Consider the following 144,179-nt stretch of genomic DNA (forward strand, 5'->3'; position numbering starts at 1 on the left):
ACCTCAATATGCCATGCAGCAGGAGATGCCATGCATGAGTCAGCTGGCAGCTCTGCTAACGTTGGGGGTTTTTTTCTGCCGAAAATGCATCTAATATGCATTGTTATGTGGGTAGGATGCACAAGTAGCTTCTGCTGATTCAAATGATATGCGGCATGCCTATATTCTGTGTGCGACTGTGGCTGTGTCTGCATATGAAATGCTACGTTACAGTGATTTCTAGGAATACACTCTAACGTAGCATTTCTTATGCAGATGCAGCCACAGTCACACAAAGAATATAGTCATGCGACATATCATTTTAATCAGCATAAGCTGCTTATGTCCCTAGGCATTTGTCTAGTTTGCCTATGCCTAAGGTCAGATCTACATGGAGTGCTGCCTTTGGTAAGAATATACATTATTATGTACAAATCAGTGTCTATCCAGCCAACAACAACAAATCCCAGAAGTACCAAACAAATTGCAATGTATAAATGCAATATTACAAGTTACATATCATACAAGCACTACTTAAAACAAAAGTTTACATTATGATAGTAAAGTGCACTCCTTATGCTGCTGACTACATTACCTGACTGCAGCAGTCTGCCCTGTGGATTCCTGGAGTCTGTCACTGTAATGCCTATAAAACTGACTAGGAAAATGTGCGCCGTTGTGATTGGTCACACAGTGCAAAGTAAACTGACACTTTGTTTAGTAAACAACAGGTGTTTGATGTTGCTGCTGGTATCCGCCATCTGAAAAGTAATTGGCCTAATAGATATGTTTGTCATTGTTCAGGTATGTGTATAGCCATCCTCCACCCCCACAAATTCATCCTTTAACACCAGAAAAACCAGAACAACTATAGGTTTTTTTCAGCTCTTAAAAAATCTTTTGACTTAACAAATGATCTTTAACCTATGCAGGAGTGGCTCTTGCCGCGGGCAAGCAGGACTTTTGCCCAGGGCGCCGCAGCCATAAGCGTGCTGCCGCAGTTGCACCACCTGCTTACACGGTGCTGACCCTCCCACACACTTTTTCATGCTGCCGTGCGTGCGCCTTATATCATCACGCACCGCATGGCATTGTGGGAGCAGCTGCTAGAAGTCCTAACTGACCACTAGTGTCTGTGCGGCGCTATGGGATCTCTCCCATAGATCCAAGGAGCAGGTGCCTGGTGGCAGTGACAGCAGCAGCAGTCGGGAAGCAGGAGCAGGGCTGGTGAGTATTTTTTTGGGGGGTGTTTGTAAATGGTGCTACTAGAGGGCATAAATACAGGGGGCAAAACTACAGGGGGCATGACTACTGGGGGCACAACTACTGGGGCAAATCTACTGGGGGCAAATCTACAGGGGCACAACTACAGCTACAGGGGGCAAATCTACTGGGGGCACAGCTATAGGGAACAGAGCTACAAGGGGCACAACTACAGGGGAGCATAATGGGGGCCACGCCCCTTCCCTATGAAGCCACGCCCCAAATTTATTGTGTGTGCCTTAGGCACACACTAACCCTATTTTACCTGTTGGGGGGGGGACTTTTGCCCTGGGCGCCACAAGGTCTAGAACCGGCCCTGAACCTATGACATATAACCCCTAGATAGTGAGCTCCTTGGAGCAGGGCCCTCTTCCCTCCAGTTCTCACAACCCTCTTCTCTTACACTTCAATTACAACTCTCTGGTGAAGATATAATTTCACCTGATGAGTTTTCGCCTATATCTATTTCTGCCATCTGTCCGGGAACACAACTCTCTTTCTTTAACTTTCCAAAGTTTGCTTTCCTCCCCCTCTTCCTCCTCCTCCCCTAGCTTCACCATAGGGTTCCTTGGAGGATTGGGACCCACGAACCTTCTGCAAAGGGCATCAGAATTGAGGTGCTGTCTCCCCAGACGATACTGCACCTCAAATTTAAATGGCTGTAACACCAAAAACCAGTGAGCCACCTGGGCATTTACCTTTTGGTTTGTATGCACCACTGCAAGGGAGCATGTCCTGTAACTAGCCAGAATTCATGTCCCAATAAATAATATCTTAGTGACTCTACTGCCCACTTAATCACCAGGTACTCCTGTTCTACAGTAAAGTACCTGCACTCTCTGGGCAGCAATTTCCGGCTAAGGTGGAGGATGGGTTTTACCTCCCCATCTATCTCCTAGGAAAGGACTGTTCCCAATCCTGTATCTGAACCATTAGTTTGTAATATAAACTGCTTCTGAAAGTCAGGAGCTTGCAACACAGGCTCTACATACAAAGCTCATCTTAAATCCTGCCAAGCAAGCCATGTGAGAACCGTCTCCACCTTACTAAGCCAAGGTTTAACCAGCCCCCTGCCTACAATATATACCAAGTATTTTGCCTCCACCATTACAATGGCACACTTATCAGGATTAGTGGTAAACCCATGTGCCCGTAAAGACTAACACTACCTCTACTCTTGGAAGGTGTGACTCCCAGTCAGAACTAAAGATGACTATGTTGTCTAAATATGCAGCCGCATACTCCCTGTTGGCCTGAAGCAACTTGTTCATAGCCCTCTGGAAAGGTGCTGGAACTCCATGTAAACCAAAAGGCAGCACTTTGTACTGAAACAAGCCCTCTGGGGTAGAGAAGACAGTTTTTGCTTTAGCAACCTTCAGTCAAAGGGATCTGCCAATACCCTTTCACTAAATCCGGGGTAGTGAGATACTGGCTTTTTGCTAGATTCTCCACCAGCTTGTCAACACGGGGCATAGGGTAGGAAGCAAACTAAGAAACCTTATTTACCTTGCAAAAGTCATTACAGAATCTTAAAGCCCCCAAAGGCTTTAGTACTAGAACAATGGGATTATTCCAGTCAGTGTGTGATTCCTGTATAACCCCTAGGTGCAGCATCTCCTCCACCTCTCGCTTCACCAATGCCCGTTTTGCCTCAGGTATACAATATGGTCTCTTCTTTATTATCACCCCGGGAGGAGTAACAATGTCATGCTGTATGATGTGGTTCTTTCCCGGGACAGCAGAGGACACATCTTGGTATTGTGCTACTAAACTCAGCATTTCATGTTTTTGGACAGGATTAAGGGTGACTTCAATGGGTACCTGACAGTTTGGGGTTTTCTTTGCCACTAGAGAGGGCTGACTGGCACTCTCTTTCCAGGGTTTTAACAGATTTATATGGTAGATTTGTGCCTCCCTCCTACCCTCCTGTAGAACCCTATAGTTTACAGGTCCCACTGCCTCTATGACCTGATAAGGGCCTTGTCACTGAACATATAATTTGCTTTCAATAGTAGGCACAAGAACCATCACCTTGTCTCCTGGTTTAAAAGACTGGTTGACTGCGGTAACATCGTAGTTATGTTTTTTGGCGCTGTTGAGCCCCATCCATATGTTTGTTCAAAAGTGGCGCCATATAGTTGGGACACAAACCGAATTATATTAGGATCTTTGCATGAATGTTGAACCCACCCTTCCTTCAACACATCCAAAATACCTCTAGGTTGCCTCCCATAGAGGAGTTCGAAAGGACTGAAACCCATGGAGGATTGGGGTACCTATTGAACTGCAAACATCAAATAGGGCAGTAGTAAATCCCAATCTCACTTTTCTTATGACACCGCCCTTTTCAGCATCTGTTTAAGGGTCTGGTTAAAGCATTCCACAAGGCCATCTGTTTGCAGGGAATAGACTGGGGTAGTACTCTGATCTACCTTTAACAGTCGGCACAAATCTTTCATTAATTTGGACACTAAAGGAGTACCTTAATCCATCAGGACCTCTTTTGGTATCCCCAGATGCTGGATTTCATATTCCATAGTAGTATGGCCTCCGAGTGCCTTGTGGCATAATCTACTACCACCAAGATGTATTGATGCCCACAACCAAATTTTTCCACCTACCCTGTCAGATCCATACCAATCCTCTCAAAAGGTACAGCAATGACATGGAGGAGAACCAAGGGTGCCCTAAACCCTGGGTGAGGTACTGTCTTCTGGCACACCTTCCATTCCTGACAATATGTTTTTACTGCTGCATGAATGCGTAAAGACACTTCTTTGCCAATGGGAATCCACTGTGCCACAAAATTACTCCCCTCCTGCTGCTCATTGACCAAGGAGGATGTAAAAGTCACCAAGCAGTCCATTGGTTCACTCTGCTTTGGGCAGTCCAGGCGCACAAACTAGAGCAAATTAACACCACATTATTCGGGTACAGTTTTAGCTCACTGGCTATTTCACCACATTAGAGCATACAAACTAACTATATATATATATATATATATATATATATATATATACATACATACACGTACGTACGTACGTACGTACGTACGTACGTACGTACGTACAGTACATAGATAGATAGATAGATATTGCTTCCAAACCACATGCATAAAAAAGCCCACTGTTGCACAACTGCCAGGTTATTTAGCTATATTCTGGGTTCTGTTTGCCATGTAGCAACATCCAGCAATGTGTTCATGTTTGGGCGCCAAATGTGAAAAGGAACACATATGCTGCATTAAAAGGTTCAATCAGTTCCTTTATTCACAGGCAGGTAATAGCATCAGGTTAGTTTCATACAGCATAGCCTTCACAGCATGGCAGTTCACATTCACAAACAAGTTTGTGACACATCCATATGGTTTCCTACCATAACCCCACACCCTCAGCCTATCTTCCGGGTGACTGGTTCACCTTTGGAAGCTCTGTGGATCTGCACTGACACAACTTTATAGGCAGATATCAGGTGCAGCTAACTAGACTTGTACATGGCTTAACACTGATCATAGCAAAACCTTGACTGGATCTCATTATACCATGCTGTTTACTACTCCATCTCTGCACAAACCTGCTGCTCTACATTAACCTCATGTGAAAGCATACTGTCCCTGTCACAATATATTTAAATGGGATCATCAGTGCTATTTCCCTGCATTGGTTATAAGGTTGATCCATATGGAGACAAGAATTTTCATTTAAGGTTTCTTGTGGCCATGTGTAGGTAAAACACAATACATGAACAAGCCCTGAAAATTATCAGTATGTTTTATGAACAAGTACTGTAGATCTTATTTACTGCTCTGGGGCTCATTTACATTTGGATGCAAGTCAATCTTATGACATGGCTCCTAGACGCAGCGGTACACGACCACATTCTCCCTGAAATGCTTTTTCAAAAGTTGACAAGTATAGGTATATTATATCGTTATCCACATTGTATCAATTTATTAAATATTGTGTTACATTGTGTATGTTTACCTGCCTTTATTTAAGCAGATAAAGAGTGATGGAGTGATCCAGTCCAATAAAACAGTTGTCACTTCACCCTTTGAGGCATTTTTATCCCAATCCAGATCCCAGATGCAGATGGGGTGTGATAAAATCACCCCAATCTGCAATGTGATAATTTATTACATCACAGGGATGTATTATTTAATACATGCAGAGACAGAGGTTTTGTCCCTGCAAATGCACTCCGCAGCCTTCTCTGGGTATTTTTCACATTTATTTTTGCCAGATCGCATTCCCTTTACAAAAATGCTATCTGCTTACTAAAAAAATGTGAATGAAAGGGTTTGGAGTAGTTTTTCATGATATAACTGTTCCAACGCCCTTTAATACATTTCAGTGAAATTAAATAATATGAAAAGGGTGTGAACAAATAGGATTTTCATTACTAACCGGTAAATCCTTTTCTCGTAGTCCGAAGAGGATACTGGGGTCCATTTAGTACCATGGTGTATAGACGGGTCCACTTGGAGCCTTGGGCACTTTAAGAAATCAATAGTGTGCACTGGTTCCTCCCACTATGCACCTCCTACCAGACTCAGTCTAGAAACTGTGCCCGAGGAGACAGACATACCTTGAGAGAAGGATTTAAAAGGACAGTGGTGAGATTCGAACCAGCACACACAAAGCAAGAGGAAAGCCATGCTAACCCAACTTGAACAGGAACAGCAACAGCTGAACCAACAACAATACTTATCTAAGTAACAGTGCAGGAAAACATGAAGCACTGGGCGGGCGCCCAGTATCCTCTACGGACTACGAGAAAAGGATTTACCGGTAGGTAATTAAAATCCTATTTTCTCTTACGTCCTTGAGGATACTGGGGTCCATTTAGTACCAAGGGGATGTACCAAAGCTCCCAAACTGGGTGGGAGAGTGCTGAGGGTCTTGCAGAACTGATTGACTAAACTGAAGGTTCTCAAAGTATCAAACTTGTAGAACTGAGCAAACGTGTTCGAACCTGACCAAGTAGCTACTCGGCAGAGTTGTAAAGCCGAGACACCCGGGCAGCTGCCCAAGAAGAACCCACCGACCTAGTAGAGTGGGCCTGTACAGATTTTGGAACTGGCAATCCTGCCGAAGATTAAGCATGCTGGATAGTAAACCTGATCCAGCGAGCAATAGACTGCTTTGAAGCAGAACTCCCAATTTTATTGGGATCATAGAGAACAAACAGCGAGTCCGATTTTCTGTGACAAGCTGTCCGCTTCACATAGATCTTCAAAGCTCACACAACATCCAAGGACTTTGAAGTAGCAGAGGTGTTGGTAACCACTGGAACCACAATAGGTTGGTTTATATGAAACGCAGACACCAATTTAGGAAGATATTGCTGACGAATTCTGGATTCAGCTCTATCTTCATGAAAAATCAAATAGGGACTTCTGTGAGACAACGCCCCCAGCTCTGACACGTGTCTTGCTGAAGCTAAAGCCAACAGTGTGATGTTCTTCCACGTAAGAAACTTTATGTCAACCTCCTGTAAAGGCTCAAACCATTCCAATTATAGGAACTGCAACACAACGTTGAGATCCCAAGGTGCCGAAGGAGGCACAAAGGGTGGTTGGATGTGCAGAACCCCATTCAAAAATGTTTCCTTTTCTGGGCTAGAATTTGATGCTCAACTTTCATACCGTCAAATGTAGCCATAGTAAGTCTTGATAGACGAACGACCCCTGTTGCAGAAGATCCTCATGAAGAGGTAGAGGCCACGTATCCTCTAAGAGCATCTCGTGTAGATCCGCGTACCAGGCCCTTCTTGGCCAGTCCGGAGCAATGAGAATTGCTTGAATCTTTTCCCTTTTTATTATTTTGAGAATTCTTGGCATCAATGGAAGTGGTGGAAACACGTACACCATCTGGTAGACCCATGGAGTCATCAGAGTGTCCACCGCCATGGCCTGTGGGTCTCTTGACTTGGAACAATACCGCTTGAGCTTCTTGTTGAGATGAGGGGCCATCATGTAGATTTGTGGAATTACCGTCCGACGTGTCAAGCACCCGAACACCTTCGGGTGAAGGCCCCACTCTCCTGGGTGGAGGTCGTGTCTGCTGAGGAAGTCTGCTTCCCAGTTGTCTACTCCCAGAATGAAGATTGCAGACAATGCCACAGCGTGTCTTTCTGCCCAGAGGAGAATCCTTGACACCTCTGACATTGCTGCTCTGCTCTTCATTCCGCCCTGTCGGTTTATGTATGTTACCGCCGTCACATTGTCCGACTGAACCTGAATGTCGTGATCTTGAAGAAGATGTGATGCCTTTAGAAGGGCATTGTTTATGGCCCTTAGTTCCAGAATGTTGATTGGAAGAATGGTTTCCTGACTTGACCATTTTCCTTGGAACTGTTCCCCTTGAGTGACTACTCCCAACCTCTGAGGCTTGCATCGGTGGTTAGCAGAATCCAATTGTGAATCCCGAACCTTCGACCCTCAGTTAGGTGAGAAGTCTGAAGCCACCGCAGAAAAGAAATCCTGGCTTTTGGTGACAGACGTATACTCTGGTGCATGTGAAGATGCGATCCGGTCCATTTGTCCAACAGATCCAGCTGGAAGGGCCTTGCATGAAACCTTCTGTACTGCAGTGCCTCGTAAGGGGCTACCATCTTCCCTAGAAGGCGAATGCATAGATGCACCAATATCCAAGTTGGTTTTAGAACATCCCGCACCATCGACTGGATTACCAATGCATTTTCTAATGGAAGGAAAACCTTCTGTGCCTTCATATCCAGTATCATCCCCAGGAACGGAAGCCTCCATGTTGGTTCCAGGTGAGATTTTGGTAGGTTCAGAATCCACCCGTGATCATGAAGTAGTCGGGTTGAGAGACCAATGTTGTCCAACAACCTCTCCCTGGATGATGCTTTTATTAGCAGATCATCCAGGTATGGTATTATGTTCACTCCTTATTTGCGGAGGAGAAACATCATCTCTGCCATTACCTTGGTGAACACCCTCGGTGCCATGGAGAGGCCAGGGTCTGGAACCGGTAGTGACAGTCCTGTAATACAAACCTTAGATAAGCCTGATGAGTTGGCCAAATCGGAATATGAAGGTACGCATCCTTGATATCCAGAGACACCAGGAATTTCCCCTCCTCCAGACCTGAGAACACCGCTTTCAGAGACTCCATCTTGAATTTGAACACCCGTAAGTACGGGTTCAGTGACTTGAGGTTTAAAATGGGCCTTACCGAACCATCCGGTTTCGGTACCACAAACAGGTTGGAATAATAACCCTTGTTTTGCAGCTGAAGTGGAACTGGAACAATGACCTGAGTCTGTACCAGTTTTTGAATTGCTTCCTGTAAAGTCGTACTTGCTTCTTGAGAAGCTGGTAAGTATGATTTGAAGAATCTGAGAGGTGGGAGTTCCTGAAACTCCAGTCTGTAGCCCTGGGCGATAAGATCTTTGACCCAGGAATCCTGGCATGATGTTGCCCATATGTGACTGAAATATTTTAATCGGGCTCCCACCCGCCTGTCTCCCAGGGAGTGCGGTCCACCAGCATGCTGTAAGCTTTGAGGAAGCAGAACCGGAGTTCTGTTTCTGTGAACCTGCAGTTGCTTGTTTTTAGGTTTACCTCTTTTGCCTTTGAAGGCTGTCGAAGAACCTTTGGTGTTACATTTAAATTTGGCTGTCCGAAAGCCAAGAGCAGAGTAGGTCTTCCTAGCTAAGGGTGGGGGTGGGGGGGTTGCGGAAGTAAGGTATGTAGACTTAGCCGCCGTAGCCTTGGATATCCACGTATCCAGATAATCTCCAAACAGGGCCTCACCTGTAAATGGTAGGCTTTCCACGCCTTTCCTGGAATCCGCATTGGCAGTCCACTGGCGTAGCCACAAGCCCTTGCATGCTGACACTGCCAAGGCAGTGGTGTGTGCGTTGAGCAAGCCAATTTCTTTTACGGCTTCCACCATAAAATTTGCAGAGTCCTGTACAGTAAATGCTGTAGGAGTAAAACTATCTCCCCCCTGGATAAGGAATCTAGCCCGTCAAGTAGATTACCTGACCATTTAGTAATGGCCCTATTGATCCATGCACAAGCAATAGTGGGCCACTGGGCCACCCCAGCAGCTGTGTACAGGGATGAGAGAGTGGTCTCAATTTTGCAGTCAGCCGTGTCCTTTAAGGAGGCTGCCCCAGGGACAGGTAAGACTATCTTATGTGACAACCTAGATACCGATGCGTCAACAATCGGTGGGTTTTCCCATTTTTTCCTATCATCGTGAGGAAAAGGGAAGGATATGAGTAATCTATTAGGGATCTAAAACTTCTTATCAGGATTAACCCAAGTTTCTTTAAACAGGGAATTCAACTCTTTTGATGCAGGAAAAGTAGCAGAGGATTTCTTTTTTACATTAAAATAAGACTCCTCATCCTCCTCTGACATCTTATCAGTAATTTGCAGGATGTCTCTAATAGCTTCTATCAGGCCTGTATTCCTTGTGACAGAGCTGCATTCCCCCCTCCTGAGTCCACCTCACCCTCCTCTATGTCTGACACATCGTCATCAGTGTCAGCCTGCAGGATTTGGGCCAGTGTACGCTTTTGTGGACAAATGGTAGGGGTCTGAGGCGCTGGTGTGGTGCCTGAATCTCTATTCATCAGGTCATCCACAGACTGTCTTAAGTATTGCATCTCTTTCTCATTCTGGGATGATTAATTATAAACATTTGAGATCATCCCTTTTATTGAATCCAACCATACTGGTTCGGACCCACTAGCCTGAGAATGTGTACTATCCTGAGTACACGTTAGGGATCCCCCAGGGGAAGAAAAACATTCCGCCGTGCATGAAACACAGTCCTTTGACATTGTAAATGTGAAATCACAGCCACACACACAGGAAAAGGTTTAGCACAGTTAACCAACACAGAGTCCTTCTAGGGAGACACAGAGTATGATGGAGCCAGCCACAAAGCGCCCTTCTTGCTAATGTCAAGCATAGCTGGGTCGCAGTCTAAGCACCCTTAATAGGGGCTTAGTATTCCAACACTGCTCCCCCCCCCCTTACTATGACCCTCTGGTACCGCTGAGGAATTGTGAAGTCCTTGTGCCAGTCTTGTCAGTGTGAGCTGCAGAGAGAAAATGTCGCTGGTGAGCTGCTGGATCCGCTCATAGTGAAGCCCCTCCCCCTTAATGGCACACGGGCTTCCAATTTTTTTTATAATGGCTGAGGTGTTTGTGATGTTTAACAGCGGGTTAGAACCCCTGTAAGCTGTAGTGCCAGTGTGGGTATTGTTTTTAGTGGCTCAGCTCGCCCCTCACAGCGGAACACACACACAGCTTGTTGTCCTGAGTCTGGAGACGCAGCCTGTATGTCAGCGCTGTGCTCCATACCCTCATGCCACCATTACAGCCAGCGACCCGCCTACCGGGCCGCCGGCCGCCTACTCACCACTCTTCTTACTTCTGGCTCTGTTAGGGGTGGTGGCGTGCTACGGGAATGTACGCTTGCTGTGGTGGGGCTTACGAATGGTTCCCTCAGGAGCTCAGTGTCCTGTCAGCGGGGAACAGGACCAATAAACCCTATAGATGGTTGGGCCGTCCGTCCCCCCAAGTCCCATGAAGCAGGCAGTCTGGTGCCTACCAGCCATGTCTGAAAATAACAAACAGAATATAAAAGCAGAAAACTCTTCAGGAGCTTCCCTAAGCGTGACCAGCTCTTCCAGGCACATTTTCTAACCCGAGTCTGGTAGGAGGGGCATACAGGGAGGAGCCAGTGCACACTATTGATTTCTTAAAGTGCCCAAGGCAGTTTTCTGTCTCTTCAATAGCATAGGTGTCCTGAAGTCCACACTGACATAAGACAGAACCACTAGCAATGTTACCCATGTACATCCTGCATTGCTACTTTTATAGCAGCCCTTGTCTCCTTGGTAACGGTGATAGTCATCTGGCTGTGCCATATATCATGCAGCAAGAGGCACTCTGATGACATGCAGAAATAAATAGGGAGCTGACAATGAGAATGCATGGTGGTATTTTTGGTAAGCTGTATTCCAGGGCATATCTACGGAGGATGGGACCCATGTGCCTGCTCCGCATGTGGGCCCCCTCGTCGTACGTAGCAGGCAGCGCAGTTAGTGCTATGACCACTAGAGAGACTCTGGCACAGTGCCAGAGACAACAGCGCGCTTGCACAGGTGTCCGAGAAAATGGTGTGGCGGCCATTTTTCCGGAGACCTGCACAAGCGATTTAGACTCTCGCACAGTGCCACAGGGCTACGGATGTGGAGGCGGCCCACACACTGAGACGCCAATGGACACCAGAAAGGTTAGTATAGACGAAATGGGTGCAGAGTGTGCAGAGTGTGCTCCCTCTGGACCCAGGGGCCCGTGTGCACCGCACATGCTGCACCCATTATAGATATGCCACTGGCTGTATGTCATCATATGATTTCCCTGAGGGAAGTCATCAGAATGACTGAAACATGGAAATAGACACCCTGGTCTTTGTCTTTTATTTGCTCATACATGTCCATGGAATACCGCCTTTGGTATGAAAGTACATTATTATGTACAAATTAGTGTCTATCAGGCCAACAATAACAAATCCCAGAACTACAAAACAAATTGCAATATATAAATTCAATATTACAAGTTACAAATCATACAAGCAAGCAATACTTACAACAAAAATTTACAGTATGATAGTAAAGTGTACTTCTTGCTAGAGATGAGTGGGTCCAGACAGTTCTACGAGAACCGAACCCTCTGAACACTGAGTTCCAAGCTGGGATCTGAGCTCGGCTCAGGTTTTCCTATCGGCCTCGGATCTCAAAGCAAGGCAAAATGTCATCATCCCGCTGTCGGATTCTCACGGGTTTTGGATTCTATATAAGTCCCCATGCATCGGCACCATCTTCACTCCGTCATTGGAGATTGTTCAGTGTATACTGTATGTGCTGCCTGTCAGTGGTTTTCTGTGCTGTGTGCTATTCTTTAAGGGGCTGTCTGAATTTAAGGAAGGGGCTGCTGTGGTACTCTGGTGTACACAAGTACCTGCTGCAGGGGTGCTCTGTCCATAAACCAATGTTTTAGGTGTCCATAAACTGTGGCTGTACTGTGTACATGTGCTGCCTGTCAGTGCTGTGCTGTGTGGTATTCTTTAAGGGGCTGTCTGAAGGAAGGGGCTGCTGTGGTACTCTGATGTACACAAGGGGCTGCTTAAGGAGTGCTCTGTCCATAAATTGGGTCTGTCTGACTGGAAGGTGCAGCTCTGTCTGTCCATCAAGGGCTGAGTCCTCCAGGGGTGCAGTGTGTGATATAAAAAATAATAATACATATTTCTGACTCATTTGTGTGACACTGTTGGTGAAAATAAACCACAGTGTGTCATAATATATATTTCTGACTCATTTGTGCAATACTGTAACCACAGTGTGTGATATAAAAAATAATATGTATATTTTGATTTAAATTAATATTTTGTGCTGTGTCATCTCAGTATACATCCAGGGACTGCAGCTGTTCTGTCCATCTAGAGGTGTTCTGTCAATCCACCCAAAATAAAAGACATCTTTTAAAAAAAAAATATTTAGTGCTGTATCCTCCCAGTATACATCCAGGCGTGCTCCGTCCATTTCAAGGTGCTGTATATGTTCTATTTTCATATCTCTTCTTATCACAACATTGTGATTCATTCAAATTAATATTATTAATAATATAAATTAACTCAATTTAAATGAAATTAATATTATTATTTATTATTATCCTTTATTTATATGATGCCACAAAGGTTCTGCAGCGCCCAATTACAGAGTACATAAACAAATAATCAAAACAGGAAAACAGCAACTTACAGTTGATGACAATATACGACAAGTACAGGGTAAATAAATATAGCTACATCAGCAGATGACCCTGAAATAAGTATCAGGGGGCAGAAGACTGCTGGATTTGGTGCAGTTGAGGATTATTAAAGTAAGAAAAAAGATATGCACATGAGGGAAGAGGACCCTGCTCGTCAGAGCTTACATTCTAAAGGGGAGGGGTAAACAGACAGTGGTGACACATATGGGGTACATAGAGAGCGTGTAACAGAGGGTTATTGTGAGATTTGGCTGGGATTGGTGAAGAAGTGGGTTTTGAGAGCCCGTTTGAAGTTTTGTAGAGAGGTGGAGAGTCTGAGGGGGAGAGGTAGGGAATTCCAGAGAAGTGTTGCAGCACATGAAAAATCTTGGCGGTAGTAATCCGTAGGCAGGAGAGTCAGCGTGCATTAGCCGAGCAAAGAGGACAGGTGGGAATGTAAATGGAGATAAAGTCAGAGATGTAGATGGGAGAGGAGAGGGTGAGTGCTTTGTAAGCGAGTGTGAGAAGCTTGAAATGGATTCTGAAAGGGAAGGGAAGCCAGTAAAGGTCTTGTAGGAGAGGAGAGGTGGACGTAGTGCATTTGGTGAGGAAAATGAGCCGGGCAGCAGCATTGAGAATAGACTGGAGTGGAGAGAGGTATTTGTCAGGAATGCCAGTCAGGAGGAGATTACAGTAGTACAGTCTGGAGATGACCAGTGAGTGGATAAGGGTCTTAGTAGCGTCCTAGTCAGAAAGAGTCTGCTCCTGGAAATATTTTTTAGATGAAAACGGCAGGATTGTGAGAGGTGCTGAATGTGTGGTTTGATGGAGAGGGAGGAGTCAAGGATTACTCCAAGACAGCGCACTTGAGGGCAAGAGGAGATAGTAGTGCCATCAATAGATAATGAGATTGTAGGAGGTGAGGTTATGCGGGAGGGAGGGGAGATGATCAGCTTGGTCTTAGACATGTTAAGTTTAAGAAAGCGCTGGGACATCCAAACAGAAATAGCAGAGAGACAGTTGGAAATACGAGTGAGGAGAGCAGGGGAGAGGTCTGGAGAGGAAAGATAAATTTGAGTGTCATCAGCATAGAGATGATATTGGAAACAAAAAAAATAATGAGCTTACCTAGTGAGGATGTATAGAGGGAGAAAAGAAGAGGACCAAGGACAGAACCTTGGGGTACACCTACAGTTAGTCGAAGTGAGGGGGAGGTGGAGTCATGAGAAGAGACAGAGAATGAACGGTCAGAAAGGTAGGAAGACAGCCGAGAGGACAGTATCACACAGGCCAATGGAGTGAAGGATTTGCAGTAGGAGAAGATGGTCCACAGTGTCAAAAGCAGCAGAGAGATCAAGTAGAATAAGTAGAGAGTAGTGGCCCTTAGATTTGGCAGCATGGAGGTCATTGCATACTTTTGTAATGGCAGTTTCAGTGGAGTGGAGAGGACGGAAGTCAGACTGGAATGGGTCAAGCAGTGAGTGTGAGGAAAGAACGGATGTAAGGCAGTTGGAGACAATATGCTCAAGGCGTTTGGAGGCAAAAGGGAGGAAAGAGATGGGTCGATAGTTGGAGAGAGTGTTTGGATCAAGGGTAGATTTTTTAAGAATAGGAGATATGAGTGCATGCTTGAAGGCAGAGGGGACAGTGCCTGATGAGAGGGAGAGATTGAGAAGGTGGGAAAGATGGGAACAGGCAGAAGGAGAGAGGTAGCGGAGGAGGCAGGAGGGGATAGGGTCAAGTGGGGAGGTGGTGAGGGGACAGGAATGAATGAGGGCCATGACTTCCTCTCCAGATGCATGGGAGAAAGATGTCAGAGTTGGTGGGAGGTATGGGGAGGGTTGGTAAGGAATGGGAGGAGGCTGGTTATTGATGGTCTGGTGTGATGTGATATCCTGACATATGGACTCAATTTTGGATGTGAAGTAAGTGGCAAAGTCAAGAGCAGAGAGTGAGGAGGGGAGATGAGGTGGAGGTGGGCAGAGGAGTGAGTTGAGAGTGGCAAAGAGGCACCGGGGGTTGGAAGACTGGGAGGAGATGAGGTTCTTGAAGTATGACTGTTTAGCAAGAGAAAGGGCAGCACTGAAGGATGAGAGCATAAGTTTGAAATGGAGGAAGTCTGCCTTAGAGTGTGATTTCCTCCAGTGTCACTCAGCATTACATGAGCATTTTTGCAGATATCTGGTGCATTTGGTGTGCCAGGGTTGAGGTGTTAATTTGCGAGGGTGAATAGTGGTTGGTGGAGCAACAGAGTCAAGAGCAGAAGTAAGGGATGCATTGTATGTGGAAGTGGCTTGTTCAGGGCATGGGTAGAGGTAGAGATGGGGAAGCAGAGAGAGATAGGTTAAAGGAGAGCAGGTGGTGGTCAGAGAGGGGAAATGGGGAGTTGGAAAAATCAAAAATATCACAACGGTGAGTGAAGACCAGATCCAGTGAGCTCCCATTCACATGGGAGGGTGAGGAGTTCCACTGGGAGAGACCAAGTGAAGAGGTGAGGTTAAGGAGTTTAGAGGCAGGGGATGCCGATAGGGCATTTAGAGGCAGTGAAGAGGTGAGGTTAAGGAGTTTAGAGGCAGGGGATGCCGATGTGGGGATGTCGATAGGGATATTGAAATCACCTAGGATAATGGAGGGAATTTCAGAAGAGAGGAAGTTAGGAAGCCAGGAAGCAAAGTTGTCGATGAATTTGGAAGCAATGCCAGGGGGGCGGTAAATGACAGCTACTCTAAGATGGACTGGTTGAAAGAGGCATATAGCATAAACCTCAAATGAAGAGAATGTAAGGGATGGTTCTGGTGTTATGAATTGGTAGGAGTAACTAGAAGGTAAAAAGACCCCAACACCACCCCCATGGTGACCTCCAGGTCGGGGTGTGTGTGAAAGCGAGGCCCCCAGCAGAAAGAGAGGCAGGAGAAGTAGTGTCAGAGGGCGTAATCCAAGTTTCAGTAATGGCTAGTAGTTGTAGGGATTTGGAAATGAAAAGGTCATCAGTGGGGACCAGTTTGTTACAAACAGATCTGGCATTCCAGAGGGCACAGGATAGGGGGTATGAGTTTGTGGGAGAGATGTGAATGAGATTATCAGGATTGCTGTAGCGATGAGGTGAGATTAACTTTGAGGGCAGGGATGATGAGACAGTAGCGATGGTGCGGGTGCCTGAGCTAGGAGGGGAAACTGCAGGAAGTGGGCAGGGGGGAATTCAGTGTGATGTGGATGGGGGTGTGGGGAGGTGACAGGGAAGGGAGAGAGGGAGCAGGGCTGAGTTGTGGGGTAGCAGGACCATGGGGCAGAGGTGAGTGAAAGTGGGGTAACAGGAAAGGAGGGGAAAGAATACAGAGAGATGGAGGGGGGACAGAGGAGGGGAGAGAGGAGGAGGTGTAGGAGACTAGGGGGGAAGGATAAAGATACATGATTAGGTAGACACTGAGTGATGTGGGGAGTATAAGAAAGCCTTGACGTAGTGTTAAGTAGGTAAATAGGTTGAGGGAAACTGGAAGTAGGAGAGGAGACTGTAAGGGAATCAGAGCAGAAGAATTGCAGAAATGCAGGTGAGAAAAGCAGTGTAAGCGCAAAAGGTGTAGATTTAGTATTAAATGAATCAAAAGCGTAGATACAGTGGGTGCAGAAATGTATTTGAACTGTAAGAAATGAAAGGATTATGAGAGGGTTAAGAAGCAATGGTACTTACGCTTCCGGCCCCGCTGATGAGAGCCGCACGATAGTGCAGCTCTGACACCACCGCCGGGCTCCCAATCTCACGGCTGCTCAAACAGCCTCCAGGCCACCGGGACCCACACCCGCTGCCCTCACCGATACCATAGCGGTGCATGGACCGCTTCCTCCAACCCCTGATGCCCCACAATAAGAGCAAGGGATCTAAGGAGGCCCCTTCCAAGATGGCACCCGGAGCTAGCTGGACGGACTCCCCAGCACATGTATCCGCAGCTACAAGCACAGAGCTGCATAGCAGAGATGAGCTACCACCCCTGACTCACTCACCTCCCCCCCCCCCCCCCCGGCACACTTTTAATACAGATGCTGCACAATTAGACTCCCCTGTGACCTACAGGGACATGGTAACTGCAATTAGGGATGCCATAGGCCCCCTTATCACTGCACAAACAGCCAGCATCACACAGCAGCTGGACAAACTCACTCACAGAGTCCAGGACACTGAGCAGAGGCTGGGGGCTATATTTTCGATGTGGCGGATCTTCAAACATTTTCTACCAAACAGAGAAAACTACAACACTCAATAAATTTAGAGAACAGATCGCACAGAAATAATTTACGGGTTGTGGGGGTCCCTGAAGATGTAAAAGGTTCCGCCCTTTATGATTTTATAAGAATCAATCTTCCAGAGTTACTTCAGGTCTTTGATCAGTGCCAGGATATGGTAATTGAACAAGCACACCAACTAGGACCGGTGCACGCCTCCGTGTGGTCATCTTCCGTATCCTTAATTATGCACACAAAAACTTACTATGGGTAGCCTTCCGTAAGCTCGGTTCCTTACAATGTAATGGTATTTCAAGACTATTCGGCAGAGCTGACAGCTGCTAGAAAAGAGTTCTCTCCAGTTTGTTCTTATTTAATCAAGAAAGGGAAAAAATATGCCTTGTTATACCTGGCACGGCTTCGCATTTACGACGGGTCCTCACACGTGAACTTCACCTCAGTAGGCGATGCTCAACAATATCTGGAAGAACTGCATACTGGTATAGATGCCCAATCTGGACACGACGATGATTGATAAGTCTGTCGACTACGACTACTTTCCTAACACACACTGACACTCTCTTGCACATTTGTGCAGCATCGTTCATATACAACTGTTTTTACAGCTTATTAGTCCATTTGTCTGTTTGATTTCATATGAGCTTCTTTTTACAGAATCTATACAGCGGCTCGGCCCGCATCAGTATTACACCCGCTCCCCTTCTCCTCCGCCCTCTTATGATATCCTCCCCTTCCCTTCCTCCCCCCCCCCCACCTCTTTCCCAACTCTCCCCCCCCTACCAGGTTGGCAATATAATCCTGTATTTTCGACACCGCCTCCTCAATGCCTGGGCGGTCTCACAGAGCTCTTTCAGTGCTCATTATGTTCATTTTCTTTTTTCCACACGCTGGATCTCCAACTTCCCAAGTTTCTGCATCACAGTGGCGGTCAATTTTGACTCGGACAGGTACGAGTCAGAGACCCACCTTCTGTTTGATGCTTTTGGTATTGTTATGTGTTTTAATATTTTCTATGTTTATATTTTGTTATTTTCAGGAACAGGTCTGCTCCCGACTTGCTCCCCCCTTTTTACCTACTTACACTCAGGCTCTTGCTAACGAGGTTGTATTAATACTTTTATTTCTTCTTTATGTGTGGTGTAGGGATGCCTTCACGAAGTACACTTACTTTGATAGTTGATGTTGTTACTCAAAATTGGCTCCCTAAATGTAGGAGGGGTAAATTCACCTTCAAAAAGAATGAAAGTTTTGCTCTACCTGACTAAACAACACCTTGATATAGCCTTCTTTCAGGAGACACACCTTCTAACCGATGAAGTACTCAGGCTGCAAATCATGGGCTGGCGAGTATTGAATTTTGCTTCATATACTTAAAAAAAGAGAGGCATAGCCATCTTAGCTAAAATAACTGCTCCCATCGAACTCCTGTCGTTTACGACAGACCCTGAAGGGTGTTATGTTTTAATAGAGGTTAAGATTGGCGTGACAGTGTATGTCTTTTGTAACTTATATGCCCCCAATGTCTCTTCCAAAAAATTTTACACAACTATTCTCACCACCCTTCAACAATATACCTATCTGCCCATGCTAGTTTGTGGCAACTTTAATATGTACGTTTCTCCACACTTAGATAAACAAGGTACTTATAGTAAACCCCACCCAGCTCAGAAATATGGTATACCCATGCTACTAGACAGACTCCAACTGCTTGATGGCTGGAGAACCCATCACCCGACTGACAAGGTATACACATGTCTATCGGCGGCCCACGGTTCCTTATCCAGAATTGACTACATTCTAGTCACGCCCTCTTTGTTTTCTAAAATGGAAGAGGTGGAGATCTCCTCTATTTGCATATCTGATCATGCCATGGTCTGGTTCACACTACGCACCACTATAGATTTAGGCCCCTACATTCAATGGCGCTATCCCACTTCTTTTGCCACATCTATCAAATTTCGTAGTAAAGTTCAAGCTGCTTGGGCAGAGTATGAATTACTCAACACTGAATCATTGGCCCTCATTCCGAGTTGTTTGCTGGCAAGCTGCTTTTAGCAGCTTTACACACGCTAAGCCGCCGCCTACTGGGAGTGAATCTTAGCTTCTTAAAATTGCGAACGAAAGATTTGCAATATTGCGAAAAGACATCTCTGTGCAGTTTCTGAGTAGCTCGAGACTTACTCTGCCAGTGCGATCAGTTCAGTGCTTGTCGTTCCTGGTTTGACGTCACAAACACACCCAGCGTTCGTCCAGACACTCCTCCGTTTCTCCAGCCACTCCCGCGTTTTTCCAAGAAACTGTAGCGTTTTTTCCCACACGCCCATAAAACGGCCTGTTTCCGCCCAGAAACACCCACTTCCTGTCAATCACATTACGATCACCAGAACGAAGAAAAAACCGTGAGTAAAATACCTAACTGCATAGCAAATTTACTTGGCGCAGTCGAACTGCGGACATTGCGCATGCGCACTAAGCGGAAAATCGCTGCAATGCGAAAAAATTAACCGAGCGAACAACTCGGAATGACCACCATTATCCGATGATCCTTCATTATTCTGGCAAGCATCCAAATCGGTTCTTAGAGGAACAATCATGGCTTACACCCACTCCTTTAAAAAGAAAATGGCAACTGATTACCTCTCCTATCAGTCTCACCCTACTACTTCTTATCAACTCTTCATATCCAACCCCTCCCCCACCAATAAATCAACCTATTCCCTCGCAAAAACCCATTTTGATGCCTTACTTACTAAATTAGACTCTACATACTCTTTTCGCAAAGATCACCTCTTTTTTAAGTTTGATAACAAAGTGGCAAACTATTGACAAATTTTTTACGCAGCCAATCCCCACCTATGGTGATTCATCCATTAAAACTTCCTGATGGTTCATTGGAATCTCGTAGCGCGCATATAGTTACTATCATGACGGACTTCTACACTTCACTATACTCTGCCCCCACACACGACACCAAGACTGATGACTCCTTTTGGGAAAACCTAAATGTTCCGATGCTCCCATCCTCCGCTACTGATATACTCACAGCTCCAATAACTGAATTGGAAGTCAGGAACACAATCTTCAATTTAAAATCGGGTAAGGCACCAGGACCAGATGGCCTGACGACCGAATATTACAAACTCCTAGCTCCTTCCATAGTCCCTATTCTAACAATTCTGTACAATCAAATTAGCGACACTCATACCCTCCCTAAATATTTTAGTTCTGCTATAATTAAACTAATCCCGAAACCAGGAAGAGACCATAGCAATCACTCCTCTTATAGACCAATATCTCTTCTAAACCTAGATTATAAAATCCTAACGAAAATCCTAGCTGATAGACTAAAAATATTTCTCCCTTCTATAATCCACAAAGACCAATCTGGATTTGTGGCTGGTCGACATTCCGTCAGTAATGTTCGAAGAGTCTTCTCGGCTATCTTTTCAGTCTCCCAAATGGCCTTCCCAATGCCTAGCGCCATACTCTCACTAGATGCCGAGAAGGCCTTCGACATTGTGGTCTGGAATCATCTTTTCTTCACCATGTCCAAATTTGGTTTCCCAGAAAGCTTTATTATGATTATTAAAACTTTATATTTATCTTCTACCTCGCAACATGTAATGGATACCTATCAAATCCTATTCCCATACTGAGAGGTACCAGACAGGGCTTCCCTCTATACCCTCTGCTCTACGATATTGCATTAGAACCATTTGCGATTACGTTGCGTGACTACCCCCTTTATCAAGGCATCTGCATAGGTTCAATTGACCTAAGAATCTGCCTATTTGCAGACGACATGCTCTTGTTTTTATCACACCCAGAACACTCCCTATCAGTAGTAATGGATATCATTGCCCAATTCAGCACCTTCTCAGGTTACAAAATAAACCGATAAATCAGAAATTATGCCCTTATCAGGATCCCTGGACTTTATACTCTCCGACTGTTACGCACACCAGTGCTAACAGGAGTATACCGGTGTATGAACAGAGAGGGATGCGAAGCAAACAAACTCACAGACAGTATAACATAACATACACAGGAGGTGATGGAATAACTAATAAACACAAAGTGAACGGAGAAGCCCAAAGGCTCAGGAATTGGGTGTCTCCCTAGTGTCAGGAATTCTCAGATGGAATAGAGCGGACAATGAAGCGAGATGTAGTGATTTAACATGTGGAGCACCCGAAATGATGTTGCTAAGATCAACAGAAAAAACCCCAAAGGGTTACCAACGGGTGTGGGAATAAACTCCTTGGTCAGAGATAGAAATATAGACACAAGGAGAGTATCCACAATCCTAACCCCCACTTGCAGGGCACAGGTTCAGCTTACTGCCACTAAACTGACACCTGGACGCCCTGCACAGTGAGGGAGGATTAAGCAAGCAGGTCTGAGAGTACAGCCGCAAACCTGCTGGGTTCACAGAATAGCAAAAGAATCCCAGCAGGTTAAACAACTGACTCCAGTCTTACTGCTAGGTCCGGATTGGCAGAATGAAGTACCGAATCCCAAGGCCTATTTGCAGTAAGCAACAAGTAAAAACAAAGTCACACAGTACTAGCTAACTCTCTGGAACTGACTAACAAACAAAGATTCAGCAGCATTTGCCTAGCCTGAGAGGATGGTTTATATAGCAGGTGCTGTCCACGCCCCACTCAGACCTCACAGACTGTGAGCACAAAACCAGCGCTGGATTCCCTGCCGTGCACAGAGCCTGCAACCACTACACAGTAAAAATCCGGACCGGAGTATCAGCTGCGCTCAGGTTACTTCGCTAACACTTGCCTCCCGGTTGCCATGGCGATGTGGCAGCACAGAGCAGGAGATCCTAACACCGACCCATCTTTGCATACCATGACTGTCGTCCCTACACACTTTAAATACTTAGGCATCCAAGTCCCAGCTAAACTTTCAGATTTATATGGCCTAAACTTCGGGATCCGGTCTGAAGATCGACACTGTCTAGGTCGACAATGTTTAGGTCGACCACTATAGCTCGACAGTCACTAGGTCGACATGGATGGACGGTCGACAGGGTTTCTAGGTCGACATGTGCTAGGTCGACAGGTCTAAAGGTCGACATGAGTTTTTCCACGTGGACTACGATTGGAACGGTAATCTGTGCCGAGCGAAGTGAAGGCACCATGCCCGAAGCATGGCGAGCGAAGCGAGCCATGCGAGGGGACGCGGTGCACTAATTTGGGATCCCGGTCACTCTACGAAGAAAACGACACCCCAAAAAAAACAACACCTCATGTTGACCTTTAGACCTGTCGACCTAGCACGTCGACCTAGAAACCCTGTCGACCTAGTGACTGTCGACCTATAGTGGTCAACCTAAACATTGTCGACCTAGATACTGTCGATTTGATGAACCACACCCCTAAACTTCACTTCTTTAATATCACGCATTTCTAATACCCTGGAAGGATGGAAATCTCTTCCTCTATCCTTGCTGGGTAGGGTGGCGGTCATAAAACATATTATCTTCCCCAAATTACTCTATCTAATGCAAATGCTCCCTATACATATATCTCATAAAGACATCTGTTTTTTAAATACAATTTTTCTAAAATTTCTCTGGAAAGGTGAGAAGTTCCGAATTGCATGGAAAAAACTACAAATGTCTCGCAAGCATGGTGGTCTGGGCCTCCCTGACCTATTGCTTTATACTCACTCAATTCTTTTTCGATATGTCTCTGACTGGCTCTTAGAAAAAAGCTTATTCACTGACTACGAACTAGACTCTGCGTTATTTCATCCACTGTCACCTAATGCCCTCCTCCATACTCTAAGAGCAAAGCTACCCTCCGAAATGTTCCTCAACCTACTCTTTAGAGACACTTATATATCCTGGCTGTCTCTTAATAGAAAATGTAAACGTTACCATCGATACACCAAACATATCTCTTTATGGGGAAACCCCCTTTTTGAGCCGGGAAGGGAATCTTCCGTCTTTCACAGACTTTTTTTGAAGGGCATCCGAGCTACCTTGGATGTATTTTACCCAGGAGGAAACTATAAACCTTTCAATCTCTCCATGCAGATCCAGCACTTTGTTTCTTCTTTAACCCAATTCACGCCATCCGGATCCACTCCCGATGAATAGATACATTGCTGCATTTCCTAAAACAGCATACTTATAGATTGAAGTTCCTCTACCTCCCTTTACTAACACGTTACAAAGATAAGATCTGTACCTAAATAGTATCCCAATGGTCTGCAGACCTCCCTATGATAGATTCAGCAGCAACTATTTTTCAACACTATGACCGATCTATGAAATTGTTGTGATCCTCCTTATTACAAGAGGTTCATACCAAGACGATACACAGAGCTTATACCACACAAATGCAACACCAGCATTACATGTCCTCTGAACTTAAATGCTGTTTGAAATGTTCTATTGCATCTGCGACATTTATACACTATGTATGGCATTGTCACAAAATCCGAAAATTTTGGAACAAGATTGTGTATTTTATTAATACTACTTTAAAATTACAGCTTAAATTAGACCCAATCCCTTGTCTTTTTGCTAACTTTCTAGCTTGGATACAGCAGGGTATGTTACCAAACATGATCCCAATCCTCACGATCCCGGTATCTGTAGCTAAAAAAGTTGTTATGAGACACTGGATTTCGTCAACTTACCCCTCGCTATGTGAGGTGAAAACCCTACTTCTCCAAATTCTCTATTTCGATAGAGAATCGACAATTCCTGACCTGGAGAAGGGGGTAGTCCACTTTTATAGAAAATTAGGTATATATATTGACACACTTGACGAGGTAACGTGTTCCAAGATCTTCAAACTCTATGAAAACACTAATTGGTGGCATTACAAACAATTGGCAGACCTTATCTAATTAATGTATTCTCCTTGGTCACCCTAAATGATACTTTGTCTTTCTACTCTTCAGACTAGAGTCACTCCTCACCCTCCCCTCCCATTTGGTCTTAAAGTATCCATGTTATCCGCAGCATCCTCTTCTTACTCTGAAATATCGCCTCAATGCAGAGCCTCTTTTTTATTAAATAACCCCCCCCCCCGCACCCCAATTCCCGGTTTGATTCTATGCTAAGTTTTTATGAGAGAGAAAAATATATTTGATATTGCAGTGATATATATGCACCAAAGAAGACAGACATATTTTACTATCCGTTGAAATTTTTATTATTGTTATATATTATCTGTGTAAAAATGATACACTGTGCTAAGTCTTTTATTCAATTTTATGTCATGCTCATAAATTATGTTGTCTCTTAATATTCTGTGCTAAACCCGTTCATCTGCTGTCTGGACAGACTTCAGTGATAATTGTACATGATGCACACCGATGACATTTCATTAGTTTTGACCTTCTCTCTCTTTTTCTGTAATGATTATTATTGTTGTTATCCTGAAAGAAAACCCAATAAAAATATGTAAAAAAAAAAAAAAAAGCAATGGTAATTCTGTAAGGTTTTTTAAGTGATTGTAGATTAAATGGCATTGGTGCAGCTGAAGATTAAGTGACTCACATTTGTTATTAGTTCTTCAGTTTTCTTTGATTTGTTTGATTGGTGTGTTTCTGTTTTTCTTCTTTTTCACTTCGATTGAATTAAACATAACAAAATTATCCACACTTGAATAGCGCACCTTCTGTATTTCGAATATTTCCTTCAGCAACAGAAGAACTTGATCCAAAATAAATTAAAATCATGATTACAGCATCTAAAATATTGTATTTTTTTATTCTTCTTTGCCTAATTCATCTTTTTGTGAACTGAAATCTTGAGCATTGCCTAATGCATCATTTTTTTAAATACATTATTTTTTTAAAGATTTTGTACTGTGTCTGTCCTCCCAGTATACACATCCAAGGGCTGCTGCTGCTGCTCCGTCCATCTAGGGGTGTTCTGTCAGTCCACTCAAAATAAAAATAGTAAAATACATCCTTATTTTTAATAGTTTGTGCTGTGTCCGTCCTCCCAGTATATACATCCAAGGGTTGCTGCTGCTCCATTCATCTAGTGGTGTTCTGTGGGTCCACTCAAAATAAAAATTGTGCTCCCACAGGTTCTATTCTTGCTCTATGGGTGTCTTGGAATAGACCTTGCTGGTCGCCAATATGGCTGCCGGGATTTTGAGCATTTGAGATTCCGGCGTAACATAAAAAAAGAGATAAAATATTTCGTGCTGTACCCCAGTATACTGTACATCCAGGTCCCGGATGCATTGAAAACACACTGTATCTCCAGCACGCCCCTGTAATTTTTTTAAAATTCTGCAATTGGTGGATTTATACGGCAGTACCCCTGGACTAATACCGCAGTACCCCTGGACTCATACGGCAGTGTCAGACAGGATGGCACTTTTCAAAAACTAGGCCCCAAACAGCACCTCATGCAAAGATGTCGAAGAGGTGCAATGAGGTAGCTGTATAATTAAGCCAAGCGACACAAACAATTCCAACTGGTATTATACGTCCAAATCACTGGAATTATACGTCCAAATCACTGTAATTAAATGGCAAAATCACTGGAATTATACGTCCAAATCACTGGAATGAAATGGCAAAATCACTGGAATTATATGTCAAAATCACTGGAATTAAATGGCAAAATCACTGGAATTGTACATCCAAATCACTGGAATTATACGTCCAAATCACTGGAATTATACGTCCAAATCACTGGAATTATACTGCAAAATCACTGGAATTATACATCCAAATCACTGGAATTAAATGGCAAAATCGCTGGAATTATATGTCTAAACCACTGGAATTATACTGCAAAATCATTGGAATTATACGTCCAAATCACTGGAATTATACGTCCAAATCACTGGAATTAAATGGCAAAATCACTGGAATTATACGTCCAAATCACTGGAATTAAATGGCAAAATCTATGGAATTATACATTCAAATCACTGGAATTTAATGGCAAAATCACTGGAATTATACGTCAAAATCACTGGAATTATACGTCAAAATTACTGGAATTAAATGGCAAAATGGAGGTTGAGGGCTTCCATCGTCATGTGAAGCTGAACCACTAGTCATGATCATAGGCCTGGGCCTTAGCCGTTCTTTGCCACTCTGTGTCGTAAATGGCATATTGGCAAGTTTACGTTTTTCTTCAGATGATTTAAATTTCTTTTTTTTAGGTCTTTTTACTGAACTTTGGCTTTTTGGATTTTACATGCCCTCTACTATCACATTTAGCATCGGCCTTGGCAGACGACGATGGCATTTCATTGTCTATGTCATGACTAGTGGCAGCAGCTTCAGCACTAGGAGGAAGCGGTTCTTGATATTTCCCTATTTTATCCTCCAAATTTTTGTTCTCCATTATTTTTCTGGAGTTATATAACACAGTGGGGGTCATTCCGAGTTGATCGCTCGCTAGCTGTTTTTAGCAGCCGTGCAAATGCTAAGCTGCAGCCCTCTGGGAGTGGATCTTAGCTTAGCAGAAGTGCAAACGAAAGGATCGCAGAGCGGCTACAAAAAAATATTGTGCAGTTTCTGAGTAGCTCCAGACTTACTCAGCGCTTGTGATCACTTCAGACTGTTCAGTTCCTGTTTTGATGTCACAAACTTGCCCTGCGTTCTCCCAGCCATGCCTGCATTTTTCCTGGCATGCCTGCGTTTTTTTCGAACACTTCCTGAAAACAGTCAGTTGACGCCCAGAAACGCCCACTACATGTCAATCACTGTGCGGTCAGCAGTGCGACTGAAATGCTTCGCTAGACCTTGTGTAAAAATACATAGCCCGTTGTGAAAGTACGTTGCGTGTGCGCACTGTGCCGCATACGCATGCGCAGAAGTGACAGATTTTCCCTTAATCGCAGCGCAGCAAACATTTTTAGCTAGCGATCAACTCGGAATGACCCCCAATATGCAGCACAGGAATGACTGATGCAGTGGCGGAACTAGCGAGCGGTGGGCCCAGGTGGGACAAAATGCTTTGGGCCCCCCCCCATCCCATCCAAGTCCACCCCCTCACCCCTGGAGAGGATCTGGTGAGGGGAACCTGCTCAGGGCCAGAGAAATGGATACCTAGCAACAGTGCCGTAACTAGACATTTTAGCACTGTGTGCAAGAAACGGCATCGGAGCCCCACCCCTGCATGCAAAACAGGGGCAGTGTACGCCGTAGGCGCACGCAAAAATACATAGTGCCGTGGCTTCGTGGAGAAGGGGTGTGGCCACAAAATAATACCAATTCATAAAACGGTGCACAGTAGTCTCCATTATTCAAATTATGCCACACAGTAGCACCACTACACCAGGTAGAGACCCTTTTACACCTTACGGCGGACAGATTCCTCTTTTTACACATTACGGCAGACAGCGTCCCCTTTTTACACATTACGGCAGACAGCGTCCCCCTATTTACACATTACGGCAGACAGCGTCCCCCTTTTTACACATTACGGCAGACAGCGTGCCCTTTTTACACATAACGGCAGACAGCGTGCCCTTGTTACACATAGTGCAGACAGCGTACACTTTTTACACATAATGGCAGACAGCGTCCCCTTTTTACACATTACGGCAGACAGCGTCCCCTTTTTACACATTACGGCAGACAGCGTCCCCTTTTTACACATTACGGCAGACAGCGTGCCCTTATTACACATCACGGCAGACAGATTCCCCCTTTTTACACATTACGGCAGGCAGATTCTCCCTTTTTACACATTACGGCAGGCAGATTCCCCCTTATTACACATCACGGCTGGCAGATTCCCCTTTTTACACATTACGGCAGGCAGATTCCCCCTTTTTACACATTGCGGCAGGCAGATTCCCCCTTTTTACACATTGCGGCAAGCAGATTCCCCATTTTTACACATTGCGGCAGGCAGACTCCCTATTTTTACACATTGCGGCAGGCAGATTCCCCCTTTTTACACATTGCGGCAGGCAGATTCCCCCTTTTTACACATTGCGGCAAGCAGATTCCCCATTTTTACACATTGCGGCAGGCAGACTCCCTATTTTTACACATTGCGGCAGGCAGATTCACCCTTTTTACACATTGCGGCAAGCAGATTCCCCATTTTTACACATTGCGGCAGGCAGATTCCCCATTTTTACACATTGCGGCAGGCAGATTCCCCATTTTTACACATTGCGGCAGGCAGATTCCCCCTTTTTACACTTTGCGGCAGTCAGATTCACCATTTTTACACATTGCGTCAGGCAGATTACCCCTTTTTACACATTGCGGCAAGCAGATTCCCCATTTTTACACATTGTGTCAGGCAGATTCCCCATTTTTAAACATTGCGGCAAGCAGATTCCCCATTTTTACACATTGCGGCAGGCAGTAGAAAGAAAGAAAGAAAGAAAGAAAGAAAGAAAGAAAGAAAGACAGAAAAAAAAAAAAGAAAAATTATACTTACCCTCTCCGCTGGCTCAGGCTCCTCGGTGCAGCTTCTGGTCACTCACGATTCCCGGGCAGGAGAGAAGGAGGAGGAGGGAGGTGGAGGAGGGAGCCGCAGCAGCGCTGTGTTATTGGTGGAGGCGCTGCTGCTGCTGACCCTCTGCTTCACTATAGGCTGTTCTCGGAAGACAGCCTATAGTGAAGCAGAGGGACAGCAGCAACAGCGCCTCACCCAGTAGTAAAGCGCTGCTGCGGCTCCCTCCTCCACCTCCCTCCTCCTCCTTCTCCCCCGCGGCCGCTGCAGTGCGCTCCTTTCCTCTCTGGGCAGCTGTGTGCTGCGGGCAGCAGTTGCCCACAGCAACACTGTGAGGAACTTGTTGTTGTTGTTGTTATTATTATTATTATTATTATTATTATAATACGACAGCAGTGGACATATGGCAGCAGAGTATACCACTGTGACTGCCTGGTCACTGGAATGACTGATGGCTGATGCACAGGACACTACCACTGATCTGATGCAGGACAACACAGCAACACTGTATACATACTGACCCTACCCCAAACCATCCAATCAGCAATGTACAGTATTCCTCTCAAATATGATAGTACTTTAATAGGTTAGTAGTCTATTACAAAAATGAATAAATAATTTTTAAACTTTTTAAATCACAAATCTCAAATCTGGGCTGTCAGTTCCACTACTCCATGAGCGAGGTAGCCCAAGTCTGACCTGCAAATCAGTAAATTAACCCTTACCACCCTGGACCAGTATCTCCTGGGAAGCTGTCTCAGTGGGTTGGATACGGTATCCTGGCTAATGGGATGCCGGTTGTCAGGATCCCGACAGCGGCATCCCTCCATCCGTAATGCTGACAGCGAGCGCAGCTTTGCTCACCACAGGTTCTATTCTCCCTCAGGGGGTGGTGTGGGCCAGCCGGCATTTTACCGGTTGTCGGGATTCCGATGTCAGGATCCTGAACGCTGGGATCCCGACAGCCAGTATATTAACTACATCCCGTCTCAGCAGCAGTTCATTATAATATAAACAACATTGTTATAGCCAGTTTGATAAATATTCCCCTGACCGCCTATCAGATGAGGTTAGGCAAAAAGCAACGTGGTGCTTAGAGGTCACAGTCACACAGTGACTGTCACCAACTGCCCCATTTGCCAGTGACTGCCACCCACTTCCCTTCGTTACAGTGACTGCCACCAACTGCCCCATGTTACACTGACTGTCACCAACTGCCCTATGTCACAGTGACTGCCACTCACTGCCCCTACATTACAGTGACTGTCACCCACTGCCCTATGTCACAGTCACTGTCACCCACTATGTTATGGCGACTGTCACCCACTGCCCTATGTCACAGTCACTGTCACCCACTATGTTATGGCGACTGTCACCCACTGCCCCATATCACAGTGACTGTCACTCACTGAAAGAAAAAAAAAAAGACTTTTACCGCAAATCGCTATTACAGGCAATTCAATTACATGGGAAAATTTATCGGTGATAATTTTTTTGCAAATTTCACTTCACCTACTCTGAGCTGGTAAAAAGTTGTGAAACATACCTATTTTAAGGTAAAATGTTTGGATTTGGTTCAGAACCCCTGAGACACCCTCCTTAATGACTAATCAGACACGTTGAAGTTTTTAATTTGTCAATAATTTTGTCATTTTTGGGGTGAAAAATTGCAAAGTAATGGAATTTGTGGATCAAGGTGTGGGACAGGTATATTGGATGCTTTATGAGTGGGACAAGTGTTTTTTAGGCTTGCAGGTCGGAGTAGTCTGTCGCTTTCCACTTTTTCAAAGGTACCATAAAATAACCCAAATATATACTTATACCCATTTTCATGTACCCCAAATTTAATGAGAGCATTTATTTTTGCACAAAAAGCTTGCTTTCTATAATTTTTTTCCACTTTAAAAAATTGCATATTACAGCCATTTAACACAATTGAAGTCACCAAAAAACTCCTAATTCTTCTGTTATCCAATGTTAGTTTAGCATTTTTGGGGTACAGGCTGATTTGCTCATTTTCACCTACACTTTTCGCTGCAAGAATTTTCACATGAAACCCATTTGGAATTGAATAGGTCGAAAAATGGCAGCGGGCATACCGGCGAAAAGCCGTTTTCACTGCAATTTTCAGTCGACTGCCGTGAAAAATATTTGCGCTAAAAAAATTGTGGATATTTGAATACCCCCCGATGTCTCAGTGACTGTCACCAACTGCACTATGTCAATGTGAAAGATAAAGATATAGGTCCTGTAAGCGGTGCGCAGTAGGAGCAGCTTGATTGAGTAACAACACCCAGAGGTAACTCTCACAAATACCTCCACCCAGAGGGTTGGACAATTGCAGAAAAAAAGTTGGTGTTAATACATACAACCATGCGCGTCAAGGTAGGGATAACTTTTTCTGGACCCACTGTCACATGTGTTGTCGTCTCAGAATGAATATCCCATAGTAACCAGAGAGAAGGAAACAAATAAAGTGCATATAGTGAAGCACCGTTTGTACTGGTTAAAAATGAATGAAGGTGCGAGAAATATAGCACAGATAAAAACAAAATTTAATATCCAAACATCAAACATAAAACATAAATAGCAGCATTAATGGTAGCCATAGGTATCCAGACAAGGAGTCCAATCTAATGTAATTACCAGCAGTAGGTAGGGGTAAAAACATGAAACATGTATAGCAGCATTAATGATAGCCAAAAAGTGTCCAAACAGGGAGTCCAATCAAATGTAATTACCAGCAGCAGGTAGTGCTGGTCTCCCGGTTCAGTTTCAGATGAGTTTAAGCTTAAACTCATCTGAAACTGAACCGGGAGACCAGCACTAAGGACCAGGGGAAGCGGTGAGAGGTTTCCTGCAGTTTCTGAGGACTTACCTATCTTATATGCTTTTACTCCTACCTGCTGCTGGTAATTACATTTGATTGGACTCCCTGTTTGGACACTTTTTGGCTATCATTAATGCTGCTATACATGTTTCATGTTTTTACCCCTACCTACTGCTGGTAATTACATTAGATTGGACTCCTTGTCTGGATACCTATGGCTACCATTAATGCTGCTATTTATGTTTTATGTTTGATGTTTGGATATTAAATTTTGTTTTTATCTGTGCTATATTTCACACACCTTCATTCATTTTTAACCAGTACAAACGGTGCTTCACTATATGCACTTTATTTGTTTCCTTCTCTCTGGTTACTATGGGATATTCATTCTGAGACGACAACACATGTGACAGTGGGTCCAGAAAAAGTTATCCCTACCTTGACGCGCATGGTTGTATGTATTAACACCAACTTTTTTTCTGCACTATGTCAATGTTAGTGCATCATTTTATTTGCATGTTATATTACAACAGTTACACACACTGTATAACACAATAACAGCAACATGAGATTGTACTTACAGAGAATAAGAAAGTTATGACAAACACAGTAGACAATGATTATACATGTACAGACCTGCGTGTGTTTAATACACAATCTGCCTACAGATTTCTTCACAATCACTTTCTCTGCATTTCCCACTAGTCACAGTGACAGCACCAGAGGGACTGGTTCCCACAAGAAACAGTGACAGTACCAGAGGGACCGGTTCCCACTAGTCACTGTGTCAGTACCAGAGTGACTGTTTCCCACAAATCACAGTGACAGCACCAGAGTGACCGTTTCCCACAAATCACAGTGACAGCACCAGAGTGACCGTTTCCCACAAATCACAGAGACAGCACCAGAGTGACCGTTTCCCACAAATCACAGTGACAGCACCAGAGTGACCGTTTCCCACAAATCACAGTGACAGCACCAGAGTGACCGTTTCCCACAAATCACAGTGACAGCACCAGAGTGACTGTTTACCACTAAATCACAGCGACAGAACTAGAGTGACCGTTTCCCACAAATCACAGTGACAGCACCAGAGTGACCGATTCCCACAAATCACAGTGACCGCACCAGGGTAACTGGTTCCCACAAATCACAGTGACAGCACCAGAGTGACCGTTTCCCACAAATCACAGTGACAGCACCAGAGTGACCGTTTCCCACAAATCACAGAGACAGCACCAGAGTGACCGTTTCCCACAAATCACAGTGACAGCACCAGAGTGACCGTTTCCCACAAATCACAGTGACAGCACCAGAGTGACCGTTTCCCACAAATCACAGTGACAGCACCAGAGTGACTGTTTCCCACTAAATCACAGTGACAGAACTAGAGTGACCGTTTCCCACAAATCACAGTGACAGCACCAGAGTGACCGATTCCCAAAGATCACAGTGACCGCACCAGGGTAACTGGTTCCCACAAATCACAGTGACAGCACCAGAGTGACCGTTTCCCACAAATCACAGTGACAGCACCAGAGTGACCGTTTCCCACAAATCACAGAGACAGCACCAGAGTGACCGTTTCCCACAAATCACAGTGACAGCACCAGAGTGACCGTTTCCCACAAATCACAGTGACAGCACCAGAGTGACCGTTTCCTACAAATCACAGTGACAGCACCAGAGTGACTGTTTCCCACTAAATCACAGTGACAGAACTAGAGTGACCGTTTCCCACAAATCACAGTGACAGCACCAGAGTGACCGATTCCCACAAATCACAGTGACCGCACCAGGGTAACTGGTTCCCACAAATCACAGTGACAGCACCAGAGTGACCGTTTCCCACAAATCACAGTGACAGCACCAGAGTGACCGTTTCCCACAAATCACAGTGACAGCACCAGAGTGACCGTTTCCCACAAATCACAGTGACAGCACCAGAGTGACTGTTTCCCACAAATCACAGTGACAGCACCAGAGTGGCAATATACATAAACATGTGAAAATACAGGGAACATATTTGAGTGTAGAGCGCAGCTCATCAGTGGTTAATTGAAAAGTGCACAACAACATTACAGAAATTCCCCCGATTTGCTCTTTCCAGTGGTTTATCTCAGGCCCCATATTCTGAGGCTGGAATAATGAAACAATAGTAAAAGTTACTCTACAAATTGACAGTGTATTTTAAATAAATTATTATTGCATATTTTAATGTCTTGAATATCATGTAACTTGCCATCTCAATCCATAGAGAGAACAGACACAGCCATGACTCATAGCACACTTCTGACCCTCAGTGAGGCACAATGGTTGCAATTGGACCCTAAAGCAGCAGGGGTCTAGGGTGACATCCCTTAATCCCTCAATCCCTCCTCTGCTGTGAAGAACCGCATAACTGGAACGTGGTACCCTCTGTCCTCCCTGACTGCTGTCAGGCTGCATAGTGATAGTTGATGGTACAAACACATACCTGGCATGTTATCAGTAGTAATGCTCAATCCCATAGAACAGGTTCTAGCTAAGATTGGTACATTTCAAGAGTTAGCAAATGTGAATGGAGAACCTTGAACATGAATAGTGACATTTGATCATCAAATATGGTAGTGTTCAGAGTTTCAAATTAGATGGTAAGATACTTTATTGTTTCTTAATATTATTTACATAGTATTTATTAAAAATTATATATTTAAGATATTAATTTAAGTACGAATGACGAACCTAGAATGCAACCTGTACTGCTACCATGTTACCATTGAGCCTGAGGGGTGTTTTCCTCCCACTCTCTAAAAACATACTGATAGGCTAATGGGCCTCTGACTAAACTAATCCCATGCATGTGGTAGGGAAAATAGAGTGTAAGCCCCTCTGGGGCAGGATTCATGTGAGTGACTGATAGAATCTCTGTACAGCGCTGTGAAATATGTATGTGTGATACCCTGAAACTGCAGCCCAAATCAACTGTGGCACTACAGGTGCCAGCATGACTTTAATAAAAGTAAAATGTTTGCTGGAGTTGCATAAGCACTGTGCCAGCAGCCTACAGCTTGCAGCACAGAAGGAGTTAACAGCACAGCTCATAGCAATACAGATCAGTCTGCAAAATGCAAAGGGCATGACTCACCCTTTTGCAAACAGAGCGGGAAACACAGAGCGGGAAAACCCAGATTTAGAATGTGTCCCTGGGAATGCAAGGTTATAAAAAGGTTGTCCTGCAGCAGCCTAGGGAGAGAGGACAGTCAGTGAGGAGAGTGAGCAGAAGTGTGGTGGATTGACCAGAAAGATGTAGCCCCAGTGAGGGCTCCCCACATGTTTAGGTGGGGAGTGATGCTAGCCACAGCAAAGCATTTGACAGAGGGAGACATCGCAGTGTGAGAGCAGCAGTATGCAGAATCCAGTGAAAGGGTGATGCCAGGAGAAAAGTGTGCTAATGGTGTGAGTCTCAAGAGGTATCTGGGTGAAGTGGTCGGAAGCCACACGGCGTGAGTAATAGCCTCCATGGAAAAGTATCTCGAGAGGTATCTGGGTGAAGGGGTCGGAAAGCCACGCGGCGTGAGTAAGCGCCCCCAAGGAAAAGAATCCTCGCTAAGTAAGAGAGAGAGACGGCAACCTGATGTGTAGCACTACTGGTCACAGAATGCCCTGGTATGTACTGATGTTCGCCATATATATGCCGCTGCGACTAAGCGATGCGCTGGAGGAGGTGCCCTGATGTGTGATCTACTGTAACTGTTATGCTTTGTGCTGGAGGAGCGTTCACAAGTTATCCCTGCAATCTCCCTGTTTGATGTTAAAATAAACTTTATGCTGTTTTTCTGAGATGGCCTGGCGCCCAATTCTTTATGCGCTGCACCGACACCTGTAGTCCACACCCACAATGTACTTGTAGTCAAAGACCTGATTCTTCAGGGGACCCTCTGGTAACTGTGCCTGAACCCATGACAAGCCGCGGTAAAGTAACTGTGATGTACTATACACAGTGACTGCAGATTTTGCATACCAGATACCAGTAGGGTATCACATATGAGCTATATAAATAACTGTTAGCAAATAAATGAAATACATTTGTAATAAGCCAATGGGCAGTTCTGTAGAGCATGGGCAGGCCCTGGAAATGAAGGACAGTTGGCGGCTATGCATTGATAGAGAACTGTAAAGCACTGACAGTAGACTGAGTAAAAGTTGCAGAATGACATAGTAGGAGCAGGTAAGGACATCTGGAGGTGGAAATCCCCAACAACATCAGGACATCAAATGACTAGTTTCTTCTTTTGCACACTTTCATCTCCCTATCCAATACCAGCAACAGGACAAACTAATAATAGGCTAACACCAGCACGGGTTATGTTTAGAGATGTGAGGCAGACAACTTTTGCTGGATTTGGATTTGGCTCTGATTTGTCATCTGCTTTTGGATTTGGACTGCCCAAACCACCGTAACTTGTTTTGAATTTTTTTTAAATTGACACAAAAAAAGCTAAAATAACATAATTTGGACCTTTTTTATTCCTAGAGTATTATTAACCTCAATAACATTAATTCCCCGTAATTTTCAGTCAATTTTGACAATCACGCAGCTCACAATATTGTTTTCACTAAAATTGGCCAAAGGCTGCAGCAAGCTGACTGGTTACTAAGCGACAGAGCAGTGACACAAACACACGCCAGGTTAAGGCACACCTATAAAAAAACATTGACACAGTGTACTGGGGTACAGTGCACAGAGAAGCACAAAGCAGCATGCATCCTTTACACAGTCACTTTATACAACACAGCCACTTGTGAGTCTGGAGTCTCAGTACAGCCACTACAGCAGAATATAGTGCAGCTATCAGCAGCATGCAGCCTGCTCCCTATACATAGTCACAGCACGGCCACTTATAAGTCCGGAGTCTCATTACAGCCACTATAGCAGAATGTAGCGCAGATTTAAGCAGCATGCCCCCTATACACAGTCACAGCACAGCCAATAGCCGCTACAGCAGAGTATAGTGCAGCTTTCGGCAGCGTGCCCCCAATACACAGTCACAACACAACCAACAGCCACTACAGCAGAGTATAGCACAGTTATCAGCAGCATGCACCTATACACAGTCACAGCACAGCCAATAAACACTACAGCAGAATATAGTGCAGCTTTCAGCAGTATTACCCCTGTACACAGTCACAGCACAGCAAACAGCCACTACAGCAGAGTATAGCGCAGCTTTCAGCAGCGTACCCCCTATACACAGTCACAGCACAGCCAATAGCCTCTACAGCTAAGTATAGCGCAGCTTTCAGCAGCGTACCCCCTATACACAGTCACAGCACAGCCAACAGCCACTAAAGCAGAGAATAGCGCAGCTTTCAGCAGCATACCCCCTATACACAGTCACAGCACAGCCAACAGCCTCTACAGCAGAGTATAGTGCAGCTTTCAGCAGCGTACCCCCTATACACAGTCACAGCACAGCCATCAGCTGCTACAGCAGAGTATATGCAGCTTTCAGCAGCTTGCCTCCTATGCACAGTCACAGCGCAGCCAACAGCCACTACAGCAGAGTATAGCGCAGCTTTCAGCAGCGTGCCGCGTATACACAGTCAAATAAGATATATTCAAATTGACCCAGCGCATATCAAACACAATTCCTGTGCAGCTAGTAAAATATAGGGGTTACTCAACCCTAGAGTACAAAAAAAGTTAAAAACACAACAATATTACAGCGCACAGGAATTGCACACTTAAAGAATTAATACCATAAATTGTACATCATAAGTCTGAAGCCAAGAGTGTAGCAAAGGAAAAAGCTCTATTCCACCATATTATGCTACTTTGCAGCTAATTAAAATATGTATCGGCAATGTTACAATTTAGTCTCTATTGGTTTTACATGATCTATTTCTAAATGCTACACTCGCTGCTCTACAAGAATCTAAAAGCTTAAGTAAAATACAATGATTTATCCTGATCAAGAAGCCACAGAGTAAAATCAACTTTGGGGGACTTTTAAATGAAAAACACCCTCCACACTTCTGTAGGAGATGCTGACACTGGAAGGAGGCGGGGAAACGCATCAAGGCTGTATTCATTTATTTTACACCACTCGATCGGACACATCTTTACTGCACTCTGAAGCAATCCACACTTGGACCATCTACTGACAGTCCCCCAGAGAAGTCTGCCACGTAAGGTTATTAGCACCAAGCAGATGGGCAGGACAAGTGCCTGCAATCAGAGGCGGATTAGCCATAGGCCTTACAGGGAAGATTCCTGGTGGGCCGACACACACGTGGGGCCTGTTTTGTTTGAGGACACGTGGTCCTATTTATAGACATAATGAATAAGATGCAAAATAATTTGCATATGTGAAAATCACTTTGCCACTTAGCCTGTGATTGCAGATGATCTAGTGTATGCTCTGTCTGCCCGCTTAAGATTGAGTGAATAGTGATTGGGATACGGCTGGTGTAATAAGCAAGAAAATATATCTTTCTAAAGAATTATATAGTTTCCTAAATTCTAAAGGTGTATCATATAATGTGCTCATAATATTTAATTTATTTCCTTTTAACTTCCCCTTGATGCTAGACATGCCCACTATCTGGAAAGTCTTGGGGGGAGGGTGCTGCTGCCATGGCCCATGGCTAGACCTTACACCTCTGGTGCTGCCCATGTAGGCCCACTAGTACAATTTTTTTTCCAGGGACGCTTTTTGTTCCCAATCTGCCTCTGCCTGCAATTGATCATTGTGGATGGTGTTTTTCATTTAAAAGTCCCCTAGAAAAGACTGCATGCATAAGGTAACAGCACCAGCAGCCTTTTTGCTTCATAGCTCCAAGCTTTGCAAGTGGCATTATTATTTACAAATAAGTCTGGCCAGACTAAGCAATGTGTTGTTTCAATACAATGACCATAATTGTGGATATTGGACTTAAAAAGAAAATCTAATTATCTACAACACTACAGTTGGGGCTTATATACCCTCTTTGTGGAGACCTATATATCTATAAGGAATGCTTACTTAGTATCTGCAGTGTTGATTTTTCTCCGTGGCTTCTTGACCAGGATCAGGGCCGTAACTAGAGGGGGGGGGGGGGGGCATGTGCCCCGGGTGCAGGATTTGAGGGGGAACCAAGGGGTTACAGAGGAGCAGGGGAGGGGTGAGCCTAATTACTGCCTTGCCCCGAGTGACGAAAGTTCTAGTTTCGGCCTTGTCAGGATAAATCATTGTATCTTAATTAAGCTTTTAGATTCTTGTAGAGCAGTGAGTGTAGCATTTAGAAATAGCTCATGTAAAACCAATAGAGACTTAATAGTAATATTGCTGATACAATTTTAAATAAGCTACAACGTAGCATAATATGGTGGAATAGAGCTTTTTCCTTTGCTACACTCTTGGCTTCAGATTTATGATGTACAATTTATGGTATTAATTCTTTAAGTGTGGAAACATTACCGGCCGGTGGTTGTAATCCATTGTTGTTTTATACATATACTTTTATTATGTTTAAATAAATTGAAATTATGCAGTTCCTGTGCGCTATAATATTGTTGTGTTTTTAGCTTTTTACGTATACATAGTCACAGCACATCCAATGGCCACTAGAGCAGAGTATAGCATAGATTTCAGCAGCATGCCCCCTATACACAGTCACAACACAGCCAAGGGTAACTACAGCAGAGTAAAGCATAGCTTTCAGCAGTGTGCTCACTATACAGCCAACAGCCACTACAGCAGAGTATAGCGCAGATTTCAACAGCGTGCCACCTATACACAGTCACAGCACGGCCCCCTTATGTCCAGTAAATTAACATGAATTATCCACTACTGTGATTTTAAAACTTGGTCCGCATAGTTTCAAAGTATCATTGTGAATAATTACTACCACCTGTACAGTGACGTGCAGTGAGGTGAGGCAGATCCTTTCCTGTCATACTCCAATATACCACAGAGTTTTGACTATAGAAAACATATGAAAAATACATAGAATATTTTATAAATACAGGTTGAGTATCCCTTATCCAAAATTCTAAATCTCACATTTTTGGGTCCCCTTCTGAGATAATGACATATATATAATATATTATGTTTTATATATATATATATATATATATATATATATATATAGATAGATATATATATAGATATAGATATATAATCTAATATATATCTAAATGTGTCATTATCTCAGTAGGGGAAATGTGTAATTTAGAATTTTGGATAAGGGATACTCAACCTGTATCTTCTTTGTATTATTCTAATTATTTTTATAGTGAAAACTCTGGAGCAAAAAGTGAATCCCCTGCCTATCTTGTCCGCACATCTCTGATCAAATTTCACCAAATTTCCAGCAGTATATATGGCTGCACCTGTCGGCTCATATATACCCCTCGGCTCATATATTGTGTGTAAATCTGGCTGTGGTACTAGCCAGTGCCTCCTGAGCCATTTACCTCACCGCACGTCACTACACCTGTAGATCTATTGTGTTAGTCAATCAGGTCTGTAACTAGGTATGTGCCGAGTATGCGCTGTTGGCAGCACTTGCCAATTATCTGTTATAATGACTTTTACTTGCAGCTTACCCCCTTTTTGTAGCTCAGCATCCCCTGACCGCCCCTGTCGCCTACCCCCACCACCGCTAATGTGCATGGGACTCAGGGTTGCCAGTGTCTAGGTCGACACACATTAGGTCGATACCTATTGGTCAACAGTGGTAAGGTTGACACAGGAAATAGGTTGACACCACTATTAGGTCGACATGGAAAAAGGTTGATATGACTTTTTAATGTTTTTTTGGTATCGTTTTCTTCATAATGTAACCGGGAACCCCAATTAGTGCACCGTGTCCCCTCACATGGCTCCCTTCGCTCGCCATTCTTTGGGCAAGGTGCCTCACTCTGCTTCCGCTGCGCTCGGCGCAGGTTACTGTTCCCAATTATAGTCCACGTGGATCGTAAAGTATGAAAAAGTAAAAAAAAGAAAAAAATTGTGAAAAACGCAAGTCGACCTGTTTCCATGTCGACCTAATGGCCGTGTCGACTTATTCCCTGTGTCTACCTACTCACTGTCTACCAATGGGTGTCGACCTATTCGGTGTCAACCTAGACACTGTTGACCTAGAGCCCGGATACCGTCGCTAATACCTATACAGCATTCATGAACTCAACTTGAGAGCTTTGTTAAGAATAGGTTATTATGTATCAAGCGCTGTGTGGAAATGAGTGCGAAAAATAAAGTAATAAAAAAAAATAATAATAAAAAAAATAAAAAAAATAAAAAAATAAAAATGAATAAAAATTAAATAAAATATCAAAAATAAATGGGAAAGAGGAATAGGGGGTTAGGAATAATGCAATGTTTACAGCTCCTTTGTGGATATGTGGAGCCGAGCGACACTGTCTCTGCAGGAAAAGGATTCAGTCTTTTGAATTTAAAACTGTCCCTATCTTACCCTGGGAGTTGCTTCCAATGATTCCAAGGAAGGTGTAGCCGTGACAGTTTTCACTGTGTGTTCTCCCGCTGGCCATGGTTGTTCCGCCTCGATCGCCGCGACCGGAAGTTCGGGTCCCCGCTTCCGGTTGTTCGTGAAGCGGCTGGTAGTAGCGGTTCTCGTGTCCTTTATGTCAGCTCCTTCTGTTCCAACGCGTTTCGAATCCTATTCAGATTCTTTTTCAAGGAAGTGATGGGATTACTGTCGTTGTTTTGCTTTTTATAGGAAAACTTTATTAAAAAAACAGGAAGCGGCCGGAACCAGAAGTGACATTTCCGGCGGCATCCGCATGGTAAAAGATGGGGAATGTATTCAATAGTATTCCCAAGGTTTTTAAAATTGCATTTGTGGATAGGGAAACAAGGGATTGGGGGAAAAAGATTTTTGACAAAAAAAATAAAAAATAAATATAAAAATAATAAAATATAAAATAAAATATGAAAAAATTAAAAAATAAAAATAAATATAAAAATAAAATAAAAAATATATAAATAAAATAAAAATAAAATGAAATTAAAATAAATGAAGTGTTCGTATAAAAAATTTTTTGGAACATACATTATATGAAGACATTCAGCTCTATGTCGATATTGTTATGCACACCAGTGCCTGCAGGAATGTACTGGTGTCAGAACTGTTATGCACTCCAGTGCCTGCAGGAATGTACTGGTGTTTGAACTGATAGGTATGCAAAACAAATGAACTCACAGACAGACTGGGGAATATGACATTACGTACACAGAAGGTGATAGGGTAACAAAATACACACAAAGTGAACAGAGAAGCCCAGAGGCTAAGGAACTGGGTGTCTCCCTAGTATTAGTAATGCTCAGATGGGAAAAGCAAGATGTTGTGTTTTAATACGTAGAGAACCCGAAATGCTGTTGCTAAGGGCAACAGCAAAACCCTAAAGGGTTACCAACGGGTGTGGCAGTAAACTCCTTGGTCAGAGATGGAATGATAGACACAAGGAGAGTCTCCACAATCCTAATTCTCACTTGCAGTGCACAGGTTCAGCTTACTGCCACTAAACTGACACCTGACACCTAGCACAGTGAGACAGGATTTAGGCAGGCTAGTCTTAGAATACAGCCGCAAACTTGCTAAGTTCACAGAGTAGTAAAAGAACCCCAGCAAGCTAAACGACTGACTCCAGACTTACTGCTAGGTCTGGATTGGCAGAGTGTAGTACCAAATCCCCAGGCCTATTTTCAGTAAGCAACAACAAATACAAAGCTACACAGTACTGGCTAACTTTCAGGAACTGACTAACCAACAAAGATTCAGCAGCATCTGCTTAACCTGAGAAGAGGCCTTATAAAGCAGGTGCTGTCCACGCCCAACTCAGACCTCACAGACTGTGAGCACAAAAACCAGCACCGCATCCCCTGCCGTGCACAGAGCCTGTAACCACTGCACAGCAAAAGACCCGAACCGGAGTATCAGCTGCGCTCAGGTTACTCTGCTAGCACTTGTCTCCCGGTTGCCATGACGACGTGGCAGCACAGGGCAGGAGACCCTAACAGTACCCCCCCTCTGACGAGGGGTCAAAGAATCCCTACCACCGGGTTTATCGGGGAACTGCGAGAAGAAAGAGCGTATCAGTCTGGGGGCATGAAGATCACAACTGCGCACCCACGACCGCTCCTCCGGGCCATACCCCTTCCAGTGCACCAAAAATGACAGCCGACCCCGAACCATCTTGGAGTCAAGAATCCTTTTAACAACAAACTCCCTCTGGCCACGTATCAGAAGAGGGGAAGGTCTTCCACTGGAAGAAGGATTACTAATCGCCCGTTTTAAAAGGGAACAATGAAATGTTTTATTGATACCCAAAGAACGGGGCAGATCTAACTGAAATGCCACCGGATTGATAACCCTGGTGATCTTATAAGGGCCGTTGAACCGGGGGCCTAACTTATGAGATGGCTGTCTCAACTTCAAATTCTTGGTAGACAACCAGACGAAGTCTCCTAATTTGAAGCTGCAGGGTCTTTTCCGCTTATCAAAAACCCTTTTGGTCACTAATGACACAGACACAAGGGCTTTCTTCACTTTCCGCCAAATACCTCTAAGGACCGAAACCACAGAGGAACCACCAGGCGTGGAGTCCAGGGGGTCAAAAGAATTGGCCTTAGGATGATGCCCATACACACAAAGGAAGGGAGAGATCCCTGTAGCAGAGTGAGCCGCGTTGTTATAGGCAAACTCCGCCATGGACAGATGAGCAACCCAGTCAGTCTGACACTTGGAGACATAACACCTGAGGAACTGCTCCAAGGACTGGTTCACCCTTTCAGTCTGCCCATTAGACTGCGGATGGTAGCCTGACGACAAGCTGACAGAAATCTGGAGATCGGAACAAAATGCCCTCCAGAATTTGTCCACAAACTGGGATCCGCGGTCAGAGACCACATCAAGTGGCAACCCGTGGAGACGCACAACATGCAGCATAAATAATTCAGACAGGCATCTAGCCGATGGCAGCCCAACCAGTGGAACGAAGTGCGCCATCTTCGAAAACCTGTCAACGACAACCCAGATGGCTGTCATCCCCGAGGATTTGGGCAAGTCCACCACAAAATCCATTGAAATGTGGGTCCATGGCTTAGATGGGATAGAGAGTGGATGTAATGGGCCAACAGGAACCCCTCTAGTAGTCTTATTTTGGGCACAGATGTCACATGCAGGAACCCACTGATCCACATCCTTAGCCACCGAGGGCCACCACACCGCCCTAGATAGCAACTCCCGAGTTCTGGCAATACCCGGGTGACCTGCCGACTTCTTGGCATGGAATTCCAGGAACACTCGCTGTCTTAACCTAGGAGGCACAAACAAAAGACCTACCGGAAGGTCTGGAGGAGCCTGCTCCTGTGCTCTAAGGACTAATGATAAGAGGTCCTGGGTAATGCCCACTTTAATACATGATGGGGACACAATGGGCAACGGCTCCTCGGTGGTCTCCTGGATTGGAGCAAAACTCCTCGAGAGCGCATCAGCCTTGATGTTTTTTGACCCAGGGAAATATGTTATCAAAAAATTAAAGCGAGCAAAAAACAAAGCCCATCGTGCCTGCCTGGCATTGAGACGCTTCGCTGACTCTAAATATGCCAGATTCTTATGGTCGGTGAGAATTGAGACCACAAACTTAGCCCCCTCAAGCCAGTGTCTCCACTCCTCGAGTGCATCCTTAATAGCCAACAATTCCCGGTTACCCACGTCATAATTGATCTCGGCAGGCGAAAATTTACGGGAAAAGTAAGCACAGGGATGAAGGCGATTATCAGACACTCCCATCTGAGAAAGCACTGCCCCAATACCCATCTCAGAGGCATCCACCTCCACCACAAAAGGACGCTCTGGATCTGGGTGTCGCAGCACCTTGGCCGATACAAATGCCTTTTGAGACGGGCAAAAGCCGCTTTAGCCTCACAGGACCAGTGAGCAACATCCGCCCCTTTCTTAGTGAGTGCCACCAAGGGCGCCACTATAGACGAAAATCCAGCGATAAATCATCTATAAAAATTCACAAAGCCCAGGAAACGCTGAAGCGCCTTCAAACTAGTGGGCTGCACCCAATCCAGGACTGCCTGTACCTTGGAACCCTCCATTTGGAAACCTTCTGGGGAGATAATATATCCTAGAAATGCGATTTGCTGAACTTCAAATTCGCACTTCTCCAGCTTCGCCCCAAGCCGGTGGTCTCTGAGTTTCTGGAGGACTAAGCGTACATGCTTCCGATGTTCCTCCAGGGAATGGGAGAAGATTAGGATGTCATCTAAGTATACAACTAAGAATCTATCCAAATATTCCCTGAGCACATCATTCATGAAATCCTGGAAGACTGCCGGGGCATTACAGAGCCCAAAAGGCATCACCAAATATTCATAATGCCCTGAGTGGGTATTAAAGGCAGTCTTCCATTCATCCCCCTCTCTTATTCGGATTAGATTGTACGCACCGCATAGGTCAATCTTAGAAAAAATGGTGGCAGTACGAAGCTGGTCAAACAAGACCGAAATGAGAGGCAGTGGGTATGAGTTTTTAATCGTGATACGGTTCAATTCCCTGAAGTCGATGCAGGGTCGCAACGAACCGTCCTTTTTACCCACGAAGAAGAACCCCGACCCAACTGGAGACTGTGAAGGTCTGATAAATCCCTTAGCCAAGTTCTCCTGAATGTACTCTGCCATAGCCTGAGTCTCAGGACGTGACAGGGAGTACAACCTGCTCTTGGGAAGCTTAGCATTTGGCAACAAATCAATGGCACAGTCATAGGGGCGATGGGGAGGTAGTACCTCTGCAACTTTTTTGGAGAACACGTCCGCAATATCTGCATAACACCCTGGCAATCCTGGCAAACTTAGCTGCGAGAGCCTGACTGGAAGGCTCAAGCAACTCCTGAAACAATCAGTACCCCAACTAAGAATCTCCCCAGAGACCCAGTCAAATTGAGGATTGTGGGCCCTTAACCAGGGTAACCCCAACACCAATGGGGCAAAAGTACAGACAGTCACATAAAAGGATAATTTTTCAGAGTGTGTGGCTCCAATAAACAAAGAAATCTGGCTAGTGCAAGAGGTAATTTTACCTTGGGATAATGGTTCCCCGTTTAACCCACAAATCTCAATTTCCGATGCCAAGGGTACTAAGGGAACAGAGTGTTTCAGGGCGAATTGGCGGTCCATAAAAACCCCGTCGGCCCCACTGTCCACAAAGGCCTCAGTCTTGACAGTTTGACCGAAGATCTTCAAGGTCACCTGAATGATAAAAGTCTTCTTGGGAAATTCTGACTTCTGGCCTGACAGGATATTTCCCTTCACCCTCAGGCCCTGAAGTTTTCCGGCTTTTCTGGGCATGATACTACCACATGACCTTTATTCCCACAGTACAAACACAACCCCTGCTGTCTCCTCCGCGTCTTCTCACGCGAGGAGAGGCGGGTAGCCCCAATCTGCATAGGCTCCTCGGAAAATTCCTCAGAGTCTGAGGTTCCCTTGGGAAAGAAGGAAACCTCAGTCTCCCTTTCAAGCCTACGCTCTCTCAGCCGTCTATCCACCCGGATGGATAACTGCATGAGCTGATCCAAGCTATCAGGCAAGGGATATTGTACCAGTTGGTCCTTTATCTGGTTAGAAAGACCTCTTCGGTACTGGTGTCTCAGGGCTGGGTCATTCCACTGGGTATCATGGGCCAACCTCCGAAACTCCGTACAGTAAACCTCAACTGGCCTTCGCCTTCGCCCTTGCTTAAGGATCGAAATCTGAGCCTCGGCTGAGGCCGTCTTGTCAGGGTCATCATACAACATGCCCAGTGCCTTAAAAAAAGCATCAACACTTTTAAGCGACGGACAGTCAGGCTGCAACCCATATGCCCAGACCTGTGGGTCTCCTTGTAGCAAGGAAATCACTATGCCCACCCGCTGAATCTCCGACCCAGAAGACTGAGGCCTAAGCCGGAAGTATAGCTTGCAGCTCTCCTTGAAACAAAAGAACTGCGAGCAATCTCCAGAAAAACGATCCGGGAGATTTACTTTCGGCTCCTTAACCCCTGAAGGTGCTGCTCTTGCGGGAGCTAAGCCAGCGGCCTGGGAGGTGTGCATTTTAATGGACAAATCATTAAATTGTTGAGTCAGGACCTGCACCTGATCGACCACCTGTTGCAACGTATTTTGAGGAGTATGCTCCATATTCCCACAAAATTTCAACAGGAGTATTAGGCTGCTGAATATGTTATGCACCCCAGTGCCTGCAGGAATGTACTGGTGTCAGAACTGATAGGTATGCAAAACAAATGAACTCACAGACAGACTGGGGAATATGACATTATGTACACAGAAGGTGATAGGGTAACAAAATACACACAAAGTGAACAGAGACGCCCAGAGGCTAAGGAACTGGGTGTCTCCCTAGTATTAGTAATGCTCAGATGGGAAAAAGCAAGATGTTGTGTTTTAATACGTAGAGAACCCGAAATGCTGTTGCTAAGGGCAACAGCAAAACCCTAAAGGGTTACCAACGGGTGTGGCAGTAAACTCCTTGGTCAGAGATGGAATGATAGACACAAGGAGAGTCTCCACAATCCTAATTCTCACTTGCAGTGCACAGGTTCAGCTTACTGCCACTAAACTGACACCTGACACCTAGCACAGTGAGACAGGATTTAGGCAGGCTAGTCTTAGAATACAGCCGCAAACTTGCTAAGTTCACAGAGTAGTAAAAGAACCCCAGCAAGCTAAACGACTGACTCCAGTCTTACTGCTAGGTCTGGATTGGCAGAGTGTAGTACCAAATCCCCAGGCCTATTTGCAGTAAGCAACAACAAATACAAAGCTACACAGTACTGGCTAACTTTCAGGAACTGACTAACCAACAAAGATTCAGCAGCATCTGCTTAACCTGAGAGGAGGCCTTATAAAGCAGGTGCTGTCCACGCCCAACTCAGACCTCACAGACTGTGAGCACAAAAACCAGCACCGGATCCCCTGCCGTGCACAGAGCCTGTAACCACTGCACAGCAAAAGACCAGAACCGGAGTATCAGCTGCGCTCAGGTTACTCCGCTAGCACTTGTCTCCCGGTTGCCATGACGACGTGGCAGCACAGGGCAGGAGACCCTAACAGATATTTAGGCCATGTGGTTCTAAAGTCTTCATTTTGTATATCCACTCTGTTTCTTTTTTCTTTAATGTTTTTACTATATCCTCTCCTCTCCAATGGGGTTCGACATTTCTGATCCCAATGAATTTTAATCCAGCCGGATTTTGATTGTGTTTGATGAGGAAGTGGGCTGAAACACTGTGTGTTTTTAAACCTCTTTTTATGTTGTAAATGTGTTCTGCTATCCTTATTCTTAGTTTACGTTTGGTTTGTCCCACGTATTGTTTGCCACAGGAACATTCCAAAATGTAAATAGCCCCTTCTGTGTGGCAGAACATCTGCATAAAAGACCCGAAAATTCCCACCTCTACTACCTCCCAAAAATCCACAAAAATCTGGATAGACAACCGGGGAGACCCATCGTATCCGGTATCGGTTCTATTTCCTCAAACTTATCAAAATATATTGATTTTTTTCTTCAGTACATTGTAGGAAAGCAAAAAAGCTTCCTTAAAGACACTACAAGTATATTGCAAGTCCTCAATAACATCAAATGGCAGGAAGGATACATATTAGTTACAAGTGATATCAAGTCCTTGTATACTGTTATCAACCATCAAGCAGGATGCGAAGCAACCCGCCATTTTCTTTGCACACAAACGACTATTACCAACATTCAAATTAATCATGGACAGTATTGAGTACATCCTTTATAACAACTACTTTTGGTATGATGGCGATTTCTTTCTACAAAAAATGCGGAACAGCCATGGGAACATCATTCGCCCCCAGTTATGCAAACCTTTTTGTTTCACACTGGGAAGACTCAAACATCTGGGATCATAACCCCTTCCTATCAAACATTGTCAGTTGGCATCGTTACATAGACGACGTGTTCTTCATCTGGAAAGGAACCGAAGAAGAACTAGTGCAATTCAAAGAGTACATCAACAACAATAAAATGAATTTAGAATTCACCACCACACACAGTACAAATACAGTAGTCTTTTTAGACTTAGAAATCTACATTGAAGCCAATAGAATTTGTACAAGAACCCATTTCAAAAAAGTAAATGGAAACAATATGCTTTCACACAACAGTAACCACCATAGACAATGGATAGAAAATATTCCAGGAGGGCAATTCCGCCGATTAAAGAGGAACTGCACAGATGACAAAATATTTGAACAACAGGCATTCGAATTGAAGACCAAATTTCTTCAAAAAGGATACAAAGAAAATCATTTAACACAACAATTGGAAAAAATACAAACCTTGGAAAGAAAAGAACTACTGAATTTCAAATCTAAAGATAAAAAAGAATTACCAGTAACATTTATAACACAGTTTAATAGTAATTATAAGGACGTTGAAAAATCTTTAGAAAAACACTGGCACATTCTTTCACTCGATGAAGATCTCAAAAAATCTATTCCGAACAAACCGAAAGTATTATATAAAAAAGCAAATAATTTAAAACAGCAACTTACCCAAAGTTTTTTACCAGTCATACAAGAACCAATGATTTGCAATATAAAAAGTAAAGGTTTCCACCCCCTGCACAACCTGTCCAGGGTGCAAAAATCAACGAACGACCACGAAACCGACAACTATTTTTCATTCAAACGTAACAAAAGAAGAATTTACAATCAGAGATCAAGTAACCTGCCACACAGAAGGGGCTATTTACATTTTGGAATGTTCCTGTGGCAAACAATACGTGGGACAAACCAAACGTAAACTAAGAATAAGGATAGCAGAACACATTTACAACTTAAAAAGAGGTTTAAAAACACACAGTGTTTCAGCCCACTTCCTCATCAAACACAATCAAAATCCGGCTGGATTAAAATTCATTCGGATCAGAAATGTCGAACCCCATTGGAGAGGAGAGGATATAGTAAAAACATTAAAGAAAAAAGAAACAGAGTGGATATACAAAATGAAGACTTTAGAACCACATGGCCTAAATATCGACATAGAGCTGAATGTCTTCCTATAATGTATGTTCCAAAACTTTTTTTCTACGAACACTTCATTTATTTTAATTTCATTTAATTTTTATTTTATTTATATATATTTTTTTTATATTTATTTTTATTTTTTTATTTTTTCATATTTTATTTTATATTTTATTATTTTTATATTTATTTTTATTTTTATTGTCAAAAATCTTTTTCCCCCAATCCCTTGTTTCCCTATCCACAAATGCAATTTTAAAAACCTTGGGAATACTATTGAATACATTCCCCATCTTTTACCATGCGGATGCCGCCGGAAACGTCACTTCCGGTTCCGGCCGCTTCCTGTTTTTTTAATAACGTTTTCCTATAAAAAGCAAAACAACGACAGTAATCCCATCACTTCCTTGAAAAAGAATCCGAATAGGATTCGAAACGCGTTGGAACAGAAGGAGCTGACATAAAGGACACGAGAACCGCTACTACCAGCCGCTTCACGAACAACCGGAAGCGGGGACCCGAACTTCCGGTCGCGGCGATCGAGGCGGAACAACCATGGCCAGCAGGAGAACACACAGTGAAAACTGTCACGGCTACACCTTCCCTGGAATCATTGGAAGCAACTCCCAGGGTAAGATAGGGACAGTTTTAAATTCAAAAGACTGAATCCTTTTCCTGCAGAGACAGTGTCGCTCGGCTCCACATATCCACAAAGGAGCTGTAAACATTGCTTTATTCCTAACCCCCTATTCCTCTTTCCCATTTATTTTTGATATTTTATTTAATTTTTATTAATTTTTATTTTTTTTTATTTTTTTTATTTTTATTATAATTTTTTCTTATTACTTTATTTTTCGCACTCATTTCCACACAGCGCTTGGTACACAATAACCTATTCTTAACCTTACAATCCGAGCAGCTTTTCACAAGCGCAGCAACCTATAAAAATTAATTCTTGAGAGCTTTGTTATTGGGTCACACTGTCTATCACTAACTATTTGAAGCTTACCTTGTACTTTGTGGGGTGGTATTTAGTGTGCCGGCTGTTGGGATCCCGGCGCTCAGTATTCCGGCGCCGGAATCCCGACACTCGGCATACCGACAACTATTCTCCCTCTTGGGGGTCCACGACCCCCAAGAGGCTCATTTGCGCTCTCCCAGCTGTCGGTATGCCGGTGGTCGGGATCCCGGTGCCGGTATGCCGGACTCCGGCATACCATACTACACCCTACTTTGTGAACAAATGATCAGTATTGTGATCGATGTAGTGTGTCGCTGCAAGGGATTGGATGTGTGGCTGCACACTGCATAGATCTGCTCAATTGCAATGCTGATTATTTTGTTACAAAGTGCAAGTAGCTTTATATAGTTAGAAATCTCAGTTTTTATGCAGGATCAAATAGTCAATGAGTAGGGTGTTTGACTGGAATGCAACAGGCTATAGGTTTAAATCTTGGGTATGGCAGTATATTGAAAGATGGTATTTGATAATGGGCATTGTAAGTGTAGAACAATAAGCTCTCAAGTTGAGTGCAGAATGTGGTATAAAGAGAATTTGGGGGTCATTCGGAGTTGATTGCACGCTAGCTGTTTTTAGCAGCCTTGCGAACGCATAGTCGCTGCCCACAAGGGAGTGTATTATAGCTTTGCAAGTGTGCGAACGTTTGTGCAGCCGAACAGTACAAAAACAGTTTGTGCAGTTTCTGAGTAGGTCTGAACTTACACAGCCACTGCGATCACTTCAGCCTGTCCGGTCCCGGAATTGATGTCAGACACCCGCCCTGCAAACGCCTGGACACACCTGCATTTTTCCAAACACTCCCAGAAAACGGTCAGTTGACACCCATAAATGCCTTCTTCCTGTCAATCTCCTTGCGATCACCCGTGCGAAAGGATTCTTCGTTAAATCCATCGCCCAGCAACAATCCGCTTTGTACCTGTACGACGCGCCTGCGCATTGCGGTGCATACGCATGCGCAGTAGTGACCCGATCGCTGCGCTGCAAAAAACGGCAGCGCGCGATCAGGTTGGAATGACCCCCTTTGTGTCCAGATCCATTTTCTTGCAGTGTTTTATAAGTGTGTCTCTTAGAATGTAAGCTCTCACGAGTAGGGCCCTCTTCCCTCATGTGCTTATCCTTTTCTTACTTTAATAATCCTCAACTGCCCAGATCTCACAGTTTTGTTACCACCTTGGAATTTTTCTCTGTAATTTACTAGTGTAGTTAGTTATGCTTAGTCCTATATTGTCTTCAGCTGTAAGTCACTGTCTTCCTGTTTTGATTATGTGCATATGTACTGTGTAATTGGGCGCTGCGGAACCCTTGTGGAGCCATATAAATAAAGGATAATAATAATAATAATAATAATAATAATAATAAGTGTGTGTGTGTATAATCAATATATGCTGCTGCTACAAACATCTGATGTTTTATGTCTGTGCATGTGTTCAAACCGCACTGCAAATGCGTCCAGATGGTTAGCGATCAGAGTTGCAGAGCAAATTTGTTTGCAAGAGCTGTACCATTCCAGTCACCCTGCTAGCCAGATGCAGGGGCCGTGTGGCAGCAATTGTGTCTCCCCCAGGTTCCTGCGTCCTGGGTGAAGGCAACACTCGCACACCCAGGGGTTAAAGTGAGCCGGAACGGGCCGGAACTGCGTTCTGTCAGTTCCACCAGGAGACGGAACGCAGTTCCGCCTCCCCCGGCTCACCTAACCCGATGTCCCGGGCGGCGCTGCAGGGAGATGCCGGGCACCCGCTGAGATCGCGTTACCAGCGGGTGCCCGTCTCCCTCTCCGCAGCGGCAGCCAGAGGCAGGAGCTCAGTACTGAGCTCCGGCTTCCGGCTCTGTCAGTGCGCGCTATGGGAGAGACGTCATGACGTCTCTCTCATAGTGCAGAGGAGCGGGCGGCGAGAGAGGACTGCGGCGGGAGCGGGGCTAGGTAAGTATAGTTCTTTCCCCCCCTCCTTCCTATATGTGTACCACAGGCGTTTCTACTGGGGGCCTTTACTACTGGGGCAAACTACAGAGGGGCAAACTACTGGGGGGCTCTAGTACTGGGGGCAAACTACTGGGGGGCTTTACTGCTGGGGCAAACTACAAGGGGCAAACTACTGGGGGGCTCTAGTACTGGGGGCAAACTACTGGGGGGCTTTACTGCTGGGGCAAACTACAAGGGGCAAACTACTGGGGGGCTCTAGTACTGGGGGCAAACTACTGGGGCAAACTACAGAGGGGCAAACTACTGGGGGGGCTCTAGTACTGGGGGCAAACTACTGGGGACCTTTACTACTGGGGCAAACTACTGGGGGGCTCCAGTACTGGGGGCAAACTACTGGGGCAAACTACAGAGGGGCAAACTACTGGGGGGCTCTAGTACTGGGGGCAAACTACTGGGGGGCTTTACTGCTGGGGCAAACTACTGGGGGCAAACTACTGGGGGCATTACTACAAGGGGGCAAGCTACAAAGGGGCAAACTACTGGCAGCATTACTACTGGGGGCTAAACTACAAGGGGGCATAATTACAGGAGCTAAACTACTGGGGGTATAACTACAAGGGGGCAAACTACTGGGGACATTACTAACTTTGGCAAACTACATGGGGGCTAAACTACAGGGGCTAAACAACTGGGGGCACAACTGCAGGGGGCATTACCACCGGGGGATAAACTACATGGGGCAAACTACATGAGGGCAAAACTACTGGGGGCATTACCACTCAAAGGCTAAACTAGAGGGGGGGGAGTAAATTGCTGGGGTCATAACTGCAGGGGCATTACCAGTATTGGCATGACTACTGGGGCATTACTGATGGGGTGCACAGCTAATGAGGGCATTGTAAAGGGGGCACTTCATAAGGGGCACTACTGTTGGGGACATTGCATAAGGGGCACTACTACTGTGGGCATTGTATAAGGGATGCTACTGCTGGGGGCATTACTGTATGGGCCGACAAAGAAGCTGCGTTCCTGGTCCGCCCTCCGTCGCTCCGCCCCTACCATCTCCGCCGCACTGGAAGCCCAGGTTCCAGACTCCCAGCTGCAGCGGATCTGGGACCAGGCCGGCTTTATTATTCCTGCCGCTGCATCGAGCTTCTGTGACCGCGGCACTACTAGTTCAAATCTGTCGCTGATTGGCTGCCGGTCCGCAGCAGTTTTGAAATATTAGCGCCGTGGTCACAGGAGCTCGATGCGGCGGCAGGGATAATAAAGCCAGCCTGGTTCCAGATCCACTGCAGCCGCCCTCAGCCTCTTCTGCCGCCCCGCCCTCGGACCTCTGCGCACCCACAGCCTCCTCCTCCGCACTATCTCCGAGGCCCACAGCCTCCTCCACGTCACGCCTACCACAGCCTACTCATCCACAGCACCGCAGACCACCGCCGCTGCTAAACAGGTAATCTAACCTGCTGCCTTTCTCTCTCCCTAGTCCCTACTGTATTCCCCTGCTGTCACTTTCCATGTCCCTGCTGTCACTTTCCATGTCCCTGCTGTCACTCTCTCTGTCACTCTATAATGTGAATTTCGGCTCATTCTCTGTGCTATAATGTGAATTTTGGCTCATTCTGTGTGCTATAATGTGAATTTCGGCTCATACCGTGTGCTATAATGTGAATTTCGACTCATACTGTGTGGTGTAATGTGAATTTCGGCTCATACCGTGTGGTGTAATGTGAATTTGGCTCATACTGTGTGGTGTAATGTGAATTTGGCTCATACTGTGTGGTGTAATATGAATGTGGCTCATACTGTGTGGTATAAATGTGAATTTCGGCTCATACTGTGAGCTATAACGTGAAAGGGGTCCTATTGTGGTGCATAATGTGTATAAGGGGTATATGGTGTGGTAAACTACACTGAAGGGCACGCCCCCTTTTGCGTGGCCACGTCCCCTTGTAATTGCACCCTTCACTTTTCCATACCCCCACTTCAAAATTTCCACTTGGGTACTACTACTGTGGGCATTATTACTATTGTGTGACCACGACCCTTTCTTTTTGAGACCACACCCCCTTTTTGCTGCGCGCGCCGTAGGCGCGCGCAATACCTTTTTTTCATGGGCGCCGTGGGGAGGGGGGGTGAGTTCCACCACCTCTCTAGGACCACTTTAAGCACTGCGCACACCCATCCCTTTGGCCACGTTTCAGATTTGCTTGATGTATTGATGCAGATTTTTGAACTCCATGTATGCATTTCTTTTCTTTATAAATGGCATTTTTTCAAAGCTACCTGTCATTTTCAAACAGGGCCTGTGAAATGGCAGTTAGGAGCTGATTTGCCATCACTCTCCACTCATGTATTTGTAAATATCAGAGCATTATTATGTGGTTTCTCAACATTCCTTTTACAATCGTTACCATCATAGGTTACTACTTGTATTCGTGGTACATTGATACAACACCTCCTCCCACACATGCTAGCTATGTCTGGTATGTCCTGTTTTGTATCTACATGAATTCTTTTTTTTTTTTTTAATTCAATACGTTTTTATTGATTTTTCAGACAAACATACAAACCAACAGACAATGGATACAGTATCATAGACCATATGCGTATAGATATGAACCAGCAAATATTCTGTATATCAGATCTATATAAATAAAGATGCAGACATCTACATATTATATATAAAGATTGTTGTGACTTCTTTTCCTTCGTTCATACACCCTTATTATGTAAAAAGACCAGAAATCAATGCGGGGCAGAGACACGAGTCCCCTGGTAAAGTGGAGACGATAACCATCTATCCCATACCTTGTAAAATTTATCCGGGGCTTTCCTAGAAATGTATACAAACTTTTCAAGGGACACAACCGAGTTCACTAATGGGATCCATTTATTAATATCAGGACCCGTAGTAGCCATCCATGAGCGTGCTATTATTACTTTGGCCAGTGCACATAGGTTAAGAATATATCGTCTAGTTAGTGCATCCAAAATTTCCTCATCTATAACCCCGAGGATACACACCAGGGGGGTGAACACGTCAAGAGGGATTCCCGTAGATATCACCAAACGTGTCACCGCCCGCCAAAAGTCCCGCACCACCGGACAAGCCCACAATAGATACCAGAAGGTACCATCCGGAGAGGCGCACTTCGGGCACCTAGAGTCACCACGCCCCCTTATACTAACAAGATGGGCGGGAGTGATATAGACTTGGTGCAAAATGAACAAGTGTATCTGCTGGAAACGAGCCGAGGTAGTAGCAGTACATGAGGTCCCCAAGGCCTCTTCCCAGGTATCCATGGGAACCGGCCCCAAATCAGCTTCCTATTTAGCTTTAAGGTGTAAAAGACTGTCAGAGTGATGGGCACCCAGCAGAGCGGAGTACAAACCAGAAACAGTCCCAGAGCCTAGAGTATCAGCCAGGAGCTGGTGAACCGGTGACTTCCGAAGGAGAGGTGGCGCATCGCCAAACTGAGATGCGCATGCGTGTCGAAGCTGAATATATCTATAATAATAGGTTGTGGGTATATTAAACTCAAGCTGCAATTGTTCTACAGAAATAAATGTGCCCGAGGAGTACAAATGTTTGAGGGAGCAAACACCCCAGCGCCCCCACACCGATCCCATTTGTAGGGACGTTAAGTGAGTAAGAGCGCGAGTGTGTATCAGTGGGGTGCCGGGATCCCATCCCTCCCCCCCCCACCCAACATGGAATGTACCTGCCTCCATACCAAAAAATCGCTTGTTTAACCATTGGCATCTTAAGGAGTGCCACATTATCACAAAGTAGAAGTTGCAGGGGTGACATAGAGACGCCAGATGCCAGCAGTAATGCAGAAATCAATAAATCTCCAGACGAGTCGGAGAACCAAGGGATTAAGTGGAATAACTGAGCCGCTAAGTAATAGAATCTGATTTTAGGAAGGGCCAGACCACCTGCGTCCCGAGGTCTAGTTTGAGTATCCAATTTAATCCGAGCCCTACGATTGGCCCATACCAGTGATGACAAGAGACCATCTATAACACCAAATGTTATCTGGGGGAGATATACAGGGGAATGTTGGAGGACGTACAGCATTTTAGGCAATACAACCATCTTAATAAGGTTAATCCTACCCGTGACAGTAAGGGGAAGTTTACTCCACACCCTAACGCGGGACCGTAAATAGTCCATTTGCGGGCGTATATTCATGTCGATAAATTGCGAGGACCGGCTGGTGATCCATACCCCCAAATATTTAAAGGAGTCAACCCAATGAAGCGGCAGGTCCCCGTGGGGGCAGGCAGGACAGGAGCCTCTAAGCATAAGGACACAGGACTTGTCCCAGTTAATGGATAGTCCGGAGAATCCCCCAAAAGTGTCAATTACTTCCAAAATATGAAGCATATTGATGAAGTAATCAGATACAAACAACAGAATATCATCTGCGTAGAGAGCAATTGTGTCTGTCCTGCCACCCAGCCGGAAGCCCGCCACCCGCGAAGAGGATCTGATAATACAGGCCAAGGGCATAATGGCCATTGCAAATAGGATCGGGGACAACGGACAACCCTGTCTCATCCCTCTTTGTAAAGAGAAAGAGGGGGATATGTGACCGTTGACAGAAACCCTAGCCTTGGGTGCAGAGTAAAGCAGCTGAACCCATTTTTTAAAGCTAGGTCCAATACCAAATCGGTCCAATGTCCCCCACAAGAAGCCCCACTCCACTGAATCAAACGCCTTAGCAGCGTCCAGGGAAACAATAGCTGAGGAGCGGGACCCCTCATGAGGGGCCTGGACAAGCGTATAGAGTCTACGTAGGTTAGGTAAAGTGGACCGGCCCGGCATGAACTCTGATTGGTACTCATGTATCAATTGAAGAACCACAGCGCTTAGCCTTGTCGCCAGAATTTTAGCTAAGATCTTAACGTCAGTTGTTAACAAGGAAATTCGATGATAAGATTCGACTCGGGTTGGGTCTTTATCTAGTTTAGGGAGTACTATACTTAGGGCCTCAGCCATAGAGTCAGGCAACCTACCCTGCATAAATAAGTCATTGTATATCTCAAGGAGTTTAGGGCCATAAAAGGGTAAGTGTTTTTTATAAAGTTCCAGGGGCAATCCATCAAGACCCGGGGTCTTCCCACGGGAAAGGAATTAACAGCGGATTCCACTTCAAGCAGCGTTAAGGGGGAGTCCAAAAATGTTATAGCGTCCTGGGACAGGGTAGGTAATGGAATATCAGCTAAATACATCTCTATTTCTGGCATAGTGAGAGTGAGCCTAGAGCTATACAGTCGTTTATAGTAATCTACGAAGTCCCCCACAATGTCAGGAGTATTAAAGTGGGTCACGTCATCACTGGTACAAATTACAGGCACAGTATTAGACGCCCTGTCCGCACCCGCCAGCGTTGCCATAAAACTACCAGGCCTATCACCCGTTGCATAGTACGTGTGTTGGGCATACAGTAGACGGTACTTAGCCTTATCAGCCAAGCAGTCACGCCATTCAGCCTGAGCAACCAACCACCTCTCCCTCGTAGTGTCAAGACCATCGGCCATATACTGAAGCTCCAGCCGCCTACATCCTGCCTCAAGGTCGCGTTCACCCTGGGCATAGCCAGATTTTAAAACAGCCACAGCTTTGATCAGAGTGCCATGAATATATGCCTTAAAGGCATCCCATAAAACTGTGTTGGACACTGAGCCCTGGTTTTCCAGCAAGAAAGCCTCCCACATCGCCACCAGCTCCGCACCGGTGCCCATCTGAGTCAGCCAAAAAGAATTAAACCTCCAAAACCGAGCCCCCCTAACATCCCCCATGTTTAGACAGAGAATTACTGGGGAATGATCGGATATACCCCTGGTAGCATACTGTACATCAATTAACCTTGGCAGCAGGCCTTTGGAGGTGAGGGCTAAGTCAATCCTGGAGAATGATAAGTAGGTAGGAGAAAAGCATGTATATTGTTGTGTGCCAGGATGGCGGACTCTCCACGCATCGACCAGGCCCAGACTATCCACCGTCTAGTTCTGTCTAAAGCATGGTCGAGAACGTTATTAAAGTCGCCAAGGCAATCTATAGCAACATTCGGGTATAGCGTAATAAACTCGGCTGCCCTTCTGAGAACCTCCGGGGAGTAGGGGGGTGGTATGTAAACAGCCAGGATAAGCAATGACATGGAGTAAACTTGACATTTTAGAAAGACATATCTACCCCACTGGTCCTGCCGGACCTGATCAAGGACAAACGGGACCGACCGTCGGACTAGAATGGACACACACCAGATGGATCTCCATGAGGCAGATAATATCCACACCATATTGTTTAAAGTGGCAAAGCACTAAGGAGCGTTTGACTTTGTCGTTCAGCCCCCGGACATTCCAGGACAGAAATTTAAGTTGATTAGAGGTCATCTTTCAAGGCACAACTAAATATTTGGTCAGTCCCGCCATCCCCGACAGACCAGCAACACCAATATTAGATGAAGTCAAAGAAATCAAAGAATCCATAGCGTCTGCAACACATACAAGAAAAGAAAAAGAACAAACAAGTAACAAAATACAGTCCCTCCCGTCCTGCCCCCCACCCTGTATACCCACCTGAACTGAGGCATACCTTGTCCCGTTAAACTGTTCCCCTTAACAAAGAAAAAACTAACTATACCAACATATAAGGGCAATGAATAAAATGACCAAAGACAAGGGCGTAGGTCCCCCACCCCCAAATATGAAAAGTGTGGAGACCCCTTCCCGAGCCCAAGACATAAACATCAGTGGAATGGGGGATGAGAAATAAACATTAGTAGAGGCATCGCAACTTAGTCCGGGTAACATACTGTCATGCGGATCTCTGCAAGAAGCAGCAGCCAAAACATGATATATCAAACATTAAGAATCAGGAGCAAGCGCCCGTCTGGCCGGGGCCCAGCGATCCAGCCACAGGGCAGCGTACCGAGGTGTAGCAAAGAATTTGGTTTCTCCGTCCGCTACCACCCTCAGTCTAAAAGCATTGCATACTGTAAATTGAGTTCCCTGAGGCATCTTTTAATCAGAACCAATTGTGCACGGTCCTTTTGCACCTCCAGCGCAAATTCTGGAAACACGGATATTTTAGAACCGTTCCCCAACAGGGGACCCTTGGTGCGCGCCAGAGATAGAACAGCATCCCGATCTCGGTAATGGAGGAATTTTGCTATGAGTGTGCGCGGTGGCGCACCCGGTGGCAGCGGCCTGAAAAGGATTCTGTGGGCCCGTTCAACTGTGAAGAAAGGCGTAAAGGAGTCCGCTCCAAAAGATTTTTTCAACCAGGCTTCCACGAACTGCTCTGGGACGTTACCCTCCTCATTCTCCGGGAGCCCCACAAAGCGTACGTTATTCCTCCTCAGTCTGCCCTCCATATCTAGCATCTTGCCTTTTATATCGGATAACTGACCATCAATGGCCGTAACACGGGAGCTAAGCGGTGAAATCTTATGTTCCAGCGTAGACGTTCGGGTCTCTACTTCTCCGACCCGTTCCTTCACTTTTTGGATATCATGATGGATTATAGTCAGGTCAGCCTGTACCTGGCTTATCTTCTCAGACAGGCGGGATTCGCTAGCCGCCAAGGCCTCCAACACTTTCTACAGCACATCATCAGAAGCATCACCAGAGGAGGAGGATTGACTGGGGGACATCGGTGGGGGGGTCTCCCCACCCCTAACCGGCATTGCTGCATGTTTTCCAGGAGTATGCGAGTATTGGGAAAGCTGGGCGGCAGCTGATTTGTGGTGATTCTTCACCATTTTTAGGTATATAAGAATAAATCAGGATCGGTAACTCAGTGAGACCCTGCAGCAATATAGAGATCGGAGAACACAGGATAAAGTCAATGCACACACTTTATGCAGAAGGGCAGAATCACAGTACCTCATACAGCAGGCCATAGCAGTTCCACTGGAGCACGACCCTCAGAAACAGCAGTTCACCCAGGCAGCCCCAGGCTCTGTTGCACACAGGTAGCACAGGGGAGGAGAGGGGACGTCGCGGCTGACACAGCGCCCTGCAACGCTGGGTTTGTGTATACGGACAATGTGCAGGCTCCGGCGGGTCAAAGCGGCCTTCCCCAGTGAGAGCGGGTCCCGCGCTGCACACACAGCAAGGGCGCGCTGGAAAGCCGGGACCGGAAGTCACGGCGCCATCTTAGAGGGCTAGGGGAGAGCAGACGAGGAGACACGGCGCTTGATTCCCCAGCAGCCAGCACCTGTCCGGCGGTCCTCAGCGGCTCCACAGCGGCTCTGTCTCTTCCCCCACCAGATAGGGTAAGTTAGGCTCGGAGGGACCCCACAGGATGTTATGTACGGATAGTGGAGAGTGGAGAGCACTCACGCCGAGCTGCTACTCCATGTCCCGCTAGGCCACACCCCCGTATCTACATGAATTCTAATAATATTTCATAATTTAAATAAAAAATTCTTAAGCGTGCTCCCGGCAAAAAGAGAGTACTTTTTTTTTCTTCTCTTCCTACTTGAAAGTAATTGTTTATAAGCGAAAATATAGTGATTTTTCCTTTTACTGAGTAAAGTAGTATTCCCACAATGAGTGGAATTAATAGGAAAAGACACTGTTGGCTCATAGTCCTCTAAAAATAGGCTTATACAGAAAATCTCAGAAAGGCACCCTCCCTCAAATTTCAGGAGTATGGGCCTAATTCAGTAAGGATTGCAAATTCTGCTAATTAGCAGAAGTTGCAATCCTTTAGTTAGCATGCTGTTAGCAGAAATGAAAGTTGCCTCCTGGATGGTGCAGTTTAGCTGCGCCCACAGGAGGCTCGGCCCCATGTTTCCGATTGCAGAATCATGCCCCCATCATGCCCACTGTTTCCCCATTGCCGCCCCTGTTTCTCCGTCGCTGCCCTCAATCCGCTCTGTCTCCGCCTTGGAAATGGAGCGTTGCTGGCTCCCCCCCACCCCACGACTTAACATACAATATAAAAGGTCAATAAAAACAAGTTGTGTTCTGGTTCATCTACTGTATATTAACACACCTTGTTTTTATTGACCTTTTACAGTATGTTGTATGTTGAGTCTGTTCCCCAGCTGTTGGATACAAACCTAATTTTATGTAAATAATCAATAAAGGTTATGTCTTAATTGTTCAATATCCATATCTTCCTTGACTAAGTAAACGAGTGCACCCCCACAAGAGTCTTCTTTTCTTGATAGTTACTCATAGACGTTCTTCTGACTCAGGGTGCACCACCAAGCGGACACACATAAGGATATTCTCCTATTATATTGTCCAATTTTGGTTCATAACATATCTGCAATACAAATACCTGACTTGTGCGGAATCACAAAGCTTTACCTGAAATCAAGTTCTAAACCAGTTTTCTGAACTATTATCTGGGAGCACCACCAACCCAGAGCTAACAACAAATTTGCATGTATAGCTGTATGGTGGTTTACTATACTTATTACACATTTAGCATATTTACATTGCTTTTGAACAGATATTGCATATGGACTCGCTGGAAATGGGGCAGAGCCTCACGGAAGCCACACTGGCATCAATACAGTGGTGTGCCAAGTACTCTTTAAGGTACCAGGCTACCCCCAGGCCTTCCCTGCACTGTAATTAGATGATGTGCTCTTGCTTTCACTGTGCTGCTATGACTTGGGTGAGAGAAAATGAAGAAGAAAAGATGAAGAAAATTTTAGTTATATAACTTCTGCTTGTCAGGTCATAAACATGACATACTTTACAGCAATAGAAATAACCTATCCCAAAGGTGGTCGCACCCAGTGGTGGGCTGGTCAGGGGGGTAGGGTGCCATGTGCCCCCCAGCCTTCAGCGAATGTGAGCGCTTTCAAATGCGTCGGCCATACCTACCAGTGCCCTTTTCCTGGACTACCAGCGCATCACCTACCGCATTGGGTATAAGCCTAGAGGAGCCTTGCAGGGTATACCCGGGTACCCTGCTACACATACCACCCGCTGGCTCCTCCACCTTAATGCGGTATGAGACTTTATTTTAAAACTGAACAAATCTATGCATAATGTATTGATAAACATTGGCCAAAGGACATATATTTTGAATACCTATTCAATATTGTCATTGTCCTAACTTGCCATATGCTTTATTGTGTGATATTTTATCCATGAAGTTATACATTATATTCATTTTATGGTCCATTGGACCAAAACTAGAAAAAAAGTTTTAAAAATTATATATCTCAGTGCATATGTGACCATCGCCAGAAAGAGTGAACACCATTTCTTTGTACAAAGATTAATAAGCCGCCTGCTAGTCAATCATATACAGAGGGTATGCTCCCCGATTTCAACCTCCACAAATGCGTTTCCCTGTCTGTAATTGTCATCAGCGTCTTCCTCAGTGTGTGCCACTACCAGATTTACTAGCTCCGCCCCCAGCTACAAACTCAGTGCTACGGCTTTCACATGTAAGAGAATCAAAGTCAGCACGGTGGCAGTTGGAAGTCATTAGTTACTGAGTCTTGCAAGACTCTTGTCACAAATGCCACCCAAGCAGCACGGCTCTGGTCTACCCTCTTCTACTCACAGCGGTAATGACACAGATTGAGAGAGCAAAGAATGAGTGAGTCAATGTGGCTCAGCTGACAGAATGCTGTGCGTTCTGTAGTGATTGAGTATATTCTTTTGTGGTAGGAAAGCTTATTTTATTAATTTTATGATTAATAGTGCACCTGAAAACCTATTAGTAGCTATCAGATGATATCTGAAGCAATAAGTATTTAGAAATTCTCAAGCTAATGCTAGATCTTTTTTATTTTATTTTTAAGTGTATCTGGACCTCTTTTGAATATAACAGGAGAGCCACAACATGTTTGTTTGTTTTTAGGGCCACGTGGAAAAACACTGTAGTAGTCACCTGAATAAAACTGCATTTTCTTATACAAGTAGAATATATAGGGCTGTATTCAATTCTTTTCACCTCCCTCCACAACCGTTCTGTTTCTGCTGACAGGCATGGTATAATCATTTCAGCTCACTGAATGAGTCTGAGTGATCAGACTCATTGGAGCTTGCTCATTGTAAGGGAGCTTGTATTTCAAAGTGTAACTTGGATTTGTAAGTGTATGCGAGTTGGAATCAGCAGAAGGTGAGTTCTGATTATTCTCTGTCTATCCATATAGGGATAGTAATATTGTGGGAGAAAGTTAATCTGAATCTGATTGTTTGTATCTGTACTGTTTTTTTTTTTTTAAAGAAGAAAAAAAGGGTGTGAGGAGAAAGCAAGGGGGAGGGGGTTGAATCAGGTGTGAGGAATCAGGAGGAGGAGGGGCTGATTAAAGCAGCTGGCTGAGCCTATATAAGCAGTGATCAGACTCATTGGAGCTTGCTCATTGTAAGGGAGCTTGTATTTCAAAGCGTAGCTTGGATTTGTAAGTGTATGTGAGTTAGAATCAGCAGAAGATGAGTTCTGCTTATTCTCTGTCTATCCATATAGGGATAGTAATATTGTGGAAGAAAGTTAATCTGAATCTGATTGTTTGTATCTGTACTGGGTTTTTTTTAAAGAAGAAAAAAAAGGTGTGAGGAGAAAGCCAGAGGGGGTTGAATCAGGTGTGAGTAATCAGGAGGAGGAGGGGCTTATTAAAGCAGCTTGGAGAAGAGTGAGAGAGATAGCGCTCACTGGGAAGAGTTAGGGATGAGTGCTGCTTGACCTGGAGGTGTCCTACCTCCTGTTGCAGGTATTTGAAAATGGTAGGTCAGCGCGCTCTGCAGGGATCAGGTGGGGGATGGGTAATATGAAGGAACAGGGTATTGGTGTGTGCTATAGGAATTGATACAATGTATCTATTGAGTGCAATGATGTGCATGAAACATGAACATAACCATGAACTTGGTTTTGTGATTTTATTAAATATGCAATTTGGTGGACCCTCTTCAGGTGTGTCCTGCAGACTACCCTTTCTGTGTGTACCTTCCTTGATGGTACACTTGTGTTAGGGCCCTTTATGTGTTGTGTCCATTTACCACTATCAGGTGTGTCTTGCAGACCACCCTTTGTTAGTATACCTTCCTAATGGTATATCTTTTCAGAAGGACCCCTGCCGGGGTTAATGTCAGGTGTACCCTGTTGTGGGTTACCTTTACCATAGGTGTGGTGAGCCTATGTACTTCTGGTAGGTTTGTTTGTATATGTATATTTCTAGTGTGCCAGTTTGCGGCGTCCCGCCTGTCACACTATTCCTTTATGTCCTTAGCTGTGGGTGGCGGGTGTGGGGCTGTGAGATCTCACTTACCGCCGGGGGCGAGACTGAACGTCCGCCGCCGGTAACTGCAGTCCCGTGCCCGCTCTCCTCGTTTCCCTGGTGTGTCTCTGCAAAGGCGCCGGTCTCCGTCTCTGTAGTCGGCGCCGCTTCTCTCTGCTCCTTCCAGGGTCTCGTCCAGGGTCTCGGACAGGAACCTCCAATGCTGCCAACACAGACTCACAGAACTGGAGGACAGACAGAATTCCAAACGACAGACCGGTGGACACCAAGAAGCCAGAAACTTGACCAGGCACAGGCAAAGCCACTGGACTTCAGGACAGGAACGCTTAATGGCAGGACACGGGATCAGACACAGGAATCGACACAGGGACTGACACAGGAATTCAGGAACTGGCAGGAACAAGCTCAGAACTCAAGCAGATTGGAAACCTAGAAAAATCACCAGCGTCTGTGAATTGCAGTCAGCCAGCATATAACAGAGAGGCTTAATTACTAATTTCATGCAGCTGCCCTGTTGCATGACTCCAAACTGACAAGATGCAATTAGCAGCCAGGTGAGGCTGAACACATGGGAACAAGCTGCAATTACACAGACTCACCAGCGGCAGCAACCAAGAGTACTCTTAAACAGAGCAACGGGAAATCCTGGCCTGCAAAACAACTTATAAACATAAAATGCCTAACTGACATGCAAAACAGGAATGAGCCACAGCCGTGGCTCATAACAATATCAAAGTGTAGCTTGGATTTGTAAGTGTATGTGAGTTGGAATCAGCAGAAGGTGAGTTCGGATTATTCTCTATCTATCCATATAGGGATAGTAATATTGTGGGAGAAAGTTAATCTGATTGTTTGTATCTGTACTGTTGGTGTTTTTTTTAAAGAAAAAAAAGGGTGTGAGGAGAAAGCCAGGGGGAGGGGTTTGAATCAGGTGTGAGTAATCAGGTGGAGGAGGGGCTGATTAAAGCAGCTGGCTGAGCCTATATAAGCAGTGATCAGACTCATTGGAGCTTGCTCATTGTAAGGGAGCTTGTATTTCAAAGTGTAGCTTGGATTTGTAAGTGTATGTGAGTTGGAATCAGCAGAAGGTGAGTTCTGATTGTTCTTTGTCTATCCATATAGGGATAGTAATATTGTTGGAGAAAGTTAATCTGAATCTGATTGTTTGTATCTGTACTGTTTTTTTTAAGAAGAAAAAAAAAAGGTGTGAGGAGAAAGCCAGGGGGAGGGGGTTGAATCAGGTGTGAGTAATCAGGAGGAGTAGAGGCTGCTTAAAGCAGCTGGCTGAGCCTATATAAGCAGTGATCAGACTCATTGGAGCTTGCTCATTGTAAGGGAGCTTGTATTTCAAAGTGTAGCTTGGATTTGTAAGTGTATGTGAGTTGGAATCAGCAGAAGTTGAGTTCTGATTATTCTCTATCTATCCATATAGGGATATTAATATTGTGGGAGAAAGTTAATCTGAATCTGATTGTTTGTATCTGTACTGTTTTGTTTTGTTTTTTCAAGAAAAAAAAAGGTGTGAGGAGAAAGCCTGGGGGAGGGGGTTGAATCAGGTGTGAGTAATCAGGAGGAGGAGGGCTGATTAAAGCAGCTGGCTGAGCCTATATAAGCAGTGATCAGACTCATTGGAGCTTGCTCATTGTAAGGGAGCTTGTATATCAAAGTGTAGCTTGTATTTGTAAGTGTATGTGAGTTAGAATCAGCAGAAGGTGAGTTCTGATTATTATCTGTCTATCCATATAGGGATATTAATATTGTGGGAGAAAGTTAATCTGAATCTGATTGTTTGTATCTGTACTGTTTTTTTTTTTAAAGAAAAAAAGGGTGTGAGGAGAAAGCCAGGGGGAGGGGTTTGAATCAGGTGTGAGTAATCAGGTGGAGGAGGGGCTGATTAAAGCAGCTGGCTGAGCCTATATAAGCAGTGATCAGACGCATTGGAGCTTGCTCATTGTAAGGGAGCTTGTATTTCAAAGTGTAGCTTGGATTTGTAAGTGTATGTGAGTTGGAATCAGCAGAAGGTGAGTTCTGATTGTTCTTTGTCTATCCATATAGGGATATTAATATTGTGGGAGAAAGTTAATCTGAATCTGATTGTTTGTATCTGTACTGTTTTTTTTTAAGAAGAAAAAAAAAAGGTGTGAGGAGAAAGCCAGGGGGAGGGGGTTGAATCAGGTGTGAGTAATCAGGAGGAGTAGAGGCTGCTTAAAGCAGCTGGCTGAGCCTATATAAGCAGTGATCAGACTCATTGGAGCTTGCTCATTGTAAGGTAGCTTGTATTTCAAAGTGTAGCTTGGATTTGTAAGTGTATGTGAGTTGGAATCAGCAGAAGTTGAGTTCTGATTATTCTCTATCTATCCATATAGGGATATTAATATTGTGGGAGAAAGTTAATCTGAATCTGATTGTTTGTATCTGTACTGTTTTGTTTTGTTTTTTCAAGAAAAAAAAGGTGTGAGGAGAAAGCCTGGGGGAGGGGGTTGAATCAGGTGTGAGTAATCAGGAGGAGGAGGGGCTGATTAAAGCAGCTGGCTGAGCCTATATAAGCAGTGATCAGACTCATTGGAGCTTGCTCATTGTAAGGGAGCTTGTATATCAAAGTGTAGCTTGTATTTGTAAGTGTATGTGAGTTAGAATCAGCAGAAGGTGAGTTCTGATTATTATCTGTCTATCCATATAGGGATATTAATATTGTGGGAGAAAGTTAATCTGAATCTGATTGTTTGTATCTGTACTGTTTTTTTTTTTTAAGAAAAAAAAGGGTGTGAGGAGAAAGCCAGGGGAAGGGGTTTGAATTAGATGTGAGTAATCAGGAGGAGTAGAGGCTGCTTAAAGCAGCTGGCTGAGCCTATATAAGCAGTGATCAGACTCATTGGAGCTTGCTCATTGTAAGGGAGCTTGTATTTCAAAGTGTAGCTTGGATTTGTAAGTGTATGTGAGTTGGAATCAGCAGAAGGTGAGTTCTGATTGTTCTTTGTCTATCCATATAGGGATAGTAATATTGTTGGATAAAGTTAATCTGAATCTGATTGTTTGTATCTGCACTGTTTTTTTTAAAGAAAAAAAAAGGTGTGAGGAGAAAGCCAGGGGGAGGGGGTTGAATCAGGTGTGAGTAATCAGGAGGAGTAGAGGCTGCTTAAAGCAGCTGGCTGAGCCTATATAAGCAGTGATCAGACTCATTGGAGCTTGCTCATTGTAAGGGAGCTTGTATTTCAAAGTGTAGCTTGGATTTGTAAGTTTATGTGAGTTGGAGTCAGCAGAAGGTCTGTTCTGAATGTTCTCTGTTTATCCATATAGGGATATTAATATTGTGGGAGAAAGTTAATCTGAATCTGATTGTTTGTATCTGTACTGGGTTTTTTTTTTAAAGAAAAAAGAAAAGGTGTGAGGAGAAAGCCTGGGGGAGGGGGTTGAATCAGGTGTGAGTAATTAGGAGGAGGAGGGGCTGATTAAAACAGCTGGCTGAGCCTATATAAGCAGTGATCAGACTCATTAGAGCTTACTCATTGTAAGGGAGCTTGTATATCAAAGTGTAGCTTGGATTTGTAAGTGTATGTGAGTTGTAATCAGCAGAAGGTGAGTTAGAATACAGAAAAAGGTGAGTTTTATAATACCCAATCAGGAACACACATATTTGCAATACCATTAAACTTCTGGTGAGGCTGCAAGGGTCTGACCTTGTGAGTGAGTGAAAGGTTCTCCTACTTGGAGTAGCAGAGGGGCTGTGATTGTGTGTGTGTGAGAGGCATTTTTTTTTAAGCAGGAGCTGGAAGCCGAGTGAAAAGGAGGTGCAGTGAGCTGGAACAACTGCAACAGCTAAGTGGATTATCGGTGCCGCAGGATACGTACTGATTACTTACTTATTGTGTATTGATTGTATTGGTTAGTTGGTTTTAATTCTCTTTATTGTACTCTCGAAAGGTAATAGGGAGTTGAGTTCTCAAACAATGGGAGGGGCCGTGATTGAGAGTCTCACTCAGTGCATGTCGTGCCAGATGTATGCGCACCTGAAGCAGCCGACCCAGGGCAAATACATTTGCATGAGACGGTCTGTTGTCTCCCGGGTGTGGTCTTGGTGCACGTTGGCACTAACGACAAAGTTAGTGGTAGGTGGGATGTCCTTAAGAAAGATTATAGGGACTTAGGCCAGAAACAAAAAAAGGACATATAAGGTAATTTTCTCCAAAATATTACCAGTGCCACACGCTAGCCCAGGGAGACAGAGGGAGATTAGGGAGGTAAATGTGTGGCTCAGAGACTGGTGTAGGAAAGAGGGGTTTGTGTTCTTGGAACACTGGGTGGACTTCTCAGTCAGGCGCCATCTTTTTTCTCATGACGGATTGCACCTGAATGAGGAAGGGGCTGCGGTGCTAGGGGATAGGATGGTTAGTAGATTGGAGGAGCTTTTAAACTAGGAGCCTGGGGGGGGGGGTTTAGCTAGAAACTATGGGTCATGCAGCGAGTATAGTAGGGATGGTGGTAGTGAGATAAATGGGGGTGGAGAAGGGGAGAGGGAAAGTGCAGCCGGTAAGGGTATTTACATGGGTTCTATTAAGGGTGTTGAGAGAGGTATTGCTAAAGCATTAAATAATAACAATTATGTATCATCATTACAGACTATAGAAAATGTTGTACGGGACTTAAGGGAAAATACTTATGTCAGGGCGGTGGTTTTAGATGGGAACATTGGGTTGCCCAAAGAGAAAAGTAAGGTGGGCAATACTAAGTACGGTGGGGTTGGAGAGGGAGCGAGAAGGACAGCCTGTATCAGTAACTCTATGGATGCACTAGTTAACCAGGATGGGAAATCTTTAGGAAAACAAACAAATAAAGGAACCGATAAACTAAAATGTATACTTGCAAATGCAAGAAGTCTGGCAGGTAAAATGGGGGAATTGGAATTGTTAGCATCAAAGGCTGAGTATGACATTATAGGTATTACGGAAACATGGTGGGACGACTCTCACGACTGGGTTGCTAACTTGGAGGGGTATTCTCTTTTTAGGAGGGACAGGGCTAACAAAAGAGGAGGAGGTGTATGTCTTTATGTTAAACCATCACTTAAACCATACCTAAAGGAGGTTATCTATGAGGAGACTGGCGATAATGTGTAGTCACTATGGGTAGAAATCTCAAGTGGGGGAATTGATGCAAAAACACTAGTCATAGGCATGTGCTACAAATAGCCGGATATTAGCATACATGAGGAAGAACAACTATTGCAGCAAATCAAAATGGCTGCGGGATTGGGTGACATCCTTGTCATTGGGGATTTTAATTACCTGGATATAAACTGGAGTAACGATTCGAGTGCTAAAGTGAGGGGCAGCAGGTTCTTAAATATGTTTAGGGATCACTGCTTGTCTCAATTAGTCAAAGACCCAACTAGGGGTAAAACTACCCTGGATCTAGTAATTACTAATAATGTGGACATTATATCAAACACTAAAGTTTGGGAGACTTTGGGTAACAGTGATCACTATATGATCACATTCGACATCAGTTTCAGGAAACATAGCTACAGGGGTTCCACCAAAACTTTTAACTTTAGGAAGGCTAATTTCAGTCTGCTTAGATGTGCACTTAACGACATAGAGTGGGAGGTTCTGTTTAATAACAAGAACACTTTGGAAATGTGAGATGTTTTATAAGGGTTGCTGGATAGCAATATTCATAACTTTTTTCCCATGGGCAGTAAACGCAGGAGTATTAAATTCAAACTGATGTGGCTTAACAAGAAGGTTAAGGCAGAAATGGATAAAAAAAGCGGGCGTTCAAAGCATTTAAATCTAATGGAAAGGAGGAGTCTTTCAAGTATTACAAGGAGTGTAATAAGAAAATGCAAAAAAAGCAATAAGAGCAGCTAAAATGGAAAATGAAAAGCAAATCGCTATAGAGAGTAAAACCAATCCTAAAAAGTTTTTTAAATATATAAACGGTAAAAGGTTGAAAAACGAGAATATAGGTCCATTAAAAGATGAATTAGGAGAATTGATAAATGATGACGAAATAAAAGCGGAAATACTAAACAAATTATTTTCATCAGTATTCACCAGTGAAGAACTGATGGTGGGAGTAGAGCATAACAATTGTGACAGTAATGATTCACGGTTATATACTTGTTTAAGTGAATAAGTAGTCCGGGAGAGACTAATCAAAGTTAAGATGAATAAATCACCTGGTCCTGATGGACTTCACCCAAGGGTTCTTATGGAGCTTAGTTCACAACTAGCACGACCCCTATACTTGATTTTCAATAGTACAATTAGATCAGGCATGGTACCAAAGGATTGGCGTATAGCTGAGGTAGTGCCATTATTTAAAAAGAGATCCAAAAATCTTTCGGGAAACTACAGACCAGTTAGTTTAACATCTATAGTGGGGAAAATATTGGAAGGAATGCTAAGGGACGTCATATAGGAGTATCTTAAGTCCGCTAGGATTATTAGCATGAACCAGCATGGGTTTGTGAGGGACAGGTCATGTCAGACTAACTTAAATAGCTTCTACGAGGAAGTGAGCAATAATCTTGATCAAGGAAAATCAGTGGATGTGGTCTTCCTAGATTTTGCAAAAGCCTTCGAATCAGTTCCTCACAGGAGACTGATGATCAAATTAAAGGAGATTGGCCTAGGAAAAACTATTTGCACATGGATAAGCAGCTGGTTGGATAGCAGGGTACAGCGAGTAGTGGTCAACGGGAAGTCCTCAACCTGGTCACCAGTAGTCAGCGGAATACCACAATGGTCCGTATTCGGACCACTACTGTTCGACTTATTTATCAATGACCTAGAAATAGGCCAATAGGCCTGGAAAACACAGTGTCAATCTTTGCAGATGATACTAAACTGTGTAAGGTAATTAATTCAGAATTAGATGTGGAGTCCTTGCAGAATGATCTATCTAAACTTGAACTCTGGGCGTCTAAATGGAAAATGAGGTTCAATACAGACAAATGCAAGGTTATGCATTTTGGGACTAAAAACAAACTTGCATCCTACATATTAAATGGGGAACACCTAGGGGAAACAGAGTTGGAAAAAGATTTGGGGGTATTCATTGAGAATAGGCTTAATAACCGTACACAATGTCAAAACGTAGTAAAGAAGGCAAGTAAGGTGCTAGCGTGCATAAAAAGGGGAATTGAGACAAGGGACTCGGATGTAATCATGCTGCTGTATAAGGCATTGGTACATCCACACCTGGAATATTGTGTTCAGTTTTGGGCACCATTGTATAAAAAAGACATCAGTGAACTCGAAAATGTTCAAAGGCGAGCTACTAAATTGATTAAAGGCCTAGAAGGACTGGACTAAAAGGAAAGACTTACTAGGCTGAATATGTGTACACTAGAAAAGAGGCGCCTAAGAGGAGATATTATTACAGGTTGAGTCTCCCTTATCCAAAATGCTTGGGACCAGAGGTATTTTGGATATCGGATTTTTCCGTATTTTGGAATAATTGCATACCATAATGAGATATCATGGTGATGGGACCTAAAGCTAAGCACAGAATGCATTTATGTTACATATACATCTTATACACACAGCCTGATGGTAATTTTAGCCAATATTTTTTATAACTTTGTGCATTAAATAAAGTGTGTGTACATTCACACAATTCATTTATGTTTCATATACACCTTATACACAAAGCCTGAAGGTCATTTAATACAATATTTTTAGTAATTTTGTGTATTAAACAAAGTTTGTGTACATTGAGCCATCAAAAAACAAAGGTTTCACTATCTCACTCTCACTCAAATAAGTCCGTATTTCGGAATATTCCGTATTTCGGAATATTTGGATATGGGATACTCAACCTGTAATATCTTCAAATATGTAAAGGGACATCACAAAGAGTTATCAGAGTAATTATTTATTAAAAGAACACAGTTTAGGACACGTGGGCTGCGACTGGAGGAGAGAAAGTTCCGAACGCAACGGAGGAAAGGGTTCTTCACTGATAGGGCAATCAGGATGTGGAATTCCCTGCCAGGGAAGGTGGTAATGGTGGACTCTGTAATTGGATTTAAAAAAGGAATGGATACATTTCTGAATAAAAAAGCTATCCAAGGTTATAATACTTAAAATATCAACGTGGTTAATCCGGGGGTAACATGAGTTAGAGTAGCTAACCAGTCATAAAACATTATTTAGCAAGTATGTAGAATCATCACAACTTAAAACAGGTTGAACACGATGGGCAATTTGCCTCTATTCATCCTCAAATACTATGTTACCCCCTGAGTAGCAAGGGCGCAAAAACTTTTATGCAGCTAAACCTGATTACTATGGGCGCAATATGCGGAATAACCGGGATCACTTTAGAAAGGAGATTAGGTGTGATATATCCAGGGGCGTAGGGAGGGTGGTACAAGTGGAGCTCGAGCTCCAGGCACCGCTGGGGACTGAAGGCGCTGGCTCACTGCACAGCTAAGAACCGGGATCTCGGGCAGGGGTAAAAGGAAATGAATACAACAAAAGGGTTGGTGGCCACCACACTGCCTGCATGTTGCAGATCACTGATTGCACAGTGCAGAGAATCCAGTGCAGAGCAATGCAATGTGGTGTGTTGTTAGGGAAGAGGGGAGGTTTGATGACTTGTCAGAAGAACTTTCCTGGCTGTCAGGGATCTGCATTCAGTGATCTGGAACATGCAGGCAGTGTGGTGGCACCCCTTCCCTTTCCTTCTACCCACGGAGGTCCAGCCTGTCAATCACATAGAAGCTCCGCCCCTCCAGGCTGGAATGAGGAGCTGCTCTGCTGCTGGCCTCTTGGTGAGAATTTTACTGTGTGCATACTGTGTGTTTATGTGTATATGTCTGTGTGAGTGTAAATGTGTGTGTATATGTCTGCGTGCTAATGTGTATACATGTATGTGTGTTTGTGTATATATATCTTTGTATACAGTATGTGTGAGTATATGTGTGTTTATGCATGTCTGTATGTGTATGTGTATGTCTGTGTATATCTGTGTGTGTATACACTACAGTACTTGTGTGTTTGTGTATCTATCTATCTATCTATCTATCTATCTATCTATCTATCTATCTATCTATCTATCTATCTATCTGTGTATACTGTATTTGTGTGTTGATGTATGTCTGTGCCTAAATGTGTGTGAATCTATGTATGTATGTGTATGTGGTGGTGGGTCAGGGCGCCGTGACATGACCCTGCTCCGGGTGTCATGTCTCCACGCTACACCTCTGGATATATCATTTGAATACCGCCAATAGAAGTTAGTACAAGAAATAATCCTATGATATTGTTTAAAAAATTCCCATGGAGTGAGAGTCATGCATTTTGTGGGAGTGATCATGATATTAGTGAACCATTGCCCATCCGCTATAATAACCTCCTTAACTGTATAGAAACACTCCCCACCCACACCTTTGTAGTAACACATTCCCGCCTCATTTTCACCGTGCCGCCTCCTCAACTGGCCCTGCTTGAAATGAACAAGTGCTGTCTATTAATGATTATTTTCTTGAGGTGTATTGTCATGTACTGCACAGTATATAGTCACCAGTTTCTGTAATGCTTTTGCTATCTATTCTGTATTTTAAATATTTTATTTATTTCTCTTTTCTCTCTTCCACCCCACCATGTGCTTTTCCTGTAATGTTTACCTCCACTGATTGCACACTCTGCCATTGCGCCCTACATACAGGGTACATCATACTACTACACAAGTGTCAGTTTTCCCATATATGCACTGGGCCCTTGTATGGCTCACCTCCCACAGTGTAACCTTCGAAGTGTGCCCAACATGGCTGCCCCATATGGTACACTTGTGGATGGGATGAAAAATACATGGACCTGGTGGTTTTGTTGGAACCCTACTCTGTACTTTAGAACTCTGAAATCACTCCCATTTTGTGTCATCTCTTCTAGAGGTGGACTATTCCACTCTGGGTAATCCTACGCTGTGCGCCCAAGATGGCTGCCGCACTTGGTACCTGGTGAGGGTGGAATACACAACCCTTGGAAGTCATTACCCAAAATGCCTACACCAATCATGCATTATGCTTTCTGTGTGCTTAAGGTTTTCTTTTATGTCTGTGTTGCTTATCTATTGCTGTATTGCTTAGATCCTATGTATTATGTGCATTGTTTTTGATGTCTGTAAAGCGCCTTAAATCCTGTTGGAGAATAAACGCTATCTAAATTAAATTATTGTTATTATTATTATTAAATATAGGATCTGTATGAGGAACTGGTAAATATTGCTAAACAAATTTATAACATTTTTTAATTTGTCATGGTCATTAGGTCTGCCCCTATATTGCATGTTAGTCTCTAGAATGCTTCCAATATTAGTCACAAGATTGTTCGCTATATTGTGCATACTGGTTCACTCTGGCGATTTTCGCAATGCAGCGATCAAGTGAAAAAACTGCAAAAATGCACATGCGCATGGTACGCAGCACACATGCGCTAAGTACTTTCACACAAAACTTTGTCGATTTACACAAGCTCGAGCGACTTTTTAAACACTAGAATGATCGTAGTGTGATTGACAGGAAGTGGGTGTTTCTGGGCGGAAACAGGGAGCATGCTAAAAAAAAACGGGCGTGCTAGGTAAAAACGCAGGAGTGGCTGGAGAAATGGGGGTGTGGCTGGCCGAACGCAGGGCGTGTTTGTGACGTCAAACCAGGAACTAAACGGACTGAGGTGATCGTAATTCGTGAGTAGGTCCGGAGCTACTCAGAAACTGCAAATAATTATTTATTAGCAGTTCTGCTAATCTTTCGTTCGCTATTCTGCTAAACTAAGATACACTCCCAGGGGGCGGCGGCCTAGCGTGTGCAATGCTGCTAACAGCAGCTAGTGAGCGAACAACTCGGAATGAGGGCCTCTGTATTCGATGTGACTAGAATGGCCCCTGTTGTATATTGGTCACTGTAATGCTTTGTGTATTGTATAGAGGTCTTTGTATTTCATAGATGTCATTAGAATAGTCTGTCAGATGAGGTTTGTAGGTGCTATAATTGTTTATCGCTCTTTGATATAAGAGTTTTCCATATATTACTATTTCTATTTAAACCACCCCCCCAATTCATAAACCATGCCTACAGGGTTTTGTCATACCCATTTTCTGATATAACATGCTGGTAGAAAGCCGGGCCACTTGCTTGTGTCTGCCCTCCAGGTTGAAAATTGCCAGCCAGCCCCTTGTCGCAACCACAACACAAGATCACATAGTGGCACTGAGAATCAAGCATGCTTGTGGGTACCATCACATCCTTAGGGCACACTCAATATTGAGGAAGAGGGGAGGGGTTATTGATTCCTCAATTCTGTCTATTACTTGTACAAAATATTCAGTTATTGGCATCAGTCCCTGGAGATTACAGTCTAACTTTACTGCCACATAAACACACAGTAGAGTCTATGTTTATCAGAAGTCATATATCAATATGTTTTTGGTGTACTGGAGAAAATCACAGAAGTTGTAAGGAAACCACACAAACTCTGGAAGAACATACAAACTCAACACACATGAAGTTGTGGTGCCTCAGTGCTCTGAGGCAGCCTAGCCTCAGAATATCAATTCTAATGGTCATGGATTGGCTGACTTGTTTCTAGCGATGTGCGGCGGGCACTTTTCGTGTTTTTTGTTTTTGTTTTGGATCTGTATGATTTTTGAAAAAAACATAAAAACAGCTAAAATCACAGAATTTGGGGGTAATTTTGATCCTATGGTATTATTAACCTCAATAACATTCATTTCCACTCATTTTCAGTCTATTCTGAACACCACACTCCTCACAATATTGTTTTTAGGCCAAAAGGTTGCACCGAGGTGGCTGTATGACTAAGCTAAGCGAAACAATTGTGCAGCACAAACACCTGGCCCATCTAGGATTGGCACTGCAGTGTCAGACAGAATGGCACTTTAAAAAACTAGTCCTCAAACAGCACATAATGCAAAGAAGAAAAAGAGGTGCACCGAGGTTGCTGTATGACTAAGCTAAGCGACACAAACACCTGGCCCATCTAGGAGTGGCACTGCAGTGTCAGACAGGATGGCACTTTAAAAAACTAGTCCCCAAACAGCACATAATGCAAAGAAGAAAAAGAGGTGCACCGAGGCTGCTGTATGACTAAGCTAAGTGACACAAGTGTGCGGCACAAACATCTGGTCCATCTAGGAGTGACACTGCAGTGGCAGACAGGATGGCACTTAAAAAAATAGTCCCCAAACAGCACATCATGCAATAAGTAAAAGAGGTGCAATGAGGTAGCTGTATGACTTAGCTAAACGACACAAGTGTGCGGCACAAACACCTGGCCCATCTAAGAGTGGCACTGCAGTGGCAGTCAGGATGGCACATATAAAAAATAGTTCCCAAACAGCACATCATGCAAAGAAGTAAAATATGTGCAATGAGGTAGCTGTATGACTAAGTTCAGTGACACAAGTGTGCAGCACAAACACCTGGCCCATTTAGAAGTGGCACTGCAGTGGCAGACAGTATGGCAGATTTAAAAAATAGTCCCCAAACAGCACATTATGCAAAGAAGTAAAAGAGGTTCAATGAGGCCACTGTATGACTAAGCTAAGAGACACAAGTGTGCGGCACAAACACCTGGCCAATCTAGGGTTGGCATTGCAGCACTAATGGTGGATACCGGATGCACGTCTAACACAAACATCGCTGTTAAGGCCTCAGTTATTCGCTTTGCAACAGGACGACTGCTGTCATATTTCATCTTCCTCGCAAAGGACTGTTGAACAGTCATTTGCTTAGTTGAAGTAGTACAAGTGGTCTTCTGACTTCCCTTCTGGGATGACGATCAACTCCCAGCAGCAACAACAGCCACGGCGGCAGCAGTAGCAGTAGGAGGAAGTTTTTCTTGATCTTTCCCTATTTTTGTTCTCCATTATTTCTCTGACGTCCTAGTGGATGCTGGGAACTCCGTAAGGACCATGGGGAATAGCGGCTCCGCAGGAGACTGGGTACAAAAGTAAAGCTTTAGGACTACCTGGTGTGCACTGGCTCCTCCCCCATTGACCCTCCTCCAAGCCTCTGTTAGATTTTTGTGCCGGCCGAGAAGGGTGCATTCTAGGAGGCTCTCCTGAGTTTCTTAGAAAAAGTTTAGTTTTAGGTTTTTTATTTTCAGTGAGACCTGCTGGCAACATGCTCACTGCATCGAGGGACTAAGGGGAGAAGAAGCGAACCTGCCTGCTTGCAGCCAGCTTGGGCTTCTTGGCTACTGGACACCATTAGCTCCAGAGGGACCAAACACAGGCCCAGCCTCGGAGTCCGGTCCCAGAGCCGCGCCGCCGGCCCCCTTACAGAGCCAGAAGCAAGAAGAGGTCCGGAAAATCGGCGGCAGAAGACATCAGTCTTCACCAAGGTAGCGCACAGCACTGCAGCTGTGCGCCATTGCTCCTCAGGCACACTTCACACTCCGGTCACTGAGGGTGCAGGGCGCTGGGGGGGGGGCGCCCTGAGCAGCAATAAAAACACCTTGGCTGGCGAAAATACATCACATATAACCCCCAGGGCTATATGGATGTATTTTAACCCCTGCCAGAATCCATAAAAATGCGGGAGAAAAGTCCGTGAAAAAGGGGCGGAGCCTATCTCCTCAGCACACTGGCGCCATTTTCCCTCACAGCTCCGTTGGAGGGAAGCTCCCTGGCTCTCCCCTGCAGTTACTACACTACAGAAAGGGTTAAAAAAAGAGAGGGGTGCACTAATTAGGCGCAGTATTAATAAAACAGCAGCTATAAGGGGAAAAACACTTCTATAAGGTTATCCCTGTATATATATAGCGCTCTGGTTTGTGCTGGCATACTCTCCCTCTGTCTCTCCAAAGGGCTAGTGGGGTCCTGTCCTCTATCAGAGCATTCCCTGTGTGTGTGCTGTGTGTCGGTACGATTGTGTCGACATGTATGAGGAGGAAAATGGTGTGGAGGTGGAGCAATTGCCTGTAATGGAGATGTCACCCCCTAGGGAGTCGACACCTGAGTGGATGGGCTTATGGAAGGAATTACGTGACAGTGTCAGCTCTTTACAAAAGACAGTTGACGACATGAGACAGCCGGCTAGTCAGCTTGTGCCTGTCCAGGCGTCTCAAAAGCCATCAGGGGCTCTAAAACGCCCGTTACCTCAGATGGCAGATACAGACGCTGACACGGATACTGACTCCAGTGTCGACGATGAAGAGACGAATGTGACTTCCAGTAGGGCCACACGTTACATGATTGAGGCTATGAAAAATGTTTTACATATTTTTGATAATACAAGTACCACTAAAAAGGGTATTATGTTTGGTGAGAAAAAACTGCCTGTAGTTTTTCCTGCATCTGAGGAATTAAATGAAGTGTGTGATGAAGCGTGTGTTTCCTAGAGATGAGCGCCTGAAATTTTTCGGGTTTTGTGTTTTGGTTTTGGGTTCGGTTCCGCGGCCGTGTTTTGGGTTCGACCGCGTTTTGGCAAAACCTCACCGAATTTTTTTTTGTCGGATTCGGGTGTGTTTTGGATTCGGGTGTTTTTTTAAAAAAACACTAAAAAACAGCTTAAATCATAGAATTTGGGGGTCATTTTGATCCCATATTATTATTAACCTCAAAAACCATAATTTCCACTCATTTTCAGTCTATTCTGAATACCTCACACCTCACAATATTATTTTTAGTCCTAAAATTTGCACCAAGGTCGCTGGATGACTAAGCTAAGCGACACTAGTGGCCGACACAAACACCTGGCCCATCTAGGAGTGGCACTGCAGTGTCACGCAGGATGTCCCTTCCAAAAAACCCTCCCCAATCAGCACATGACGCAAAGAAAAAAAGAGGCGCAATGAGGTAGCTGACTGTGTGAGTAAGATAAGCAACCCTAGTGGCCGACACAAACACCGGGCCCATTTAGGAGTGGCACTGCAGTGTCACGCAGGATGTCCCTTCCAAAAAACCCTCCCCAATCAGCACATGACGCAAAGAAAAAAAGAGGCGCAATGAGGTAGCTGACTGTGTGAGTAAGATTAGCGACCCTAGTGGCCGACACAAACACCGGGCCCATTTAGGAGTGGCACTGCAGTGTCACGCAGGATGTCCCTTCCAAAAAACCCTCCCCAATCAGCACATGACGCAAAGAAAAAAAGAGGCGCAATGAGGTAGCTGACTGTGTGAGTAAGATTAGCGACCCTAGTGGCCGACACAAACACCGGGCCCATTTAGGAGTGGCACTGCAGTGTCACGCAGGATGTCCCTTCCAAAAAACCCTCCCCAATCAGCACATGACGCAAAGAAAAAAAGAGGCGCAATGAGGTAGCTGACTGTGTGAGTAAGATTAGCGACCCTAGTGGCCGACACAAACACCGGGCCCATTTAGGAGTGGCACTGCAGTGTCACGCAGGATGTCCCTTCCAAAAAACCCTCCCCAATCAGCACATGACGCAAAGAAAAAAAGAGGCGCAATGAGGTAGCTGACTGTGTGAGTAAGATTAGCGACCCTAGTGGCCGACACAAACACCGGGCCCATTTAGGAGTGGCACTGCAGTGTCACGCAGGATGTCCCTTCCAAAAAACCCTCCCCAATCAGCACATGACGCAAAGAAAAAAAGAGGCGCAATGAGGTAGCTGACTGTGTGAGTAAGATTAGCGACCCTAGTGGCCGACACAAACACCGGGCCCATTTAGGAGTGGCACTGCAGTGTCACGCAGGATGTCCCTTCCAAAAACCCTCCCCAATCAGCACATGACGCAAAGAAAAAAAGAGGCGCAATGAGGTAGCTGACTGTGTGAGTAAGATTAGCGACCCTAGTGGCCGACACAAACACCGGGCCCATTTAGGAGTGGCACTGCAGTGTCACGCAGGATGTCCCTTCCAAAAAACCCTCCCCAATCAGCACATGACGCAAAGAAAAAAAGAGGCGCAATGAGGTAGCTGACTGTGTGAGTAAGATTAGCGACCCTAGTGGCCGACACAAACACCGGGCCCATTTAGGAGTGGCACTGCAGTGTCACGCAGGATGTCCCTTCCAAAAAACCCTCCCCAAACAGCACATGACGCAAAGAAAAATAAAAGAAAAAAGAGGTGCAAGATGGAATTGTCCTTGGGCCCTCCCACCCACCCTTATGTTGTATAAACAAAACAGGACATGCACACTTTAACCAACCCATCATTTCAGTGATAGGGTCTGCCACACGACTGTGACTGATATGACGGGTTGGTTTGGACCCCCCCCAAAAAAGAAGCAATTAATCTCTCCTTGCACAAACTGGCTCTACAGAGGCAAGATGTCCACCTCATCATCACCCTCCGATATATCACCGTGTACATCCCCCTCCTCACAGATTATCAATTCGTCCCCACTGGAATCCACCATCTCAGCTCCCTGTGTACTTTGTGGAGGCAATTGCTGCTGGTCAATGTCTCCGCGGAGGAATTGATTATAATTCATTTTAATGAACATCATCTTCTCCACATTTTCTGGATGTAACCTCGTACGCCGATTGCTGACAAGGTGAGCGGCGGCACTAAACACTCTTTCGGAGTACACACTTGTGGGAGGGCAACTTAGGTAGAATAAAGCCAGTTTGTGCAATGGCCTCCAAATTGCCTCTTTTTCCTGCCAGTATAAGTATGGACTGTGTGACGTGCCTACTTGGATGCGGTCACTCATATAATCCTCCACCATTCTTTCAATGGTGAGAGAATCATATGCAGTGACAGTAGACGACATGTCCGTAATCGTTGTCAGGTCCTTCAGTCCGGACCAGATGTCAGCATCAGCAGTCGCTCCAGACTGCCCTGCATCACCGCCAGCGGGTGGGCTCGGAATTCTGAGCCTTTTCCTCGCACCCCCAGTTGCGGGAGAATGTGAAGGAGGAGATGTTGACAGGTCGCGTTCCGCTTGACTTGACAATTTTCTCACCAGCAGGTCTTTCAACCCCAGCAGACTTGTGTCTGCCGGAAAGAGAGATCCAAGGTAGGCTTTAAATCTAGGATCGAGCACGGTGGCCAAAATGTAGTGCTCTGATTTCAACAGATTGACCACCCGTGAATCCTTGTTAAGCGAATTAAGGGCTCCATCCACAAGTCCCACATGCCTAGCGGAATCGCTCCGTGTTAGCTCCTCCTTCAATGTCTCCAGCTTCTTCTGCAAAAGCCTGATGAGGGGAATGACCTGACTCAGGCTGGCAGTGTCTGAACTGACTTCACGTGTGGCAAGTTCAAAGGGCATCAGAACCTTGCACAACGTTGAAATCATTCTCCACTGCGCTTGAGACAGGTGCATTCCACCTCCTATATCGTGCTCAATTGTATAGGCTTGAATGGCCTTTTGCTGCTCCTCCAACCTCTGAAGCATATAGAGGGTTGAATTCCACCTCGTTACCACTTCTTGCTTCAGATGATGGCAGGGCAGGTTCAATAGTTTTTGGTGGTGCTCCAGTCTTCTGTACGTGGTGCCTGTACGCCGAAAGTGTCCCGCAATTTTTCTGGCCACCGACAGCATCTCTTGCACACCCCTGTTGTTTTTTAAATAATTCTGCACCACCAAATTCAAGGTATGTGCAAAACATGGGACGTGCTGGAATTTGCCCATATTTAATGCACACACAATATTGCTGGCGTTGTCCGATGCCACAAATCCACAGGAGAGTCCAATTGGGGTAAGCCATTCCGCGATGATCTTCCTCAGTTGCCGTAAGAGGTTTTCAGCTGTGTGCGTATTCTGGAAACCGGTGATACAAAGCGTAGCCTGCCTAGGAAAGAGTTGGCGTTTGCGAGATGCTGCTACTGGTGCCGCCGCTGCTGTTCTTGCGGCGGGAGTCCATACATCTACCCAGTGGGCTGTCACAGTCATATAGTCCTGACCCTGCCCTGCTCCACTTGTCCACATGTCCGTGGTTAAGTGGACATTGGGTACAACTGCATTTTTTAGGACACTGGTGAGTCTTTTTCTGACGTCCGTGTACATTCTCGGTATCGCCTGCCTAGAGAAGTGGAACCTAGATGGTATTTGGTAACGGGGGCACACTGCCTCAATAAATTGTCTAGTTCCCTGTGAACTAACGGCGGATACCGGACGCACGTCTAACACCAACATAGTTGTCAAGGCCTCAGTTATCCGCTTTGCAGCAGGATGACTGCTGTGATATTTCATCTTCCTCGCAAAGGACTGTTGAACAGTCAATTGCTTACTGGAAGTAGTACAAGTGGGCTTACGACTTCCCCTCTGGGATGACCATCGACTCCCAGCAGCAACAACAGCAGCGCCAGCAGCAGTAGGCGTTACACGCAAGGATGCATCGGAGGAATCCCAGGCAGGAGAGGACTCGTCAGAATTGCCAGTGACATTGCCTGCAGGACTATTGGCATTCCTGGGGAAGGAGGAAATTGACACTGAGGGAGTTGGTGGGGTGGTTTGCGTGAGCTTGGTTACAAGAGGAAGGGATTTACTGGTCAGTGGACTGCTTCCGCTGTCACCCAAAGTTTTTGAACTTGTCACTGACTTATTATGAATGCGCTGCAGGTGACGTATAAGGGAGGATGTTCCGAGGTGGTTAACGTCCTTACCCCTACTTATTACAGCTTGACAAAGGGAACACACGGCTTGACACCTGTTGTCCGCATTTCTGTTGAAATAGTTCCACACCGAAGAGCTGATTTTTTTGGTATTTTCACCAGGCATGTCAACGGCCATATTCCTCCCACGGACAACAGGTGTCTCCCCGGGTGCCTGACTTAAACAAACCACCTCACCATCAGAATCCTCCTGGTCAATTTCCTCCCCAGCGCCAGCAACACCCATATCCTCCTCATCCTGGTGTACTTCAACACTGACATCTTCAATCTGACTATCAGGAACTGGACTGCGGGTGCTCCTTCCAGCACTTGCAGGGGGCGTGCAAATGGTGGAAGGCGCATGCTCTTCACGTCCAGTGTTGGGAAGGTCAGGCATCGCAACCGACACAATTGGACTCTCCTTGTGGATTTGGGATTTCGAAGAACGCACAGTTCTTTGCGGTGCTACTGCTTTTGCTAGCTTGAGTCTTTTCATTTTTCTAGCGAGAGGCTGAGTGCCTCCATCCTCATGTGAAGCTGAACCACTAGCCATGAACATAGGCCAGGGCCTCAGCCGTTCCTTGCCACTCCGTGTGGTAAATGGCATATTGGCAAGTTTACGCTTCTCCTCCGACAATTTTATTTTAGGTTTTGGAGTCCTTTTTTTACTGATATTTGGTGTTTTGGATTTGACATGCTCTGTACTATGACATTGGGCATCGGCCTTGGCAGACGACGTTGCTGGCATTTCATCGTCTCGGCCATGACTAGTGGCAGCAGCTTCAGCACGAGGTGGAAGTGGATCTTGATCTTTCCCTAATTTTGGAACCTCAACATTTTTGTTCTCCATATTTTAATAGGCACAACTAAAAGGCACCTCAGGTAAACAATGGAGATGGATGGATACTAGTATACAATTATGGACGGACTGCCGAGTGCCGACACAGAGGTAGCTACAGCCGTGAACTACCGTACTGTGTCTGCTGCTAATATAGACTGGTTGATAAAGAGATGTCGTAGTATGTATGTATGAAGAAGAAAGAAAAAAAAACCACGGTTAGGTGGTATACAATTATGGACGGACTGCCGAGTGCCGACACAGAGGTAGCCACAGCCGTGAACTACCGTACTGTACTGTGTCTGCTGCTAATATAGACTGGTTGATAAAGAGATGTCGTAGTATGTATGTATGAAGAAGAAAGAAAAAAAAACCACGGGTAGGTGGTATACAATTATGGACGGACTGCCGAGTGCCGACACAGAGGTAGCCACAGCCGTGAACTACCGTACTGTACTGTGTCTGCTGCTAATATAGACTGGTTGATAAAGAGATGTAGTAGTATGTATGTATAAAGAAGAAAGAAAAAAAAACCACGGGTAGGTGGTATACAATTATGGACGGACTGCCGAGTGCCGACACAGAGGTAGCCACAGCCGTGAACTACCGTACTGTACTGTGTCTGCTGCTAATATAGACTGGTTGATAAAGAGATGTCGTAGTATGTATGTATGAAGAAGAAAGAAAAAAAAACCACGGTTAGGTGGTATACAATTATGGACGGACTGCCGAGTGCCGACACAGAGGTAGCCACAGCTGTGAACTACCGTACTGTACTGTGTCTGCTGCTAATATAGACTGGTTGATAAAGAGATGTCGTAGTATGTATGTATAAAGAAGAAAGAAAAAAAAACCACGGTTAGGTGGTATACAATTATGGACGGACTGCCGAGTGCCGACACAGAGGTAGCCACAGCCGTGAACTACCGTACTGTACTGTGTCTGCTGCTAATATAGACTGGTTGATAAAGAGATGTCGTAGTATGTATGTATGAAGAAGAAAGAAAAAAAAACCACGGTTAGGTGGTATACAATTATGGACGGACTGCCGAGTGCCGACACAGAGGTAGCCACAGCCGTGAACTACCGTACTGTACTGTGTCTGCTGCTAATATAGACTGGTTGATAAAGAGATGTAGTAGTATGTATGTATAAAGAAGAAAGAAAAAAAAACCACGGGTAGGTGGTATACAATTATGGATGGACTGCCGAGTGCCGACACAGAGGTAGCTACAGCCGTGAACTACCGTACTGTGTCTGCTGCGACTGGATGATAAATAATGATATAAAAAATATATATATATCACTACTGCAGCCGGACAGGTATATATATTATATAATGACGGACCTGCTGGACACTGTCTGTCAGCAGAATGAGTTTTTTATAGAATAAAAAAAAAAACACCACACAAGTGAAGTCACACGACGAGTGTTTAACTTTTTCAGGCAATCACAATATAGTATACTACTAACTATACTGGTGGTCAGTGTGGTCAGGTCACTGGTCAGTCACACTGGCAGTGGCACTCCTGCAGCAAAAGTGTGCACTGTTTAATTTTAATATAATATGTACTCCTGGCTCCTGCTATAACCTATAACTGGCACTGCAGTGCTCCCCAGTCTCCCCCACAATTATAAGCTGTGTGAGCTGAGCACAGTCAGATATATAATATATACATAGATGATGCAGCACACTGGGCTGAGCAGTGCACACAGATATGGTATGTGACTGTCTTGTACTCCTGGTTCCTGCTATAACCTATAACTGGCACTGCAGTGCTCCCCAGTCTCCCCCACAATTATAAGCTGTGTGAGCTGAGCACAGTCAGATATATAATATATACATAGATGATGCAGGCATGCAGCACACTGGGCTGAGCAGTGCACACAGATATGGTATGTGACTGAGTCACTGTGTGTACCGTTTTTTTCAGGCAGAGAACGGATATATTAAATAAAACAACTGCACTGCTGGTGGTCACTGTGGTCAGTCACTAAACTCTGCACTCTCTTCTACAGTATCAGCCTCAGGTCAATCTCTCTCTCTCTCTCCTAATCTAAATGGAGAGGACGCCAGCCACGTCCTCTCCCTATCAATCTCAATGCACGTGTGAAAATGGCGGCGACGCGCGGCTCCTTATATAGAATCCGAGTCTCGCGAGAATCCGACAGCGTCATGATGACGTTCGGGCGCGCTCGGGTTAACCGAGCAAGGCGGGAAGATCCGAGTCGCTCGGACCCGTGAAAAAAAACATGAAGTTCGTGCGGGTTCGGATTCAGAGAAACCGAACCCGCTCATCTCTAGTGTTTCCCCCGATAAAAAACTGATAATTACTAAAAGGTTATTAGCATCATACCCCTTCCCGCCAGAGGATAGGGCACATTGGGAAACACCCCCTAGGGTGGATAAAGCGCTCACACGTTTGTCTAAACAGGTGGCACTACCGTCTCCTGATACGGCCGCCCTTAAGGAACCTGCTGACAGAAAGCAGGAGAATATCCTAAAATGTATATACACTCACACGGGTGTTATACTGCGACCAGCAATCGCCTCAGCCTGGATGTGCAGTGCTGGGGTGGCTTGGTCGGATTCCCTGACTGAAAATATTGATACCCTGGTAGATAGGGACAGTATATTACTGACTATAGAGCATTTAAAAGATGCATTTATATATATGCGTGATGCACAGAGGGATATTTGCCGACTGGCATCAAGAGTAAGTGCGCTGTCCATTTCTGCCAGAAGAGGGTTATGGACAAGGCAGTGGTCAGGTGATGCTGATTCCAAAAGGCATATGGAAGTATTGCCTTATAAAGTGGAGGAGTTATTTGGGGTAGGTCTATCAGACCTGGGGGCCACGGCAACTGCTGGGAAATCCACATTTTTACCCCAGGTAGCCTCTCAACATAAAAAGACGCCGTATTATCAGGCGCAGTCCTTTTGGCCCCATAAGGGCATGCGGGCAAAAGGCTCCTCTTTTCTGCCCCGTGGCAGAGGGAGAGGAAAAAGGCTGCAGCAAACAGTAAAGAATGAGCGGGTTCGGTTCCTCTGAATCCGAACCTGCCCGAACTTCAGTTTTTTCTTCACGGGTCCGAGCGACTCGGATCTTCCCGCCTTGCTCGGTTAACCTGAGCGCGCCCGAACGTCATCATCCCGCTGTTGGATTCTCGCGAGGCTCGGATTCTATCGCGAGACTCGGATTCTATATAAGGAGCCGCGCGTCGCCGCCATTTTCACACGTGCATTGAGAGTCATAGGGAGAGGACGTGGCTGGCGTCCTCTCCGTTTAGAGAAGAGAGAGACACAGTAGAGACGAGAGAAACACAGTAGTAGTAATTTTGGGGAGCATTATTAGGAGGAGTACTACTATACTACTATACTACTTGCTGAAGTGATATAGATTAGATAGTGTGACTGTAAGTGTATTGTATTAATTATCTGACTTGTGGGGGAGACACTGACAGTGGGGAGCAGTTAGAGTCTGAGAGCAGTACTCAGGAGTACATATAACGTACAGTGCACACTTTTGCTGCCAGAGTCAGTGCCACACTGCCATTGTTGTGACCACACTGACCACCAGTATAATAATATATTTTGTGATTGTCTGCTTAGGACTCGGAGTACTAGTTGCAAGTTGCAACGTGACCTGACCACCAGTTTAATAATCAATCACCACCAGTTTAATATATATATATATATATATAATTGTATATAATATATATATATATATATATATATAATATTGTATACCACCTACCCGTGGTTTTTTTTTTTTTCATTCTTCTTTATACATACTACTATAGTAGCTTACTGTAGCAGTCTGCGGTGCTGCTGACCTGACAGTGTCCAGCAGGTCCGTCATCAGTCATTACATAATAAATATATATAGTACCTGTTCGGCTGCAGTACTAGTGATATTATATTGATTTCATCTCATTATCAATAATTTATCATCCAGTCTAGACTCTATATTAGCAGCAGACACAGTACGTTAGTCCACGGCTGTAGCTACCTCTGTGTCGGCACTCGGCAGTCCATCCATAATTGTATACCACCTACCCGTGGTTTTTTTTTTTCTTTCTTCTTTGTACATACTACAATAGTATAGTAGCTTACTGTAGCAGTCTGTGGTGCTGCTGAGCTGACAGTGTCCAGCAGGTCCGTCATCAGTCATCATTACCTAATAAATATATTATCTACCTGTCCGGCTGCAGTACTAGTGATATTATATATACATACATATATATATTGATTTCATCTCATTATCATCCAGTCTATATTAGCAGCAGACACAGTACATTAGTCCACGGCTGTAGCTACCTCTGTGTCGGCACTCGGCAGTCCATCCATAATTGTATACCACCTACCCGTGGTTTTTTTTTTCTTTCTTCTTTGTAGATACTACTATAGTATAGTAGCTTACTGTAGCAGTCTGCGGTGCTGCTGAGCTGACAGTGTCCAGCAGGTCCGTCATCAGTCATCATTACCTAATAAATATATTATCTACCTGTCCGGCTGCAGTACTAGTGATATTATATATACATACATATATATATTGATTTCATATCATTATCATCCAGTCTATATTAGCAGCAGACACAGTACGGTAGTCCACGGCTGTAGCTACCTCTGTGTCGGCACTCGGCAGTCCATCCATAATTGTATACCACCTACCCGTGGTTTTTTTTTTTCTTTCTTCTTTGTACATACTACTATAGTATAGTAGCTTACTGTAGCAGTCTGCGGTGATGCTGAGCTGACAGTGTCCAGCAGGTCCGTCATCAGTCATCATTACCTAATAAATATATTATCTACCTGTCCGGCTGCAGTACTAATGATATTATATATACATACATATATATATTGATTTCATCTCATTATCATCCAGTCTATATTAGCAGCAGACACAGTACGTTAGTCCACGGCTGTAGCTACCTCTGTGTCGGCACTCGGCAGTCCATCCATAATTGTATACCACCTACCCGTGGTTTTTTTCTTTCTTTCTTCTTTGTACATACTACTATAGTATAGTAGCTTACTGTAGCAGTCTGCGGTGCTGCTGAGCTGACAGTGTCCAGCAGGTCCGTCATCAGTCATCATTACCTAATAAATATATTATCTACCTGTCCGGCTGCAGTACTAGTGATATTATATATACATACATATATATATATTGATTTCATATCATTATCATCCAGTCTATATTAGCAGCAGACACAGTACGGTAGTCCACGGCTGTAGCTACCTCTGTGTCGGCACTCGGCAGTCCATCCATAAGTATACTAGTATCCATCCATCTCCATTGTTTACCTGAGGTGCCTTTTAGTTGTGCCTATTAAAATATGGAGAACAAAAATGTTGAGGTTCCAAAATTAGGGAAAGATCAAGATCCACTTCCACCTCGTGCTGAAGCTGCTGCCACTAGTCATGGCCGAGACGATGAAATGCCAGCAACGTCGTCTGCCAAGGCCGATGCCCAATGTCATAGTACAGAGCATGTCAAATCCAAAACACCAAATATCAGTAAAAAAAGGACTCCAAAACCTAAAATAAAATTGTCGGAGGAGAAGCGTAAACTTGCCAATATGCCATTTACCACACGGAGTGGCAAGGAACGGCTGAGGCCCTGGCCTATGTTCATGGCTAGTGGTTCAGCTTCACATGAGGATGGAAGCACTCAGCCTCTCGCTAGAAAAATGAAAAGACTCAAGCTGGCAAAAGCAGTAGCACCGCAAGGAACTGTGCGTTCTTCGAAATCCCAAATCCACAAGGAGAGTCCGACTCCAATTGTGTCGGTTGCGATGCCTGACCTTCCCAACACTGGACATGAAGAGCATGCGCCTTCCACCATTTGCACGCCCCCTGCAAGTGCTGGAAGGAGCACCCGCAGTCCAGTTCCTGATAGTCAGATTGAAGATGTCAGTGTTGAAGTACACCAGGATGAGGAGGATATGGGTGTTGCTGGCGCTGGGGAGGAAATTGACCAGGAGGATTCTGATGGTGAGGTGGTTTGTTTAAGTCAGGCACCCGGGGAGACACCTGTTGTCCGTGGGAGGAATATGGCCACTGACATGCCTGGTGAAAATACAAAAAAAATCAGCTCTTCGGTGTGGAAGTATTTCAACAGAAATGCGGACAACAGGTGTCAAGCCGTGTGTTGCCTTTGTCAAACTGTAATAAGTAGGGGTAAGGACGTTAACCACCTCGGAACATCCTCCCTTATACGTCACCTGCAGCGCATTCATAATAAGTCAGTGACAAGTTCAAAAACTTTGGGTGACAGCGGAAGCAGTCCACTGACCAGTAAATACCTTCCTCTTGTAACCAAGCTCACGCAAACCACCCCACCAACTCCCTCAGTGTCAATTTCCTCCTTCCCCAGGAATGCCAATAGTCCTGCAGGCCATGTCACTGGCAATTCTGACGATTCCTCTCCTGCCTGGGATTCCTCCGATGCATCCTTGCGTGTAACGCCTACTGCTGCTGGCGCTGCTGTTGTTGCTGCTGGGAGTCGATGGTCATCCCAGAGGGGAAGTCGTAAGACCACTTTTACTACTTCCACCAAGCAATTGACTGTCCAACAGTCCTTTGCGAGGAGATGAAATATCACAGCAGTCATCCTACTGCAAAGCGGATAACTGAGGCCTTGGCATCCTGGGTGGTGAGAAACGTGGTTCCGGTATCCATCATTACTGCAGAGCCAACTAGAGACTTGTTGGAGGTACTGTGTCCCAAATACCATCTAGGTTCCATTTCTCTAGGCAGGCGATACCGAAAATGTACACAGACCTCAGAAAAAGAGTCACCAGTGTCCTAAAAAATGCAGCTGTACCCAATGTCCACTTAACCACGGACATGTGGACAAGTGGAGCAGGGCAGGGTCAGGACTATATGACTGTGACAGCCCACTGGGTAGATGTATGGACTCCCGCCGCAAGAACAGCAGCGGCGGCACCAGTAGCAGCATCTCGCAAACGCCAACTCTTTCCTAGGCAGGCTACGCTTTGTATCACCGGTTTCCAGAATACGCACACAGCTGAAAACCTCTTACGGCAACTGAGGAAGATCATCGCGGAATGGCTTACCCCAATTGGACTCTCCTGTGGATTTGTGGCATCGGACAACGCCAGCAATATTGTGTGTGCATTAAATATGGGCAAATTCCAGCACGTCCCATGTTTTGCACATACCTTGAATTTGGTGGTGCAGAATTTTTAAAAAAACGACAGGGGCGTGCAAGAGATGCTGTCGGTGGCCAGAAGAATTGCGGGACACTTTCGGCGTACAGAAGACTGGAGCACCACCAAAAACTACTGAACCTGCCCTGCCATCATCTGAAGCAAGAAGTGGTAACGAGGTGGAATTCAACCCTCTATATGCTTCAGAGGTTGGAGGAGCAGCAAAAGGCCATTCAAGCCTATACAATTCAGCACGATATAGGAGGTGGAATGCACCTGTCTCAAGCGCAGTGGAGAATGATTTCAACGTTGTGCAAGGTTCTGATGCCCTTTGAACTTGCCACACGTGAAGTCAGTTCAGACACTGCCAGCCTGAGTCAGGTCATTCCCCTCATCAGGCTTTTGCAGAAGAAGCTGGAGACATTGAAGGAGGAGCTAACACGGAGCGATTCCGCTAGGCATGTGGGACTTGTGGATGGAGCCCTTAATTCGCTTAACAAGGATTCACGGGTGGTCAATCTGTTGAAATCAGAGCACTACATTTTGGCCACCGTGCTCGATCCTAGATTTAAAGCCTACCTTGGATCTCTCTTTCCGGCAGACACAAGTCTGCTGGGGTTGAAAGACCTGCTGGTGAGAAAATTGTCAAGTCAAGCGGAACGCGACCTGTCAACATCTCCTCCTTCACATTCTCCCGCAACTGGGGGTGCGAGGAAAAGACTCAGAATTCCGAGCCCACCCACTGGCGGTGATGCAGGGCAGTCTGGAGCGACTGCTGATGCTGACATCTGGTCCGGACTGAAGGACCTGACAACGATTACGGACATGTCGTCTACTGTCACTGCATATGATTCTCTCAACATTGAAAGAATGGTGGAGGATTATATGAGTGACCGCATCCAAGTAGGCACGTCACACAGTCCGTACTTATACTGGCAGGAAAAAGAGGCAATTTGGAGGCCCTTGCACAAACTGGCTTTATTTTACCTAAGTTGCCCTCCCACAAGTGTGTACTCCGAAAGAGTGTTTAGTGCCGCCGCTCACCTTGTCAGCAATCGGCGTACGAGGTTACATCCAGAAAATGTGGAGAAGATGATGTTCATTAAAATGAATTATAATCAATTCCTCCGTGGAGACATTGACCAGCAGCAATTGCCTCCACAAAGTACACAGGGAGCTGAGATGGTGGATTCCAGTGGGGACGAATTGATAATCTGTGAGGAGGGGGATGTACACGGTGATATATCGGAGGATGATGATGAGGTGGACATCTTGCCTCTGTAGAGCCAGTTTGTGCAAGGAGAGATTAATTGCTTCTTTTTTGGTGGGGGTCCAAACCAACCCGTCATTTCAGTCACAGTGGTGTGGCAGACCCTGTCACTGAAATGATGGGTTGGTTAAAGTGTGCATGTCCTGTTTATACAACATAAGGGTGGGTGGGAGGGCCCAAGGACAATTCCATCTTGCACCTCTTTTTTCTTTAATTTTTCTTTGCGTCATGTGCTGTTTGTGGAATGTTTTTTGGAAGGGCCATCCTGCGTGACACTGCAGTGCCACTCCTAGATGGGCCCGGTGTTTGTGTCGGCCACTAGGGTCGCTTATCTTACTCACACAGCTACCTCATTGCGCCTCTTTTTTTCTTTGCGTCATGTGCTGTTTGGGGAGGGTTTTTTGGAAGGGCCATCCTGCGTGACACTGCAGTGCCACTCCTAGATGGGCCCGGTGTTTGTGTCGGCCACTAGGGTCGCTTATCTTACTCACACAGCTACCTCATTGCGCCTCTATTTTTCTTTGCGTCATGTGCTGTTTGGGGAGGGTTTTTTGGAAGGGACATCCTGCGTGACACTGCAGTGCCACTCCTAGATGGGCCCGGTGTTTGTGTCGGCCACTAGGGTCGCTTATCTTACTCACACAGCTACCTCATTGCGCCTCTTTTTTTCTTTGCGTCATGTGCTGTTTGGGGAGGGTTTTTTGGAAGGGACATCCTGCGTGACACTGCAGTGCCACTCCTAGATGGGCCCGGTGTTTGTGTCGGCCACTAGGGTCGCTTATCTTACTCACACAGCTACCTCATTGCGCCTCTTTTTTTCTTTGCGTCATGTGCTGTTTGGGGACGGTTTTTTGGAAGGGACATCCTGCGTGACACTGCAGTGCCACTCCTAGATGGGCCCGGTGTTTGTGTCGGCCACTAGGGTCGCTTATCTTACTCACACAGCTACCTCATTGCGCCTCTTTTTTTCTTTGCGTCATGTGCTGTTTGGGGAGGGTTTTTTGGAAGGGACATCCTGCGTGACACTGCAGTGCCACTCCTAGATGGGCCCGGTGTTTGTGTCGGCCACTAGGGTCGCTTATCTTACTCACACAGCTACCTCATTGCGCCTCTTTTTTTCTTTGCGTCATGTGCTGTTTGGGGAGGGTTTTTTGGAAGGGACATCCTGCGTGACACTGCAGTGCCACTCCTAGATGGGCCCGGTGTTTGTGTCGGCCACTAGGGTCGCTTATCTTACTCACACAGCTACCTCATTGCGCCTCTTTTTTTCTTTGCGTCATGTGCTGTTTGGGGAGGGTTTTTTGGAAGGGACATCCTGCGTGACACTGCAGTGCCACTCCTAGATGGGCCCGGTGTTTGTGTCGGCCACTAGGGTCGCTTATCTTACTCACACAGCTACCTCATTGCGCCTCTTAATTTCTTTGCGTCATGTGCTGTTTGGGGAGGGTTTTTTGGAAGGGACATCCTGCGTGACACTGCAGTGCCACTCCTAGATGGGCCCGGTGTTTGTGTCGGCCACTAGGGTCGCTTATCTTACTCACACAGCTACCTCATTGCGCCTCTTTTTTTCTTTGCGTCATGTGCTGTTTGGGGAGGGTTTTTTGGAAGGGACATCCTGCGTGACACTGCAGTGCCACTCCTAGATGGGCCCGGTGTTTGTGTCGGCCACTAGGGTCGCTTATCTTACTCACACAGCTACCTCATTGCGCCTCTTTTTTTCTTTGCGTCATGTGCTGTTTGGGGAGGGTTTTTTGGAAGGGACATCCTGCGTGACACTGCAGTGCCACTCCTAGATGGGCCCGGTGTTTGTGTCGGCCACTAGGGTCGCTAATCTTACTCACACAGCTACCTCATTGCGCCTCTTTTTTTCTTTGCGTCATGTGCTGTTTGGGGAGGGTTTTTTGGAAGGGACATCCTGCGTGACACTGCAGTGCCACTCCTAGATGGGCCCGGTGTTTGTGTCGGCCACTAGGGTCGCTTATCTTACTCACACAGCTACCTCATTGCGCCTCTTAATTTCTTTGCGCCATGTGCTGTTTGGGGAGGGTTTTTTGGAAGGGACATCCTGCGTGACACTGCAGTGCCACTCCTAGATGGGCCCGGTGTTTGTGTCGGCCACTAGGGTCGCTTATCTTACTCACACAGCTACCTCATTGCGCATCTTTTTTTCTTTGCGTCATGTGCTGTTTGGGGAGGGTTTTTTGGAAGGGACATCCTGCGTGACACTGCAGTGCCACTCCTAGATGGGCCCGGTGTTTGTGTCGGCCACTAGGGTCGCTTAGCTTAGTCATCCAGCGACCTAGGTGCAAATTTTAGGACTAAAAATAATATTGTGAGGTGTGAGGTATTCAGAATAGACTGAAAATGAGTGTAAATTATGGTTTTTGAGGTTAATAATACTTTGGGATCAAAATGACCCCCAAATTCTATGATTTAAGCTGTTTTTTAGTGTTTTTTTAAAAAAACACCCGAATCCAAAACACACCCGAATCCGACAAAAAAAATTCGGTGAGGTTTTGCCAAAACGCGGTCGAACCCAAAACACGGCCGCGGAACCGAACCCAAAACCAAAACACAAAACCCGAAAAATTTCAAGTGCATATCACTAGCAAACAGCCAGTCCCCAGGAACAGAAGCCCTCTCCCGTTTCTGCCAAGTCCTCAGCATGACGCTGGGGCTTTACTAGCGGACTCAGGCACGGTGGGGGCTCGTCTCAAGAATTTCAGCGTGCAGTGGGCTCACTCACAGGTGGATCCCTGGATCCTTCAGGTGGTATCTCAGGGGTACAAATTGGAATTCGAGACGTCTCCCCCTCGCCGTTTCCTAAAGTCTGCTTTACCGACGTCTCCCTCCGACAGGGAGGCGGTATTGGAAGCCATTCACAAGCTGTATTCCCAGCAGGTGATAATCAAGGTACCTCTCCTGCAACAGGGAAAGGGGTATTATTCCACGCTGTTTGTGGTACCGAAGCCGGACGGCTTGGTGAGACCTATTTTAAATCTGAAATCCTTGAACACTTACATACAAAGGTTCAAATTCAAGATGGAGTCACTCAGAGCGGTGATTGCGAACCTGGAAGAAGGGGATTATATGGTGTCTTTGGACATCAAGGATGCTTACCTCCATGTCCCAATTTACCCTTCTCACCAAGGGTACCTCAGGTTTGTGGTACAGAACTGTCACTATCAGTTTTCAGACGCTGCCGTTTGGTTTGTCCACGGCACCCCGGGTCTTTACCAAAGTAATGGCCGAAATGATGATACTCCTTCGAAGGAAGGGAGTTTTAGTTATCCCTTACTTGGACGATCTCCTGATAAGGGCAAGATCCAGGGAACAGTTGGTAGTCGGGGTAGCAATATCTCAAGTAGTGTTGCGGCAGCACGGTTGGATTCTCAATATTCCAAAATCGCAGCTGATCCCGACGACACGTCTTCTGTTCCTAGGGATGATCTTGGACACAGTCCAGAAAAAGGTGTTTCTCCCGGAGGAGAAAGCCAGGGAGTTATCAGAACTAGTCAGAAACCTCCTAAAACCAGGCCAAGTGTCAGTGCATCAATGTACAAGGGTCCTGGGAAAAATGGTGGCTTCCTACGAAGCAATCCCATTCGGCAGATTCCACGCAAGAACTTTACAGTGGGATCTGCTGGACAAATGGTCCGGATCGCATCTTCAGATGCATCAGCGGATAACCCTGTCACCAAAGACAAGGGTGTCTCTCCTGTGGTGGTTGCAGAGTGCTCATCTTCTAGAGGGCCGCAGATTTGGCATTCAGGACTGGGTCCTGGTGACCACGGATGCCAGCCTGCGAGGCTGGGGAGCAGTCACACAGAGAAGAAATTTCCAGGGCTTGTGGTCAAGCCTGGAGACATCACTTCACATAAATATCATGGAGCTAAGGGCCATTTACAATGCCCTAAGCCAAGCAAGACCTCTGCTTCAAGGTCAGCCGGTGCTGATCCTGTCGGACAACATCACGGCAGTCGCCCACGTGAACAGACAGGGCGGCACAAGAAGCAGGAGCGCAATGGCAGAAGCTGCAAGGATTCTTCACTGGGCGGAAAATCATGTGATAGCACTGTCAGCAGTGTTCATTCCGGGAGTGGACAACTGGGAAGCAGACTTCCTCAGCAGGCACGACCTCCACCCGGGAGAGTGGGGACTTCACCCAGAAGTCTTCCATATGATTGTAAACCGTTGGGAAAAACCAAGGGTGGACATGATGGCGTCCCGCCTCAACAAAAAACTGGACAGGTATTGCGCCAGGTCAAGGGACCCTCAGGCAATAGTTGTGGACGCTCTGGTAACACCGTGGGTGTACCAGTCAGTGTATGTGTTCCCTCCTCTGCCTCTCATACCCAAGGTACTGAGAATTACAAGACGGAGAGGAGTAAGAACTATACTCGTGGCTCCGGATTGGCCAAGAAGGACTTGGTACCCGGAACTTCAAGAGATGCTCACAGAGGACCCGTGGCCTCTACCTCTAAGAAGGGACCTGCTCCAGCAAGGACCCTGTCTGTTCTAAGACTTACTGCGGCTGCGTTTGACGGCATGGCGGTTGAACGCCGGATCCTGAAGGAAAAAGGCATTCCGGAAGAAGTCATTCCTACCCTGATCAAAGCCAGGAAGGATGTGACCGCAAAGCATTATCACCGCATTTGGCGAAAATATGTTGCGTGATGCGAGGCCAGGAAGGCCCCAACGGAGGAATTTCAACTGGGTCGATTCCTGCATTTCCTGCAAACAGGAGTGTCTATGGGCCTAAAATTAGGATCCATTAAGGTTCAGATTTCGGCCCTGTCGATTTTCTTCCAGAAAGAACTGGCTTCAGTTCCTGAAGTTCAGACGTTTGTCAAGGGGGTGCTGCATATACAGCCTCCTTTTGTGCCTCCAGTGGCACCTTGGGATCTCAATGAAGTTTTGGGGTTCCTAAAATCACATTGGTTTGAACCGCTTAAATCTGTGGATTTGAAATATCTCACATGGAATGTGGTCATGCTGTTGGCCCTGGCTTCGGCCAGGCGCGTGTCAGAATTGGCGGCTTTATCTTATAAAAGCCCTTACCTGATTTTTCATACGGACAGGGCAGAATTGAGGACTCGTCCTCAATTTCTCCTTAAGGTGGTTTCAGCGTTTCACCTGAACCAGCCTATTGTGGTACCTGCGGCTACTAGGGACTTGGAGGACTCCAAGTTGCTGGACGTTGTCAGGGCCCTGAAAATATATGTTTCCAGGACGGCTGGAGTCAGAAAATCTGACTCGCTGTTTATCCTGTATGCACCCAACAAGCTGGGTGCTCCTGCTTCTAAGCAGACTATTGCTCGTTGGATTTGTAGTACAATTCAGCTTGCACATTCTGTGGCAGGCCTGCCACACCCAAAATCTGTAAATGCCCACTCCACAAGGAAGGTGGGCTCATCTTGGGCGGCTGCCCGAGGGGTCTCGGCTTTACAACTTTGCCGTGCAGCTACTTGGTCAGGGGCAAACACGTTTGCAAAATTCTACAAATTTGATACCCTGGCTGAGGAGGACCTGGAGTTCTCTCATTCGGTGCTGCAGAGTCATCTACATTCTCCCGCCCGTTTGGGAGCTTTGGTATAATCCCCATGGTCCTTACGGAGTTCCCAGCATCCACTAGGACGTCAGAGAAAATAAGAATTTACTTACCGATAATTCTATTTCACGTAGTCCGTAGTGGATGCTGGGCGCCCATCCCCAGTGCGGATTGTCTGCAATACTTGTCCATAGTTATTGTTAACTAAATCGGGTTATTGTTGTTGTGAGCCATCTATCCAGAGGCTCCTCTGTTATCATGCTGTTAACTGGGTTCAGATCACAAGTTGTACGGTGTGATTGGTGTGGCTGGTATGAGTCTTACCCGGGATTCATGAATCCTTCCTTATTGTGTACGCTCGTCCGGGCACAGTATCCTAACTGAGGCTTGGAGGAGGGTCATAGGGGGAGGAGCCAGTGCACACCAGGTAGTCCTAAAGCTTTACTTTTGTGCCCAGTCTCCTGCGGAGCCGCTATTCCCCATGGTCCTTACGGAGTTCCCAGCATCCACTACGGACTACGAGAAATAGAATTATCGGTAAGTAAATTCTTATTTTTTCTGGAGTTATACAACAAAATGCAGCAAAGGAGAGCGTTCCTCTACACTACACATGGCAATCCCTTTAAAAATTATTTGAATTAAATATTAATGATTTGAAATAAATAATATACAGCACAGGACAGCACCACTGAACTTATATGGCAGCACCACTGGACTGGACTTATATGGCAGTACCACTGAACTGGATTTATATGCTAGTACCACTGGATTTATACGTCGGTACCACTGGACATATATACGGCAGTATCACTGGACTTATATGGCAGTATCACAGGAATTATATGTCAGTACCACTGGATATATATGGCAGTATCACTGGACTGGATTTATATGGCAGTACCACTGGATTTATACTACAGTATTACTGGACTGGATTTATACGCCAATACCACTGGATTTATACGGCAGTACCACTGGACACATACGGCAGTATCACTGGAATTATATGGCAGTATCACTGGACATATATAAGGCAGTATCACAGGATTTATACGGCAGAACCAGTGGACATTTATTGCAGTATCACTGGACATATATGGCAGTATCACTGGATTTATATGGCAGTATCACTGGACTTATATGGCAGTATCACTGGACTGGATTTAAACACCAGTACCACTGGATTTATACAGCAGTACCACTGGACATATACGGCAGGGGTGTGGTATTGATGTTATTTTGGTGCCGTTTTCTTCGTAGAGTGACCGGGAACCCCAATTAGTGCACCGCGTTCCTTCGCATGGCTCGCTTCGCTCGCCATGCTTCGGTCATGGTGCCTTCGCTCCGCTACCGCTTCGCTCGGCACAGATTACCGTTCCAATCGTAGTCCACATGGATCATTAAGTGTGAAAAGGTTCAAAAAAAGAAAAAGATTGTGAAAAACTCATGTCGACCTTTTGACATGTCGACCTAGAACATGTCGACCTATAGACCCTGTCGACCTAGACACCCTGTCGACCTAGTTACTGTCGACAAATAGTGGTCGACCTAGACATTGTCGACATAGTTACTGTCGACTTTCAGTCCGGATCCCATACGTCAGTATCACTGGAATTATATGGCAGTACCACTGGATGTATATGGCAGTATCACTGGACTTATAAGGCAATATCACAGGACTGGATTTATACACCAGTACCACTGGATTTATATGACAGTACCACTGGACATATACGGCAGTATCACTGGAATTATACGGCAGTACCACTGGACATATACGGCAGTATCACTGGATTTAAACGGCAGTATCACTGGACTGGATTTATACACCAGTACCACTGGATTTATACGGCATTACCACTGGGCATATACGGCAGTATCACTAGAATTATGTGGCAGTACCACTGGACATAAACGCCAGTACCACTGGATTTATACGCCAGTAAAACTGGACATATACAGATGTATCACTGGATTTATATGGCAGTATCACTGGACTGGATTTACACGCCAGTACCACTGGATTTATACGGCAGTACAACTTTACATTTACGACAGTATCACTGGAATTATATGGCAGTACCACTGGACGTATACGCCAGTACCACTGGATTTTATACGGTAGTACCACTGGACATATACAGCAGTATCACTGGATTTATACGGCAGCATCACTGGACTTATACGGCAGTATCACTGGACTGGATTTATACGCCAATACCACTGGATTTATACGGCAGTACCACTGGACATATACAGCAGTATCACTGGAATTATATGGCAGTACCACTGGACATATACGGCAGTATCACTGACTGGATTTATACGGCAGTATCACTGGATTTATACAGCAGTATCACTGGACTTATATGACAGTATCACTGGACTTTCATGGCAGTACCACTGGACTTATACAGCAGTACTACTGGACTTATACGGCAGTACTACTGGACTTATACGGCAGCACAGGGACACCACTACTGGACTGATGCAGCACAACACAGCACCACTTGACTGGACTTATACAGCAGCCCTGGACATATAGCAGCAGAGGACACCACCACTGTGACTGGACTGATGCAGCACAAGACACCACCACTGGACTGATGCAGCACAACATAGCACCACCTGGCCGATCTAGGGTTGGCATTGCAGTCCCACTGCACTAATGGTGGATACCGGATGCACGTCTAACACAAACATCGCTGTTAAGGCCTCAGTTATTCGCTTTGCAACAGGACGACTGCTGTCATATTTCATCTTCCTCGCAAAGGGCTGTTGGACAGTCATTTGCTTAGTTGAAGTAGTACAAGTGGTCTTCTGACTTCCCTTCTGGGATGACGATCAACTCCCAGCAGCAACAACAGCCACGGCGGCAGCAGCAGCAGTAGGAGGAAGTTTTTCTTGATCTTTCCCTATTTTTGTTATCCATTATTTTTCTGGAGTTATATAACAAAATGCAGCAAAGGAGAGCGTTCCTCTACAATACACATGGCAATCCCTTTAAAAATCATTTGAATTAAATATTAATGATTTGGAGTAAATAATATACAGCACAGGACAGCACCACTGAACTTATATGGCAGTACCACTGGACTGGATTTATATGCTAGTACCACTGGATTTATACGTCAGTACCACTGGACATATATACGGCAGTATCACTGGACTCAGGGCCGGCTCCAGGCCTACTAGCACCCTGTGCGAGAAAATGTAAAAGCGCCCCCTAACCCCTATGCGCGCGCCGAAGGCGCGCGCGCTTCGGGAAAAGTGGGCGTGGCCTCCTGGGAAAGTGGGTGTGGCCTCGTAACTTCATATTATTAAACTATAAATAAATATATTTTTTCACACCCCCTCTATGCACACAATTAGCAGCCTTATGCAGAACAGCCACAGTAGTGTTCCTTACACACAATGTCTCCAGTGTAGTGCCAGCTACACATGACATGCCCCGCAGCAGTGCCAGCTACACATGACATGCCCCTCAACAGTGCCAGCTACACACAATAGACCCCCAGCAGTGCCAGCTACACATGATAGTGTTCACGTTTTAGGGCAGGGTGCTGATCACAAGGAGGGCACATTTTTAAGTAAGGAGGGCAAAATGATGTACATACTGTAATACTTGGTGCTCCTCCACCCACATGCTGAAGCAGGGACAGTGCGCGCCGAAGGCGCGCAGCAAAAATTTAGGGCCGTTGCTTCGTGGGGAAGGTGCATGACCACAGAGTAGTGGCAATTCGCATTACACCACATAGTAGTGCAGCTAATACACATTGCACCAGGTAGAACCTCCTACACACTTTGCGCCAGGCAGAGCACGTTAGACACTTTGCGCCAGGCAGAGCACGATAGACACTTTGCGCCAGGCAGAGCACGATAGACACTTTGCGCCAGGCAGCGCACGATAGACACTTTGCGCCAGGCAGCGCACGATAGACACATTGCCTAGCCACAGATGCCTAGTAGATACACTACATGATATGCCCCCCAGCAGTGCCAGCTACACGTGACATGCCCCCCAGCAATGCCAGCTACACGTGACATACCCCCCAGCAGTGCCAGCTACACGTGACATGCCCCCCAGCAGTGCCAGATACATAAATGGCCACACAGTGCAGATATGCCCCCAGTGCCAGATACATAAATGCCCCCACAATGCCAGATACATAAATGACCACACAATGCCAGATACATAAGTGCCCCCACAGTGCCAGATGCATCAATGACCCCACAGTGCCAGATACATAACTGCCAGATACATAAATGCCCCCAGTGCCACAAAACATAAATGCCCCCACAGTGCCAGATAAATAAATGCCCGCCGTGCCACAAAACATAAAAGCCCCCACAGTGCAGATATGCCCCCACAGTGCCAGATACATAAATGCCCCCAGTGCCAGAAACATAAATGCCCCCACAGTGCAGATATGCCCCCACAGTGCCAGAAAAATAATGCCCCCACAGTGCAGATATGCCCCCACAGTGCCAGAAAAATAATGCCCCCACAGTGCAGATATGCCCCCACAGTGCCAGAAAAATAATGCCCACAGTGCAGATATGCCCCCACAGTGCCAGAAAAATAATGCCCCCACAGTGCCAGAAAAATAATGCCCCCACAGTGCAGATATGCCCCCACAGTGCCAGAAAAATAATGCCCCCACAGTGCCAGAAACATAATGCCCCCACAGTGCAGATATGCCCCCACAGTGCCAGAAAAATAATGCCCCCACAGTGCAGATATGCCCCCACAGTGCCAGAAAAATAATGCCCCCACAGTGCAGATATGCCCCCACAGTGCCAGAAAAACAATGCCCCCACAGTGCCAGAAAAATAATGCCCCCACAGTGCAGATATGCCCCCACAGTGCCAGAAAAACAATGCCCCCACAGTGCCAGAAAAATAATGCCCCCACAGTGCAGATATGCCCCCACAGTGCCAGAAAAATAATGCCCCCACAGTGCCAGAAAAATAAACGGCCCCACACAGTGCCAGACAGATTTTAACTTACCTGTCTGTCACTGACACTGCGGTGCTGCTGGGAGCCGGGAATACTGCTGTGGGCGGGCCGCGGACGGAGGAACAAAACTGTGTGCGCGCTATGCACGCTGCGCGGCGCCGGCGTCCAACGTCAGACGCCGGCGCCGCACAGCGCGCTGCATAGCGCGCACACAAGCGGCCGGGAGTCGGAGTCGGACACACAGAGGCTGGCTCCAGGCAGGAAAATGGCGGCCGCAGCGTGCGGCGCCCTGTAAGAGTGGCGCCCCGCGCGGCCGCTCTAGTCGAACATGCCTGGAGCCGGCCCTGACTGGACTTATATGACAGTATCACTGGAATTATATGTCAGTACCACTGGATATATACGGCAGTATCACTGGACTGGATTTATATGACAGTACCACTGGATTTATACTACAGTATTACTGGACTGGATTTATACGCCAATACCACTGGATTTATACGGCAGTACCACTGGACACATACGGCAGTATCACTGGAATTATATGGCAGTATCACTGGACATATATACGGCAGTATCACAGGATTTACACGGCAGTACCACTGGACATTTACTGCAGTATCACTGGACATATACGGCAGTATCACTGGATTTATACGGCAGTATCACTTGACTTATATGGCAGTATCACTGGACTGGATTTAAACACCAGTACCACTGGATTTATACAGCAGTACCACTGGACATATACGGCAGGGGTGTGGTATTGAAAGTCGACAGTAACTAGGTCGACAATGTCTAGGTCGACCACTATTGGTCGACAGTAACTAGGTCGGCAGGGTGTCTAGGTCGACAGGGTCTTTAGGTCCACATGTTCTAGGTCGACAGGTCAAAATGTCGACATGAGTTCTTAATGTTATTTTGGTGTCGTTTTCTTCGTAGAGTGACCGGGAACCCCAATTAGTGCACCGTGTCCCCTCACATGGCTCGCTTCGCTCGCCATGCTTCGGGCATGGTGCCTTCGCTTTGCTCGGCACAGATTACCGTTCCAATCGTAGTCCACGTGGATCGTTAAGTATGAAAAGGTTCAAAAAAAGAAAAAAATTGTGAAAAACTCACGTCGACCTTTTGACATGTCGACCTAGAACATGTCGACCTAAAGACCCTGTCGACCTAGACACCCTGTCAACCTAGTTACTGTCGACCAATAGTGGTCGACCTAGACATTGTCGACCTAGTTACTGTCGACTTTCAGTCCGGATCCCATACGGCAGTATCACTGGAATTATATGGCAGTACCACTGGATTTATATGGCAGTATCACTGGACTTATAAGGCAATATCACAGGACTGGATTTATACACCAGTACCACTGGATTTATATGACAATACCACTGGACATATATGGCAGTATCACTGGAATTATACAGCAGTACCACTGGACATATACGGCAGTATCACTGGATTTAAACGGCAGTATCACTGGACTGGATTTATACACCAGTACCACTGGATTTATATGGCAGCACCACTGGGCATGTACGTCAGTATCACTAGAATTATGTGGCAGTACCACTGGACATATACGCCAGTACCACTGGACTTATACGCCAGTAAAACTGGACATATACAGAAGTATCACTGGATTTATATGGCAGTATCACTGGACGTATACGCCAGTACCACTGGATTTTATACGGTAGTACCACTGGACATATACAGCAGTATCACTGGATTTATACGGCAGCATCACTGGACTTATACGGCAGTATTACTGGACTGGATTTATACGCCAATACCACTGGATTTATACGGCAGTACCACTGGACATATATACGGCAGTATCACTGGACTTATATGACAGTATCACTGGAATTATATGTCAGTACCACTGGATATATACGGCAGTATCACTGGACTGGATTTATATGGCAGTACCACTGGATTTATACTACAGTATTACTGGACTGGATTTATACGCCAATACCACTGGGTTTATACGGCAGTACCACTGGACACATACGGCAGTATCACTGGAATTATATGGCCGTATCACTGGACATATATACGGCAGTATCACAGGATTTATACGGCAGTACCACTGGGCATTTACTGCAGTATCACTGGACATATACGGCAGTATCACTGGATTTATACGGCAGTATCACTTGACTTATATGACAGTATCACTGGACTGGATTTAAACACCAGTACCACTGGATTTATACAGCAGTACAACTGGACATATACGGCAGGGGTGTGGTATTGAAAGTCGACAGTAACTAGGTCGACAATGTCTAGGTCGACCACTATTGGTCGACAGTAACTAGGTCGACAGGGTGTCTAGGTCGACAGGGTCTTTAGGTCCAACATGTTCTAGGTCGACAGGTCAAAAGGTCGACATGAGTTCTTAATGTTATTTTGGTGTCGTTTTCTTCGTAGAGTGACCGGGAACCCCAATTAGTGCACCGTGTCCCCTCACATGGCTCGCTTCGCTCGCCATGCTTCGGGCATGGTGCCTTCGCTTTGCTCGGCACAGATTACCGTTCCAATCGTAGTCCACGTGGATCGTTAAGTATGAAAAGGTTCAAAAAAAGAAAAAAATTGTGAAAAACTCATGTCGACCTTTTGACATGTCGACCTAGAACATGTCGACCTAAAGACCCTGTCGACCTAGACACCCTGTCAACCTAGTTACTGTCGACCAATAGTGGTCGACCTAGACATTGTCGACCTAGTTACTGTCGACTTTCAGTCCGGATCCCATACGGCAGTATCACTGGAATTATATGGCAGTACCACTGGATTTATATGGCAGTATCACTGGACTTATAAGGCAATATCACAGGACTGGATTTATACACCAGTACCACTGGATTTATATGACAATACCACTGGACATATATGGCAGTATCACTGGAATTATACAGCAGTACCACTGGACATATACGGCAGTATCACTGGATTTAAACGGCAGTATCACTGGACTGGATTTATACACCAGTACCACTGGATTTATATGGCAGTACCACTGGGCATGTACGTCAGTATCACTAGAATTATGTGGCAGTACCACTGGACATATACGCCAGTACCACTGGATTTATATGCCAGTAAAACTGGACATATACAGAAGTATCACTGGATTTATATGGCAGTATCACTGGACTGGATTTACACGCCAGTACCACTGGATTTATACGGCAGTACAACTTTACATTTACGACAGTATCACTGGAATTATATGGCAGTACCACTGGACGTATACGCCAGTACCACTGGATTTTATACGGTAGTACCACTGGACATATACAGCAGTATCACTGGATTTATACGGCAGCATCACTGGACTTATACGGCAGTATCACTGGACTGGATTTATACGCCAATACCACTGGATTTATACGGCAGTACCGCTGGACATATATACGGCAGTATCACTGGACTTATATGACAGTATCACTGGAATTATATGCAAGTACCACTGGATATATACGGCAGTATCACTGGACTGGATTTATATGGCAGTACCACTGGATTTATATTACAGTATTACTGGACTGGATATATACGCCAATATCACTGGATTTATACGGCAGTACCACTGGACACATACGGCAGTATCACTGGAATTATATGGCAGTATCACTGGACATATATACGGCAGTATCACAGGATTTATACGGCAGTACCACTGGACATTTACTGCAGTATCACTGGACATATACGGCAGTATCACTGGATTTATACGGCAGTATCACTTGACTTATATGGCAGTATCACTGGACTGGATTTAAACACCAGTACCACTGGATTTATACAGCAGTACAACTGGACATATACGGCAGGGGTGTGGTATTGATAGTCGACAGTAACTAGGTCGACAATGTCTAGGTCGACCACTATTGGTCGACAGTAACTAGGTCGACAGGGTGTCTAGGTCGACAGGGTCTTTAGGTCCAACATGTTCTAGGTCGACAGGTCAAAAGGTCGACTTGAGTTCTTAATGTTATTTTGGTGTCGTTTTCTTCGTAGAGTGACCGGGAACCCCAATTAGTGCACCGTGTCCCCTCACATGGCTCGCTTCGCTCGCCATGCTTCGGGCATGGTGCCTTCGCTTTGCTCGGCACAGATTACCGTTCCAATCGTAGTCCACGTGGATCGTTAAGTATGAAAAGGTTCAAAAAAAGAAAAAAATTGTGAAAAACTCATGTCGACCTTTTGACATGTCGACCTAGAACATGTCGACCTAAAGACCCTGTCGACCTAGACACCCTGTCAACCTAGTTACTGTCGACCAATAGTGGTCGACCTAGACATTGTCGACCTAGTTACTGTCGACTTTCAGTCCGGATCCCATACGGCAGTATCACTGGAATTATATGGCAGTACCACTGGATTTATATGGCAGTATCACTGGACTTATAAGGCAATATCACAGGACTGGATTTATACACCAGTACCACTGGATTTATATGACAATACCACTGGACATATATGGCAGTATCACTGGAATTATACAGCAGTACCACTGGACATATACGGCAGTATCACTGGATTTAAACGGCAGTATCACTGGACTGGATTTATACACCAGTACCACTGGATTTATATGGCAGTACCACTGGGCATGTACGTCAGTATCACTAGAATTATGTGGCAGTACCACTGGACATATACGCCAGTACCACTGGATTTATACGCCAGTAAAACTGGACATATACAGAAGTATCACTGGATTTATATGGCAGTATCACTGGACTGGATTTACACGCCAGTACAACTTTACATTTACGACAGTATCACTGGAATTATATGGCAGTACCACTGGACGTATACGCCAGTACCACTGGATTTTATACGGTAGTACCACTGGACATATACAGCAGTATCACTGGATTTATACGGCAGCATCACTGGACTTATACGGCAGTATCACTGGACTGGATTTATACGCCAATACCACTGGATTTATTCGGCAGTACCACTGGACATATACGGCAGTATCACTGGAATTATATAGCAGTACCACTGGACATATACGGCAGTATCACTGACTGGATAATATATGGCTTAGAGGCTTAAATGATTCCAAACATTATGGAATTTTCCTGGATACATAAGGAATCTACAAATGGATCATCAGTGATTGAGCAGTTATTATATAAGTGGAGTCAATTTGGATGTTTATCATCAGCATTCTATACCATACTTAATTTCTGCTCCATCATACTTTATTGTATATTGACTTTCATCTTTACTTTTTATTTTTATTTTTTGATAATTTCATTTAGGTTTGCGGTCTGTGTTTTGGATTCTGGGTAATCTAATCCTATACTTCTTAACAAGCAAATGGATGTAACCTCTCCCTTGTGGGCGCTAGATCCTATAACTTCTTATTATCAAACATCAGATATAGATAATGGATATCAAATATGATAAAATGATATTAGATTCCCAATAACCGTCCACGTGACCCTCAGCATCCAAAGGTGTCCGTGCATCTGGGGTTCAATAAATCATACTGTTTGTTTCAGATTGGATTGTTAATCTGTCGCCTTTCTTTTCTGCAAATTGGTACTGATTTGCAGAAAAGAAAGGCAACAGATTAACAATCCAATCTGAATCAAACACAATATGATTTATTGAACCCCAGACGGACGGACACCTTTGGATGCTGAGGGTCACGTGGACAGTTATTAGGAATCTAATCTCAGGAGCCATTAACACCTGCGGCTCCCATCTACCACATGGGTATGATTATCCTCCTGCCTTCAGTGTGATCTTTCCTCATGTTTTTTACATTTGATAATATATGTTTATGTATATGTTTTATATAAAATTTTATTTTATCATATATATCATTTTATCATATTTGATATCCATCATTTCTATCTGATATTTGATAATAAGAAGTTACAGGATCTAGCGCCCACAAGGGAGAGGTTACATCCATTTGCACTGCTCATCTTTGAGGGAGTCATCTAGGGGACCCCCATACCCTCCCTTAGGCTTGCTTCTGATCCTATACAGCGCCACATCCATCCCCACCATTCATAAAAACTTCTTAACAAGCATTTATTATGATACATAGAATGTTGTTATTGTGCGATGTATTATTGTAAGTTTATATTATTTGTACTCCCACCTTTCGTGACCAATGGCATACTATATTGTACACATCAAGTTCATAACATACAAGATGCAATTAATATAGCATAGCATAGAGGTACACTGATGCTTTGTAGCCACATACTGCTTGTTTTTAACACACTAACATTAAGTGAAATATGCGTTCGGTGTCTTGATATTTGTAGGTTGCTAGGAAACGGTGGAAGAGGAGTGCACTCAGGACCTCTTCTTGAGCAGGGATGACACGCACCAGATACCTTCATGCCAGCTCCTCTCACCTACCCCTTCCCGGCTGTGCTGCTGCTAGGGAGTGTGCTCTGTGCCTCTTGATATTAGTAGGTTGCTAAGCAACGGTGGATGAGCAGGAATGATGCAGGCCCGATCCCCTCATGCCAGCTCCTTCCACCTACCTTCTCCCGGCTGTGCTGCTGCTAGGGAGTGGACTCATTGCCTCTTTCTGAACGCAGGATGACGCGCATCCGGCTGTCGCACACCGGGACTGAAATGACTTTATACAAGAATTTGATATTATCTAAATCGTATAAGGTCCACAAAGCCACTTGATCTGGCCTGGCCAGGCTCACCTAACCGAAGGAGATGACGGGCGTCCGCTGAGATTGTGTTACCGGCGGGCGCCGTCTCCTTCCCCTCAGCTGCAGCCGAAAGCTGGAGCTGACTCCCGAGCTCCAGCTTCCGGTTCTGACAGTGTGTGGCTGTTCGCTATGGGAGAGACGTCATGATGTCTCTCCCATAGTTCCGAAGAGCGGGCGGCCAGGCGGATTGCAACGGTCTGGAAGCAGGAGCGGGGCCGGTGAGTATTGTGTTTTTTTTTTTTTAAATGTGTGTGTGTAAGCAGCGCTACTAAAGGGGGCTCATTTAATGGGGCATAACAAGTGACTAGGGGCATATCTAATGGGGCACAACAATTGACTGGGGGCATATCTAATGGGGTATAACAACTGACTGGGGGCATAACAATTTACTGGGGGCATATCTAATGGGGTATAACAACTGACTGGGGGCATATCTAATGGGGTATAACAACTGACTGGGGGCATATCTAATGGGGTATAACAACTGACTGGGGCATATCTAATGGGGTATAACAACTGACTGGGGGCATATCTAATGCAGCATAACAACTGACTGGGGGCATATCTAATGGGGCACAACAACTGACTGGGGGCATATGTACTGGGGGTATATCTACTGGGGAATAAAAACTGACTGGGGGTATAACTACTAGGACATAACAACTGACTGGGGGCATATCTAATGGGGCATAACAACTGACTGGGGCATATCTAATGTGGCATAACTGACTGGGGGCATATCTAATGCAGCATAACAACTGACTAGGGGCATATCTAATGGGGCATTACAATTGACTGGGGGCATATCTAATGGGGTATAACAACTGACTGGGGGCATATCTAATGGGGCATAACAACTGACTGGGGGCATATGTACTGGGGGCATATCTACTGGGGAATAAAAACTGACTGGGGGTATAAATTCTAGGACATAACAACTGACTGGGGGCATATGTACTGGGGATATATCTACTGGGGCATAACAACTGACTGGGGGCATATGTACTGGGGCCTAACAACTGACTGGGGGTCATATCTACTGGGGTCATATTTACTGGGGAATAAAAACCGACTGGTGGTATAACTACTAGGACATAACAACTGACTGGGGGCATATCTAATAGGGCATAACAACTGACTGGGGCATATCTAATGCGGCATAACTGACTGGGGGCATATCTAATGCAGCATAACAACTGACTAGGGGCATATCTAATGGGGCATTACAATTGACTGGGGGCATATCTAATGGGGTATAACAACTGACTGGGGGCATATCTAATGCAGCCTAACAACTGACTGGGGGCATATCTTATGGGGCACAACAACTGACTGGGGGCATATGTACTGGGGGCATATCTACTGGGGAATAAAAACTGACTGGGGGTATAACTACTAGGACATAACAACTGACTGGGGGCATATCTAATGGGGCATAACAACTGACTGGGGCATATCTAATGCGGCATAACTGACTGGGGGCATATCTAATGCAGCATAACAACTGACTAGGGGCATATCTAATGGGGCATTACAATTGACTGGGGGCATATCTAATGGGGTATAACAACTGACTGGGGGCATATCTAATGCAGCATAACAACTGACTGGGGGCATATCTAATGGGGCATAACAACTGACTGGGGGCATATGTACTGGGGGCATATCTACTGGGGAATAAAAACTGACTGGGGGTATAAATTCTAGGACATAACAACTGACTGGGGGCATATGTACTGGGGATATATCTACTGGGGCATAACAACTGACTGGGGGCATATGTACTGGGGCATAACAACTGACTGGGGGTCATATCTACTGGGGGCATATTTACTGAGGGTATAACTACTGACTGGGGGCATAACTACTGGGGGAAGGCTAGTTTTTAAGTGGCCCCCAAAGGATTTTATAAATATCTAAATGGTCCTTGGTAGAAAAAAGGTTCCCCACCCCTGATCTCAATGTTGCAGGTATGAGATATACGTTACACATTTTGTTATGCACTTTATTGCTCTGTGTGATAGCATCCTGATTTAGTAGTCTTGTTTTTTTAGATACTATGCACTTACTTGTACCTTACCAATGCAAATGCCTATGTAGCTATAGATTGACACCTGCCCACAGGTGCAGTGGGTGGTGCTTTTAATCACTCATTCTGTTATGCCATTGGTTAACACTGGGCATAGAATATGAATCTAGGTATTAGATGTCTTGACAAAGGTCAGTGTGGGGACCCAAACCTCGATACTTTGTGAACATGCTTATGTTTGATCAATCCCCACTCCCTAGCCGCGGCGCAGGTGGAACAAAAGCTGCTGCAGCCACCGGCATAGATGTGTATGCAAGCAGCGCAGCGGAAGGCTTTCATAGCCCTCCCTGCGCCGCATACTCTCTGAGCCCCGGAGCCTCCTCTGCACATGATGTCACAAAAGTGCCTCCCCGCCACAGCCGCGCCCAGATCCCCAGAGGCCCTTACTCTGCAACACAGCACCTGGGCTGACGGCCTAAGAGCCCCAAGATGGCTAATGTAACAGATAGAGGGGGTGATATCGCGGAGAGTAATGTCTGGACGCTGAATCAATGTAAAAGGTGACAGTGCTGTGCAGTGCAGTCAGGGCCGGTGCTACGGTGTTCGGCGCCCCCCTACAAACTATAAATTTGCACCCTTGCATACTTTACAAACGAACAGCGCACATAATACCCCCTGTAGTAGAAACACTTACACATGTAACGCCCCCTGAACTAGTGACACTTACACATGTCATGCCCCTCTGTACCAGTGACGCTTACACACGTAACACTTCCTGTACCAGTGCCGCTTACACACGTAACACCCCCTGCACCAGTGCCGCTTACACACGTAATGCCCCCCTGTACCATTGACGCTTACATACGTAACGCCCCCTGTAGCAGTGCAGCTTACACACGTAACGCCCCCTGTAGCAGTGCTGATTACACACGTAGCGCCCCCTCTACCAGTGCCGCTTACACACGTAGCGCCCCCTGTACCAGTGCCGCTTAGACACGTAACGCCCCCTGTACCAGTGCCGCTTAGACATGTAATGTCCCTTGTACCAGTTCCGCTTATACACGTAATGGTGATCATAGGAAAAGACGATACTCGGGCGCCGGGGCTCTGTACGGCGTCTGCCTTTGAACTTCCCGCCCTCTCCCGATTGGTGGAAGGGGCCGATGACGTCACCCGCTCACCATGCTCTCGTGGATGCCGGGCGCAATGGTGGCGCCCACACCCCGAGAACCCGCCGGAGGCAGCACCAGCAAGACGCGACGACCCGGAGCCCATCTGGGGCGACGACCGCCGGGAGACCCAGCGCACCCGGAGCGGTAAGCGCGGCAGCCACAGCGCCGCGAGTGTGATAGTACCCCCTCCTCCAGGAGTGGCCCCTGGACACTTTCCTGGTTTCGTTGGATGTTTAGAATGAAAGATCCGGACTAGTCGGGGAGCAGTGACTTCAGAAGCTTTGACCCAGTTCCTCTCCTCAGGACCATAACCTTTCCATTCTACCAGATACTGTAAATTCTTGTGAAGATAACGAGAGTCAAGAATAATTTTGATTTTAAATTCTGTTCCAGCTTCAGTCTCTACCGAGGTTGGGCTAGGAGATTCCGAATGAAACCGATTTAAAATGAGGGGACGAGAGAAACATGGAAAGAATTTGGTACCCGAAAGTGGAAAGGCAATCCCAATTTGCAGACAACAGGGTTCAGGACTTGCAAAACGGGGTAAGGACCGATGAACCTCGGAGCAAACTTCATAGCGGGTACTCTTAAATGAAGATTGCGGGTAGAGAACCATACCCTGTCACCAACTTTGTATTGAGGAGCTGCTCGCCATTTTCTATCCGCAAAGAATTTGTAGCGGCCAGAGATTTTCTTGAGATTAGCATGAACCCTACTCCAGATTTGACTGAAGTGCTGGAGAGTGGAAGCTGCAGCAGGAACATCCTCCAAAGAAAAAATTGGTAAATATGGGACTCGTGGATAGAATCCATAATTAATGAAGAATGGGGACTCACCATTGGAAGAGTGGTACAGATGATTATGGGCAAACTCGGCCCAGGGTAACAGTTCCACCCAATCGTCCTGTGAAGGAGAGAGATAAACACTGAGAAAAGTCTATAAATCTTGATTGACACGTTCAGTTTGCCCATTGGTTTGTGGATGGTAAGCAGATGAGAACTTGAGTTTTATTTGTAAGGCTGAGCAGAGAGCCCTCCAAAATCTTGCAGTGAACTGCACCCCTCGATCAGAGACTATCTCCCGAGGTAACCCGTGCAGGCGGAAATGTTCACAAATAAATAGTAAAGCCAACTTGGGAGCCGTTGGTAAACCGGTCAACGGAACAAAATGTGCCATTTTTGAAAAGCGGTCAATAATCACCCAGATGGTATTGTAACCCTTGGAGAGGGGTAATTCGGTAATGAAGTCCATAGAAATATGGGTCCAGGGTTTCTTAGGAATGGACAGTGGATGAAGCAACCCTGCAGGAGGCAGAAGAAGCGTTTTGTGCGGAGCACATTGAGGAGATGAATTGACATAATCTTGTATATCCTTCTTCATGTTGTCCCACCAATATGACCTTCGTAGAAATTCGCACATTTTTTGAACTCCAGGATGACCGGAAAACTTGGAGATATGAGCCCACTGCAGTAACTTTGGTCGAAATTTAACTGGTACAGACATTCTCCCAGGAGGAGGACCCAGAGAGGTGGGAGCTGCTGAAATAGAGACTGGACTGAGAATTAAACTCTTGTCAAAGTAATTCTCCTCATCCGAGGCCGTTAACGAACAAGGCAGAGCATCAGCCTTAGCGTTAAGAGTCCCGGCCTGGTACTTAATAATGAATGAGAACTGAGTGAAGAAGAGCGCCCATCTAGCTTGACGGAGATTCAAGAACTGGGCCGTCTTGATATACAACAAGTTCTTGTGATCAGTGTAAATAGTAATTAGGTGTTGAGCACCTTCCAATAAGTACCTCCATTCTTCTAGGGCAGATTTTATTGCTAAAAGTTCCTGATCTCCAATGGTGTAGTTTCGTTCAGCAGGAGAGAACTAATGAGAATGGAAACCACATGGATGTAACTTTCCATCAGAAGAGTACTGTGAAAGGACGGCACCGATACCTACTGAGGAAGCATAGACTTCCAAGAAGAATGGTTTTGAGAAATTCGGTTGTTGGAGTACCGGAGCAGACATAAAGGCTGATTTCAACCGGACAAACGCTACTACAGCTTCAGAAGACCAGAGACTTGGGTCGGACCCCTTTTTGGTTCGGGCAGTGATGGGTGTAACAATGGTAGAAAATCCCTTAATGAATTTCTGGTAGTAATTTGCAAAGCCCAGGAATCTTTGTACCGCTTTCAAGGAGAGAGGCTGAGTCCAGTCCCGAATGGCAGTGAGTTTTTCCGGATCCATGCGAAGCTCCGTACCTGAGATGACATAACCGAGGAACGGAATTGAAGGGACCTCAAATATACATTTGGAAATCTTGCCGTAGATACGATTCCTTCGTAAGCGAAGAAGTACTTCTTTGACCTGTACTCTGTGCTCTGCAAGATTCTTAGAAAATATCAGAATGTCATCCAAGTACACCACTACGCTTTGGTATAACATATCTCGGAAGATTTCATTTACAAATCCCTGAAAAACGGCAGGGGCATTGCTGAGGCCAAACGGCATTACCAGATATTCGTAATGCCCGTCCCTGGTATTGAAGGCCATCTTCCATTCGTCCCCCCGTCGGATACGTATCAGATTATAGGCTCCTCTTAAGTCGAGTTTAGTGAAGACGTGGGCTCCACGAACCCTATCAAATAGCTCTGTGATTAGCGGCAAAGGGTATTAGTTCTTAACGGTGATATCGTTTAAACCACGATAATCAATACATGGTCTTAACCCCCCGTCCTTCTTCTTCACGAAAAATAAACCTGCTCCAGCTGGGGAGGTAGAGGGGCGAATTAATCCTTTCAGTAGATTAGATTTGATATTGTCCGACATAGCTTGGGTCTCTGGTAATGACAAGGGATATGTGCATCCCCGGGGTGGCATTTTCCCTGGGATAAGCTCAATGGGACAGTCCCAGGGTCTATGGGGTGGTAACTGATCGGCCGTCTGCTCAGAGAACACATCTGTGAACTCCTGATAGGCCTCCGGAATGAGCTCCTCATCAGACTTGGAAGATACACGGAGCGGGTAAACAGAAGTGAGACAACTAGAGTGACAAAACGAGCTCCAGTACAATATTTGTGACGACTTCCAGTCGACGTTAGGGTTGTGAATTTTAAGCCAAGGTAGACCAAGAACAAGATCGTGAGGCATCTCCGGAATTACTAGAAACTCCAAATGTTCTTGATGCAGAGCTCCGACCTGCAGCTTGATTGGCTCTGTGCGACTTGTAATAAGACCATTAGATATTTTGGTACCATTGATGGCAGTCAACGTAATAGGTCGTTTGACAGACTGTAACTGTAAACACAGACTCTGAACACAAGAAAGAGAAACAAAATTCCCTACAGCCCCAGAGTCCAGCAGGGCCTTAACAGGTTTGGCTATAGACTCCGAAAACAGAGACATGGAGAGTAAACAATCCACTGTCGGAGATTTAGATGTAACCCCTAACTTGACTCCTCCGGAACAAGCTAGGCCTGCCCGTTTCCGGGCCGGGACTTGCAGAACTTGATAAAGTGATCCGCGGCTTACCCTCACGACGGCGCTGTCGTTCCTCCGGGGACAGCCGAGATCGGTTGATTTGCATGGGTTCGTCCGGACTCGGGGTAACTGTTTGCTTAGGCGGGAGAAGCCGGAATCTGGATCGATCCGACCGACTACGTTCACTACCTCGTTCCTGCATGCGAAGATGCACCTTGACACAGAGTGAGATCAACTCTTCTAAAGGATCCAGCAGATCCCTAGTGACCAGCTCGTCCTTGAGACGGTCAGAGAGCCCGTTCCAGAAAGCGGCCCTGAGAGCATCATTATTCCAGCATAGTTCTGAGGCAATGGTCTGGAAGTGAACCACATACTGTCCCACAGAACGGGAGCCTTGACGAACTCGGAGTAGGTCCAAGGAAGCAGCGGTCGTTCTGCCGGGCTCATCAAAAATCCTTCGGAATGACGCAATGAAATTAGTGTAACTGGAAACCAATGGGTCAGATCGTTCCCACAACGGAGACACCCAATCCAACGCTGAACCTTCAAGCAAGGAAATAATGTATGCCACTTTGGACCGATCCGTGGGGAAATTGTGTGAGAGAAGTTCAATATGCACCTCGCATTGGTTGAGAAAACCACGGCAATTCTTTGGATTCCCATTATAGCGAGAGGGAGTGGGAAGCTGAAGGCGTGACCTGGTTCCAGACTAGGATTGAACATTACTGGAGATGTCTACTGGAGCGGGTACTGGAGCAGGATTCGGAACTACTGAAGCCAGGGAGGCCTGAATTTGATCCAGCCGGACGGATAATTCCTGGAGATACTGCATCACCTGGCTGTGTGCCGCCTCCTGACTCTGAACTCGGGAAGCCAAGTTTTGGATGGCGCTTGACTCTGGGTTCCGATCCCCCGGGTCCATGTGGCCTGAGTATACTGTCACTGACCTGGGTTGGGAGTGTTGAGAACTCGGGGGTTCTTCCGATGATCGGGAAGAGGAACCACAGCTGGGCCGGAGCAGGGATGGCCGGATGTAGGTTTTCCTCATGCAGAACTTAGCCATTGTAACCGACGTGTAATGCTAAAGAATTAGTTGTGGCCAAGGCTTGGGGGTGATGCTGAAGTACACAGAAGAATGAAAAACTTGTGAGCAATGCTGAAGAAATAAATGAAGATTTGAGAATGATGTTGAAGCCCACAGAAGAATGAAGAACTTGTGAGCAATGTTGAAGAAATTAATGAGGATTTGAGAACGATGTTGAAGCACACAGAAAAATGACGAACTTGTGAGCGATGCTGAAGAAATATATGAGGATTTGAGATTCAGTGTAACTCTGGAAGTATGGGAGGCGTTCCACTTAGGGATACAGTGTAATACTGGAAGCACAGGAGGTGTCACTCTGAGAGATACACTGTAACTCTGGTAATGCAGAGAATGTCGCACTGGGTGATACACTGTAACACTGGTAATGCAGAGAATGTCCCACTGAGTGATACACTGTAATGCTGGTAGCACAGGGAATGTTCCACTGAGTGATACACTGTTCGCTGGTAGCACAGGGAATGTTCCACTGAGTGATACACTGCAACGCTGGTAGCACAGGGAATGTCCCACTGAAAGATACTCTGCAACGCTGGAACACAGGAGACGTTCAGCTTGAGAACACGCTGAACGCTGCTAGCACTGGTGATCATAGGAAAAGATGATACTCAGGCGCCGGGGCTCTGTATGTCGTCTGCCTTTAAACTTCCCTCCCTCTCCCGATTGGCGAAAGAGGCCAATGACGTCACCCGCTCACTACGCTCTTGTGGATGCCGGGCGCAATGGTGGCGCCCACACCCTGAGAACCCACCGGAGGCGACGACCACGGACGCAACGGCACGGAGCCCACCGGGGGCGACGACCGCCGGGAGACCCAGCGCATCCTGAGTGGTAAGTGCGGCAGCCACAGCGCCGCGAGTGTGACACCAACCCTCTTGTCTATGCTCGCTGTCTACCCCTTCTGTGTCATCCCGGTATGTTAGCCCTTCGCCTTTTAGATTGTAAGCTCGCAAGAGCAGGGACCTCTCTCCTCATGTGCCTTTCCTTTTCTTACTTACACTACGTGTCTTATACTCCTTACTCCCTTTGATGGCACCTAAACCCTGGATTTCTATACCTGTCCTATATTGTCTTGAACTGTAAGTGCTGTTTTCTTGTTTGCTCATTTGATCATGTACTGTGTAATGAGCGCTGCGGATCCCTTGTGGCACCATATAAATTAAAGATAATAATAATAATAATATCTCCTATATAATACACCAGATCTGTGACTTTGTGACTCATTTGCTAATGCTTGGCGGAGTCACAACACTGGGTGGAGTTAGTCAAATGAGTCACAGATCTGGGCAAATCTATAGGAGACTAGGAGCAGAAGCAGATGGTATGGGCATGGCACAGGCAGGGGTGCATACCTCCCAGCTTTCTTCAGGCAGAAGGAGGGACACATAAGCGAAAAGAGGCGTGGCTTAACGGGAGGGCCCCCGTTTTCGTCAGTGAGGGGGCATGCCCAGCGCTCTGTGAGCTGCTGGCATGCCCCCAGGGGCTGATTATGAGTCCGGGGGGACCCAGGGCACTTGAGACAGGGGGGCCCTATCTCATTGCTGTGCCTACTGTGGGGTTAAGGGCGTGGCCTAATCGCGCCCCACGAGGCCACGCCCTCTTATGCAAATTCCAGATTTATTTTTTTTACTGGAATTTTGGCCCCTCAGCTAGGGGTAAATCCAGAGGAGGTGGTCGCTTCCCCCTACACACCTGCACAGGCAGAAGAAAGCAGGGTGACTGCTGCCTCCCTGCAACACCACAGACCTGCCAATACGCAGCAGCGTGTGCTGACTGTAGCACAATGCTAACGCTGTTGCTGGCAGGACGGGGGAGCTTCTGAGCTGGGACAGAGCTATTCGAGCCGGGGGGCCCACTAAAACTGTGGGGCCAACGATACGTACCCCCTGCCCCCCCCCCCCTTAATCCGTCTCTGCTGCTGGAACCCCCCTTTAATCCGTACCCCCTGATGCCCCCTCTCCCTCTGTCTCCACCATTCACCGCTGCTCTGCTAAGCAGAACAGCAAGTACAGGAGCTTTCCAACTGCCTCCCCCCACTGCGGGACACTGCGACCCCCGGATGGGACGGCGGGACAGACCCCAAAAAATGTGACTGTCCCGCGAAAATCCGGACAGTTGGGAGATATGGGGGTGTGTGAGGGGGTATGCTGTACAGACAGATGGGCACCGGCTCACTGTGTGCTTGACCCCCCACATCAGCATACTCAGCAGGGTCTCTCTGGCGCGGAGGAGCGTCACTTTCTGGCACACTCCACACTTCTTAGATGCAGTTTTGTGGGGCACCTGCCGCTTGCAGGTTCCGTACTGCCTCTGTTATCTCCAGCCCCGGCAATCCCACCGCTAGCTGCAGTGCTGCCGCCCGCAGTGAGGTGCTACTATACTTTTAATAGAATACACCAGTGACATGAGTGTTTTAAGAGAGGAGAGGGCACGTGTGCAGCTCTGTGTGGGCCCAGCCCCTTCCTTTCTGTGGTGCAGTAGACTCCGGCATTTTTCCAGAGTCTGCTGCATATGAGCAGGTCTCTGGGAACATGGTGCCGACCAGAGGTTAAAGTGAGTCGGAACGGGGTGAAACTGCGTTCCGTCAGTTCCAATTGGAGACGTAACGTAGTTCTGCCTCACCTAACCAAGAAAGTGAGCCCGGAGCCGCATGGGGATGCTGGGCGCCTGCTGACGTTTATGTTACCAGCGGGCACCGACTCCTTCCCCTCAGCAGAAGTCCAGTCTCATCACAGGTGGGCTGATTACCGGCAACTGGTTACAAACAGCCAATTTGGATATAAGCTGGTGTATTTCTCCTGTGAGCACTTGGTAGTCTCAGTGACCCTGTGATGAGACTGGAGTTTTCATTTCTTCTTGCATCGGTAATACCGCATATCCTGCTCTGCTGAGCATAGATCTTTCCAAGCCGGGGATGATGAACGGCGGCTCAGTACATTAATACTGTGCCGCACTGAAGGGAACAGCTATCATTCGAGCGTGCCGCCGACGGATGTCTCACCCGTGCAAAGGGTGATAGAGAGCGGTTTCCTATAATTCACCTTGCACAGGAAAGCAATTACAGTGACTCAGTGAGTAATAGAAACCGTACGGTTTTTCAATATAAATATATATCCAGTCCATGCAAAAGTTTACACCAACTTATGGTCACAGATGCTGAATACATCAGCCGGAGGACATATTTTTATTTGAACTGTGAGATACGGAACAACTATTAGAGTCTAATCATATTCTATTGAAAGTCTCTTCTTATAAAATCCAGTGACCCTCTCTTATATGTTTTTATTTAGGCATGTATTATGCTAATATCTGAGGTGCAATATATCCAAGTCTTATGTGATACCTAATATTGTGGTATTTTATTAGTATTTTTTAATTTATGTGTATTTTTTGTTTGATCTGATGCTAGCTAAATAAATTGTTTTTAATATACTTGGAAGCATTATTGGAGTTAAGCGCCGGCATGGTGTTTGTTTTTAATTGTTTTATTGCTGAGGAGGCTGGCTACCTCCTTACCATGTGGCTGCTGATTCCAATTGTCATTCACACAGATCTGCCCAGTGCCAACAAACCTTATTTTCTATTTATAACAGAAACATGGCTCATACAATGAGACATGGTTTTCCTTGCAGCACTGTCACATGGTGGTCTGCAATTCGCACACACCTCCAGGCCTGGTCACAATAAAGGAGGTGGGGTTGGATAATTACTATCTCAATCTTTTGCATACACAGTTCTACCCCATATTCCATCACATTTACATCATTTTAAGGACATTTCATCAGGATATACTGTACACTCCTTTCTCTCTATGTGTTGCTGCTACAGTACCACTGTACCCCTGACATCTCCATCATCATCATTGGTGATTTCAATATTGCTACTGATAGTCCAAAATCTGCTGCTCATGCCTCCAAACTACTCTTTCTAACCTCTTCTCTCGGCCTCTCCCAATGGACTGACTACTCTACTCATCAGGAGGGTCACTGCCTTGAACTAGTATTCACTAGACTATGCAGTTTCTGAATTCACTAACACTCCTTTCCCTCTCTCAGATCACAACCTTATGTCCTGCATGCTCTCCACCATTACTTCAATCTGAGAGTCATTAAAGTCCTCCAAATCTCCGCAAACCCACACAAATATTAATACAATTCATTTTCAAGAACTGTCCACATCTTTGGAACAACGTCTCTCACCTATTTCTGCATTTACTTCTCTTGAGATGGCTGTATCACACCTAAACCAGACTCTAGAAATAATCCTTGACAAAGTGTCTCCAGCTACCCATTACACTCCATGTAGGTCTAGATGTTGACTGTGGCACTATAAATTAACAAAGTACTCTCACGGAAAGTTGAACGGCAGTGGAGTAAATCTCATATTCCAAGTGACTTCCTCACATATAAGACTGTCTACCACTCTTTTTGTAATGCCCTGGACACTGCCAAACATATTTTCAAACTCTCATCTCTGCTCAAGCCTCTAACCCCATATGACTTTTTAATACATTCAAATCCCTTCTGAACCCTTCCGCACCCAACACACCAGCCACTATCAAGGTGCAAGATCTTGCTTCCTACTTCAAGGATAAGATAGATAAGATCTGAGATGACATGTTATGCTCTTCCACAGCCAGTGACCTGCTCAGGTATCTACCTGAACCCTCAGGCACCCTCTGTTCATTTGATCCCACAAGTGAAGATGAAGTGTCAACACTCTTCTCATCCTGCTACTCTACTACCTCTCCTCTTCAGCATATATCCGAACAAGTAAGTAAATCTCTGTCTCCTGTGTTCATCCCATCCTCAACTAACATCTGTAATCTCTCTCTCTCTCTCTCTCTCTCTCACTCTCTCTATTGGTATCTTACCTTCACCGTTCAAGCATGCAGTAATTACTCCCATTCTGAAAATACAAAATTCTGACCCTAGCTCTCTCTCAAACTACCATCCCATCTCTCAGCTCCTATTCCTCGCCAAGCTACTTGAGAGACTTGCCTACACTTGTCTAACACACTTTCTTAATTCACACAACTTATTGGACCCACTTCAGTCAGGTTTACATTACCAACACTCCACAGAGACAGCACAGACTAAAGTAGTGAATGATCTAGTCACTGCGAAGTCCAAAGGCCATTACTCACTTCTTATTCTTCTAGATCTCTCTGCTGCTTTTGACACTGTTGAACACTCTCTTCTCATGCAAACACTGCAATCCCTAGGTCTTCAAGACACAGACTTTTCTTGGTTCCTACCCTACCTATCTAATCATTCCTTCAGTGTCTGCTTCTCTGACTCCCCCTCCTCTTCGGTATCTCTTTCAGTTGGAGTACTGCAAGGCTCAGTCTTAGGTCCTCTGTTTTTCTCTATCTATACCACATCTCTTGGCAAACTAATTTGTTACTGAAATTGTCACACTTACTAAAATTGTCACTGCTAAGCTCCCTTTTGTCAAAGTTTCATACACCTAAATCTTCCTCAAAAAATGCTCTAGAAAATTGTAAAAACTTCATCAAAATCCATGAATGCCATGACATCTCCGGGACTGCGCATGGATTAGTCATGTTAATCCTCGTGACCATGGGGGGGGGATTGTTGTATTTGTATTTATCTCCCTGGTAATATCAGGGTGAGATGAGAGGCATGAATACATATCTAAAACACCCTGGTAAATTTTTCTATATCTTTAATGTGTATTTACTGCAATCCTACAGCACATTCCCACCTTCTGGTCTCAGACACAGTTATGGGGGCTGGAGGACTGGCATTGTGAATCACGTTTATTTTTTTGTTCCATACTGGTTCTTTTCATACTAGATTGTTTAGCTTGGTGCACAATCTGTCATTTTGATTTTAAGGGTTAGCCTGTGATTTTATTTTTCAGAATGTTGGAGAAGGAAAGTTCTCTCTTTGGGCCTGACAGAGGTACTGTCCATGTCAGACGCAGTGGAATGCTTTTTTGCCACTGTGCATGCTCCAAAGCCACACTGTGCATGGTCAACAAATGATAAATGCTTGCGTCACATGAGGATTTATTTGAAAAGTGAGTGACAGCTAGTCCGCATTTGGGGGAGGTACTTGGGGGTGGCTAGAAAAATGTAGGCATGCCAGGACTGTTTTCTGGGAATGCTTATTCAGCCACTGTGCATTTGTTTGCAGCTGGAGAGGCCCAGCATCTTAGAAGAGTCCCCAGTTTCTTAGGAGAGCTGCTCTATCTGAGACAGCATAGGGTTCCTCAGATGTCCAAAGGTGCAACTGATGTGTGTCTGATGTTCCTGTTTACGTACATGAGCAGTGGATGTAAGGTGCCAGCGGTGGGTGTCTCTGTGTACAAGATGGCGGCTGAGCCATAAAATATTTCCACAAGTCCATTGTGAACTAAACTGCAGCTGCACAAATTGCTGTGTGTACCTCTGAATAATGACCTCTCTCTCTCTCTCTCTCTCTCTCTCTCTCTCTCTCTCTCCATATCCTCTCACCTTTGGGGGGAAATATAATAGGGTGTGAAACTCAAAAAGTGAAAGCTTTTGTGAGAGGTTTCCTGTTTTTTTGAAGAGGCAATAATTTACATGGCAAAACCAGGTCAATTTTGCCATGTAAAGGATTGCCTCTTTAAAAAAACTGGAGGACTTTCACAAAATCTCTCACTTTCTCATTCTCACATCCTCTTACATTCCCCCCTTGATCTGATATGCAATCCCGTCTTGAGATATTTGGATTTGCATTATAAAACTTATGTAATCATCAGGGACATTTCAACCAAAGAGGGGACCTATCTACAAGTGTTTGAGTGAGCCCACTCCGACCAGAATAAAGGTGCAGGGATAACAATATCTCCTGCACAGTGGCAGCATTTGTCATATTTATGGAGATGTTCCCAGGAATATGGCGCCCCCGCTGTATCACACACAAGGCACTGGTGCCATATTTTTGAAGAAACCTCACTGCCCGACCTTGTTCTTGAGTGCAGGGTGAGCTGTGTGGGGGCCCTTGACCCAGGGGCCCATGTGTAATGCACATACTGCACCCATTATAAACTAATTTAACAGCATTAGGGGTATAGTTATTAAAGGGTGAGTTTTTAGAAGTGGAGATGTTGCCCATAGCAACAAATCAGACTCTTGCTATTATCTTCTAGAAGGTGCTAGTTAAATGATAGGTAGAATCTGATTGGTTGCTAATGGTAACATCTCTACTTCTAAAAACCTGCAATTTAGTACAGTAAATATAGGTCACATTTCAGCAAGTCAGGAGATGACCCTTTCTAGTACACATATACTGTACACGGCCTGGGATACGGGGCCTGATTCAGAGGTAGACGCTAATGCATACGCAGCTGAGATTTTTTTGCGCTGAACTGTACACGCCCAGAGACACGACTTTCAGTGCTGTGCACAGTACACCTCCGCCGAGTGGTGTAAGTTCGTCCCAGTTGCCCGGATTAGAACCCATGACATGTTACACTAACAGCAGCCACTTTACTGATGGAGCTATTTGCTCCTGCAGAGGTAGCATGAGAATTCTAACTATATGAAGTTACGTGTAATTGTCAGAGAAGGATCTTCATATAGTTAAAATTCTCATATTTCCTATACAGGAGAAAATAGCTTCATCAGTAAGGTGTCTGCTTCCAGTGTAATAGGTTGTGGTTTCTAATCCTGGGTGTGACACTTGTAAAATGCGTATATTCAGTATAATAAAGAGGGTGTGATTTGTAAGGTGCAGGGACCAGTGAGGAAGTCGGCCACTGAAAAGACAGCGACAGCTATCAATTAACTTAATTCAGTGGTGTTACAGAATGGGAGGAGAGGTGCCCCCCTTCAGAGTCGGAGCCCAGCGGCAGATGACTCCGTTGCCTCCCAGAGTTCTGCCTCTGCCTCCACCTATGGTTCTGAACACTCCACCATCAGCGCACCATCGCGTGCACTACCGACACTTGCACCAGCATATAGCAGGAGCAGTGTCTCCCTTACAAAATCCTCTAAACATGGCCATTGTGTCTGCAGATGTGCGACTAGGAATGCAACTGTGTTCATTGACATGCCCATGCTTGTGACACTACCATAACCTGCCTATGAGATGGCCTTTGTTGTGTATTCACTTCAGGCCTCCCCCCAGGCAGTGGTATCACCAGATGTGGTAGTGGAGAGTGTTTGCGCACTCACAAAAGGGGCATTGCCTCACAACCACAAAGCCACGCTCCCTGGTATGATGCAGCCTGTCTGTACTGATGCCAGGTACTTCCTTCTCCTCTGTAGAGAAAGACAGGGCCTTGAGCATGCTGGTGAGTTATATTTCCCAGGGAATACTGCCACAACTATATGCTGAGAAGGGGGCATGACTGTCCCTGTTGCCCTGCTCTCTGGTAGCCCCCAGCCTCTCCTGAGATTTCCAGCTGCTCAGTGACACAATTTGAGGGGAGGGGAGGGGGGGGGGGGGGCCTGGAGGTCGGACACCAGAGCAGCTCTGCTATTTTGGTAACATCCCTTAAATGGTGTCACCCAGTGTTGTCCACACCCAATGGACCCCCCTCCTCCCCTCGTAGTAATGCTACCACCATTAGCTACCCAGTAACACCCATGGTATTATTCTGCCAGTTCTAATGTCAAGGGTCTGTGCAGTGGCGGATCTAGACTTAACTTTTAGGGGGGGGCGGTTTAAGAATGATGACTCCTCCCCCTAATCATCGCCCCTCCCACTTAGTAATGCCCTTCCCGTTCGCTTCTAAAATTTCCTATTGTTGCCATTACTAATAAAATGTTGCCAGTTAGTGGAGAGAACCCTGCGCACTGGTGATTCAGACTGGCGAATCGCCATTCCTTCCATCAGGGGTGGTAGAGGATAAGACAGTAGGGCAATTTAAACATGCATGGGATAGACATAAGGATATTCTTACAAAGAAATAAGGATCAGATAAGGTTAGAGATAAAAATAATGTAAAAAAAAAAAAAAGGGGCAGACTAGATGGGCCAAGTGGTTCTTATCTGCCGGCAAATTCTGTTTCTACAGCACACAGAATGAGCCGAAATTCACATTATAGCACACTGAATGAGCCGAAATTCACATTGTAGCACACTGTATGAGCCGAAATTCACATTATAGCAAACAGAATGAGCTAAAATTCACATTATAGCACACAGTATGATCCGAAATTCACATTATAGCACACTGAATGAGCCGAAATTCACATCATAGCACACTGAATGAGCCGAAATTCACATCATAGCACACTGAATGAGCCGAAATTTACATTGTAGCACACTGAATGAGCCGAAAATTCACATCATAGCACACTGAATGAGCCGAAATTCACATTATAGCACACTGAATGAGCCGAAATTCACATTGTAGCACACTGAATGAGCCGAAACTCACATTGTAGCACACTGAATGAGCCGAAATTCACATGATAGCATGCAGAATGAGGGAAAAATCACATTATAGCACACTGTATGAGGCAAAAATGACGTTATAGCACGCAGAATGAGACGAAATTGACATTATAGCACGCAGAATGAGGCAAAATTCACATGATAGCACGCAGAATGAGGGAAAAATCACATTATAGCACACTGTATGAGGCAAAAATGACATGATAGCACGCAGAATGAGGCAAAATTCACATGATAGCACGCAGAATGAGGGAAAAATCACATTATAGCACACTGTATGAGGCAAAAATGACGTTATAGCACGCAGAATGAGCCGAAATTGACATTATAGCACGCAGAATGAGGCAAAATTCACATGATAGCACGCAGAATGAGGGAAAAATCACATTATAGCACACTGTATGAGGCAAAAATGACATGATAGCACGCAGAATGAGGCAAAATTCACATGATAGCACGCAGAATGAGGAAAAAAATCACATTATAGCACACTGTATGAGGCAAAAATTACGTTATAGCACGCAGAATGAGCCGAAATTGACATTATAGCACGCAGAATGAGGCAAAATTCACATGATAGCACGCAGAATGAGGGAAAAATCACATTATAGCACACTGTATGAGGCAAAAATGACATGATAGCACGCAGAATGAGGCAAAATTCACATGATAGCACGCAGAATGAGGGAAAAATCACATTATAGCACACTGTATGAGGCAAAAATGACGTTATAGCACGCAGAATGAGCCGAAATTGACATTATAGCACACAGAATGAGGCAAAATTCACATGATAGCACGCAGAATGAGGGAAAAATCACATTATAGCACACTGTATGAGGCAAAAATGACATGATAGCACGCAGAATGAGGCAAAATTCACATGATACTGTAGCACGCAGAATGAGGCAAAATTCACATGATAGCACGCAGAATGAGGGAAAAATCACATTATAGCACACTGTATGAGGCAAAAATTACATAGCACACAGAATGAGGAAAAATTCAGCCAAATAATGCAGGGAGAAGAGGGGAGAGAAATGGGACACACACACACACACACACACACACACACACACACACACACACACACACACACACACACACACACACACACACACACACTCCCACCTCATAGATGAAGGCCGGGTCCCGCCAGGATATTGGGAACGGGGTGCAGAGCGGTGTAGCGCGGCGGGGGACGAAGACAGAGAGAGAGCGTCCTGACGCGCGTACAGGAAGGAGGGGGCGTGGTCAGAACAGAGGTCGCTGTACGCGCGTTAGGACGCTCCTCTCTCTCCTCGTCCCCCGCCGCGCTGCACCGCTCTCCACCCCGTTCCCAATACCGCGCTGGGACCCGGTTTCCATCCTGGTGCCGGTATATGTAGGGGGGGCGTTCGCCCTAATCGCCCCCCGCTAAATCCGCCACTGGGTCTGTGTGTACAGTAGGAGGAACGCATGCACCTTGGGGGATTTCAGACCTTTTTGTGCAGGCACAGTAGCAAATAACTGCTTATCTGAGCAAGCAACATCATTATGAAACCTCTGAATCAGGCCCATAGTCTATTAGCTCTCACAGGCAGGGCCCTCCGCCTACTTGTTTCTAACAAGCATACTGAGGAACCTCTCATTATTTCTTTCTTTTCTTTTTTCTTTCTTTTTTTTATTGAGGCATCATGAATCAATTACACTACAATAATTAAGAAACAGTGGTGTCACAGCAAAGTTTGACATCATTTGTTTCAAGGTACAGTAGACATTAGCCTTACAACACCGATATGATGACAAATGTACGATCCATCACATTTTCATTGATTGTGGTACCGAATGAGTTAACATAAAGAGAGACATAACAAACAGGAACCTATCAAAAGCCATGCAATTATATTAACTGTAGTACTGAGTCATAGTTCTGAGCACTGGAGGGAGACGCCAGCCAGTACCATACCCCCTTAATGTAATACATTTTCCTTATAGTTCCATAAAGGTTTTCTTAGTAGCCATGACACAGTGATTGTTGCATGCTACTTTACTGTAGGGATGGACATCGGATTCCGATGGTTAGCAACCATCAGTGTTTTCAATCCGATGGAAATACTTTTTCCATCAAATTGTGGGAATTTGATAGTTGCCAGCCATCAAATGCAGCTTTCCAATGCCCATCCGATGGCTGGCTGTATATACTGAACCATAATCACTCAAAGCATTTGTTTGGTCGGCTGGTTTGCACAATTATCAAGCAGTGTATAGACAGCTTAGGAGGACTGTTTTTTTTCCTGATCATAAAAGTACATTTCAATTTGCAATCATTAGGACATGAGACATAGGTTATACTGTACAAATAAAGATTGCTTAAGAGGAGCTCCTTAACAGGGGTGGTTCTAGAGAGGAATGTGCAAGATTGCCCAAAACGCCCATCAAATGGAATAAAGGGTGAGTTGTGTAGCTGACGAATTTACCCCTTTTAAATACAGAACACCCTCTCTATATTTCTTACATTTCTGGGTATCAGATATGAGTACTATTGTACATCACACTAAACTTAATGACCTATACAACCAGAGGCGGATTCAGACCACATGGGGCCCTAAGGAAGACACTGATTTGGGGCCTCCCTTCCTCATACAATCCATTCAGTATGTAAATTATTAATCTCTGGGTATGTTTGGGATATTTGGGATAACACAAGGATGGTTTTACTAAAATCAGGGTTGGTGCAGGAAACTTTGCTTGTGTATGTTTGAATGATGGAAAATATCATTTGGGAGTGAGATATATTAGGAATCTGAAATCATAGTGGATCTATTCAGTGAATGAGGTGGGGATGACCTAGGTGGAAGGGTTATTCCATAGTTGGGTCATACAAGGAGAGAATTTAGATTTAAAAAAAAAGTCATAGGAAAACAACAAATGGAATATACTGGCGCTACTACTGAAAAATACAATTAATTCAAGCAGCCTTTTAAGGATAAACTAATCAGTAGTAGTTCCCAGAAACCTGATTGTAAATAAAATATTTGGAGTTTTTGATGCCCCTGGCGCTAATAATCACATGTAGATTCAGACTACTAAAATGTATGTATCAATATTATATATACACAGGATCTTATGCGCTTATGTATATGTTATTATAAATGCATAAAGTATATAAAACCATGGAAATCTGCCTCCTATTGCTGTACACTGCCTAAAATCACAAATACAAACATTCCTTACAATAAAACTGTTTTAAGACCAAAATACAGTAGACAGCTTGGTATAGTATTTCTAATACAGTTTCATGTTCTAATGCAGGGGTGGCCAACCAGTCAGAGGCAAAGAGCCAGAAAAGATCTGTAGTGAAGTGAAGGAGCCATTATCATGCACGAGCCTAAGGCGCACATGCAAAAATGGGGACATGGCCTATTTGTCACAAAGCCACACCCCATTTGTGTGAGCACACCTTTTGGTATGATGTTTCTAGGAGTATGACCTTGTGTCACAACCCGTTTTTAGTCACGTTGTACAGTGCCACATACATATAATGCCCCAGTAAGTGGTACAAGTTGAAAAAATCTGTCAGAGGTACTGTGTGCGTGTGCCAAAAAATGGGTGCCTCCACAGTGCCAGATACACATATGCCCCACATTGTCAGGTACACATATGCCCCAGTGCCAGATAAACATATGCCCCACAGTGCCAGATACATATATGCCCCCAGTGCCAGATAAACATATGCCCCACATTTCCAGATACACATATGCCCCAAGTGCCAGATAAAAATATGCCCCCAGTGCCAGATACACATACTGTATGCCCCCAGTGCCAGATAAGAATATGCCCCACAGTGCCAGATACACATATGCTCCACAGTTCCAGATTAACATATGCCCCACAGTGCCAGATACACATGTGCTCCACAGTGCCAGATACACATGTGCCCCACAGTGCCAGATAAACATGTGCCCCACAATGCCAGAAACACATATGCCCCACAGTGCCAGAAACACATATGACCCACACTGCCAGATACACATGTGCCCCAATGTCAGATACACATGTGCACCCAGTGCCAGATACACATATGCCCCACAGTGCCAGATAAACATGTGCCTCACAATGCCAGAAACACATGCCCCACAGTGCCAGATACACATATGAACCACACTGCCAGATACACATGTGCCCCAATGTCAGATACACATGTGCACCCAGTGCCAGATACACATATGCCCCACAGTGCCAGATAAACATGTGCCTCACAGTGCCAGATACACATGTGCCCCACAGTGCCGGATACACATATGCCCCACAGTGCCAGATACACATATGCCCCACAATGCCAGATAAACATGCCCCACGTATTACCCCAATAGAAATTGCACAGGAGCACGCTCCTATTGTCTCCTACCCTTTTCAGTATATAGAGGTGCAGTACAGATTTGCACCCGGACCCAGCTGCATATCATTTGGAGTGCTAAACTAATATATCATCCAAGTCTACTCCAGAACCATTCCAGTTGTTCGCAGAGTATCCTGTTCTTTTCCAGTTGTTCCAGATGCCTGCCAATACTACTACTACCACATTATGGCTCATTGGGAACAACTGGTGACCCATTGATATGTCAGGAGTCTACCAGTTTTCCAGAACAGATCAGTGTCTATGACAAGTGTGAGTTTTTACCCACTACAAACAGCACAACACTACACACAGTGCTAATAACTAGTACTGCAACCCATCTGAGCATCAACTCAGGCCTGAAACACCACCTAGACTACTACTCCTCTCATCTAATGACCAGATCTATGCTTAGTCTTGTTCAGTGGGTTACTACCCCCCTCATTGTCTAATATTGTAGTGACAATAAAACCTTTGAATTAGTCATTACTGTTCAGTTAATCTTTTGCACTATGATTGTACTACTGTTTTCTTACTTTATTTGGTGTAACAACCCGGAGATGTAACGAGTTCCCCTCTCTTCGATGAGGGTCAAAGGGATAAGCGGGTAAGTTCAATTCTGAGAAGTCACACAGTGGTTTGGAGAGGGAACACAATTTATTGGTTCAAATGGTTATTACCATACACTTAATGTCCTCCCAAGAGAAGGATAAATACAACTAGCGACATTCAATTTTAATCAGTATAACATTGTATCCATAGAGAATTAATACATCAAACAAGAGGTGTTTTTAATTTCACAGGAACTGAATGATAGAAGTGATCTATCCGTCTGCGTTGCGTTCCTACAAGAAAATTAACCGCTTCCATAAAACTTTGCAAAGTTAAATACTAGAATGAATCTGGGTTGCTAAAGAAGACAAACAGTTAGCTAATTTGGTTATATAAGCTTTAGACTAATCATCTAATCACTAGACATTAGAGATGAGCGCCTGAAATTTTTCGGGTTTTGTGTTTTGGTTTTGGGTTCGGTTCCGCGGCCGTGTTTTGGGTTCGACCGCGTTTTGGCAAAACCTCACCGAATTTTTTTTGTCGGATTCGGGTGTGTTTTGGATTCGGGTGTTTTTTTTAAAAAAACACTAAAAAACAGCTTAAATCATAGAATTTGGGGGTCATTTTGATCCCATATTATTATTAACCTCAAAAACCATAATTTCCACTCATTTTCAGTCTATTCTGAATACCTCACACCTCACAATATTATTTTTAGTCCTAAAATTTGCACCAAGGTCGCTGGATGACTAAGCTAAGCGACACTAGTGGCCGACACAAACACCTGGCCCATCTAGGAGTGGCACTGCAGTGTCACGCAGGATGTCCCTTCCAAAAAACCCTCCCCAATCAGCACATGACGCAAAGAAAAAAAGAGGCGCAATGAGGTAGCTGACTGTGTGAGTAAGATAAGCGACCCTAGTGGCCGACACAAACACCGGGCCCATTTAGGAGTGGCACTGCAGTGTCACGCAGGATGTCCCTTCCAAAAAACCCTCCCCAATCAGCACATGACGCAAAGAAAAAAAGAGGCGCAATGAGGTAGCTGACTGTGTGAGTAAGATTAGCGACCCTAGTGGCCGACACAAACACCGGGCCCATTTAGGAGTGGCACTGCAGTGTCACGCAGGATGTCCCTTCCAAAAAACCCTCCCCAATCAGCACATGACGCAAAGAAAAAAAGAGGCGCAATGAGGTAGCTGACTGTGTGAGTAAGATTAGCGACCCTAGTGGCCGACACAAACACCGGGCCCATTTAGGAGTGGCACTGCAGTGTCACGCAGGATGTCCCTTCCAAAAAACCCTCCCCAATCAGCACATGACGCAAAGAAAAAAAGAGGCGCAATGAGGTAGCTGACTGTGTGAGTAAGATTAGCGACCCTAGTGGCCGACACAAACACCGGGCCCATTTAGGAGTGGCACTGCAGTGTCACGCAGGATGTCCCTTCCAAAAAACCCTCCCCAATCAGCACATGACGCAAAGAAAAAAAGAGGCGCAATGAGGTAGCTGACTGTGTGAGTAAGATTAGCGACCCTAGTGGCCGACACAAACACCGGGCCCATTTAGGAGTGGCACTGCAGTGTCACGCAGGATGTCCCTTCCAAAAAACCCTCCCCAATCAGCACATGACGCAAAGAAAAAAAGAGGCGCAATGAGGTAGCTGACTGTGTGAGTAAGATTAGCGACCCTAGTGGCCGACACAAACACCGGGCCCATTTAGGAGTGGCACTGCAGTGTCACGCAGGATGTCCCTTCCAAAAAACCCTCCCCAATCAGCACATGACGCAAAGAAAAAAAGAGGCGCAATGAGGTAGCTGACTGTGTGAGTAAGATTAGCGACCCTAGTGGCCGACACAAACACCGGGCCCATTTAGGAGTGGCACTGCAGTGTCACGCAGGATGTCCCTTCCAAAAAACCCTCCCCAATCAGCACATGACGCAAAGAAAAAAAGAGGCGCAATGAGGTAGCTGACTGTGTGAGTAAGATTAGCGACCCTAGTGGCCGACACAAACACCGGGCCCATTTAGGAGTGGCACTGCAGTGTCACGCAGGATGTCCCTTCCAAAAAACCCTCCCCAAACAGCACATGACGCAAAGAAAAATAAAAGAAAAAAGAGGTGCAAGATGGAATTGTCCTTGGGCCCTCCCACCCACCCTTATGTTGTATAAACAAAACAGGACATGCACACTTTAACCAACCCATCATTTCAGTGACAGGGTCTGCCACACGACTGTGACTGATATGACGGGTTGGTTGGGACCCCCCCCAAAAAAGAAGCAATTAATCTCTCCTTGCACAAACTGGCTCTACAGAGGCAAGATGTCCACCTCATCATCACCCTCCGATATATCACCGTGTACATCCCCCTCCTCACAGATTATCAATTCATCCCCACTGGAATCCACCATCTCAGCTCCCTGTGTACTTTGTGGAGGCAATTGCTGCTGGTCAATGTCTCTGCGGAGGAATTGATTATAATTCATTTTAATGAACATCATCTTCTCCACATTTTCTGGATGTAACCTCGTACGCCGATTGCTGACAAGGTGAGCGGCGGCACTAAACACTCTTTCGGAGTACACACTTGTGGGAGGGCAACTTAGGTAGAATAAAGCCAGTTTGTGCAATGGCCTCCAAATTGCCTCTTTTTCCTGCCAGTATAAGTATGGACTGTGTGACGTGCCTACTTGGATGCGGTCACTCATATAATCCTCCACCATTCTTTCAATGGTGAGAGAATCATATGCAGTGACAGTAGACGACATGTCCGTAATCGTTGTCAGGTCCTTCAGTCCGGACCAGATGTCAGCATCAGCAGTCGCTCCAGACTGCCCTGCATCACCGCCAGCGGGTGGGCTCGGAATTCTGAGCCTTTTCCTCGCACCCCCAGTTGCGGGAGAATGTGAAGGAGGAGATGTTGACAGGTCGCGTTCCGCTTGACTTGACAATTTTCTCACCAGCAGGTCTTTCAACCCCAGCAGACTTGTGTCTGCCGGAAAGAGAGATCCAAGGTAGGCTTTAAATCTAGGATCGAGCACGGTGGCCAAAATGTAGTGCTCTGATTTCAACAGATTGACCACCCGTGAATCCTTGTTAAGCGAATTAAGGGCTCCATCCACAAGTCCCACATGCCTAGCGGAATCGCTCCGTGTTAGCTCCTCCTTCAATGTCTCCAGCTTCTTCTGCAAAAGCCTGATGAGGGGAATGACCTGACTCAGGCTGGCAGTGTCTGAACTGACTTCACGTGTGGCAAGTTCAAAGGGCATCAGAACCTTGCACAACGTGGAAATCATTCTCCACTGCGCTTGAGACAGGTGCATTCCACCTCCTATATCGTGCTCAATTGTATAGGCTTGAATGGCCTTTTGCTGCTCCTCCAACCTCTGAAGCATATAGAGGGTTGAATTCCACCTCGTTACCACTTCTTGCTTCAGATGATGGCAGGGCAGGTTCAGTAGTTTTTGGTGGTGCTCCAGTCTTCTGTACGTGGTGCCTGTACGCCGAAAGTGTCCCGCAATTTTTCTGGCCACCGACAGCATCTCTTGCACGCCCCTGTCGTTTTTTAAATAATTCTGCACCACCAAATTCAAGGTATGTGCAAAACATGGGACGTGCTGGAATTTGCCCATATTTAATGCACACACAATATTGCTGGCGTTGTCCGATGCCACAAATCCACAGGAGAGTCCAATTGGGGTAAGCCATTCCGCGATGATCTTCCTCAGTTGCCATAAGAGGTTTTCAGCTGTGTGCGTATTCTGGAAAGCGGTGATACAAAGCGTAGCCTGCCTAGGAAAGAGTTGGCGTTTGCGAGATGCTGCTACTGGTGCCGCCGCTGCTGTTCTTGCGGCGCGAGTCCATACATCTACCCAGTGGGCTGTCACAGTCATATAGTCCTGACCCTGCCCTGCTCCACTTGTCCACATGTCCGTGGTTAAGTGGACATTGGGTACAACTGCATTTTTTAGGACACTGGTGAGTCTTTTTCTGAGGTCTGTGTACATTTTCGGTATCGCCTGCCTAGAGAAATGGAACCTAGATGGTATTTGGTACCGGGGACACAGTACCTCCAACAAGTCTCTAGTTGCCTCTGCAGTAATGATGGATACCGGAACCACGTTTCTCACCGCCCAGGATGCCAAGGCCTCAGTTATCCGCTTTGCAGCAGGATGACTGCTGTGATATTTCATCTTCCTCGCAAAGGACTGTTGAACAGTCAATTGCTTACTGGAAGTAGTACAAGTGGGCTTACGACTTCCCCTCTGGGATGACCATCGACTCCCAGCAGCAACAACAGCAGCGCCAGCAGCAGTAGGCGTTACACGCAAGGATGCATCGGAGGAATCCCAGGCAGGAGAGGACTCGTCAGAATTGCCAGTGACATTGCCTGCAAGACTATTGGCATTCCTGGGGAAGGAGGAAATTGACACTGAGGGAGTTGGTGGGGTGGTTTGCGTGAGCTTGGTTACAAGAGGAAGGGATTTACTGGTCAGTGGACTGCTTCCGCTGTCACCCAAAGTTTTTGAACTTGTCACTGACTTATTATGAATGCGCTGCAGGTGACGTATAAGGGAGGATGTTCCGAGGTGGTTAACGTCCTTACCCCTACTTATTACAGCTTGACAAAGGGAACACACGGCTTGACACCTGTTGTCCGCATTTCTGTTGAAATAGTTCCACACCGAAGAGCTGATTTTTTTGGTATTTTCACCAGGCATGTCAACGGCCATATTCCTCCCACGGACAACAGGTGTCTCCCCGGGTGCCTGACTTAAACAAACCACCTCACCATCAGAATCCTCCTGGTCAATTTCCTCCCCAGCGCCAGCAACACCCATATCCTCCTCATCCTGGTGTACTTCAACACTGACATCTTCAATCTGACTATCAGGAACTGGACTGCGGGTGCTCCTTCCAGCACTTGCAGGGGGCGTGCAAATGGTGGAAGGCGCATGCTCTTCACGTCCAGTGTTGGGAAGGTCAGGCATCGCAACCGACACAATTGGACTCTCCTTGTGGATTTGGGATTTTGAAGAACGCACAGTTCTTTGCGGTGCTACTGCTTTTGCCAGCTTGAGTCTTTTCATTTTTCTAGCGAGAGGCTGAGTGCCTCCATCCTCATGTGAAGCTGAACCACTAGCCATGAACATAGGCCAGGGCCTCAGCCGTTCCTTGCCACTCCGTGTGGTAAATGGCATATTGGCAAGTTTACGCTTCTCCTCCGACAATTTTATTTTAGGTTTTGGAGTCCTTTTTTTACTGATATTTGGTGTTTTGGATTTGACATGCTCTGTACTATGACATTGGGCATCGGCCTTGGCAGACGACGTTGCTGGCATTTCATCGTCTCGGCCATGACTAGTGGCAGCAGCTTCAGCACGAGGTGGAAGTGGATCTTGATCTTTCCCTAATTTTGGAACCTCAACATTTTTGTTCTCCATATTTTAATAGGCACAACTAAAAGGCACCTCAGGTAAACAATGGAGATGGATGGATACTAGTATACAATTATGGACGGACTGCCGAGTGCCGACACAGAGGTAGCTACAGCCGTGAACTACCGTACTGTGTCTGCTGCTAATATAGACTGGTTGATAAAGAGATGTCGTAGTATGTATGTATGAAGAAGAAAGAAAAAAAAACCACGGTTAGGTGGTATACAATTATGGACGGACTGCCGAGTGCCGACACAGAGGTAGCCACAGCCGTGAACTACCGTACTGTACTGTGTCTGCTGCTAATATAGACTGGTTGATAAAGAGATGTCGTAGTATGTATGTATGAAGAAGAAAGAAAAAAAAACCACGGGTAGGTGGTATACAATTATGGACGGACTGCCGAGTGCCGACACAGAGGTAGCCACAGCCGTGAACTACCGTACTGTACTGTGTCTGCTGCTAATATAGACTGGTTGATAAAGAGATGTAGTAGTATGTATGTATAAAGAAGAAAGAAAAAAAAACCACGGGTAGGTGGTATACAATTATGGACGGACTGCCGAGTGCCGACACAGAGGTAGCCACAGCCGTGAACTACCGTACTGTACTGTGTCTGCTGCTAATATAGACTGGTTGATAAAGAGATGTCGTAGTATGTATGTATAAAGAAGAAAGAAAAAAAAACCACGGTTAGGTGGTATACAATTATGGACGGACTGCCGAGTGCCGACACAGAGGTAGCCACAGCCGTGAACTACCGTACTGTACTGTGTCTGCTGCTAATATAGACTGGTTGATAAAGAGATGTCGTAGTATGTATGTATGAAGAAGAAAGAAAAAAAAACCACGGTTAGGTGGTATACAATTATGGACGGACTGCCGAGTGCCGACACAGAGGTAGCCACAGCCGTGAACTACCGTACTGTACTGTGTCTGCTGCTAATATAGACTGGTTGATAAAGAGATGTCGTAGTATGTATGTATAAAGAAGAAAGAAAAAAAAACCACGGTTAGGTGGTATACAATTATGGACGGACTGCCGAGTGCCGACACAGAGGTAGCCACAGCCGTGAACTACCGTACTGTACTGTGTCTGCTGCTAATATAGACTGGTTGATAAAGAGATGTAGTAGTATGTATGTATAAAGAAGAAAGAAAAAAAAACCACGGGTAGGTGGTATACAATTATGGATGGACTGCCGAGTGCCGACACAGAGGTAGCTACAGCCGTGAACTACCGTACTGTGTCTGCTGCGACTGGATGATAAATAATGATATAAAAAATATATATATATCACTACTGCAGCCGGACAGGTATATATATTATATAATGACGGACCTGCTGGACACTGTCTGTCAGCAGAATGAGTTTTTTATAGAATAAAAAAAAAAACACCACACAAGTGAAGTCACACGACGAGTGTTTAACTTTTTCAGGCAATCACAATATAGTATACTACTAACTATACTGGTGGTCAGTGTGGTCAGGTCACTGGTCAGTCACACTGGCAGTGGCACTCCTGCAGCAAAAGTGTGCACTGTTTAATTTTAATATAATATGTACTCCTGGCTCCTGCTATAACCTATAACTGGCACTGCAGTGCTCCCCAGTCTCCCCCACAATTATAAGCTGTGTGAGCTGAGCACAGTCAGATATATAATATATACATAGATGATGCAGCACACTGGGCTGAGCAGTGCACACAGATATGGTATGTGACTGTCTTGTACTCCTGGCTCCTGCTATAACCTATAACTGGCACTGCAGTGCTCCCCAGTCTCCCCCACAATTATAAGCTGTGTGAGCTGAGCACAGTCAGATATATAATATGTACATAGATGATGCAGGCATGCAGCACACTGGGCTGAGCAGTGCACACAGATATGGTATGTGACTGAGTCACTGTGTGTACCGTTTTTTTCAGGCAGAGAACGGATATATTAAATAAAACAACTGCACTGCTGGTGGTCACTGTGGTCAGTCACTAAACTCTGCACTCTCTTCTACAGTATCAGCCTCAGGTCAATCTCTCTCTCTCTCTCCTAATCTAAATGGAGAGGACGCCAGCCACGTCCTCTCCCTATCAATCTCAATGCACGTGTGAAAATGGCGGCGACGCGCGGCTCCTTATATAGAATCCGAGTCTCGCGAGAATCCGACAGCGTCATGATGACGTTCGGGCGCGCTCGGGTTAACCGAGCAAGGCGGGAAGATCCGAGTCGCTCGGACCCGTGAAAAAAAACATGAAGTTCGTGCGGGTTCGGATTCAGAGAAACCGAACCCGCTCATCTCTACTAGACATCACATTAAAAATCAATTTAACTATAAAATATTCATGGGTTACAATGACCTCAGGTTATCCGACAAACTACTTTCTACTGGTACAAGGGTAGGCATGCAAATTGCTTTTAGTCAATAAGGTAAGGGGGTCCCCTAGAGCAAGTGCATGGCTAAATGTATATTAATGATAGCTCTCTTATAGTTTGTTATAAGTGGAAACAGAAATTAGTTGTTCCTGAATGATATCCCTTGGTGATGCAGTCTATCCTATGACTTAATGCTTCTCCTTAAGGAAAACTACTCTGCTCCAGTAAATCTCGGATGAGTAGTCTCTCTGACCATAAGTTCATAAGCCTTGCAACTGAGACTTTATATTCCCCTTTCAACAGCTATTCAATTATCCTGTCACTATGTAGCACTGTAGGGAAAGCCTGTTCCCCAACGTAGTATTAATTTATGTAATGTAGCTTAAACAGTCAGCCCTGGACTTCCGGTTCCGGCTGCTATGTGAACGGCAGCGTGAGGAGAGAGCTCCGTGCTGCCCGCCAGCCTCCGCATCCTTAACTAGGCTATTAGCCTCCAGCAACCACCGCAAAAGCCTCCCCACCAGCACCGAGAGCCGGGACCGCTGTATGGAGCGGTATCTGACGCCTAACATGCCCAGCAGAAAGAAGGAGAAAGAGAAGCGCCGTGCAGATTCCAAAATGGCGCCGGACGCCGGAGCTCCGTTACACGCTCCCCCTTCTTCTCCTACATCTACTCTGCACAGCCTGCCAGAGGTCCTACCTGCTTCACCCACCCATATCAGTGTCCCCACGACTATACCCCCGGGAGACCAAGTCCGCTTTACTCCAGCAGCACCTGTCACATATAATGACATGGTGGGAGCCATTCGCATAGCCATGGGTCCCCTTCTACAGGCCCAGACGGCAGATATAAGTAAACAGATAGCACAGCTCTCACATAGAGTTTTACAAACCGAACAACGTGCTGGTGAATTATTCCATGATGTATCGGTGCTCAAGCAGGACATGCAGCCTGTCACCAAATCACATCACCAGATTTGGAATAAACTGGATGATCTTGAAAATCGATCTCGCAGATCGAATCTCCGTGTAATAGGTCTCCCCGAAACCCTCAAAGGCACCGAATTATACACTTTTCTACGAGTGACCCTGCCAGAGTTACTCGGCATATCCGCTGCCTGCAATGATATGGTGATCGAGCGTGCACACAGAATAGGCGCTCAGAAAACACATGATGGGGCCAGACCACGAGTGGTGCTTTTTAAATGTTTAAACTTTTTACATAAAGAGGTGATTTGGAGGGCATCCCGTAAAACACGTAATATTACATGGAATACCCACAAGATTTTGTTATTCCAGGACTATTCAGCGGAACTTTCCAAAGCAAGGAAAGCTTTCTCTCCCCTTTGTTCTCATCTCATACAGCATAACAGGAAGTTTTCCCTATTGTATCCCGCACGACTACGTATATACTCTGGCACGTCCTTTGCTGACTTTCTCTCCGTAGCGGACGCCGAAGCCTTCTTGAAAGAGGAGAAGGATTACGCCGACCCACCTGATGATAACGATGAGATCTGACACTATACCTGTTGTTATGTTCGAACTATATTCCACCAGCCTAAACCTGAATATACGGGATATCATTCTCTGTGTCACACCTAATTATACCCCCCGGACACCTCACTACTTATGTGTGCCTACACCTGCACACTCACAGGACTTCTGCACTGTGATATGATATATAACCATATGCCTCCGTGCATACGTTCAGCCTGCACCCGGTTGGCGATACCACACTGCAGCGGGAAGATTCCTTGACTACAGTACTTTCCCGATTTTTGTTGCTGGCGGGATCGGCGAGGACACGCTCTGTCCTTGTTCTGATCTTTACTTATATGCTAATATACCACGGAAGTCATGAAGTCCTCATTTTGTTTTATTCATGCTTACGATTGTTGATTATATACCTTATAGGTACCCCACTGCTAGCCAGGGGGTTACTTTCCTCTTACTTACAAGGTTATATTTTTGGTACAGATAATTCTAACTGTACCATATTGTTCCTATTCTCACACCTTTCTTTTCTCTTCTTCTACCCTCCCTCCTCTTCCCCAGTTACCCCCCCTCCACACAGAGCAATGCCATTGTATTACTGTACATTTAGAGTGTGCCTACTACTAACCACATATACTATGAATAATGTCTACCGTTAAATTAGGTTCCTGGAATATTGGCGGGATTAACTCGCCGCAGAAAAGGAAGAAAATACTATTGTACTTGAACAAACTGAAACTTGATATTGTATACTTGCAGGAAACACACTTAGTAGCATCTGAAATATTAAAGCTTAATACTTTGAAGTGGAAAGTACTAGCTGCATCCCCATTTTCTTCTAAAGCCAGAGGAGTGGTGATTTTAGTCAAAAATACAATCCCTATTGAACTCACATCAGTGAAAGAAGACCCTGAAGGTAGATTTATTTTATGTAATGTGTTATTGGACCGTCGTCCATATATACTATGCAATGTATATGCCCCCGACACCAAAATACCTATCTTTTTACGTAAAATGCTGCATATTCTCACACCACTACATGACACTCCGCTCATTTTGGGTGGTGATTTCAACATGATCACCTCTTTTCAACTAGACAAACAAGTAACAGACACTAGGGGCATCTCCTTACCCAAACAAGGTATATCCTGGTTTACACAATCCCTACACCTTTTAGACACTTGGAGGTCATTAAACCCCATTGAAAAAGACTTTACATGTCTCTCTGCAGCACATGGAACACTATCCCGAATAGACTATGTTTTTATTTCTGACCAGCTACTGCCCCGCGTCCGAAGGGTCATGATAGAGCCTATAGCACTATCGGATCACGCGGTAGTATGGATAGACCTACAATTGCATACTGAGAAAAGTTCCGTTCGATCTTGGAGATTCCCATCCTCACTATCTCACTCCCTCATCTTTAAGAATAAACTAGAATCGACCTGGGACTCATTTTGTGACACCAATGCCGAAACCCTTACAGACTCACCCCAGTTGTTCTGGCAAGCTTCAAAAACAGTCCTTAGAGGTGAGATTATCTCATATACTTCCCAAACATACAAATCCCTAAACTCTGATTATTTACAGGCGCAGTCTACGCTGACAGACTCGTTCCAATCCTATAAATCTGATCCGACCCTTAATAATAGAACGCTATACCACTCAGCCAAGCAAGATTTTGATAGCTTACTTCTTAAAATGGAATCAAGATACTCCTTTAAAAAAGATGCTAGATTTCACCGGTTTGGTAATAAATCCGGCAAATTACTCTCACATCTACTACAAGGCCAACGACCACCAAAATTAATACATCCCCTCAAGACACCTGGGGGGTCACTCACATCCACCAATGCCCAATTTGCCCAGATCATGCAACAATATTACACCACCTTATACTCCAAACCATCCACCTCCCCTTCCTCTTCCCAGACCCAAAACTTTTGGAATGGTTTACCCATCCCTCAACTCGACCCCACCCTTAGTGCTACATTAACGGCGGCTATAACTGAGACGGAGGTCTCCCAGACCATAGCTCACCTAAAAGCCGGAAAGGCCCCGGGCCCGGATGGCCTTTCCTCTGAATTCTACAAATTGTTAGCACCCAAATTGATACCTTTACTGACTAAGGTTTTTAATGATATTCTCACCACAGGACAACTACCCATTTACTTTAACTCTGCCACAATCACCATCCTACCTAAGCCGGGCAGAGACCTGTCTGACCCCGGCTCTTACCGTCCAATTTCCCTGCTTAACTTGGACTACAAGATGTTGACGAAAATACTTGCAGAGAGACTCAAGTTGGTACTACCTTCTATCATTCATTGTGATCAAACTGGTTTTATCATGGGCCGCACCTCCACGGTGAACATTCGAAAGGTCTTATCAGCGATCATTACATCCCAGTGTGCCATGTCCACTGTTCCAGCAGCTATATTATCCTTGGATGCGGAAAAACTGGGATTACTTATTTGACACAATGTCTAGATTTGGGCTCCCTCCCCGCTTTATTGACTACATAAGAATCTTATACAACAACCCTGACTCGAGAATCCTCTGCAATGGTTTTCTGTCACAACCTTTTCTTATCCAACGGGGCACCCGCCAGGGCTGTCCACTCTCCCCACTCCTATTTGCATTGGCATTGGAACCCTTGGCCATATCAATCAGACAATCTCCCCAATACTATGGTATTAAAGTGGGTGGTCTTGACCTCCGTCTCTCATTGTTTGCCGACGATATGTTGTTACTAATGTCCCACCCAGATGTAACCCTGCCAGCAGTTTTTGACTTAATCAATGTTTTTGGTTCATTCTCTGGCTATTCCATAAATATACATAAATCCGAATTACTCCCACTGAACGGCCCACCCACTTATTTAGACACACAAGGCCCGTACCGCACTATTAAAATAGCTACTAAAGCTATAAAATATCTAGGGGTGCAGATACCCATGCACCTCCGAGATTTAAAC

Source organism: Pseudophryne corroboree, chromosome 8 (genome assembly GCF_028390025.1).
Source record: "Pseudophryne corroboree isolate aPseCor3 chromosome 8, aPseCor3.hap2, whole genome shotgun sequence".
Lineage (NCBI taxonomy): Eukaryota > Metazoa > Chordata > Amphibia > Anura > Myobatrachidae > Pseudophryne > Pseudophryne corroboree.